This window comes from Tachyglossus aculeatus, chromosome 10 (assembly GCF_015852505.1).
Source record: "Tachyglossus aculeatus isolate mTacAcu1 chromosome 10, mTacAcu1.pri, whole genome shotgun sequence".
Lineage (NCBI taxonomy): Eukaryota > Metazoa > Chordata > Mammalia > Monotremata > Tachyglossidae > Tachyglossus > Tachyglossus aculeatus.
Window position 1 is genome coordinate 5,662,078 of NC_052075.1, and position 144,179 is coordinate 5,806,256.

At 46.9% G+C, this 144,179-nt stretch overlaps 2 protein-coding genes and 1 non-coding gene across 3 annotated transcripts; 1 reads left to right on the forward strand and 2 right to left on the reverse strand.

The window, feature by feature from the left end:
* The first annotated feature begins 33,757 nt into the window (after positions 1–33,757).
* IL12RB2 (interleukin 12 receptor subunit beta 2) lies at positions 33,758–81,867 on the forward strand. Its single transcript, XM_038753004.1, has 15 exons — positions 33,758–33,833; positions 36,117–36,398; positions 37,307–37,421; positions 38,017–38,201; positions 39,349–39,491; positions 40,541–40,691; positions 58,514–58,593; positions 70,984–71,215; positions 71,964–72,155; positions 75,910–76,008; positions 76,124–76,282; positions 77,915–78,052; positions 79,070–79,154; positions 80,416–80,515; positions 81,241–81,867. The coding sequence occupies exons 1-15, from the start codon at positions 33,758–33,760 to the stop codon at positions 81,793–81,795; spliced, it is 2,592 nt and encodes an 863-aa protein (XP_038608932.1). The 3' UTR covers positions 81,796–81,867.
* On the reverse strand, positions 44,338–44,475 carry LOC119933817. The gene has a single exon (XR_005452687.1). It is a non-coding gene; the product is annotated as a small nucleolar RNA SNORA7 (small nucleolar RNA).
* Positions 81,868–84,669: 2,802 nt separating the features above from the next.
* On the reverse strand, positions 84,670–110,486 carry SERBP1 (SERPINE1 mRNA binding protein 1). The gene is given in 10 exon segments (XM_038752152.1): positions 84,670–86,830; positions 88,106–88,279; positions 89,651–89,698; positions 92,978–93,155; positions 97,853–97,927; positions 99,943–100,014; positions 100,153–100,296; positions 101,066–101,216; positions 110,023–110,236; positions 110,238–110,486. Coding segments are annotated over 10 exon segments (1,251 nt in total). The 5' UTR covers positions 110,376–110,486; the 3' UTR covers positions 84,670–86,773.
* Between the last annotated feature and the right edge of the window lie 33,693 nt (positions 110,487–144,179).

The following is a 144,179-nucleotide window of genomic DNA, read 5'->3' on the forward strand; positions in this document are numbered from 1 at the left end:
AAAATCATTCTTGAAAATGCCGTTTTTGTTTTGAAGACTGGGGGAATCCATGTGCCTAATATTAAATCGTCTTTGGGAGAGCATTCTAGAAAGGGAAAGGTAGTGCTCTTTCAAGAAAGAAACTTACCTAAAAACTCAAGCAAACCATAAACCTGTCTCTAGCATTTGGGTCTGCCTAAAATTAGAGATGATTTTTCTGAGGCACAGGAAGGAAATTATAAAATGAGCCGTCAAATGCCAGAACAGGTGTGAGGCACGGAAGTTAAATAACCAACACTTTTCTTTTTTGTTCACATCCTGCAACGGGGCCTCTTATACTAAAAAAAGAAAAGCGAAGAATAACCCAAGAGAGCACCAGAAAGGCCAGGTTTGGGGGCCTTTTCCCATAGGGACCAAATTCTTGGCCAATCGAACAATGGTATTAATGGGTGCTTACAATGTGCAGAACGCTGTACTAAGCGCTCGGGAGAATATGGTACAACAGACTCACCTGTATCTTATCCCCATTTTCCAAGTGAGGAAATGGGGACACAGAGAAATTAAGTGACTTCTCCAAGGTCACCAGCAGGCAAGTCTCCTAGCCAGGACTAGAACTTGTGATTCCTAATTGTGATATTTGTTAAGCACTTACAATGTGCCAAATGTTGTACTAAGAGCTAGGGAACATATAACTTATTCAGGTTGGTCACAGTCACTGCCTTACGCAGGACTCACAGTCTAAGCAGAAGGGAGAACAGGTACTGAATACCCATTTTACAGAGGAGGAAACTGAGGCACAGAGAAGTAAGTGACTTGCCTAAAGTCACACAGCAGGCAAGTGCGAGCAGTTTCATCAGCATCTCTTCTGAGCCATTCTCAACATCAGTTGACAAGACGGCACTTAAGTACGTATCTGTAATTTATTTATTTCTATTAATGTCCATCTCCCCATCTAGACTGTCAGCTTATTGTGGGAAGGGAATGTGTCTGCTCATTGTTCTATTGTATTCTTCCAAGAGCTTAGCACAGTGCTCTGCACGCAGTAAGCGCTCAATAAATACAATTGAATGAATGAAGTGTGAGTGCACATCAATGTTTTCAGCCATGGCTAGGATCTTACCAGTAAGAGCTTCATTTTTGAATTTGAAAGATAAAGCACTTACACACTCTTTTCTCTCTCTCTGTAACCGTCTCTCTCTCTCACACACACACACACACTCTCTCTCTCTCTCTCTCTCTCTCTCTCTCCACTATAATTTTGGGTCCCCACCATAATCCTAAATGACCGCCCCAACTCCATTCCACATCATGTCCATCCTCTTATTTCCTAACGCCAGTTGTGGAATCTATCAATCAATCCGTCAAGTGTATTTATTGAGCGCTTACTGTGTACAAAGCACTGTACTAAGAGCTTAGGAGAGTACAAAACAACAGAATAGAAGCAGCATGGCTCGGTGGAAAGAGCCCGGGCTTGGGAGTCAGAGGTCATGGGTTCTAATCCCGGCTCCGCCACTTGCCACCTGTGTGACCCTGGGCAAGTCACTTCACTTCTCTGTGCCTCAGTTCCCTCATCTGTAAAATGGGCATTAAGACTGTAAGCCCCACTGGGACAATCTGATGACCTTGTATCCCTCCAGCGCTTGGAACAGTGCTTTGCACATAGTAAGCACTTAACAAATACCATTATTATTATTATTATTAATATTCCCCACCCACAATGAGTTTACAGTCTAGCTTGCAGTTCTCCTCTCGGCCCCCCCATTTTCCCAGAACTAAATGGACGCTTTGAAAGGGACACTGTACAGTGCATCCCCCTTCCCGCCTTTCCTCTTCCCCCCACCCCGGCCGAGCTCATGATCTTCAGTGACCGCTGCTGGGGTTAGATCTTCAAGCCACCGACACAGCTTTTGCCCACATCGATGATTTGGTAAATGCAGCAAGTCCTAGAGGATCCGGGCAATTCGGTCTACATGTGGCTTAGTGGAAAGATCCCGGGCTTGGGAGTCAGAGGATGTGGGTTCTAATCCCACCTCCGCCACTTCTCTGCTGTGTGACCTTGGGCAAGCCGCTTATCCTCTCCGTGCCTCAGTTACCTCATCTGTTAAATGGGGATTAAGACTGTGAGCCCCCCGTTGGCAACCTGATTACCTTGTATCTACCCCAGCACTTAGAACAGTGCTCAGCACATAGTAAGCACTGAACAAATACCATGATAACAATAATAATAATGACCCCATCTGAGCTGTGAGATATGGAGCCACTCCCCTTCAGACCATAACTCTTTATGGGCAGGGGACATGTCCACTAATTCTGTTATATCGTACTCTCCCAAGTGCTTAGTACAGTGCTCTGCACCACTCTCCCCCACTTGTCTGTTGTGTGACCTTGGGCAAGCCACTTAACTTCTCTGTGCCTCAGTTATCTCATCTGTAAAATGGGGATAAAGACTGTAAGCCCCACGTGGGACAACTCAGTTACCCTGTATCTTCCCCAGTGCTTAGAACAGTGCTTGGCACATAGTAACTGTTTAACAAATACCATAATTATTATTATTATTATAGTAAGTACTCAACAAATACCATTGATTGATGGATTGATTGACCACGCAGTGCTCTAAAGGAGAGTGGGTCCTGCCCCACAGAACGTGTGGAATTACAACAATAACCAAAGGTTTGATTTTTCTCTTTTGCTCCCTTCCACCCTCCTCCCTCTCTGCCAGCTCCTGGGGCAGATGAAGGGGCTTCTTCAGAGAAGCAGCATAGTTTAGTGGAAAGATCCTGAGCCTAGGAGTTAGTGGATGTCGGTTCTAATCCCACCACCACCACTTGTCTGCTCTGTGACCTTGGGCAAGCCACTTCACTTCTCTGGGCCTCAGTTACCTCATCTGTAAAATGGGGATGACGACTGTGAGCCCCACGTGGGACCACCTGATTACCTTTTGTTCTCTGTCTCCCCTTTTAGACCGTGAGCCCACTGTTGGGTAGGGACTGTCTCTATATATTGCCAATTTGTACTTCCCAAGCGCTTAGTACAGTGCTCTGCACATAGTAAGTGCTCAATAAATACGATTGATGATGATTACCTCGTATCTACCCCAGTGCTTAGAACGGTGCTTGGCACATAGTGAGCACTTAACAAATACCATCATTACTAATTACTGTTATTCTGACAGGAGGGGGAAGCCCAGTCAAAGTCCCTACTGAATCCCAGACAGGGAGGAGGAGAAACGCCACCCCACACCCAAATTTCCTTTCGGACACCTGCTGGGTTTCACCCTGACCGAGGCCGGGAACGGTGTCGCATGCAAACATCTTCCTTTGGTGTGTAATGTACAGGAATTGGTTGACTGAGCAGTCGAGCGTGGGAGAAACACCGCACCAACCACCTCACGGCAGCCTCTCGAAGTTTCCGAGGCTCCACACACCCTTCGCTCTGAGGGGACCTGCAGTTTTTCTTGCGACGTAACCAGGAACCTACTCTGAAACTTTGAAATCAATCTCAGTGCCTAAAGTGACCAAATTAGAGTGAGCCTCCCCTCTCGCGGGGTCACATTTTGGAAGCCACCTGGGTTTTAGTTCAGGTACAGCCAGGAGGAAAATCACCATCAGCTTGAGTTGCTTTTAATAACGGTGGGATTTGTGAAGCGCTTACTATACCCTATGCCATTATTATTATTATTATTATATGATGTTATCATAGACAGATACGTTCCCGGCCCACAACAAGCTTACCTCCTTCCCTTCCCCACAGCACCTGTATATATGTATATATGTTTGTACATATTTATTACTCTATTTATTTATTTTACTTGTACATATCTGTTCTATTTATTTTATTTTGTTAATATGTTTGGTTTTGTTCTCCGTCTCCCCCTTTTAGACTGTGAGCCCACTGTTGGGTAGGGACTGTCTCTATATGTTGCCAATTTGTACTTCCCAAGCGCTTAGTACAGTGCTCTGCACACAGTAAGTGCTCAATAAATACGATTGATGATGATAATTATATTATATTATTATTATTATTAGAGCCCCCCCATGGCTCTAATAATACTTACTATGCTCTTACTATGCTCTAAGCCCTGGAGTAGATGCAAACTAATCAGGTTGGACACAATCAATCAATGGTATTTACTGAAGGTTTGCTGTGTTCAGAGAACTGTACTAATAATAATTATGGTATTTCTTAAGTGCTTATTATGCGCCAAACACTGTACTAAGCACTGGGGGGAATACAAGTAAATCAGGTTGAAAACGGTCATTATCCCATATGGCGCTCGCCGTCTTAATCCCTGTTTTACAGACGAGGGAACTGAGGTCCAGAGAAGTGAAGTCACTTGCCCAAAGTCACACTGCAGATAAGCGGCAGGGTCAGGATTAGAACCCAGGTCCTTCTGACTCCCAGCCCAGACTCTATCCACTAGAAGACTGTAAGCCCGGGACTGGCGGTCAGACAGACCTGGGTTCTCACCCCGGCTCCACCACTTGCCCGATGTGTGACCTTAGGCAAGTCCACTTCATTTCCCCGTGCCTCAATTCCCTCATCTGTAAATTGGGGGTGAAGCGTGAGAGCCCCATGTAGGGAAGGGACTGTTTCCAATCTGATTTGCTTCTATCCACCCCACCATTTAACAAGAGTAACAGAGTAAGTGCTTAACAAATGCCACAATTATTATCATCATCATTATTATTATTATTATTAAGGATGGACATGCCTCGTGGCCTGACATAGAGGCCCAACCCTGTCCCTACTACAGAGCAGTGCCCAGAGTTCAGGTAACCTGGCAGCAGCGGGAGAGGGCCAGTCTTGGCCACTGGTACCATTCATTCATTCATTCAATCGTATTTATTGAGTGCTTACTGTGTGCAGAGCACTGTACTAAGCGCACCAGAAGCTGGCCCAGGCTAGGGGGCTTCCTCCAGAATGGATCGGCACCAGTTCAGCCTGGAGATTTTTGCCTTCTCTCAGGCTGAATTGCCCCAGGAAGTACCAGCTGACCTAGCACCGGGGTGTCCGCAGCTGTCTAGGTCTTGGAGATGAGACTTTCCACTGACCACGGGCTACACCCATTCTACCCCACCAGCCTTCCCGCCAGGGCACAGAGGGAGCGGGCAAGAGGGAGGGTGTGGATGGCTCAGTGCGAACCCCCACCACTACTGCACAAACCACCGCAGGGTGTGCCCCGCTGCTAGCGGGACACACCTTTTCCCTGTTAACCACCGGTTTCTGAAATGGCAAGGCTCCCTTTGAAGGAGAAACAGCCTCGCTTCCTGGAAAAAGCCCGGGCCTGGGAATCAGGGGGCCAGGGGTCTTAATCCTGGCTCTGCTGCTTGTCCGCTGTGTGACCCTGGGTGAGTCACTTCACTTCTCTGGGTCTTGGTTACATCATCTGTAAAACGGGGGTTCGATCCTTTTCCCTCCAATTTATTTCTTCATTCATGAGAAGCAGCATGGCCTACCAGATAGAGCAGTGGGGCCTGGGAATCAGAAGGTCCAGGGTTCTAATCCCGGCTCCGCCACTTGTCTTCTGTGTGACCTTGGGCAAGTCACTTCCCTTTGTGCCTCAGTTACCTCATCTGTAAAAGGGGGATTAAGACTGTGAGCCCCACGTGGGACAGGGACTGCGTCTAACCCAAATTGCTTGTATTTACCCTAGCACTTAGTAGAGTGCCTTGCACATAGGAAGCACTTAATAAATACCATAATAATTATTTATTGAGTGCTTACTGTGTACAAAGCACTGTACTAAGCATTTGGGAGAGTGCATTATACCAATAAACAGATGCATTCCCTGAACAAAATAAGCTTACAGTCTAGAGGGAAACCCCAAGTGGGAAAGGGACTGCACCCAACCTGATTATCCTGTATCTAGTCCGGAGCATAGTACAGTGCCTGGCACTGAGTTAGAGCTTAACAAGTATCAGTTAAAAAAGAAAAGAGGAGTGTGGGGGGAGGCAGAAAAGATGCACAACTGCATTTTCATGAACGCAATGTGCAAGGGGATCTCTTTCAAACTCATTCATGCCATTGGATTGAGGGCCACTGGGAAATGCTCTGGACATGTCACCCTCCCTCCTCAAAAATCTCCAGTGGTTGCCAATCAAGCTCCATATCAAGCAAAAATTCCTCACTATTAGCTTCAAAGCTCTCCATCCCCTCGCCCCCTCCTACCTCACCTCCCTTCTCTCCTTCTCCATCCCAGCCCACACCCTCCGCTCTTCCGCCACTAACCTCCTCACTGTGCTTCATTCTCGCCTGTCCTGCCATTGACCCCGGCCCACGTCTTACCTCTGGCCTAGAATACCCTCCCTCCTCACATCCACCAAACCATCATAATTCCCCCCTTCAAAACCCTACTAAAAGCTCACCTCCTCCAGGAGGCCTTCCCCGACTAAGCCCCCCTTTTCCTCTGCTCCCCCTTCCCTCCCCATCACCCCGACTCCCTTCCTCTGCTCTACCCCTGGCCCCACGGCACTTGTGGGTATATGTGTACATATTTATAATTCTATTTATTTCATTAATGATGTGCATATAACTAGAATTCTATTTATTTATATTGATGCTATCGATGCCTGTTTACTTGCTTTGATATCTGTCTCCCCCCTTCTAGACTGGGAGTCTGTTGTGGGCAGTAATTGCCTCTGTTGCTGAATTGTACTTTCCAAGCACTTAGTTTAGTGCTGTGCATACAATAAGCACTCAATAAATATGATCGAATGAATGAATCTAGGAACTAAAAGATGATTCTAGTACTGGGGCCCAGAAACCAGGCCTTCTGGGGTCCCATTTTCCCCAGCCTCCTTTCATTCAATTTTTGTATTTATTGAGCGCTTACTGTGTGCAAAGCACTGTACTAAGCACTTGGCCCTTCTGACCCTCTCACCCCAGAGGCTCCTCACCTCCAGGAGGAAAAAGGGAAAGCGTAGCCCTCTGCTGTTGACCTCAATCCATGCCAATGGGGGAGAAAAGGACAAAGATTTAGTCAGTATTTATTGAGTGCTTACCGTGAACAGAGTACTGAGTGCTAGGGAGAGCACAGTATAACAGACACATTCCCTGCCCATGACAAGCTTACAGTCTAGAAGGGGAGAAGGTTGACAATGATTAAAGGATGAAAAAATACACATCTTCCCCAAAAGGACCAAACGGGTGGTGTCTCCCGAATTCAACCTTGAACACATCAAAGATATTCAATCGTATTTATTGAGCACTTAATGTGTGCAGAGCACTGTACTAAGTGCTCGAACCCCAAAGGATCTGTATGGACTAAAATCTTCATAAAATGGTATTTGCTTTTTTGGGAATAGCATTTATCTCATGGATTTTTGCAAGGAAAATGACATTTCTGCTAACCGGGTGACAGGAATAGAAATCCTGTGGTTTTGAGTCTCCTAATCTTCCCAGTTTATATGCTCCACCTCCAGGACTGCCTCTTCAGCATTTCCATGCTACCTCATAATAATAATAATGGTATCCATTCATTCCCTCATATTTATTGAGCACTTACTCTGTGCAGAGCACTGTACTAAGTGCTTGGGAAGTACAAGTAGGCAACATATAGAGATGGTTCCTACCCAACAACGGGCTCATTTATTAAGTGCTTACTATGTACCAAGCACCATTCTAAGCACTGGGGTAGATACAAGGTATTCAGGTTGTCCCACTGGGGCTCACACTCTTAATCCCCCTTTTACAGATGAGGTAACTGAGGCCCAGAGAAGTTAAGTGACTTGCCCATGGTCACACAGCTGACAAGTGGCAGAGCCGGGATTAGAACCCATGATCTCTGATTCCCAAGCCCATGCTCTTTCCACTAAGCCACACTACTTCTCTGTACCTAGGCACTAGAATACTTAGAACCACCCTTAGAACTTTTGTACTTATTCATTCACTTCATTCAATCATATTTATTAAGCATTTACCATGTGCAAAACACTGTACTAAGCGCTTAAGTTACCTACCTCGCTAAATTGTATACTCCTTGCGGGTAGGGATCGTGTTTACCAACTGTATTACACTCTTCCAAGTGCTTAATACAGTGCTCTTCACACAGCAAGCACTCAATAAATACCACTGATGGATTGACTGACCGATGGTACGTACACTCTATCTCATACACATAGCCTTTATTGCCTGCTTGAGTCTAAGCCCCTTATGGGTGGAAATGTAACACTTCTTTTACTGTACTTTCCAACTATCTAGTACTATGCACATGTCTAAATTGGGCACTCATTAAATGCTGCTACTACTATTACAACTACTACTACCAGTTCCTTCCATCTGCAATTTATTTTAGTGTCAGTCTCCCCTGCTGGATTGTAAGCTTCTTGAGAGCAGGCCTAATGTCTACTTACTACTTGATAGTAAGAATAATAATGATATTTGTTAAGTGCTTACTATGTGCCAAGCACTGTTTTAAGCACAGGCATAGTTACAAGGTTCCCAGGTTGTCCTCACAGTCTTAATCCCCATTTTACAGATGAGGTAACTGAGGCACAAAGAAGTTAAGTGACTTGCCCAAAGTCACACAGCCGACAAGTGGCGGAGCCGTGATTAGAACCCATGACCTCTGACTCCCAAGCCCAGGCTCTTGCCACTAAGCCACGCTGCTTCTCAGTACTCTCCCAACCACATAGTACAGTACTCTGCACATGGCGGGCACTCCATAGATGCTACTGATACTCTTGCTCAAAACCTAACAATTCGGTGTTGCCCAATTTGGACATTTTTATCATCTTTTCATGAATTTTTAGCTGAAAAATGAATTTTTGAATTCTTTTTTTTACCCATATGAGTTCATGTTCCACAAACATGAATTACAAAAATGAATTTGACAAACATGGTCAACTATGACTTTGGGTGAGTCACTTCATTTCTCTGGGCCTCAGCTCCCTCATCTTTCAAAAGGGAATTCAATACCAGCTCTCCCTCCTACTTTTTTTTAATGGCATTTATTAAGTGCTTACTATGTGCAAAACACTGTTCTAAGCTCCGAGGAGGTTACAAGGTGATCAGGTTGTCCCACGGGGGGCTCACAGTCTTAATCCCCATTTTTCAGATGAGGTAACAAGCACAGAGATGTTAAGTGACTTGCCCAAAGTCACACAGCTGACAATTGGCGGAGCTGGGATTTGAACCTATGATCTATTACTATTCTATTTATTTTGTTAATGATGTGCATTTAGCTTTAATTCTATTTGTTCTGATGACTTGACACCTGTCCACATGTTTGGTTTTGTTGTCTGTCTCCCCCTTCTAGACTGTGAGCCTGTTGTTGGGTAGGGACCGTCTCTATATGTTGCCATCTTGTGCTTCCCAAGCGCTTAGTACAGTGCTCTGCACACAGTAAGCACTCAATAAATACGATTGAATGAATGACTTCTGACTCCAAAGCCTGTGCTCTTTCCACTGAGCCACGCTGCTACTACTTAAGAGAAGCAGCATGGCTCAGTGGAAAGAGCCCGGGCTTTGGAGTCAAAGGTCATGGGTTCAAATCCCGGCTCCGCCAATTGTCAGCTGTGTGATCTTGGGCAAGTCACTTAACTTCTCTGGGCTTCAGTTACCTCATCTGGAAAATGGGGATTAAGACTGTGAGCCCCACATGGGACACCCTGATCACCTTGTAACCTCCCCAGTGCTTTGCACATAGTAAGCGCTTAATAAATGTCATTATTATTATTATTATTATTACTTAGACTGTGAGCCCCATGTGGGACAGGTACTGTGTCTAATCCAGGGCTTAGAATGGTGCTTGACACATAGCATTTAACAACTGTATTATCATTATTATTATTATTGCAACAACAACAGTAGAGCTGCATGCAATTCCGTTGCTTATCTGAAGCCCAAACTTACCGGATCAGGGAAAAAGGCTACCCGAGGGAGGGGAGGAGGCGGAGAATATTGTAGAGAAGCAGCATAGTATAGTGAATAGAGCATAGGCCTAGCAGTCAGAAGATTATGGGTTCTAATTCCGACGCCTGTCTTGTCTGCTGTGTGACCTTGGGTAAGTCACTTCACTTCTCTGGGCCTCAGTTACTTCATCTGTAAAACGAGATCAAGACTGTGGGCTCCACGTGGGACGGGGGCTGTGTCCAATCCAATTTGCGAGGCTTCACCCCAGTACTTAGTACAATACCTGGCACAGAGTAAGCACGTGCTAAGTAACATTATAATAATAACGATTATTAGTAGTAGAAGGGAGGAGAAGCGGGGATTTCTCCCAAATTTCTCTTCCCACTGCCCCTCTTGCCTCCTACCAACGCTTCACCTTTTAAGTTCTCGTAATTTCAGGAATATAAAGCTGCCGAGGCTGAAACATCAAGTTCTCACAAAGACAAACCACTCCTGGAATTCGCGACTCTCTACGTCTCCAACAGAAACCGTCTGAGGGGCCCAGAACCGATGCTTAAAATTTAGCCAAGCTGACTGACTTCTCGAAACGATTCGATTAAAGCACTGCCGCGCTCTCCGCTTAGAGCATGGGAACCAGAGAAGACTCTGCTGTAAGAAACTCAGCGGGGGTACCAGAAATGGAAACTGAAGCCGGGTTTCCTAGAAGAGGATATACTAGCCTGCTGTGGTTATTCGCTTAATTGAGGCTTTAGATTTGCAAGGGCTTTTGTCTTGAAGTTGTGAGCCCAGAAATCCTTCCTGCATTCTGAGGAGCAGAATAAAGTCTAGCCTTTTCCATCTAACCTTGGGCAGGCCTTCATTGCACCAAAGCAAAGACTTCTTCAATCAATCAATCAATCAATCAGTCAATCAATGGTATTGATTGAGGGCTTACCGTATGCCGAACACTGTACTAAGTGCTTGGCAGAATACACTAGAACAATGAAACAGACACATTCCTTGCCCGCAACAAGCTTAGTCTTCTTCTCATTGTTGTCATCACTGCACTTAGATCTGTGACCTTGGGACGCTTGATATCCACCACCCCCCCCAACCCCACAGCACTTTGTCCATATGTCGAAATTATATAAATTACTTATTCATATTGTCTCCTCTCCCCCTCCGGACTGTAAGCTCATTTTGAGCAGGGAAAATATCTGCTAATTCTGTTGTATTGTACTCTCCCAAGCACTTAGTACAGTGCTCTGCACATAGTAAATGCTCAACATTCATTCATTCCATCGTATTTATTGAGCGTTAACTGTGTGCAAAGCACTATACTAAGCACTTGGGAGAGTACACTCTAACAACAAACAGACACATTTCTGCCCACAACGAGCTCAGAGTCTAGAGGGGGAGACAGACATTAATATAAATAAATAGATAAATAAATGAATAAATTACAATATGAGCTGTGGAGCTAGGAGGGAGGATGAATGAAGGAGCAAGTCAGAGCAGCGTAGAAGGGAGTGGGAGAGGAAAGGAGGGTTTGGTCAGGGAAGGCTTCTCAGAGGAGATGCTTCTTCAATAAGGTTTTTTGAATTATCTGTCTGATATGAGGAGGGAAGGCATTCCAGGCCAGAGGGAGGATGTGAACGAGAGGTTGGCGGCCAGTTTGACAAGATTGAGGTACAGTGAGAAGGTTGGCATTAGAGGAATGAAGTGTGTGAGCTGAGTTGTATTAGGAGAGTAGTGAGGTGAGGTAGGAGGGGACAAGGTGATCAAGTCCTTTAAAGCCAATGGTGAGGAGTTGTTGTTTGATGCAGAGATGGATGATTGATTATTTACTAAATTGTAGACCTTCCTCTGGGAAACAGAGGAGAGCCAAAAAGATATTTAGGAAAACTGTGGCAGGAAAAGAAACACCAGCACCATTCTTATTAAACAATAGGTTAAAAACAACATTTTCTAATTTTTAATATTTTGTACACTATGTATGAAATATATTTTATAATGATATTTTAATAGAAGCAGCATGGCCCAGTGGATAGAGCACAGAGTCAGAAGGAACTGGGTTATAATCTCGGGTCCACCACTACCTGCTGTGGGACCTTGGGCAAGTGACTTCACTTCTCTGGGCCTCAGTTACCTCATCTGTAAAATGGGGATTACGACTGTGAGCCCTATGTGGGATATGGACTCTGTCCAACCTGATTACTGTGTATCCACCCCAGGGCTTACTACAGTACCTGTAATATAAGTGCTTAACAAATACTGTAAAAAAAATTTAAGCAGTCACCATTAGACACTCCATGAATCAGACTAAAACTTCATCCCTGCCCTTCAGGAAAAGCGAATAACCCAAAATGAACTCACATAAAGCAGGACAGATATAACCCAATATACTCAGGAAAGCAGCTCAACAAGCCAAGAGGAAGTGTGTAGGGAGGTGCCAGACCAAAGAATAATTTCACAAACTATTACAGAAATGTGGAGTTGAATGGTTATAGTTCTTGGCTGGAGAAGAGTGAAAGGAATTAATCGGTAGTATTTATTGAGCACTTGCAGTATGCATAGCATTGTACTAAGTTCTGGGGAGAGTGCAATATAATAAACAGGCACAATCCTTGCCCGTAACTAACAGAGTCTTGAGGGGGAGACAGACATTGTTATAAATAAATCACAGCTAGGGACATAAGAGCTGTGGGCCGGGAATGGGGGGATAAATAAAAGGAGCAAGTCAGGGCAGTGCAGAAGGGAGTGGGAGAAGAGGAGAGGAGGCCTTAGTGAAGGAAGGCTTCTTGGAGGAGATGCGCTTTCAATAAGGCTTTGAAGTGGGGGAGAGCAATCATCAGTCTGATAGGAGGAGGGATGGTGTTCCAGGCCAGAGGTAGGACGTGGGTGAAGTGTCGGCGGTGAGATAGACGAGATCAAGGAACAGTGAGAAGGCTAGCATTAGAAGAGCCATTTTTCATCATCCATTCATTCAATCCTATTTACTGAGCACTTACTGCGGCTGAGCTCTGGACTAAGCACTTGGGAGAGGACAATATAACAATAAGCAGACACATTCCCTGCCCACAACGAGCTTACAGTCTAGAGGGAAGAAAAGACCAACAGGCCATGTGCAATGCCATGGTCAGTGGCTAACCCACCCTAGAATCCTGTCTGTCTGGAAATGCTGGTTTGTTTTCAAACCACCCTTTCAGACAGCCACTCTTGCTCCCAACACAGAACCAGGTTAGAAGGCGCTGAAACTGGAGGATAGGGCCTTCTTATTTGTCATACTGTCCCTTTCCCCATTCCCAAACATCTTACCAAAATTCCTGGTAATAATAATAATAATAATAATAAATCAATCGTATTTATTGAGCGCTTACTGTGTGCAGAGCACTGTACTAAGCGCTTGGGAAGTACAAGCTGGCAACATATAGAGACAGTCCCTACCCAACAGTGGGCTCACAGTCTATAGTAATAATTGTGACTGTGAGCCCGCTGTTGGTTAGGGACCATCTCTATATGTTGCCAACTTGTACTTCCCAAGTGCAGTACAGTGCTTTGTTAAGTGCTTACTATGTGCCTGGCACTGCACTGAGCACTGGGGTGGATGCAAGCAAATCAGATTGGGCGCAGTCCCTGTCCCACGTGGGGCTCACAGTCTTAATCTTCATTTTCCAAATGAGGGAACTGAGGCCCTGAGAAGCAAGGTGACTTTCCCAAACTCATGCAGCAGACAAGGGGTGGAACCGGGATTCGAACCCATGACCTTCTGACTCCCAGACTCGGACGCTAACCACTAGGCCACAAAGAGGTGGCACTGAGCAACTCCCCAAGAACACTTGCTTCGAATTCCCGGCCCCAGGTTCAATATGACGTGAGGCTCAGGGTCTCAGCTTTGTGCCACCACCAATCATCTAACCCTGGATGCCTTCCCAGGGAACTGGGGCATCTTTCTTCATGTCCTCTACAATCAGTCAATCAGTAGTATTTACTGAGCACTTACTGTGGGCAGGAAACCATAACAAGCACTTGGGAGAGTACAACACAGCAATATAACCAACACATTCCCTGCCTACAGCGAGCTTACAGTCTAGAGGGCTGTAGCTACAGTCTGCAAGCCCAAAAGGTAGAAGAAAATGAAATTAAACCAACTCCACTAGCTTACTCCCAGTTATTCCAGTTCTATTCCATTTAGAGAAGCAGCGTGGCCTAGCTGCAAGAGCACGGGCTTGTGAGTCAGAGGTCGTGGGTTCTAATCCCGGCTCTGCCACTTGCCTGCTGGATGACCTTGGGCAAGCCACTTAACTTCAAGGTGTCTCAGTTACCTCATCTAAAAATGGGGATTAAGACTGTGAGCCCCATGTGGGACAAACTGATTAGCTGGTATCCACCCCAGCACTTACTGCAGTGCTTGGCACATAGTAAGCACTTAACAAATGCCATTATTATTATTATTATTTGATTTAAACTGGTAGGAGAGGAGCTAAATTTAATGTTCCTAAATGTAAAGTTCAACAAGTCATGCAGGATTTCCTGGTCCCAGCTAGTTCTCTCTCTCTCTCTTTCAACTCTCACATCCAGTTGGTTGTTCCTTGCTTGAATGATTAATAGTATTAGTTAAGTGCTTACTATGTGCCGGGCACTGTACTAAGCTCTGGGGAAGATACAAGCCAATCAGGTTGAACAGGGTCCATGTCCCGCATGGGGCCCACAGTCTTCATCCCCATTTTACAGATGAGGGAATTGAGGCCTAGAGAAGTGAAGTGACTTGCCAAATGGAACACAACCTGGTCCAGTCACTCGTCGGATCCCGGTTAGACTACTGCATCAGCCTCCTTACTGGTCTCCCGGCCTCCAGCCTCTCCCCTCTCCAGATTGTTCTTCACTCTCCTGCTCCATGGCTTAGTGGAAAGATCACAGGCCTGGGAGCCAGAGGTCATGGGTTCTAATCCCGGCCCCGCCACTTGTCTGCTATATGACCTTGGTTAGGTCACTTCACTTCTCTGGGCCTCGGTGACCTCATCTGTAAAATGGGGATTGAGACTGTGAGCCCCATGTGGGACAGAGACTGAGAGAAGCAGCGTGGCTCAGTGGAAAGAGCCCGGGCTTTGGAGTCAGAGGTCATGGGTTCAAACCCCAGCTATGTCAATTGCCCCCTGTGTGACTTTGGGCAAGTCACTTAACTTCTCTGTGTCTCAGTTACCTCATCTGGAAAATGGGGATTAAGACTGTGAGCCCCCTGTGGGACAACCTGATCATCTTGTAACCTCCCCAGCGCTTAGAACAGTGCTTTGCACATAGTAAGAGCTTAATAAATGCTATCATTATTATTATTATTATTATCTGCTTGTCTTCATTTAATTGTATTTATTGAGCGCTTACTGTGTGCAGAGCATTGTACTAAGTGGTTGGTCCACCCCAGAGCTTAGAATAGTGCCTGGCACCCAGTTAAGCGCTTAACAAATACCATAATTGTTATTATTTTCTGCACCTTGGTTTTCTCATCTGTAAAACGGGGATTAAGGGTGTGAGCCCCACGTGGGACAACCTGGTGACCTTTGGCTCTACCCCAGCGATTAGAGCAGTGCTTGGCACGAAGTAAGCGCTTAACAAATACCATCAATATTTATTTATCCTTCTGATAGTTCACTCTAGACTGTCAGCTCATTGTGGGCAGGGAACATGCCTGCTGATACTGTTGTATTGTAAATATCATCATAATAATTGTGATATTTAAGTGCTTACTATGTGGCAGGAACTACGCTAAGCACTGAAGTGAACACAAGTAAATCAGGTTGGACATAGTCCCTGTCCTACATACATTCGGTTGTACTTATTCAGCACTTACTGTGTGCAAAACCCTCTACTAAGTGCTTGGGAGAGTACAATATAACATCAGATACGTTCCCTGCCCACAGTGAGCTCACGATCTAGAAGGGGAGACGTACGGTTCACACTCTTAATCCCCATTTTAAGGCTGCGGTAACTGAGGCCCAGAGAAGTGAAGTGACTGACTCAAGGTCACATAGTAGACAAGTGGTGGAACCGGGATTAGAACCCAGGTCCTTGGGATTCTCCGGCCTATACTCTGTCCGTTAGGCCATGCAGTTTCTCCCAACTGCTCCGCATATAGTAAGCACTCAAAAAGCACTACCGACTGTGAGCGCACGGTTGGGTAGGGACCTTCTCTATATGTTGCCAACTTGTACTTCCCAAGCTCTTAGTACAGTGCTCTGCACACAGTAAGCACTCAATAAATACGATTGATTGAATGAATGAATGAATGAATGAATGAATGAATGAATGAATGATGGATCGATTCACTCTGAACCAATCTCTTCTGTCCTCAAGAACGTTTGGTTTGCACGGAGCAGGAACTCCTGACCACTGCTTCACTCCCCTTCTACTAATTCACTCTTCTCTTCCTCTTCACCTCAGCTCACCCTCTCCCTTCCTTCCAAGCTCACCTTCTCAAGGTACCTCGCTCTGGACTTTCCCACACCGGACCTGACCTCCGGCAGGAGCTCCCTCCCCGCCTTCACATCCGCCTGATCTTAGTTAGGTCTCCTTATCTTCAAAGCCATCCAAAAATCTCACCTCCTCTCCAGGTTACATCCTCCCAAATATTATTTCAGCGTTTTTGCACCACCTAAGCCTTTTTGCTCTCACAAGCTCCTGCCGTCCCGTCATTCATGTCAATTTGCTTACTTTATTTAAGCACTCCTTCCTCCTCTTTGTAAATCGTTCTGCGTCTGCAGGAATCACGCCTAACGCTGTTATATTTTCCCAAGTGCTTAGTACAGTGCTCTGACTAGAGTAGGTGCTCAATAAATACTATTGATTGGAAACACATTTTGGGAGGAGGAAAGGGGAGAAATGCCTTTAAATGTTAGCAATGGCACCTTCTGATTTTCAGGATTCTACCCTTCAAGACAATTATACTCCCCTCAAGAGTTACCCTCGGGGTGTGTGGGGTGGGCTTGTAGATCTTCAGAGAGAAGGATCTTATCCGACTGGATTACTGCATCAATCTCCTCTCTAATCTCCCATCCTCCTGTCTCTCCCCACTTCAGTCTACAATTCATGCTGCAGCCCAGATCATCTTTGTGCAGAAACACTCTGGGCATATTACTCCCCTCCTCAAAAATCTCCAGTGGCTGCCAGTCAACCTACGCATCAAGCAAAAACTCCTCACTCTCTGCTTCAAGGCTATCCCCTCGCCCCCTCTTACCTCACCTCCCTTCTCTCCTTCTCCAGCCCAGCCCACACCTTCCCTTCTCTACCGCTAACCTCCTCACTGTACCTCGTTCTCACCTGTCCCACCGTCGACCCCCGGCCCACGTCCTCCCCCTGGCCTGGAATGCCCCCAATCCCTCTGCCCATCCGCCAAGCTCGCTCTCTTCCTCCCTTCAAAGCCCTACTGAGAGCTCACCTCCTCCAATAGGCCTTCCCAAACTGAGCCCCTTCTTTTCTTTCCTCCTCCCCATCCAACTTGTACTTCCCAAGCGCTTAGTAATAATAATAATAATAACAATGATGATGATGGCATTTATTAAGCACTTACTATGTGCAAAGCACTGTTCTAAGCTCTGGGAGGATACAAGGTGATGAGGTTGTCCCACGTGGGGCTCACAGTCTTCATCCCCATTTTACAGATGAGGGAACTGAGGCACAGAGAAGTTAAGTGACTTGCCCAAAGTCACACAGCTGACAAGTGGTGGAGCAGGGATTTGAACCCAGGACCTCTGACTCCAAAGCCCGGGCTCTTTCCCACTGAGCCACGCTGCTTCTCTAGTACAGTGCTCTGCCCTTCCCAAACTGAGCCCCTTCTTTTCTTTCCTCCTCCCCATCCAACTTGTACTTCCCAAGCGCTTAGTAATAATAATAATAATAACAATGATGATGATGGCATTTATTAAGCACTTACTATGTGCAAAGCACTGTTCTAAGCTCTGGGAGGATACAAGGTGATGAGGTTGTCCCACGTGGGGCTCACAGTCTTCATCCCCATTTTACAGATGAGGGAACTGAGGCCCAGAGAAGTTAAGTGACTTGCCCAGAGTCACACAGCTGACAAGTGGTGGAGCAGGGATTTGAACCCAGGACCTCTGACTCCAAAGCCCGGGCTCTTTCCCACTGAGCCACGCTGCTTCTCTAGTACAGTGCTCTGCACACAGTAAGCACTCAATAAATACAATTGAATGAATGAATGAATGAATCCCCTCTGCCCTACCTCCTTCCCTTCCCCATGGCACCTGTATATATGTTTGTACAGATTTATTACTCTATTTTACTTGTACATATTTACTATTCTATTTATTTTGTTATTGATGTGCATCTAGCTTTATTTGTTCTGACGACTTGACACCTGTCCACATGTTTTGTTTTGTTGTCTGTCTCCCCCATCTAGACTGTGAGCCCGCTGTTGGGTAGGGACCGTCTCTATATGTTGCCAACTTGTACTTTCCAAGCGCTTAGTACAGTGCTCTGCACACAGTAAGTGCTCAATAAATATGATTGAATGAAAGAATAATCTGGGCACCCACCTGCAAGCCAAATTCACTGTGACCTAAATTCTCACATACACAAGGGAGAAGGTGTTATATAAGGATAGGCACACACAATTTTTCTACTCACAAATATACCCTCCAGGAATGGAAAACAGTAGGGAAGGAATAGGTGAAAGAGATTCCCTAAAAATTCAATTTGGGACTCCACTAGTAGGCAAATAATTTATCAGAGGACAAGAGATCCTACCAGGTTTCCAGAATTAAGGGTGTCAATTCCGAAGCCATGCAAAAAACACACACCACGTGGTATATAGGGAACAAGAATGAGTGTGTGGTTATGTGTACTGTTACACACATATATGTGACCCAATTGTAAGAGAATAGTTTTAAAAATCAGGAGACCCCAGCTCAGCCACTGGGCTGCTCTGTGACCTAGGGTAATTTACTTAACCTCTTGGTGCCTCAGTTTCCTCATCTGTAGAATGGGGATGAGAAATCTGCTCTCCCAACCTCTTATTGAGCCCTGAGGGCTGAGTTGGATCTGATTGTTTTGATTCTACCCAAAAATTTAGCAAGATGTTTGACAAATAGTAAATGCTTAATAAAGACATAATTATCATAAGTATATCTATATTTGGGTACTATTTTGAGTTATGTGGGGCCACTGCATGCATAGAAATGTTTATGCTTAACTTCTCTGTGGCCCAGTTTTCTCATCTTTAATCCGATTTATTATATCTACCGTAGGGTTTAACACATAGTAAATGTTTAAAAACCACAATTATTATTATTGTGCTACACATATAAAGTTGTGTGTATATCAAACAATGGTATTTATTAAGCTCTTACTGTGTGCAGAGTACTGTACTAAGCATTTGGGAGCATAATATGATTGAATGAATATGACACAACAGAGTTGACAGACACATTCCTTGACCACAGTAAGCTTACAGTCTGTAGATGACCTGACAGTGCACACGTGATGTGAGTGTGTGTGAGTGTGTGTGAGGGTGTGTGGTTGTGTGTGCATGTGCAGTGTCATAGTGGCCGTAAAGGCACTTATTGACCACCCGAATGAAATGCCCTGTACTAAGTACTGGGAAGAATTTTTGTTTTGTTGTCCATCTCTCCCTTCTAGACTGTGAGCTTGTTGTTGGGTAGGGATTGTCGCTATCTGTTACTGAATTGTACTTTCCAAGCGCTTAGTACACAGAAAGCACTCAATAAATATAACTGAATGAATGAACTAGACACATTCCCTCCCCTCAAGGAGCATACATTCTAACAGGGGAAACGGACCCAGACTATTGACATCAGTGAAATCTGATTAAATTGAATGTTCAGTTGAAATACACAGATTTACACAAGTGCTGAGCATGCTAGAACTATTATAATCGAGTTCTGTGGAGTCGTTTCAGATTCATGGTGCTTCGAGACTGTGAGCCTGTTGCTGTGTAGAGACCGTCTCTATATTGTCAGCTGTGTGACTTTGGGCAAGCCACTTAACTTCTCTGTGCCTGTTACCTCAACTGTAAAATGGGGATTAAGACTTTGAGCCCCATGTGGGACAACCTGATCACCTCGTAACCTCCCCAGTGCTTAGAACAGTGCTTTGCACATAGTAAGCGCTTAATAAATGCCATTATTATTATAAGTTGTCGACTTGTACTCCTCAAGCGCTTAGTACAGTGCTCTGCACACAGTAAGCGCTCAATAAATACGACTGAATGAATGCATGAATATGGATCTATTTTCTCCAGAACGCCCTGCCTTCTGTCATAATCCGTAACCTTTCCAACGGTTCTTCGGTATCCCCCTCCCAGTGCTTAGAACAGCGCTTGGCACATAGTAAAAAGAGAAGCAGCGTGGCGCAAAGAGCTCTGGCTTTGGAGTCAGAGGTCATGGGTTCAAATCCCGGCTCCACCAACTGTCAGCTGGGTGACTTTGGGCAAGTCACTTCACTTCTCTGGGTCTCAGTTACCGCATCTGTCCAATGGGGATTAAGACTCTGAGCCCCACCATGGGACAACCCGATCACCTTGTAAGCTCCCCAGCGCTTAGTACAGCGCTTTGCACATAGTAAGCGCTTAATAAATGCCATTATTATTATTATCACCTTGTACGCTCCCCAGCGCTTAGTACAGCGCTTTCCACATGGTAAGCGCCTAGTAAATGCCATTATTATTATCATTAACAGATATTATTACTATGGCTCAGGGGAAAGAGGCCGGGGTGGGGAGTCAGCGGTCATGGGTTCTAATCCGGCGGTGTCAGTTGGTGGCCCGCCCCCCGGCGCAGGCCCCGCCCTCCCCCCCGGGCCTTGGCTGTGGGGGCGGGGCCCGCGCGCAGCCCGACACGTGCGGCCCGAGCCGGGGCCCCCCCGGGCCCGCCGGCCCCCCCGACGCTCACTGTGCGCACAGCGCTGCGACGCCGCCCGGCCGCCCGCCCGCCCGCCCGCCCAGCCCCGCCGCCTCTCCCCGGTGGGTACCAGCGCGCCATCTCTCTCTCTGTCGTCTCCCCGTCTCCCTTGTCTCTCCGTCTCTCCTGTCTCCCCTGTGTCTACTGTCTCCTCTCTCTGTCTCCCCTGTCTCCTCTCTCTGTCCCCCCGTCTCCGTCTCCCTTGTCTCTCCTGTCTCCTCTCTCTGTCTCCCCTGTGTCTCCTGTCTCCTCTCTCTGTCTCCCCTGTCTCTCTCTGTCTCCCCGTCCCCCTTGTCTCTCCGTCTCTCCTGTCTCCTCTCTCAGTCTCCCCTGTCTCTCTCTGTCTCCCCGTCCCCCTTGTCTCTCCGTCTCCCCTGTCTCCTCTCTCTGTCTCCCCTGTGTCTACTCTCTCCTCTCTCTGTCTCCCCGTCTCTCCTGTCTCCCCCTGCCTCCCCGTCTCCCTTGTCTCACCGTCTCTCCTGTCTCCCCTGCCTCTACTGTCTCCTCTCTCTGTCCCCCCGTCTCTGCTGTCTCCTCTCTATGTTTCCCCGTCTCTCCTGTCTCTACTGTCTCCTCTCTCTGTCTCCCCTGTCTCTCTGTCTCCCCGTATCTCTCTGCCTCCCCGTCTCCCTTGTCTCTCCGTCTCTCCTGCCTCTACTGTCTCCTCTCTGTCTCCCCTGTCTCCTCTCTTTGTTTCCCCTGTCTCTACCGTCTCCCCTCTGTTTCCCCTGTCTCTACTGTCTCCTCTCTCTGTCTCCCCGTCTCCTGTCTCCCCGTCTCTCTTGTCTATCTCTGTCTCCTCTGTCTCTCTTGTCTTTGCCTCCCCGTCTCCCCTGTTTCTCCTGTCTCTTTGCCTCCCCTGTCTCTGTCTGCGTCCTCGTCTCCCCTGTCTCTCTGTCTCTCATGTCTCTACTGTCTCCTCTCTCTGTCTCCCCTGCCTCTCTCTGTCTCTCCTGTCTCTCTCTGTCTCCCCTGTCTCCCCGTCTCCCCATCTCTCTCTGTCTCCCCTGTCTGTCTCCCCATCTCCCCTGTCTCTCTCTGCCTCCCCATCTCCCCTGTCTCTCTCTGTCTCTCCTGTCTCCCCTGTCTCTACTGTCTCCTCTCTCTGTCTCCCCGTCTCTACTGTCTCTCCTTCTCTCCTGTCTCCCCGTCTCTACTGTCTCCTCTCTCCGTGTCCCCTATCTCTACTGTCTCCCCTGTCTCTCTGTGTCTCCCCTCTGTGTCTCCCCCGTCTCTCTCCGTCTCTGGTCCGTGCCCGTGGGGGAGGGGTGCGGAGCCGGCACGGGGGGCTCCGGACCCCGCGGTGTGTGTGTGGGGGGGGGTGTCTCGTGGCGTGCGGGGAACAACAATCCCAACCCTGGGTTTTGTTAAGCGCTTACTCTGTGCCAAGCGCCGGTCTGAGCGCCGGGGGTAGATCCGTGGTCATCAGGTTGTCCCACGTGGGGCTCACACTCTTCATCCCCATTTTACGGAGGAGGTCAGTGAGGCTCAGAGAAGTGACTCGCTCAAAAGTCACGCAGCTGATAAGTGGCAAAGGCGGGATTAGAACCCACGACCTCCGACTCCCAAGCCCGGGCTCTTGCCACTAAGGCACTCTCCGCTTAACCATGTGCCAGACGCTGTTCTAAGCGCGGGAGTAGATACGAGGTCATCAGGTTGCCCCACGGGGGGCTCACAGACTTAATCCCCATTTTACAGATGAGGGAATTGAGACCCAGAGAAGTGACGTGACTTGCCCAAAAGTCACCCAGATGGAGGAGGCGGAATTAGAACACACGACCTCTGACTCCCAAACCTGGGCTCTTTCCACTAAACCACACTCCGCTTAACCCTACGCCACGCGCTGTTCTAAACACTGAAGTAGATATGAGGTCATCACGTTGTCCCGGGGGTGGGGGGCTCACAGACTTAATCCCCATTTTACAGATGAGAGAACTGAGGCTCAGAGAAGTGGATAAGTGGAGGAGGAGGAGGAATTAGAACACATGACCTCTGACTCCCAAACCTGGGCTCTTTCCACTAAACCACGTTCTGCATAACCTTACGCCAAGCGCTTGTTCTAAACGCTGGAGTAGATACGAGGTAATTAGGTTGTCCCACGGGGTTGGGGGGCTCAAAGACGTAATCCCCATTTTACAGATGAGGGAACTGAGGCTCGGATAAGTGGAGTAGGCGGAATTAGAGCTCGTGACCTTTGACTCCCAAACCCGGGCTCCTTCCAGATGAGGGAACTGAGACCCAAAGAAGTGAAGTGACTTGCCCAAAAGTCACACCACTGATAAGTGGAGGAGGTGGGATTGGAACCCACAACCTCTGACTCCCGAGCCTGGGCTCTTTCCACTAAACCACGCTGCTTCTCACCCCCTTCACCTCCCCACCTCCGAGTGGGCGGGGAAGGGGCCTGAGGTTGCACAGGTGAGGTGGTCCCCCCCCTTGGCTGGGGGGGGAGGGGGCGGTGGGGTCCATCGGGTCCACCCCAGGCCCAGTCCAGCGCCGGACACCCCGGGATTCCCGGGGGTCTTCCAGCTGGTAAACTCATTAGGGGCGACGAACGGGTCTTTTGGTTGCTGACTTGTACTTTCCCAAGCGCTTAGTACAGTGCTCTGCACACAGTAAGCACTCAATAAATAAGATTGAATGAATGTTGACTTGATTGTAGGGGACTCTCCCAAGCTCTTAGTAATAATAATAATAATAATAGCATTTGTTAGGCGCTTACTATGTGCAAAGCACTGTTCTAAGCGCTGGGGGATACAAGGCGATCAGGTTGTCCCACGTAGGGCTCACAGTCAATCCCCATTTTACAGACGAGGTAACTGAGGCTCAGAGAAGCTAAGTGACTTGCCCAAGGTCACACAGCAGACGTGCAGTACAGCGCTCTGCACATTAAGCGCTTACTATGTGCCAAGCACTGTTCTAAGTGCTGGCGGGGCAGGAGGATACAGGGTAATGAAGTTGTCCCACTTGGGGCTCACAGTTTTAATCCCCATTTTACAGATGAGGAAACTGAGGCCCAGAGAAGTTAAGTGACTTTCCCGAAGTCACACAGCAGACAAGTGGCGGAGTCGGGATTAGAACCCATAACCTCTGACTCCCAAGCCTGGGCTCTTTCCACTGAGCCACGCTGCTTCTCAATTGGAGCCCTCCCCGCCCGGGTGCTTGTACAGTCAATCAATCAGTCAGTTGTATTTATTGAGCGCTTACTGTGTGCAAAGCACTTTACTAAGCACTTGGGAGAGTACAGTGTAACAGAGTGGGTCTAAACGTTTTCTGTCCACCTGAATAAAATTTGGGGTTCGGCCTGATTAATAATCAATCAATCAATCATATTTATTGGATATATTTAAGTGCTTGTGTCTACCGACTCCATTTAATGGTCTTGTCCCAAGCGCTTAGTACAATGTTCTGCCCACAGGATGTATTCAATAAATACCATTATTGAATTGTGTAGTTGATTAGTTCATTCATTCATTCATATTTATTGAGTGCTTACTGTGTGCAGAGCACTGTACTAAGCGCTTGGGAAGTACAAGTCGGCAACACCTAGAGACGGTCCCTACCCAACAGTGGGCTCACAGTCTAGAAGCGAGAGACAGACAACAAAACAAAACATTAACAAAATAAAATAAATAGAATAAATATGTACAAATAAAATAGAGTAATAAATATGTACAAACATATATATATACATGTGCTGTGGGGAGGGGAAGGAGGTAAGGCGGGGGGGATGGGGAGGAGAGGGAGAGGAAGGAGGGGGCTCAGTCTGGGAAGGCCTCCTGGAGGAGGTGAGCTTTGAAGGGAGGAAGAGAGCTAGTTTGGCAGATGTGCGGAGGGATTAGTGTATGTCAAAAACAGTTCTAAGCAATGGAGTTGATTCAAGGTAATGAGGTGTGGCACAGTCCCTGTCCCACTTGGTGCTCACAGTCCAAGGGGGAGGGAGACAGCTAATCGAATCCCCATTTTACAGTCGAGGAAACCGAGGCACAGAGAAGTTAGGCAAGTGGTAGAGCTGGAATTAGAACCCAGTTCTCCTGACTTCCAGTGCTCTTTCCACTAAGGCCACCTGGTTCTCCAGGTTCTTCTTTCTAGCGGGTCCCATTAGCAGTCTCACTTCCTATTCTTGTGGACTAGAGAACAAAAGCACCTGGGTTCTAATCCCCCGTTCCATCACTTGTCAGCTGTGTGACTTTGAGCAAGTCACTTAACTTCTCTGTGCCTGTTACCTCGTCTGTAAAACAGGGGTTAAGACTGTGAGCGCTATGTGGGACAAGGACTGTGTCCAACCTGATTAGCTTGTATCCGCCCCAGTGCTTAGTACAGTGCTTGATACATAGTAAGCGCTTAAATACCATTATTATTAGTAGTAGTAGTATTGATAGTCTTCTCACACCAGCCCTCAGCCTGCCCTCTGCAGTAGCTTCATGCTTTAGAATTAGCAAGCAATCAATTGTATTTATTGAGCACTTACTGTGTACAGAGCGCTGTACTGAGTGCTTGGGAGAGTATAACAATAAATGGACACTTTTCTTGCCCACAATGAGCTTACATTCTAGAGGGGGAGACAGACATCAATGTAAATGAGTAAATAATGGATATGTGGGGATAAGTGGAGTGAGGCTGGGGGGAATGGGAAAAAAGGAAATGAGGAATTGGGGGAGATGTGCCTTTAATAAGACTTCGAAGGTGGGGAGAGTCATTGTCGAATATGAAGAGGGAGGGTGTTCCAGGACGTGGGCGAGAAGTCGTTGTCAGCGAGATGGACGAGAATGAGGCACAGTGACTAGGTTGGCGTTAGAGGTGTGAATATGTGGGCTGGGTTTATTCATTCAGTCGTATTTATTGAGCACTTACTGTGGGCAAAGCACTGTACTAAGTGCTTGGAAAGTACAATTCAGCAATAGAGACGATCCCTGCCCGGCTGTAGTGGGAGAGCAGTGTGGTGAGGTAGGAGGGGGCAAAATGATGGAGGGCTCTAAAGCTGATGGGAAGGAGTTTCTGTTTGATGTGGAGGTGGATGGGCAACCACTGGAGGTTCTTGAGGAGTGGGGACACATGAACTGAACGTTCTTGTAGACAAATGAGCTGGGCAGCAGAATGAAGTATGGACTAGAGTGGGGAGAGACAGGAGGCAGGGAGGTCATGGATGGGCAACCACTGGAGTTCTTGAGGAGTGGGGAAACATGGACTGAACGTTTTTGTAGACAAATGAGCTGGGCAGCAGAATGAAGTATCGACTAGAGTGGGGAGAGACAGGAGTCAGGGAGGTCAGCAAGGAGGCTAATACAGTAATCAAGGTGGGCTTAGCATCTACTATCCAACTCCTTAGTCCAGCCCAACCCCCGGACTCTATGGAGTCTGGGGCACTGGCAGTCTCCCCAAGTAAACATCCGATCCAAAGGCTAGATTTCAAGTCCTGTGTTACCCTGGGGTGATGCAAGAAGTGCTTAAATCCCTGGCAAACTCACTTCTATTATTGTCTGCTCTCCTGATAATAGGGCTTACTAGACAGTCCCCCACCATTTGGAACGGTTCATCCCTAAGTCCTTATCACAGGAAAGCAGCTTGGATGGAAAGCATTCATCCTTTGGAGTCAGAGGTCATGGGTTCAAATCCTGGCTCTGCCAATTGTCAACTGTGTGACTTTGGGCAAGTCACGTAACTTCTCTGTGCCTCAGTTACCTCATCTGAAAAATGGGGATTAAAGACTGTGAGCCCCCTGTGGGACAACCTGATCACCTTGTAACCTCCCCAGTGCTCAGAACAGTGTTTTGCACATAGTAAGCACTTAATAAATGCTATCATCATCATCATCATCATCTTTTGAGAACAGCCTACAAAAATGCTCAGGACATGTTGCCCCCTTCCTCAAAAATCTCCAGTGGTTGTCCTTCTAACTCTGTATCAAACAAAAACTCCTCATCATTGGCTTTAAAGCACTCCATCACCTTGCCCCCTCCTACCTCACCTCACTTCTCTCCGTCTACACTGCAGCCCACACACTTCGCTCCTCTAGTGCTAACTTTCTCACTGTGCCCCATTCTCTCCTGTCTCACCGCCAACCCCTAGCCCGTGTCCTGCCTCTGGTCTGGAACGCCCTTCCTCCTCAAATCTGACAGACAATTACTCTCCCCCCGAATCAAAGCCTTATGGAAGGCACATCTCCTCCGAGAGGCCTTCCCGGGCTAAGTCCCACTTTTTCTCATCTCCCACTCCCTTCTGCGTTGCCCTGACTTTCTCCCTTTGCTCTTCCCTCCACCCAGTCCCAAAGCAACTTATGTATATATCTTCCATTTTATTTATATGTATCGATGTCTGTCTCCCCACCTCTAGAATGTGAGGTCATTGTGGGCTTGGGAATGTCACTGTTTATTGTTGTATTGTACTTTCCCAAGCGCTTAGTATAGTGCTCTGGCCACAGTAAGCACTTAATAAACATGATTGAATGAATAAATGAACTGCCTTTGGTTTCAGGCTGGTCTCCAAAGGTTAATGGAAAAGGGGAGAGGAGCCCACAGAAAAATGAGGGGTGGGGAGGAGAAGAGAGGTACTAAAAGAGAGGAGGGAAAGTTGTAGGAATGTCCATTGTGAGCCTTCTCCTGGAGTTGAGAGTGAGGCATTCGCTTTGGGTTTTCCCACTAGGAACCCAAGTTAGCTGTGGCACTGGGGAAACAATGGGATTTGATTCAGAGGACCACTGATTGAGTCTGTCAATTGCATTTATTCCAAGCACTCAGTATAATGCTCTGCACACAGTAAGCGGTCAATAAATGAGATTGAATGAATGAACTGAGTGCTTACTCTGTGCAGAGCACTGTACTAGCACTTGGGAGAGTACAATAAAACAACATAACAGACACACTCCCTACCCACAATGAGCTTAACGGGGGAGGCAGACATTAATAGAAATAAATAAAATTACAGATCTGGACATAAGTGCTATGGGGGTGAGGAAAGGACAGTTCAGCCTGAATGAAGAGACTGCAATCTAAAAAACAGCCTGGAAAAGAAAAATACTCTAGAGAAAGGGGTCATTGCCTAGCAGTAGCAGTAAATGGCATTCATTAAATATCCACAGGGTGCACTGCGCTATACTAAGCCCTCGGAAAAGAATAACAGATGCATGAGACACTTTTTCTACCCATAAGGCATATTTCCATTAATAATAACTGTGTTATTTGTTAAGCATTTACTATGTGCCAGGCACTGTACTAAGCACTGGGGTAGATACAAGCAAATCAGGTTGGACACAGTCCCTGTCCCACATGGGGCTTTTAGTCTTAATCCCCATTTTCCAGATGAGGTAACTGAGGCCCAGAGAAGTGAAATGACTTACCCAAGGCCACACAGCAGACAAGTGGCAGGGCCAGGATTAGAACCCATGACCTTCTGGCTCCCAGGCCCGTGCTCTATCCACTATATTATGCCCTTCCAAAAAGGGAGAAAGACATGGAAATATTTATAGAGGGATCAGAATAAATTATAAATAATATCCATCTGTACACAAATCAGAATGAATAGGGTTGAGCAGTGGATGATGAGAGAGTAAGGATGAGAGATTATCCCAGCAAACTTAATCCTTCTACAGTTGATTCTAAATTTTCTGTGCAATTTGGAATATGTTACTTAACTTCTGTGGCCGACTCCCCACTCGTGTGAAAGGGATAAGACCTCTCACTCTAAATGCAGTGGGACTAATCAAGGTACCAGATGCCCCTTACTTTTGGATCAAGTTCTACGTAAATACCTGCTTATGATCATTGAGATACACATCTTAAATTTTAGGTGCCCTGAGCAATGAGGTTCAAAGGATGTTTCAGGTAAAATGCCGGGAACAGAGAGAACTTTAGTGATCATTAGCAAAATCGAAGAGTTCGTCTCTCTTTGATCAATCGTATTTATTGAGCGCTTACAGTGTGTGGAGCACCATACCAAGTGCTTGAGAGAGTTCAATAAAAGAGTCGATAAACATGTTCCCTGCCCACAAGGAGCTTACGGTCAAGAGGGGGAGACAGACATTAAAATAAATTCAGGATATGTACATAAGTGCTATACTGTTGAGGGTGGGGTGAATAAAGGGTACACACCCAACCTTGAGAGAGAATTCAAGAATAAGAAGTGGGCATGGAAAATCCAGGGTAAAGAGACTCAAAAGAGAAGCCCCTCAATGAAATGAGGTAGCAATAACCCCTAAGAGAAGTAGAAAACAAGGAGAGACAATGTCCCCAGGTTCCCAACTAACTTTATCATAAAGAGGAGACATTAAACTTTAAGTTCCATGCAACCAGGAACCATTTGTTTTGCTTCTGTTGAACTCTCCCATGTACTTAGTGCTCTGCACACCATAGGTGCTCAATAATTACCACTGATTGTTGAATTACTGATGGGAGCTGACAAGGTGGTTGACAGTAACACCGTAAGTGCTAAATAAATACCACGGATTGATTAGCATTGGGAAAAACAATGGTGAAAATCAGACCCCGGGAGACTGGAGAGGAAGGAAAAATGGGGAGGAATTTAAGAGGCTGAATGATATTGGGGAAAGCTGAGGAAAAAGGTTGGGGGAGCAGGTGAGTTTGGAGGGTGAAGGGGTGTGTTAGAAGACAGGATTGTAGGTGCAGTGGAATGAAGAAAGGACTCCTGATGAGCCCATGTCCCCTGAAAAAGGGAGAAGGAAGGAAGTTGGTGTTTGCAGGGTGGAAACACACATACAAACACACACTCCTCACTGTCCCCCTCTCCAAACAAGGGGTGAAGTAGGTTTTGTTAGGTTGTGCGTGGCAGTAAAGTGTGTGCTGAAGCGATAAGACAGGTGTGTGTTGAGCAGAGAAAAGTGCAAGGAACGCAACAGCTGAACTATCAGGTAAGAGAGGAGGAAGAATAAAGTCGATCGTTAGAGGTTTGATTATTGCTCCCAGATGGAGCATCATGGGCTTAATCATCCAAATCCCTTCACGTTCTCTTTCCCCCACTGCCTACTCTTCTGGCCGACTCCCTGCACTTTAACCAAAGGGTGGTCAGAGCAAAGGAAGAAGAGATGAGCTCAGTTAAAATTGTTGCCGCTTTGGCAGTTCTCAAAATGGCATGGTGGGGCATTGCCGGGGGTTCAGACCGACGGCCCAAGTGGGGTTTGGAATTGTTTGGACTCTACTGAGCAGGGGGTAACTGGGAATTCCCTGTTGGCCTTCTACAATCCCAATCCCTTAATGCCCTACAATTTTAAGATGTCAGTGGTGCTTAAATCCAGCAGGAGAACAGATGGGCTCTGTGGGCGACAATCCAAGTTGCTCACGAATTCTATGCCAAGAGAAAAGCGGGAGACAGAAGTTCATGTGGATTGAGAGAATGAAGTAGTTTGACTGACGAAACTGGTTCAGTGGTGTTGAGAGAGCCAGGTGTGTTAAATGGCATTCAGCAGGGGATCGAACTACAGGTGAGTCGGTTTGAAAGGAGATCAGTAGCAAGGAAAAAGCAGGATGAGGGATTAAGCTCGGGAGCCAAGGCAGAGGAGATGCGGATGATAATGAAATGCCGTTTGTATTAACTATTGCCTTTTCCTGAGAGAGGTGCCTCCACTTTGTGGAAACAGTTGTATGGGTAAGTGATGAGTCAAAGAGGCAAAATGCTCTCCTTTTCTCTGACTCGGAGCAATATTTAGGTTTTGGTGTACTCTCAAGGCAGGTTGCATGAAGGATGTTTACAACTGTTGGGAAATTTCAGTTTATTGGAAAACACCTCACTTACTCGAAGTCCTCCACTACTCTGAATTTCTCATAAGTGGTGAGGCTATTCTGATCCTATTCAGATATGTTCTCCCCAAGTAGATTGTAAGCTCACTGTGGGCAGGGAAAGTGGCAGCCGGCTCTGTTGTATTATACAATAGAGAAGCGGCATGGCTCAGTGGAAAGAGCCCGGGCTTTGGAGTCAGAGGTCATGGGTTCAAATCCCACCTCTGCCACTTAGCTGTGTGACTTTGGGCAAATCACTTCACTTCTCTGGGCCTCAGTTCCCTCATCTGTAAAATGGGGATTAAGACTGTGAGCCCCACATGGGACAACCTGATCACCTTGTAACCTCCCCAGCGCTTAGAACAGCGCTTTGCACATAGTAAGCGCTTAATAAATGCTATCATTATTATACTCTCCCAAATGCTTAGTACGGTGCTGTGCACACAGTTTAAGCACTGGGTTTAGAGAAGCAGCCTCATGGTCTAGTGGATAAAACACAGGCCTGGGATTCAGAAAGACCTGGGGTTCTAATCCCGAATCTGCCACTCGTCTGCTGGGTGACCTTGATCAAGTCCCTTAACTTCTCTGTGCCTCAGTTACCTCGGGTAAAATGGGGATTAAGACTATGAGCCCCACGTGGGACATGGCTTGTGTCCAGCCAGATTAAGCTCCTATCTACAGCAGCACTTAGTGCAGTGCCCATGGCCTAGTGGAAGGAGCCCAGGCTTGGGAGTCAGAGGTCATGGGTTCTAATCCTGGCTCTGCCACTTGTCAGTTCTGTAACTTCAGGAAAGTCACTTCACTAATTCTGTGCTTGTTACCTCATCTGTAAAATGGGGATTAAGAAAGTGGAACAACCTGATAACCTTGTATCTACCCCAGTGCTTAGAAAAGTGCTTGGCACATAGTAAGTGCTTAACAAATGCCATTATTATTATTATAGTAAGCGCTTAATAAATACCATCATTATTATCATTAAATACCATAAAAAAGCACACAGTAAATATGGTGGATTGAGTAAACTGATGCTCAAATTGAGAGAGCTCTAGAATTCAGGCTTCCTTTTGCCCCTCTAGTCTGTCCTTTAATTCCCAACTTGAGACCCCACAAGCCTTTAGGAAGATGGATTGCATCATTTCTCATTTGTATTCTGTTATTTACTCTCAGATTGCAAACTAACATTTGAAATGACAATTCTAGGAGATTCTGCACCGTTCGTTTCCTTTGAAGGGAGGAAACAGGAAAGCTGGTGAATGTCTTTGTTTTCACGGGTCCATTGTTCCTCCAATTCAGTTTCTTCCGAGGTCAGAATATTAATGATATTTACTGAAATTAGACCTTCTCCCCCTTCCCCTCCCCTCTCCCCACCTCCCTGCCTAGAAGTTCCCCGCAACTGCTTTGGTCCAAAATTTTGGAGGATTTTATTTGATCTCTGCACAATTGCAGTGGAATGAAAACTCAATTAAAACCCACTTGATAAGACCTAAATCAACTTAGAAACAGAGTTCACCTTGGGTGCCATTTCCATAAAGGCAATCTGATCCAAATGAGATCACACGTTCTCAGCGAGTTCAAAAAGTAGCAATCATCTGACACAAACATTTCTAGAGGTTTCTTTTTGAAGCTGCTTTAACGAGTTGAGACACCCTTCTGAGTGACCAAAATAAACTTTTAGCTTTAACAACCTGCCCCCAAAGAGCAAAACTTTCTCATGCTTCTGAGATTTTTCCAGTCTCGCTTTTCAAGTAGTGAGGACGGAGAGTGGGGGACTGGGAGGAAGAAGGGAGGGCAAGGAGTTGCACAGTCCCTTTTTCTCCCCCTTCCTCTCTTCTCCTCCTTCCTATCTTCCCTCTCCCCTATGTGGAACCCAGAAATCAGAACATTCTCTTTAATAACGGTGGTATTTGTTATGCACTTACTATGTGTCAAGCACTGTTGTAAGCGCTGGGGTAGATAGAAGCTAATCCAGTTGGACACAGTCCCAGTCCCAAATGGGGCTCACAGTCTTAATCCCCATTTTACAGATGAAGGAACTGTGCACAGAGAAGTAAAGTAACCTGCCCAAGGTCACACAACAGATGGGCTTGGCAGTTTTTCCGGTGGCAGGGCCATGTGATTCAGGGAGTGGCTAGTGAATTGGAGTTTATGATCAATCAATCAGTGGTATTTATGGAGCACTTACCATGTGCAGAGCACTGTTTTAAGCACTTGTATTCACCTAGAACAGTGCCTGACACATCAATCAATCAATCGTATTTATTGAGTGCTTACTGTGTGCAGAGCACTGTACTAAGCGCTTGGGAAGTACAAGTTGGCAACATATACAGTCCCTACCCAACAGTGGGCTCACAGTCTAGAAGCACTTAGCATAGTAAGCACTTAACAAATGCCACAATTATTATTGTTGCAATATGATATTGTTGGTAGACGTGGTCCCTGCCTTCACGGAGCTTACAATTTAGTTGGGGAGACCTACATTAAAGTAACAGGGGAAGCGTCTGAGTAGGAGGATGTATCTGTAAATGCTCTGGGGCTCGGGTTGCGGTATCAAAGTGCTTAGGCAGTACATGGGCGAAGAAGAGGGGAGGGCAGGCAAGGGAAATGTAGTCTTACAGAAGGCTTCTTGGGAGGAAATATGACTTTAGTCAGGCCTTCAAGATGGGCAGAGCGGTGGTCTGTCAGATATGAAGGGGGAGGTCTGGGCTATTAACAGGACGTGGGCGAGAGGTTGGCGGCGAGGCAGGCGAGATCGAGGTACAGTGAGTAGGTTGGTGTTGGAGGAGCGAAGTGTGACACGAAATCAGGTAGGAGGGGGAGAACTGTAGTAATGGCTATTCTATAACTTGTCAGGGAAGTGCTTCATTGTTTTCTGCACTGTTCCACTCAGCGGCACATATTACATTTGGGAAAAAAAAAGTCACCAAAAGCTGGAATCATTGTCCCTTTGTTCCATGCCAACAAAGAGGCTGAGCTCTCTGGCTGTATCAAGGGGTGGCTTAGCTAGGCAGTCTGCACCGGAACACCTTCCATTGACAGCACAGTGGGCTCCCAGGTGAAGGTGCTCACCTTTCCCCCCCCAGCTGCAGGTCTAGCCAGAAGCTCAAAAGTTACTCCCATTTAAGAAAAGCCAACAAACCCTGGCTCAAAAATATGGTGAAATGGTAAACGGTACCATCAGTCCTCCGCAACCCACTTGATTTATGTGTTTTCTAGATTGCATGGAAAAATAAATGTCATTTGTCTTTTTTTAAAAGGGGGAAGAGAAGGTGTATTCCAGAACTGAACATTTCACTCATGGCCCATGCTGTTAGCATCAATTCAATTGCATTTAACTTGATAACCATATGTCTGTTGATCCAGGCAAACATAGGTAAGATGATTAATACATATAAACATGGAAATCTCTTATGAAATTCTCTCACAGAGAAAATGCTGTTATCCTTCTTTCTGCCAACTCTTTGCGGCCTTTTGTATTTAAGGTACTCAGTCCATTTAAATTGATTAGCTTTGTAGGTAGAGCTGATGGGTTTAGCGTGGCTCAGTGGAAAGAGCACGGGCTTGGGAGGTATGCACCTGAGGGTCAGGGGCATCTTTTTATTTAAGATGCTGATACAACAAAAAGATCAATCAGTGGTATTTATTGAGCGCTTACCGTGTGCAGAGTCCTTACTACGGCAGGGCCCTGAACGAGCAACCCCCCTCAACCCCTCTGGTCACCTGGAAGAATTATTGTTCTTCCCCAAGGGCCCAGCTTGTCACTGGTGAGTAATTTCAGGGTTGAGGCTCTCCAGAGCTGTCAGCTTGCTAGGTTCTGTGAGCTTTTTTTTATAGTATTTAAGCGCCTAAAGTGTGCCAAACACTGTTCTAAGCGCTGGGATAGATGCAAGTCAATTAAGTTGCAACAAGTCCCTGTCACAGTCGATATAGGAGGGTGAACTGAGGCATGGAGAAGTGGAGTGACCTGCCCAAGTCTCGCAGCAAGCAATTGGCAGAGCCGGGATTAGAACCCAGGTCCTCTGATTCCCGGGCCTGTGCTACTTCTCAGGTGTTGCTGTCCCTCCCAGTGAGAAACCTCTGGATCAAATCAGCTGTTGGCCAGTAAGTGGCTATTGGGATTTTGGGGGTATTTCTTTTTTTTTTTTTTTTTTGGTTTGTCAGAGTCCCAGCGCAAGCACTGGAAACACCAGCTCAGCACATTTAGCTGATGCAGCTAGGCAAAGTATCACAAGCTGTGCGACAGGCTGTTTCTAGCATTCAACAGGATTCACTTTCACCTTAGTACTCAAACCCGTAGCTACATTTTAACTTATTCGCCTAGGTCGACCCCAGCACTTAGCCCAATGCTTGGCCCAGAGTTTAATGGAGCCCACCATTATTATATATTTATAGATTTGCAAATCCAGTGATGCGTTAGGCTGTTTTGTCATGGCACATCTGTACTGCTTCCTGTTTATATTTGTTCTTCCTCCAGGTTTCACTCCCTGTTCTACTCCTGTCTGTCTTCCCGCTAGAGTAAGTAGAGTCCCGGCTCCGCCATTTGTCAGCTGTGTGACTTTGGGCAAGTCACTTAACTTCTCTGTGCCTCAGTTACCTCATCTGTAAAATGGGGATTAATGCAGTGAGCCCCCCCGGGACAACCTGATCACCTTGTAACCTCCCCAGTGCTTAGAACAGTGCTTTGCACATAGTAAGCGCTTAATAAATGCCATTTAATATAAAAAGTTCCCTGAAGGTGTACTGTCTGTACTTAGTACAGTACTTTGCACTCAGTAAGCATTCAGACCATAGCATCAGTTACACAGGAACAATTTTGCTCTAATCTGTGAGTGACCGAGAATGGTACTTGTTAATTCTGTTGTATTCATTCAATCATATTTAGTGAGCGCTTACTGTGTGTGGAGCACTTTACTAAGCGCTTGGAAAGTACAATTCAGCAATAGAGACAATCCCTGCCCACACCGAGCTTACATTGTACAATTCTGTTGTACTCTCCCAAGCTCTTAGTGCAGTGCTCTGCACATAGTAAGCACTCAAGAAATACCACTGATTGATTAATCGCTTAGTTTATGCTAGACACTGTACTAAGTGCTGGTAGTTACAAGGTAATAATAATAATAATGGCATTTATTAAGCACTTACTATGTACAAAGCACTGTTCTGAGCACTGGGGAGGTTACAAGGAGATCAGGTTGTCCCACGGGGGGCTCACAGTCTTAATCCCTATTTTACAGATGAGGGAACTGAGGCACAGAGAAGTGAAGTGACTCGCCCAAAGTCACACAGCTGACAATTGGCAGAGCCGGGATTCGAACCCATGACCTCTGACTCCAAAGCCCGTGCTCTTTTCCACTGAGCCACGCTGCTTCTCTAGGTAATCAGACTGGTCCCAGTCCCCGTCCCACATGGGGCTCACAACCTAAATCGGAGGGAGGGGGATTTAATCCCCATTTTACCGACACAGGGAAGTGAAGTGACTTGTCCAAGGTCACGCAGCAGATAAGTGGCAGAGCCAGGATTGGAAACTAGGTCCTCTGATTCCCAGGCCTGGGCTCTTCCTCTAGGCCATGTTCCTTCCCATTTCAGCCCCTTCCATTTACGAGTGTATTTCCACATGTGTGCAGACAAGTGTACAGGTGTTTGTCATTTGTTCTAGATGTGTGCAAAAGAGGAGACGTGACGGTGAGCCCTGCCCGGACGGTCGTCTTCGGATCCCCCGTCACCGTCTCCTGCTGCCTGAAGCCGGAACGAGGCTACCCCACCGTCAACAAGCTCGTCCTCTATAAAAACAACTCGAGAATCAAGTCCCAGAAAAACAGCACGATCAGCGTTCAGGTTTCGGATCTCGAGCCTGGCACCACCCTGTTTGTTTGCAAATTACTGTGCGGAGGTGATCGCAAAGAAGTCCGTGTCTGTGGAGCTGAGGTTACTGTTGGCGGTGAGCATAACTCTTTATGTACCTGAAACTCTGACCTACTTTGGGGGTACAGCTAGGACTGTGTTCATCTCCCAGATAATAATCATGATACTTGTTAAGCGCTTACTCTGTGCCAAGCACTGTTCTAAGCACTGGGGTAGGTACAAGTTCATCAGGTTGGACACAGTGGGAAAGAGGTTTCACTTTCGTATCTTCCTTCCTTTACCCTGAGCTCAGTCTTGTGTTCGGGGAAGATGAATAAGACTCTCCCTGGTGGAATTAGGGGCATTTGACAAACAGTCAGCACTCAATAAATACGATTGAATGAACTTACAGTTAGCCACCCACTGCGTGTCTGTGATCTGGTCCTGAATGTGGGTGGTCCTGACCACTTTTGCAGTACTGGTGCCCAGTACTGGAGTGGCAAGTTCAATGCCAAACAGAGGGCAGATACAGTTGGGGCCTCGTGCCCCTTCCCTCCCAGGCGCATGCCCGCTTCCTTCTCAGGAACACGCTTTCTTCAGGGCCCAGAGGAGCAGGGGTGCTTTCAGCAGTGGGTGGGAGGGTCTGGAGAGCTTGCCTTCACCTCGAAGGTGGGCGGTGGCGGGGGGGAATCTGTGTCTGTGCCCCGACAAGACACAACAATGGTTTTTGCTAAACTCTCCAGACCCTGGGCATAGCTGAAAGGCCAAACTCAGTGGCAGGGGCTTGAGGCTCCAGGCCTGCCTCACTTTGCCCACCTGGAGCCCACCTTCATTGAGCCTTCCTGAACAAGAGCACTGAGTCATTGATGTCATCATTTTCCTCACAGCTTTAGCCTCTCAGAGAAAGGTGCCACACACAAGTAAGGAGGTGGCCTTCGTTAGAATAGGCGCCCGACGTCTTTCCCCTTTCACACGAGGGTTGTCTTGTTTCTTTTGTCTCGAAAGTTGCTCCAGAACAGCCCCAAAACATATCCTGTATCCAGGCTGGAGAGCACGGGAATGTCTCTTGTGTTTGGAGCAAGGGGAGACCTACCCACCTGTACACAGTCTACACACTGTGGTAAGTGACGGAACTGGAGTCCAGATTGGGGGAAAATGGATGTCCTTTGAGATGACGTTCCCTGAAGGCACATCTCCTCCAAGAGGCCTTCCCTGACTAAGCCCCCCTTTCCGTTTCTTTATTTCCTTTCTGCAGCACTCTGACTTACTCCTTTTATTCATCCCCCCTCCCAGCCCCACAGCACTTACGTCCATATCTTTCATTTATTTATTCCTCTTAATGTCTGTCATCCCCTCTAGACTGTAAGCTTGATGAGGGCAGGGAATGCACCTGTTAGGTTGTTCTGTCGTACTCTCCCAAGTGCTTATTATAATGCTCGGCACATTGTAAGCGCTCAGTAAATATAATTGACTGACTGGAAGGCTTCTTGGAGGAGATATAACCTTAAATTCCCCTGTTAAGTTTCTGCATGTTGGGGTGCATTGTGGAGTCCTTACTCTAGTGAAAACATTTAGTGATGTCATACTCCTGAGTTGACGCAGCCTTGGCTGGTTGATTTGATGACAAAGCTTGCCCCTGTCTGAGCACCGCCTCAAAATGGTCACTTTTCTCTTCGAGGGCTTAATAGGCCCCTCATGGGATCTGTCTTTTCCAGGTTAAGAGGGCCAAAGGGTTTGAATTTACAGAGAGGGTTTGATGATCAGTGCCATGGTTATCAGGATCTTGGATTCAACCTGAGCCCTGAATCTCCTGAGTCCGTTTACACGGTGGCAGTCATCGCTGAGAACAGCCTTGGGTCTTTGGCTTCCAACACTTTGCAATTCACATTTGTGGATGTCGGTACGTTTCCCTTGCTTTTGGACGACGGTACGTGGCTAGTTTATGGAATGCCCCAGCCCTTCCCTTTTTTTTTTTAAGATACTCCCCTCCACCTTAGTCCTTGTACACGTTCAATCGACAAGCCTTTCCTAGTGCATTCACTTTGGGGTAAGTACAAGGCTTGGCACATAGTAAGCGTTTAACAAATACTATTAAAAAAAGGGGAGCGGGATTTGAATGGACTTCTGAATGACAGTAATGGGAATGGTCCCCTGCTGCTTCCTCCTTGACTCCTCAAATCTGGCCCATGTCCCTCCCCCTTCTGACCCTGCAAGAGGCGCGTGAGTTCCACAAAACCATCTAATAATAATAATAATAATTGTGGTGATTGTTAAGCACTTACTATGTGCAAGGCACTGTACTAAACGCTGGTGTGAATACAAGCAAATCGGGTTGGACACAGTCCATGTCCCCCATGAGGGTCATAATCTCAGTCCCCATTTTACAGATGAGGGAACTGAACTGAAAAGTGAAGTGACTTGCCCGAGATCACACAGCAGATTTGAACCCAGGTCTTTCTGACTCCCAGGACCCATGGCAACCATGTGGTAAGCTGAGGACAGATGAGAGAGATATCAAAGATGATGTGGAAGAAAGTCACTTTTGTAGAATTCTCTTCCCTTCTTTTTAAATGAGTGAGTTTCCCGGATGGTAGTTCTTCCAAAAAAAAAAAAAAAGATGAGTGTGTTCCTATCAGAAATATTTTCTGTTCCATCTGAGGACAGATGGGAGAGATATCAAAGATGACGTGGAAGATAGTCACTTTTGTACATTTATCTTCCCTTCTTTTTAAATCAGTGTGTTTCCTGGACAGTAGTTCTTTAAAAAAAAAAAAAAAAAAAGAGTGTGTTCCTGTCAGAAATATGGTGTGTTCCATCTGAGGACAGAAGGGAGAGATACCAGAGATGATGTGGAAGATAGAGTACTTTTGTAGATTTCTCTTCCCTTCTTTTTAAATCAGTTTGTTTCCCGGATGGTAGTTCTTCCAAAAAAAAAGAAAAATGAGTGTGTTCCTCTCAGAAATATGTCCTGTTCCAGTGGGATGTGTGAGGCACTGCCTTCAGCCCAGTGCCCAAATCATAATCCTTGTTTCTTCCCCTTCTGCTAGTGAAGCCTTGGGCACCAACTGATGTTGAAATAACATTTCACAACTCTTCTGTGGTCAGCTGTACCGTTCGATGGAAGGACCACGGGCAGGTGTGGCTTAGCCACCTCAGATATCGGCTAGTGAGTGGCATCTCCTGGAAGCAGGTAAAAAATGTTTCCCTTAGTGTGGGGAGGTGAGGGAGAAAGAGGAAGAGAAAGGAGAGAGTGTCTGCATTTTGTTTCATCATTAGATCTCGGTGCCTTTGGTGTAGGCCAAGACCTTTTGTGCCTTTATCAGAAGCAAATCAGTTTCTCGGTCTTACCACACTCCCCTTTGTAAATGCCTTCCATCACACTTTCCATCCCCCACAGGAGACCATAAACTCCCTTGTGGGCAGGGATCTCGCGGCTACCAACTTCATTGTATTGTACTTTCCTGAGCGCTTAGTACAGTGCTCTCCGCACACAATAAACTCTCCATAAATGACAGTGATTCAAAAATTTGGCTCCTCTTTCCTGAAAAAACTGTTTTGAATCAAAGCCTTATTCATTCATCCAGTCGTATTTATGTGACTCACTGTATCAATCAGTGCCTTGCATAAACTGTATCTATTCCAGTGCTTAGAACAGTGCTTGGCACATAGGGAGTGCTTAAAAAGTATCATCATCATTATTACTACCGTTATTATTATTATTATTTCAATTACTGAACCGCGGCTACATCGTTAGGATAGGTTTCCTCGAAACAGACATGATTGCTGCATCCACAGGCACCACTTTTTGCTATTCTCCATTTTTCTTTTTCATCGTGATATATCCCCTTTGGCTACTGACTACCCAACTCCTAGGGAACCCTAAAGGAAGCAGGTGGAGAAGAATAAAGTCCTGGAGGAGAAAAGTATCCACAGGCTCCCACTAGAAAATTGAGAGCACTGGATGTTAAATAATCAAAGGGAGCCCTAAGCTTAACACCCAAAAACTTTACCAACCAAGCGGTTTGTAATCTTCAATAAAGAACCTCCTTTCAGTTGCTCCCAGGGCATTTCAAAAGGGAAAGTCCAGGAAGAGAGAGAGCGAAGAGAGAGAGAGCAGGGAATGGGAACTGCAAAACCAGCAGTTATCCAAGCCTTGGAACATATTTGCTGTTATATCCTCTCACGCCAAACCCTGATGGTCTAATATGTGTAATCTGCATTTCCCTTGTGTCATTCCAGGTCAATGTTACGGGCGGGAGAGGAAGCTATAATCTGTACGATCTGAAACCATTTACAGAGTACGAATTTCAAGTTTCCTCCAAGATGCACCCTGTTAGAGGACTATGGAGTGACTGGAGTTCATTACTGAGGAGACGGACCCCGGAAGGAGGTAGAGCACCTTACAGACTGATTCTTAGAAGGGTGGGGTGTATTTTTGTTGGGTTTTTTTTTGTGTGTGTGTAGGTTTATGGGTGCCTTCACCCACAATTTAACATAGATGCAACAAATCTTTGGCCTGAGGAAAAATAAGGTCAGGCCTAAGGCTTTGAAGAACTCTCTGGACAGTAAGCTCATCGTGGGCAGGGAATGTCTGTTACATTGTTATATTGGACTCTCTCAAGTGCCTAGTACAGTGCTCTGCACACAGTAAGTGCTCAGTAAATATGATGGACTGACTAAGGAGTAAAACGGTTTATAAAATAGGACTGAAAGGCTGGACTCCTTGGAACTATTGAGGGTTGCTAAGTGAGGGATTGTCACTAGAACATGGGGCTGGCGAGTGTCTGCAACCGGACGCACTTCTTCTCTAGACCGTAAGCTCGTTGTGGGCAGGGAATGTGTCTGTTTATTGTGATACAGTACTCTCCCAAGCGCTTCGTACAGTGCTTTGCACACAGTAAATGCTCAATAAATACAAAGAAATGAATGAGTTTGGAGCCCCGAGGGCTGTCTTCATTGCCAGCCAGTATTTCCCACATGAGAGAAAACCCTCCTGTTTGGTAGACTCGCCTTTCAATCTAATAGTATGGCAGAGTCTTGGAGTCAGGTTTACTAGGTGGTCAGCGGATGTATATAGGATTGTCCCTCTAGCAGGTCCTTGCTCCCTCTTTATTGCAAGGCCTGCCGGGAGGAGATGCATGATTGTATTTTTTGCGAATGATGCTCCACTCAGGCCAAGCCAGACTGAGGCCAGGTCCCATTCTCCCACTCTCCTCATCCACAAGGGTCCCGTTCCCAACAGATCCCATGATGGGGAAAACTCGCTCCACAGTGCAATGTGCCATGGTCACACACATTAACCGTTTCCTCCGACATTGCATCCTGTCCAGAGAGATGCGCGTTGCTAGAAGAACGGTCTCTAAACCCCAACAACATCTTGACTAAACTACAGAGTGAAAACACGTGTTATGGCTGAGCAGGGTTGTCTTCTCCAAACTGAAATCCGGCAGCCATTTGTGTTTGAGCAAACCGCTGTGACTCCCAGTTATTAAGAGAGCTGAGAATTAGGGTCTTTGGTCACACTGCTTCACACGCATTGTCCTTTAAAATGTCTCCCCTCCTCAAAACCTCCAATGGCTCTCTAGTTCTTCTTACCTGCAACTGGGGCTCCTAATTTTCTCCCTCCCCTCTTTTCCCCCTCTCCTCCTGCCACCCTTGACAGGTTTATCTTCTTTCCATCCAAGTTAACCTTCTAACCATTCCACACCTGTCCCCTCTAGACTGTAAACTCGTGGTGGGCTGGGAACGTGTCTACCAACTCTCTCATGTTGTTGTCTCCCAAGTTCTCAGTACAGCGCCCTGCCCACAGTAAATGCTCAATAAATACTATTGGTTGATGGATTAATTGTGACTCTCCCATCTCTGCTCTGTTGCTCCGGCTATTTTCCCTATGTCGAACCTCCTCCTCCTCCCCACAGATTCACCAAACTACAATCGTCCCCACTTTCAAAACCCTCATAAGTCACCTCCTCCAAGAGGCCGTCTCCAAAGAATCCCTCACCTCTCCAGACATGCCACCCGCTCTAGTCTCTGAATTGTTGTGGGCAGGGAACATGTCTCCCAAGTCTGTAATATTGTACTGTCCAAAGCATTTAGTACAGTTCTCTGCACCTAGGAAGTGCTCAATAAATACCCTTGATTGATCATATTGTACTGTCCCAAGCGCTTAGAACAGTGGACTGCACCCAGCACTCAATAAATACCACTGATTGATTGATCGACCACTTTAGCACTCGTGTCTATTGAATTGTTTGCTTTTAGTTTTTTCCACTTACATTGGTTGACTCATGCTCTCTTTCCTATTTGTAAAAATGCTCACCCCTCTCAGGGTCGCACCTGGAGAGTTTCCAGTACTCTACCAGTCTCTACTACCGGAGGGAGAGTGAAGCAGAGGCATTTCCATTCCTAGCTTGGGCATTCATTCATTCATTCAATTGCATTTATTGAGCACTTACTGTATGCAGAGCACTGTACTAAGCACTTGGAAAGTACATTTCAGCAATAGAGACAATCCCTGCCCACACCAGACTTATAGTCTAGAAAGGGGGAGACAGACATTAAAACAAGTAAACAGGCATTAATATAAATACATAGAATTATAGATCTGTACGTATATACTTGCGCGCTGTGGGTTGGGGAGAGAGGCGGGTGACGCAGAGGAGGGGGAGCTGAGGGAAGGGGGCACTTAGTCAGTGGCTAGTGAGTGGAAGGCGAACTGCAGCAAATTCCCCTGTGTTGGGCAGCAGCGGCATGGGAGAGAGTCAAAGTTGACTGTGTGGAAAGAGGCAACGGTAAAAATAGAACAGTGCTTGGCACATGGCAAGCGCTTAACAAATACCATAATTATTATTCTGTATTTTTACCAAGAAAACTCTATGGACCCACTAATAATAATAATAATAATAATGGTATTTATTAAGCACTTACTATATGCAAAGCACTGTTCTAAGTGCTGGGGAGGTTATAAGGTGATCAGGCTGTCCCAAGTGGGGCTCACAGTCTTAATCCCCATTTTACAGATGAGGGAACTGAGGCACAGAGAATTTGTGACTTGCCCAAGGCCACACAGCTGACAATTGGCGGAGCCAGGATTGGAACCCCTGACCTCTGACTCCAAAGCCCGTGCTCTTTCCACTGAGCCACGCTGCTTCACTACCAGAATGACTGCAGAGGGAAGTAGGGCGTTCTGGGAGAGATGGGTACGTGGCGTTGCTATGAGTTGGAGACGATTCGACACCATAAGACATGTTGCCAACTTGTACTTCCCAACCGCTTAGTACAGTGGTCTGCACACAGTAAGCGCTCAATAAGTACGATTGATGATGATGAAGATGACAAAAATATGCAAGCATTAGTAGTGGTGTTGGCTAGAGGCACCATCCTTACTCCTGTGCCCTAGGGCCTGGCAACTCCCAGAGCAGAAGGCTCAAAGAGGGAAACATTCCACCTAAGGGCCATGTAAGGGCACTTTTCTGCTGCTCTTCCTCTTTACTAGTATTCCTTCTGCCGCTCGGGAAGTTTCTTCTTTTCTCAAAGACAATTTTGGCCACCAAATGACGTCTTATTATCCCCCTCAGAGTCAATCAATCAATCAATCGTATTTATTGAGCGCTTACTGTGTGCAGAGCACTGTACTAAGTGCTTGGGAAGTACAAGTTGGCAACATATAGAGACAGTCCCTACCCAACAGTGGGCTCACAGTCCCAGCATAACAAGTATGTTCAGAGAAGCAGCATGGCCTAGCAAGAAGTCAGTCAATTGTATTTATTGAGCGCTTACTGTGCGCAAGGCACTGTACCAAGCTCTTGGGAGAGTCTTGCCTTATGCCATCAAGTCGTCTCCGACCCATAGCGATGCCATGGACACATTCTGGGAGATGCCCCACTCTCCATCTGCAATTGTTCAGGTAGTGGATCCATGGAGTTTTCTTGGTAAAAATACAGAAATGTTTTACTATTGCCTCCTTCCGCGCAGCAAACGAGTCCCTGCCCTCGACTCTCTCCTGTGCCACCGCTGCTCAGCACAGATAAGTTTTGATTTGTAGCAGATTGCCTTCTATTCGCTAGCCACTGGGCAAGCTAGGAGTGGAATGGGTAGGCCTCTGCTTGACTCCCCCTCCCATAGTTGAGACTGGTAGAGTACTGGAAACTCTCCAGGAGGGACCCTGAGAGGGGGCTTGGTAGAGTACAATACAACAATATAACAGACATTCCCTGCCCACAACGAGCTTACAGTCTAGAGGTCCTAGTGGCTAAGCCTGGGAGTCAGAAGGACCTGGGTTCTAATCCCGACTCTGCCACTAGTTTGCTGTGTGACCTTGGGCAAGTCACTTCACTTCTCCAGGCCTCAGTTCCCTCATCTGTAAAATGGGTATGAAGACTCCAAGCCCTTTGTGGGACAGGGTCTCTGTCCAACCCGATTAGCTTGTACGTACCCCAGCGCCTAGGAGAGTGCCCGGCATATAGTAAGTACTTAACAAGTACCATAAAAAAAAATTTCTGAGGGCTCCTGTCTACTATGGATTCATTCATTCATTCAATTGTATTTATTGAGCGCTTACTGTATGCAGGGCACTGTACTAAGCGCTTGGGAAGTACAAGTTGGCAACATATAGAGATGGTCCCTACCCAACAGTGGGCTCACAGTCTACAGGGGGGAGATAGACAACAAAACAAAACATGTTGACAGGTGTCAAAATCGTCAGAGCAAATAGAATTAAAACTATATGATGATGATGATGGCATTGATTAAGCGCTTACTATGTGCAAAGCACTGTTCTGAGCGCTGGGGAGGATACAAAGTGATTAGGTTGTCCCACAGACTTAATCCCCATTTTACAGATGAGGGAACTGAGGCACAGAGAAGTCAAGGAACTTGCCCAAAGTCACCCACCTGACAAGTGGTGGAGCCAGGATTTGAACCCATGACCTCTGACTCCAAAGCCCGGGCTCTTTCCACCGAGCCACGCTGCTTCTCTCTATAGGCACATCGTTAACAAAATTAATAGTATAGTAAATATGTACAAGTAAAATAATCTGTACAAACATATAGACAGGTGCTGTGGGGAGGGGAAAGAGGTAGGGTGGGGGGGTGGGGAGGAGGAGAGGAAAAAGGGGGCTCAGCCTTGCTTTGGTTTCGTCTCTGATGATTCAGCAAGTCAAGGAGCTGGTAGGGAGCTGCTCGGTTGGGTCGTTGTCGGGGCGTCACCCACCCACCCGCCCCCACTGCTACTGTAGACAAAACTGGTCTCTGCAGTTGAGGCTTCCTCCACCCTTTGATCCCCTCCTGCTCTGAGAGCTGAGGCACACCTGAGGTGCAGTGGCATCAGGCTGCACTCAGCTACGTGTTAAACCAGAAGCTCGAGGGCTAGGAAGTCTTTGAGCCTCTTCAGCATGCTTTCCCCCACCCCGGGACGTGAAAACCCACGGGCCTAGGTGAAAACAAGTCCTCTCCACGTTTGAACTGGAAGCGTCTCCACCAACAAACCACCCTGCTAATTGAGGGCAGAGAGCAGATTTTGGGCTCGGTGCATTAACAGTAATAATAATAATAATTTTGATATTAAGCGCTTACTATGTGCCAAGCACTGTTCTAGGCACTGGGGGAGATACAAGGTAATTAGGTTGTCCCACATGGGGCTCACAGTCTTAATCCCCATTTTACAGATGAGGTAACTGAGGCCCAGAGAAGTGAAGTTACTTGCCCAAAGTCACACAGCTGACAAGTAGTGGAGCTGGGATTCGAACCCGTGACCTCTGACTCCCAAGCCCATGCTCTTTCCATTGAGCCACACTGCTTCTCAGGTATTAGGTATTTAAATTTCATTGTATTTAAGTACATTAGGTATTTAAACTTCCTCCCCTCCCCCTTCAAGCCCCCATCTGACCCCCTCTGAACCCCACAGCACTTTCATTCATTCAATCATATCTACTGAGCACTTACTGTTTGCAGAGCACTGTACTAAGTGCTTGGAAAGCGCAATACAGCAATAAAGAGACAATCCCTGCCCACAACGAGCTCACAGTCTAGAGGGGCGAAGACAGACATCAATTCAAGTAAACAGGCATCAATATAAATAGAATTCTAGATATGTGCATATATACATAAGTGCTGTAGGGCGAGGAGAGGAGGGAAGAGCAAAGGGAGGGGGAGCTGAGGAGAAGTGGGGCTTAGTCTGGGAAGGCCTCTTGGAAGAGGTGTGCCTTCAGTAGGACTTTGAAGGGGGGACGAGTGATTGTCTGGCGGATTTGAGGTAGGACATAAGCCAGGGATCGGCAGCAAGACAGGCGAGATTGAGAGAGAAGGTTAGCAGTACCAGAGGAGTGGAGTGTGCGGGCTGGGCTGTAGAAGGCGAGAAGGAAGGTGAGGTAGGAGGGGGACAAGGTGATAGAAAGCTTTGAAGCCAATAGTGAGGAGTTTTTGTTTGATACAGAGGTATCAAACTGGAGATTTTTGAGGACGGGGGGGGTGACATGCCCTGAACGTTTTTGTAGAAAGATAATCCGGGCAGTGGAGTGAAGTATGGACTGAAGCTTTTAGACTGTGAGCCCACTGTTGGGTAGGGACTGTCTCTATATGTTGCCAATTTGTACTTCCCAAGCGCTTAGTACAGTGCTCTGCACATAGTAAGCGCTCAATAAATACGATTGATGATGAAGTGGGGAGAGTCAAGCAGTTGGGAGGTCAGAAGGGAAGCTCATGTAGTAATCCAGTTGGGATAGGATGAGTGATTGTACTAACATGGTAGTTGTTTGGACGGAGCGGAAAGGACGGATCTTGGCGATGTTGTGAAGGTGAGACCGACAGGATCTGGTGACAGACAGGATATGTGGGGTGAGAGAGCAGAGTCAAGGATGACACCAAGGTTATGGGCTTGTGAGACGGGAAGGATGGCTGTGTCATCTACAGTGACGGGTAAATTCGGGAGAGGACAGGGAGGGGAGATAAGGAACTCTGTCTTGGACATGTTGAGTTTGAGGTGGCGGGAGGACATCCAAGTAGAGGTGTTCTGAAGGCATGAGGAGATGCGAGCCTGGAGGGAGGGAGAGAGAACAGGGGAGGAGATGTGGATTTGGATGTCATCTGCATAGAAATGGTACCTGAAGCCGAGGGAGCAAATGAGTTCTCCAAGGGAGTGAGTGTAGATGGAAAATAGGAAGGGATGGAGAAATGAAGCTTGAGGGACACCCTACAGCTTTAGGGGATGGGAGGGGCGGGAGGAGCCCGCGAAGGAGACCGAGAATGAATGGCCAGAGAGATGAGAAGAAACAAGAGAGGATGGAATCAGTGAAGCTGAGGTTAGATAATGTGTTGAGGAGAAGGGAATGGTCAGCAGTGCCAAAGGCAGCTGAGAGGTTGAGGAGGATCAATCAATCCTTCAATCAATTGTATTTATTAAGCGCTTACTGTGTGCAGAGCACTGTACTAAGCGCCTGGGAAGTACAAGTTGGCAACATATAGAGACAGTCCCTACCCTACAGTGGGCTCACAGTGTAGAAGGATTAGGATGGAGTAAAAGCCATTGGATTTGGCAAGAAGGAGATCACTTATGTCCACATCTATAGTTTACTTATATTAATGTCTGTATCCCCCCCCCACCCCCGAAACTGTAAGCTCATTATGAGCAGGGAATGTGTCTGTTATAGTGTTCTATTGTAATAATAATAATGATGGTATTTGTTAAGCGCTTATAATGTGCAAAGCACTGTTCTATTGTACTCTCCCAAGTGCTCAGTACAATGCTCTGCACACAGTAAGTACTCAATAAATACGATATGAATAAATGAGCAAAGACTGCAGTCAATGGGTTTACCATCCTAAATGACGGATGCATTTCGGTTCCATCTTTAAGACTTTGAGACTGGGAAATTGGGAGCAGGAAGTGATTTGCTCAGTGCACTTCTTACTCTCTCAGCCCCCCACCCCCACCCCCCCCGTGATGTTCCCGTGGAACATAAGGTCAGAGTCATATTGCCATAATGGGCCAAACCAATGGATCCATCCAACCCAGTGTTGTTGGAGTTTTTTTAATGGTATTTAAGTGCTTACTGTGTATAGGTACTGTTTTAAGAACTGGGGTAGATATAAACCAATCAGGTTGGATACAGTCCCTGTCCCATTTTATAGATGAAGAAACTGAGGCACAGAAAAGTTAAGTGACTTGCCCATGGTCACACAGCAGGCAGTTGGCAGAGACAGGATTAGAAGCCAAGTTAATCGGATTTATTGATCTTTTACCATATCTGGAGGACTGTACTAAGCGCTTGGGAGAATATGCAATCCAACAGACTTGGTAGACATGTTTTCTGCCCACAGTAAGCTAACAGTCTAGAAATCCTCTGATTCCCAGGCTCACGCTCTTTATGCTAGACCATGCTGCGGCTTGGGTTTCTCTGTACATTTGATTGAACATTCAATTTTGTTCCGATCCCACTGCTCGTGACTATTTCTCTGTAGGTCTGCCCCTTTAGGGTGGAATCACTTAGTGGTCAGGAGGTGGGTTTGGTGTTGCTGTTCAGCAAAACTGCACTCACTAAACGGAATTATCGCTGTTAATACAAACCACGGAAGGCTTCTAGGAGAAGGTTCGATTTTTAGGATGACTTTAGAAGTTGGGGAGAGCCTTGGTCTGACAAGGGAGGGGGTTCCAGGTTGGAAGCCCCCCCCTGAGCGAGGGGTTAGAGGCTGGAGAGTCAGGGGTGAGTACGGTTAGGTTAGCGGCGAAGGGGCCAAGAGCAGGATCTGGGGAATGGCAGGTGAGGAAACCGACCCGTAAGATGGAGAGGGTGGTGGTCGTGAGTTTCTGGTTGACGTGGAAGGAAATGAGTAGTCGTTGGGGGTGTTTAAGGAGCGGAGGGGTGTGTGCCAACCTGCCTGTAAGGAAGGTGACGCGGGGCAGGGTGCGATTGAAGGGGGCGGGAGCCGAAAGACCAAGAAGAGGCCGACGCAGGAGTCCAGTCGGGAGAACGGCGAGAACACGAACCGGCGCGGGGAGGATGATGGGCAGGGAGCCTGGGAGAAGAGAAGGTTCTTTTTCACGTGGATTTTGGATCTCAGAAAGAGAAGCGGCCTCCTTCTTCTCCTCCTGAAACCCAGTTTGTACCAAACCTGTCTGGCTCGTTTCCAAAGGCCGCAGCCTTCCTCTCTTGCTTGATCATTTTGTGGGTTATGCGCAGACCTCTAAACCTTCTGCTGAAGCTATTGCTCACCCTACTTACCAACCTTTCCTGTCATCAGTTTCTGTATGAAGCACCGGTTGATGTAAGAGCCCAGAGGTGTGAACTTTTTTCCCAGGTTTCTTTTTTTTTTTTTAACACTTTCAGTGCCTGCCGGTTTAGGAATTTCAGTTAATGGCAAGAACTTGCTTAATGACTTTCATTTAGTTACTGGAGGAAAAAAAAAATATTCTGCTTACCTCTGCCACCCACAATGAAAGGGAAAAGTAAACTTCCCCACTGAAGTTAACAGGAGTTTGATGCAAATTACCACATTAGCTGAGGGGCGGTCGGGGGTGGGGGGACACTATTTTGATTTCCTATCCCGTTGTGCTCCTGTCTCACTGGCATAGGACAAATATGCCAGGGTACCATAGATAACTGAACACATCCTCTACGGAGCACTGACTTTGTAGAGAGCACTCTATCAGAAACTTTGGCAGACACACAGAAACAAATTAGACATGGCCCATGCCCTCTGGGTGCTTACAATCCTCAAGGGAAGCGAGCACAGTGGAAAAACGGGACGGCTTGAATTTAAGTTCAGATGACTGCAAACAAGAAGGAAATTAGTACAGTTAGGATCACCCCCTGTGGGGACCCACTCCGATTTTCCCCTCAAACTCCGTATTGGAATTTCCCCTTCAGGGTGGGAGTGTGGCAGGGAAATCTATGACGGCGCGACGAGGGAGAATCCTCCTTGGAAACTTCCTGCAGTTAAATAAGGGGATGGTGGTAGACCAGCCAAGCATCTTTAGCTTAGGCTACTACCTGCAGCTTCTCAGAGCTCTCCCTGTAGGTGTCGGATCTCTGAAGTCATCGTCTCTTCTTGATCTATGAGTTCATCCCACATCCCCACACCCCCCTCTAAAATAAGTGAGATTTGCAGGAAATGTGGTTCTTCATTGAGATTCATTCGTTCTTCTCTCCCCCAATTCATTTCTTCCTTTTGCTTTCTCATATCGCTAATTCTTAGAAAAAAAAATGACCTCAGAGGCACAGTTCTAATCAGATTTTCTGAAGGGATTTTCTCTTTAAAAAAATATATTAATATTAGTTTTTCCCCTGCCACTTTTCATCTTCAACATTAAAACTTCTGATTATTCCCAGTCATTTAAAAATTTCCTTGGTATGTTTGTCTTTTTCGAGTTTTATGGGTTCCCCATCATCTGTTCGGGCTCTTTCCTGTTGGATTTACATCAGTCAATCATTATTTATTAAGCACTGACTGTGTTAGCATTGTACTAAGCACTTGGGAGAGTACAATATAACAAACGCATTCCCTGCCCACAAAAAGCTCAGAGTAACATATCTCTGAAGACAGGGATTTAAATAACTTTACTCAGCCAAATCTCAAAACCTTTCTTCAGAGTTAATTTTGCTTGACTCTAATGATTCTTCAGAGGATTTTACATTTCTGAATACCTGCACACTCTGCTAAAATCCTTCAGATTTCATCCATTTGAATCTATTCTCTCCGATTTATTACCTGAGTGGGAAAGTTCCCAGAATTATCTTTTTAATGTCTTAAAATTACAGGGAGCTTGAAAAGACTGGATATCAATGTGACCTTTAGATAGACTCAGGATTTAAGAAACCCTTGAAAATGAATCATCTAAATTGGAGTCCTCCCCAATTCGCTAGGGTTGGGGCTTGGGAGTCAGAGGATGTGGATTCTAATCCTGGCTCCACCACTTGTCTGCTGTGTGACCTTGGGCAAGCCACTTAACTTCTCTGTGCCTCAGTTACCTCATCTGTAAAGTGGGGATTAAGACTGTGAGCTTCACATGGGACAACCTGATTACCTTGTATCTACCTCAGTGATTAGAACAGCTTGGCATATAATAAGTGCTTAACAAATACCATAATTATTATTATTATTATTCAGTCACTGGGAGGTTAATCTACTTGTGAACCAATCATCTTTAAGCTGCTTGGCTTAGTGGAAAGAGCCCGGGCTTGGGAGTCAGAGATCGTGGGTTCAAATCCCGGCTCCACCACTTGTCAACTGCGTGACTTTGAGCAAGTCACTTAACTTCTCCGTGCCTCAGTTACCTCATCTGTAAAATGGGGACTAAGACTGTGAGCCCCACTTGGGACCACGTGATAACCTTGAATCTACCCCAGTGCTTAGAATAGTGCTTGGCACATAGTAAGCGCTTAATAAATACCATTATTTTTATAGCCACCATTTAATTGCAAGGCATCACAAACCCCTGGCTGGTGCTGTGCACATAGTAAGTGCTTAATAAATGCCATTATTATTATTATTATTATTATTGTTATTATTATTATTATCATTATTATCATTATTACCATCCAGGACTTTCCTGGATCGGGTAGCCTCCGTGACATGTAAAGAGTCAAATCAAACCACCAAAGTTACAGTGGAAAGTTTTACTTGTTTTTTTTTTTTTACCAACCTGCGGGGGAATGACACATACACACTGTCACTCACACCCACGCCACGAAGGGTCTAGAACCAGTCCTCTGGTCAAGGGAGCCCGGTCTGTCTATCCCACGGCGGAAGGTTGGGTGAGGTTTCTGGCATCGCGGACCGCTGACAGCCTCCTACACACGCTGCTTCCCTCACGCTGCATTCCTCCAAACGCTGCCTCTCCCCAATACCACTTCCTACCTTGTAATTCAAAGCGACCACCTTTTATCTGCCTTGGGCATCACAGCGGTGGCTCTGCATGGCTGTCGTTGCTTGGTCCAGGCTCATTACTGGGTAGAACAGGGAGAGAAGGCCACATCTCCCTTCATGCTCCAACCCCACAGGCCAGTAATGACCCACTCTGAATAATAATAATAATAATCATAATCATAATGGTATTAAGCACTTACTATGTGCCAAGCACTGTTCTAAGTGCTGGAATAGATGCAAGGTTATCAGGTTGTCCCACATGGGGCTCACAATCTTAATCCCCATTTTACAGATGAGGTAACTGAGGCCCAGAGAAGTTGTGACTTGCCCGAAGTCACACGGTTGACAAGTGGCGGAGCCGGGATTAGAACCCACGACCTCTGACTCCTAAGCCCCTGCTCTTTCCACTAAGCCAAGCTGCTTCTCACTAAACCAAGCTGCTTCTCCCTGAAGTAGAGCAATGCAGTTATTATTATGGCATTTGTTAAGTGCTTACTATATGCCAGGCACTGTAATGAGCACTGGGGTGGTTACAAGCAAATTGGGTTTGCTGTCCCATGTGGGGCTCACAAATCACAATCTCCATTTAACAGATGAGGTAACTGAGGCAAGGAGAAGTAAAGTGACTTGCCCAAGGTCACACAGCAGACAAATGGCGGAGCCAGGATTAGAACCCCTGACCTTCTGATCCCCAGGCTTGAGCTTAATCCACTCTGCCATGCTTCACAAGTGTATTCTTTTGCTTCGCTGTTGTCCCCGGGATCACAAACAGTCAATTTTAAAGCAGCTTATTGCGGGCTCACCACAAAGGGCTCCTCAATCAGAGTGGTATTTAGTGAGTACTTACTTTGTGCAGAGCTCTGTACTAAACTCTTGGGAAAGTTCATAATATAAACGCTTGGGAGAGTTGGTATAAGAGTCGGAAGACCTGTTCCCTGCCCACAAGGAATTTATTCGTCCCTAACATCTGTTTGCTGTTTCCGTTCTCTCACCTAACTGCCCCCGACTTCCTGCTTCCCCAACAGTGGGGTCCTTTCCGTTCTGCCTTCTTGAAGCCCACTGTTGGGTAGGGACCGTCTCTATATGTTGCCAACTTGTACTTCCCAAGCGCTTAGTACAGTGCTCTGCACACGGTAAGCGCTCAATAAATACGATTGATGATGATGATGATGATGAAGCAGTGTGGCTTAGCGAATAGAGCCCAGGTCTGGGATTCAGGAGGTCATGGGTTCTAATCCCAGATCCACAACACGTCTGGTGTGTGACCTTGGGTAAGCCACTACACTGCTCTGGGCCTCTGTTGTCTCCTCTGTAAAGCGGGGATTAAGAGTGTGAGCCTCAGGAGCCCGTTGTTGGGTAAGGACCATCTCTATACGTTGCCGATTTGTACTTCCCAAGCATTTAGTACACAGTAAGCGCTCAATAAATACTAAAGGATGAATGAATGAATGAACGTGGGGTGGGGGACCGTGTCCAACCTGATTAACTCATATCTATCCCTATGTTTAGAACAGTGTTTGGCACATAGTAAGCACTTAACTCCCTCTGCCCATCCGCCAAGCTAGCTCTCTTCCTCCCTTCAAGGCCCTACTGAGAGCTCACCTCCTCCAGGAGGCCTTCCCAGACTGAGCCCCTTCCTTCTTCTCCCCCTCGTCCCCCTCTCCATCCCCCCCACCTTACCTCCTTCCCTTCCCCACAGCACCTGTATATATGTATATATGTTTGTACATATTTATTACTCTATTTATCTTACTTGTACATATCTATTCTATTTTATTTTGTTAGTATGTTTGGTTTTGTTCTCTGTCTCCCCCTTCTAAACTGTGAGCCCACTGTTGGGTAGGGACTGTCTCTATATGTTGCCAACTTGTACTTCCCAAGCGCTTAGTACAGTGCTCTGCACACAGTAAGTGCTCAATAAATATGATTGATTGATTGATTAACAAGTACCATAATTATTATTATTCTTACCGCCCTCTGGTCTGGTCTTTCCCTATTCAGCCGGCTGCAGGGTTCCGACTTCTGTCTCAGACACGCCGGACTGACTGAATGACCGTGACTTTCTGCTTCTAACTTCCTTCTTTTAATTCTTCATCTTTTGCTCCCGGGGGCCACCTCCCAGCCTGACTCATGGCTAGATAAAGCCACCAGGAAGTAAAGCCTAGCCAAAGCTTTGATTTTTTTTTTTTTTTCTATTTAATGTTCCCTCCCGGGGAAGGTGGGAGATCCAGAGAGTACTAAGTTTTTTTTTTCTTCTCAATCAATCAATCAATCAATCGTATTTATTGAGCACTTACTGTGTGCAGAGCAATGTACTAAGCTCTTGGGAAGTACAAGTTGGCAACATACAGACACGGTCCCTACCCAACAGTGGGCTTCTCGTTTTTCTAATGGTGCTAAAGTCTTAAGAATATTCCAAGTTTCCTGCTGGACCCCTTAAGGCCAGGGACTGGGATTTTGGAACCTGGTGGGCAGGGATCCTGCCACTTTTTTGTTTCATGCACCTCAAGCCTTTAATAAATGCACCCAGGAGGTGCTCAATAAATACTATTAATCAGTCAGCCGATGGTATTTATTGAACACTCACTACTAGAGAAGCTGTGTGGCTTAGTGGAAAGAGCCCGGGCTTGAGAGTCAGAGGTCGTGGGTTCTAATCCCAGCTCTGCCACTTCACAGCTGTGTGACTTTGGGCAAGTCACTTTTTTTTTATAATGGCATTTATTAAGCGCTTACTATGTGCAAAGCACTGTTCTAAGCCCAGGACTCACTTCTCTGGGCCTCAGTTCCCTCATCTGTAAAATGGGGATGAAGACTGTGAGCCCCACGTGGGACAACCTGATCACCTTGTATCCCCCCAGTGCTTAGAACAGTGCTTTGCACATAGTAAGTGCTTAACAAATACTATTATTATTATTATTACTACCTTTGAGGGAGGGGTGCAAGATACCAGGTATCTACAAGATACCAGGTGGCAAGTTTGGCACAGCTCTGGGAGTTGAGAGGCCTGGATTCCCTCTCCAGATCTGCCCCTGGCCTGCTGGGTAACTTTGAGCAAAGCCCTTAACCTCTCTGGGCTCCAGTTTCCTTGTCTGTAAAATGGGCTAGCAACACTTGCCTCTCTCTACCTCACAGGGTTGTTGTGGGGAGAAAATCCTTCCCCACTTCAGGCAGATGACAGCCCTCCTAACAGTTGCAACCCTTCTAAAATCCCACCTCCTCCATCTCCCAGTACCCTAAGCCATCAATCAATCAGTGGTATTTATTGAGCGCCCACTGTGTGCAGCGCACTGGACTAACCGCTTGGAAGAGTATAATATAATAATAATAATAATAATCGCATTTGTTAAGCGCTTACTATGTGCAGAGCACTGTTCTAAGCGCTGAGATTGTCTCCCAAGCACTTAGTCCAGTGCACTACACACAGCAAGCACTAAATAAATAGGATTGATTAAAGGCAACTTTGCTTCCAGTCAATCATTGAATGCTTACAGTGTGCTAAGCAGTTGGGAGAGTACAGTAGAGTTAATGAACATAAGCCCTGCCTCAAGGATCTTGCTATAGAGTCGGGGAGACAGGCATTAAAGTCAACTATAGATAAAAGGAAGGAAAAAACAGGGTTAAGTACATCAGTTTGTGTAAGGTATCTGAGGTAGATGCATTCATTTGTATTCATTCAATCAATCAATCAATCGTATTTATTGAGCGTTTACTGTGTGCAGAGCACTGTACTAAGCGCTTGGGAAGTACAAGTTGGCAACATATAGAGAGAGTCCCTACCCAACAGTGGGCTCACAGTCTAAAAGGGGGAGACAGAGGACAAAACCAAACATACTAACAAAATAAAATAAATACAAGTAAAATAAATAGAGTAATAAATATGTACAAACATATAAACATATATACAGGTGCTTTGGGGGAAGGGAAGGAGGTAAGATGGGGGGATGGAGAGGGGATGAGGGGGAGAGGAAGGAAGGGGTTCAGTCTGGGAAGGCCTCTTGGAGGAGGTGAGCTCTCAGTAGGGCCTTGAAGGGAGGAAGAGAGCTAGCTTCATTCATTCATTCATTCAGTCATTTATTGAGCACTTACTGTGGGTAGAGCACTGTACTAAGCTCTTGGAAAGTACAATTCAGCAACAGAGACAAGCCCTGCCCAACAACGGGCTTACAGTCTACAAGGGGAGAGACAGACATCAAAACAAGTAAACAGGCATACTTAAGTACCAAAGAACGTTAGGAGTACTGAATGGGAGTTGTAATATGTTGCCAACTTGTACTTCCCAAGCGCTTAGTACAGTGCTCTGCACACAGTAAGCGCTCAATAAATACGACTGAATGAATGAACAGGGGGATATAATCAGGGAGAGCATAAATTAATCACGGAAGCCTTCCTGGCAAAGATGTGATTTCAGAAAGGCTTTGAGAATGGGGAGAGCAATGGTCTGTTGAATTTAAAGGGGGAAGGTGAATCAAGGAGGGCAAGCTGGGATATAGTAGAAGCAGGAGCAGCATGGCTTAGTGGAAAGGATATTGGCCTGGGAATCAGAGGACCTGGGTTCTACTCCTGGCTCTGCCGCCTGCCTGCTGTGTGACCTTGGGCAAGCCACTTGACTGTTCTGTGCCTGGGTTTCCTCGTCTCTAAAATGGGGATGGGGATTCAACGCCCGCTCTTGACCTCCTAATTAGACTGCAAACCCCACGTTGGGCAGGGACTGTGTCCAACCTATTAACTTGTATCCACCCCAGTACTTAGAACAATAGTAAGTGCTTAACAAATGCAATAATAACAAGAAGAACTGATCGAAAGCTAATGGTCTGGTGTTTCTGTTTTATGGGGAGAGGAATGGGCAACCGTCGGAGGTTTTTGAGGCGGGGCGGAGAGTTGCGAAGAGTAACATTTTAGAAAAATGGTCTGGGTGGCAGAATGAAATAGGATCACTGTTGGGTAGGGACTGTCTCTATATGTTGCCAACTTGTACTTCCCAAGTGCTTAGTACAGTGCTCTGCACACAGTAAGCGCTCAATAAATACGATTGCTTGCTTGATTGATTGATTAGAAAGGGGAGGAACTGGAGGCGGAGACACCAGCGAAGAGGCTGATGCAGAAAATGCATATATCTGAGAGGCATGAAGGCAAACCAAAGAGGGCTTCTTCTGACAACAGTTTACAGCCTCTTGAGTCAACCGAATATCGAGCACGTACTGTCTGCAGAGCACTGTACCAAACACTTGGGAGAGTCCAATGGAACAAAGTTGATAGAGACGTTCCCTGCCCACAGTGAACTTACAATCAATCAATCAATCAATCGTATTTATTGAGCGCTTACTATGTGCAGAGCACTGTACTAAGCGCTTGGGAAGTACAAATTGGCATCACATAGAGACAGTCCCTACCCAACAGTGGGCTCACAGTCTAAAAGGGGGAGACAGAGAACAGAACCAAACATACCAACAAAATAAAATAAGTAGGATAGAAATGTACAAGTAAAATAAATAAATAAATAAATAAATAGAGTAATAAATATGTACAACCATATATACATATATACAGGTGCTGTGGGGAAGGGAAGGAGGTAAGACGGGGGGATGGAGAGGGGGACGAGGGGGAGAGGAAAGAAGGGGCTCAGTCTGGGAGTATCTCTCCTTTGCTGGGTTCCCATGGCTAATTACTCCTATTAAATTTGGAAAGTTTTAGATTTTGATAAGCTAGTTCTACTTTCAAGTTTTTTGAGGATTTGGATAATTTTCATGTGTCCGGCTTATATTTCGTTTTAGAGCTCTAATTTCTCCTTCATTTCTCTCTCTTTTATTTTTCCAAATAAAATTTCCCAGCATGTCTCCTCCTTCTAATCATTGTTACCTGATTCAGTGAGTTTTTAAATGTCGCTTTTCTCCTAGGGCAAAAGGCCGGTTAATGTGCTATTTTCAATCATTGAGAGTTGGAACTTAATGATAAAACAGTTTGACAAATTTAGGAAGAGTTAGTGGTACCTAAATGAGCGAATGATTGGTCACTAAAGAAGTCATTTATATTTGATGCTTACAGTCCTTAGACTGTAAGCTCATTGTGGGCAGGGAACGGGTCTGCCAGCTCTATTCTATTGTACTCTCCCAAGCACTTAGTGCAGTATTCTGCACATAGTAAGTGCTCAATAAGTACGATTGATGGATTGATTAAAAGAATATTACAAGAATACATCTGTGTAGTCTTTTTCATTATTTATGAATTTGGGGCAAACTGACATAAAATGTGATTGAGGCCTATTTTCAGCTTTTTCTTTAAACCATGATTTATGAATTTGGGGTCGACTGAAAAACATGATAGAGGCTGTTTTCTGCTTTTTCTTTAAACCAGAGCCGATTGGAATGTTAGATGTCTGGTTTCTGACGCAGAACCTGGGCCCCAACACACGGAATATTTCTCTGTTTTGGAAGGTAAGTGTTTGGCGTTACGAACGCATTTACTCTCCTCTCAAATTCTGTAAAATTCCCCAAGATAAAGGTAAGAGTTTCGGGGCCAAAAACCACCCCGTGTTTCCATGGTGGCCTCCACGGAGGGGTTGATTTCCTTTGAACATCCCTGGAAGACAAGGGGCAGGCTAATAATAATGATGGTACTTGTTAAGCACTTACTATGTGCCAAGCACTGTTTTAAGTTCTGGAGGAACACAAGTTAATCAGGTTGGACACAGTCCCTGTCCCACATGGGGCTCACATTCTTAATCCCCATTTTACAGATGAGGTAACTGAGGCCCAGAGAAGTGAAGCAACTTGCCCAAGGTCCCCAGCAGACATGTGACGGAGCTGGGCTTAGAACCCAGGTCTTTCTGACTCTCCGGCCCACGCTCTAGCCACCGAGCCATGATGCTTCTCACTGTCGCCCCATTTTACAGAGGAAAGTCACTGTTCTGTTTGGCCAACTGGCCCCTGAAAGAGAGAAAGACCCCCCGATAGACCCAGAAGCCCCTGCCACTCTCCCTCTGCAGCCCCAGATGAGATCTGACAAGGTTGGGTAGGATAACTGTAAGCCCGTGGTTGGGTAGGGACTGTCTCTATATATATTGCCTACTTGTACTTTCCAAGCGCTTAGTACAGTGCTCTGCACACAGTAAGCACTCAATAAATACAATCGAATGAATGAATGAATCCCTGCTGATTTCCACTGCTGCCTTTCCCCTACAGGAGGTAAATTGCCCTCCCCTGGGCAGGGGAAAAAATTGGCAACAAGGGCTCCCTATCCATCAATCAATCAATCAGTCGTATTTATTGAGCTCTAACTGGGTGCTGGGCACTGTACTAAGCACTTGGGAGAGTTCAACACAACAATATAACAGACACATTTCCTGCCCACAGCGAGCTACCCCACCTCTGTACTTTATTAAGGGTAAACAACCCAACAATACATGTGTGTTCAATTTGACAATAGATCTGTGATATAAGGAGCTACAGGAACGGTAGGAGGAAGATGGGGCGTTACCTGGAGGATGCAGTGGCTTCAGTAGAGGGATTTTTTAGGATAGAAAATATGTGGGCGTGTTTGAAAGCGGAGGGAAAAGAGCCTTTGGAGAGTGGGCTGTTAAACATGGTGGACAGGGAGGGAGAAGAGCGGACGAAGATGAGAGGGGAAGGGGTAGATTTGGAAAAGGAAGCGGGAGATCTCTCTCGAGATGGTTGAGAAGGATGAGGGTGTGGGTGGGGAAGTGAAGGGGAGATTATAGGGAATTCAGGCCTAATGATTTCTGTTTCGTCAAGAAAGTAGATGGCAAGAAGGTGGCATCAGGCAAGAAGTGGGGGAAGGCGAGGGCACCGGGCATCCAAGGAGGGAGTTAAAAGTCATAAGCAATTGGCGCGGAAAGTGAGCATGGCAGTCAAGGGAGGAGAGGTCAATGCTACTGGGCAGAGGAGAGGGCAGAGTTCAACTGATGAGGTTGGGTTTGAGCTGGATGAGGTCAGCCTGATATATTTTTCAACGGCATTTGTTGATCAATCAATTTTATTTATTGAGCACATGCAGAGCACTGTACTAAGTGCTTGGGAGAGTACAACATAACAGAACTAGCAGACCCGTTCCCTGACCATAACGAGTTTACATTTCTATGTACCAGGCACTGTATTAATCGCTGGGGTAGATACAAGCTAATCAGGTTGGACACAGTCCATGCCCCACATGGGGCTCAGAGTCTTAATCCTCATTTTTACAGATGAGATGACTGAGGCACAGAAGTGAAGTGACTTGCGTAAGGTCCCACAGCGGACAAGCGGCGGGGCCAGGATTGGAACCCCGGTTCTTCTGACTTGCAGGCCTGTGCTCTATCCATTAGGCAACACTGCTTCTCTGGGTTGGCATCTGGATTTCCTCCAGAAGCACCCCGCTGCCCGTGCATGGTAGCGGAGGTGAATCAGTGGGGCGGGCTGGGAACACAAGATGGATGGAGCAACTGGGGTGCAAGGAAGTTGAGTTGGCTGGAGAAGGGGGACTTGAGGTGTACATTTGTGGGTAGAGAAAGGAAAGGTTGGGTTAGGGAGGACAAATGGGACATGAAGACCTGAGATAAGTGGAGGCGGTCAAGAGATTGGAAGTCTGTGTGGGAGGACAGGACAGTTTTGCTGGAAGGAGGTGTGAGGGAGAGCCCTGTTCAATGTCAGTCCCTTTTGAACCAAGAGATAGCTGTGGGCACTCAGTAGATACTGACGATGGATCGGCTGGATTAAGCCTTGTTCTAGGGGCAAGAAGATCTGGGTTCTTGTGCTGACTCTTGACTGTAAACTCGTTGTGGGCAGGGGTCGTACCTGCCAACTCTTATGCTCTCCCAAGCGCTTAGTACATTGCTCTGCACTTAGCGCTCAACAACTACCATTGACAAGGATGATGCTGGCTCTGCCCTGGTCAGCTAATCCCACCTCCACCATTTGTCTGCTGGGTGGTCTTGGACAAGTCACTTCACTTCTCTGTGCCTCAGTTCCCCCACCTGTAAAATGGGGATTAAGACTGTCAGTTCTATGTGGGACAGGGACTGTCAATCAATCAATCGTATTGAGCGCTTACTGTGTGCAGAGCACTGTACTAAGCGCTTGGGAAGTACAAGTTGGCAACATATAGAGACAGTCCCTAGCCAACAGTGGGCTCACAGTCTAAAAGACTGTGTCCAAACCAATTTGCTTGTATTCATTCATTCAGTCATATTTATTGAGCACTTACCGTGTACAGAGCACTGTACTAAGTGCCCAGGAAAGTACAATACAGCAATAGAGACAATCCCTGCCTACATCGAGCTTACTGTCTAGAGGACAAGCTCACATCTACCCCAACACTTAGTGCATTGCCTGGCACATAGTAAGTGCTTAACAAATACCATAATTATTACTATTATTATTATTATTATTATTATTATTATTATTATTAGATGAGACCTTGGTCCAGCCTGGCTTTCAGGGTCTCTGTTTTTTCCTTCTGTCAGTAAAATGGAGAGACCTCATACCTACTCTTTTCAAGGGTTGTAGTGAGTGTAAATGAGATCAAGGGTGTGAAAGTGTGTTTGTACTCTGCAGAGGAAAGCACCTTGGAAATCCTAAGTATGGTGACTTTCACCATGAAACTGTGAAAGCAGCAGCTTTTTCTACCTACCCCTCTGGGCTGGGTTTTATAGTCCAGGCCCCCGTGTGCGTGGAAATTACATGCTCAGTCTTGGAGTCCAATCATGAGTGGAGTAGCCTGAATTCTTCCGCCCCAGAGAAGGACTGTTCTGCTTTGGTCCATCCTCCAGGCTGACGGGATGCTTTGGACCCGGAGCTCTGGAGCGTGTCGGGGAAAGGCCGGGGGCTGGAGCGGCCTCTGGGAAACACCAACTCTCCGGGCAAGGTTGGGGCCACGTTTCGAGCAGATTGTGGGATTTCAATATTTATTTTATTTTGTTAGTATGTTTGGTTTTGTTCTCTGTCTCCCCCCTTTTAGACTGTGAGCCCACTGTTGGGTAGGAACTGTCTCTATATGTTGCCAATTTGTACTTCCCAAGCGCTTAGTACAGTGCTCTGCACATAGTAATCGCTCAATAAATACGATTGATGATGATGATTTCAAGGTCCTTTGAGAAGCAGCGTGGCCTAATGGATAGAGCACAGGCCAGGCAGTCACAAGGACTTGGGTTCTAATCCTGGCTCCGCCACTTGTCTGCTGTGGGATCTCGGGCAAGTCACTTAACTCCTCTGGGCCTTAGTTCCCTTATCTGTAAAATGGGGGTTAAGAATGTGAGAGCCTTATGTCCAACCTGATTGTCTTGTGTCTACCCCAGCGCTTAGAACAGTGCTTGGCATGTAGTAAGTGCTTAACAAGTACTGTAATTATTAAGAAAGGCCCAAATGTATTCCCACCAGCTCCAGTGTGCAACCACAAGAGAGAACACTGGGGTCAAAGGCTGAAGTGAGCCTACTGAAAAGGAGCAGGTACTTGCACGTCCGTACATATGTACTTTATTCAGCATTGCTTCCTCCTACCTCTTACTTTATAATGATGGTATAAGTTAAGCACTTACTTTGTGTGGCAAGCACTGTTCTAAGCACTGGGGTAGATACGAGCTAGTCAGGTTGGCGACACAATCCCTGTCCCACATGGGGCTCAAAGTCTTAATCCCCATTTTACAGATGAAGGAACTGAATCAAGAGAAGTTAAGTGACTTGCCGAAGGTCCCAAGCAGGCAAGTGGTGGAGGAGCCAGGATTAGAATCCAGGTCCTTCTGACTCCCAAGCCTATGCTCTATTCAGTAGGCCATCCTGCCTGTACTACTATTTTAGTGCCGTCTCCCTGGCTAGATGTAAAACTCTTTGAGGGAAGGGATTGTATCTACTAAGAACTGTGGCTCAGTGGAAAGAGCACAGGCTTTGAAGTCAGAGATCATGGGTTCAAATTCCGGCTCTGCCAATTCTCAGCTGTATGACTGAGCAAGTCACTTAACTTCTCTGTGCCTCAGTTACCTCATCTGTAAAATGGGGACTAAGACTCTGAACCCCCTGTGGGACAACCTGATTGCCTTGTAACCTCCCCAGCGTTTAGAACAGTGCTTTGCACATAGTAAGTGCTTAATAAATGCCATTATTATTATTATTATTATTACTAACTCTATTGCAGAGTTCCTACCAGCGCTCAGTACAGTGAGTGGCTTAGTGCACAGTGGGCCTTTACTAAGTACTATTGATCGAAGCACTGAACTAAGCACTTGGGAGATTGCACAAGACATACACACATACTGCCTTCCCTCTATGCGCTTCCAGTCTAATAGGGAAGGCAGATGGGCAGAAGGTATTTGCAGATAACGGCCCCGGGTTGTGGTATGGGTGTGCCTGGGTGAAATAGCTGAATAAGCGATCGAAGGTGCAGTCAAGGAACATGTGTGTACATGTGGGGTGGGGATGGGATGAGCCACGTGCTGCAGAGGGCTGCCATGGGGCCAAGAAGTGAGAGGAGCCCCCCTCTCCGGTGGCGACCTTCCCCTGTCCAGAGACTTAGGTAGGCCTGCAACAGCAGCTGAAGAGGGGAAATAAAAACACTCCTTCTCGACTGTTGCTCATTTTCCAAGTTCACTTCTTGAGCTCTCTTTTTATGCCTCCCTCAATGTACAGTTTCCTCTCCCACATCCTGTCCCTATCTTCACTGGTGCCTGTTTTGTTTTCGCCTGCCAAACAGTCACAAGTCCAATCTGGACTGTGATGGGAAGCACCAGATAGAAACAACAATAATAATATTATTATTATATGCCAGGCACTGTACTAACCACTGGGGTGGATACAAGCAAATCAGGTTGGACACTGTCCCTTGTCCCACAAGGGGCTCACCGTCTCAATCTCCATTTTACAGATGAGGTCACTGAGACCCAGTGAAGTGGCTTGCCCAAGGTCACACAGCAGACAATAATAATAGTAATGGTGGCATTTGTTAAGCGCTTACTATGTGCAAAGCACTGTTCTAAGCGCCGGGCAAGTGGTGGAGCTGGGATGAGAACCCAGGCCTGTGTTCGATCCACTACGCCATGCAGATTCTCTGGGTTGTCACCCTCACCGGCCTCTGAAATTTTTAATGGGCTAGAGGTCAGCCCCCTGCCTCCCAAGTGTTTAGTTCAGTGCTTTTCACACAGTAAGCTCTCAATAAATGCGATTGAATGACTGACTGACCGGTTTGGGGGTTTGAAGAGCTCCCATATCTGCATAGAGGGGGGAATTAATTTTCCGCCTTTGGTAAACTTGTCGCTGATAAGTTTAGCAAAGACAGAAGGGTCACATCCCAAGTGCGACCATCCAGTCGGGGATTCCTGGAGGGCCAGGTGTCCCTCGGGCCCTGGACTTTGGCCCACCTGGGAGAAGGAGTTTTTTGGAGGGGCATTCGTTTTTGCGGTTTTTTTTATGGTATTTAAGCGCTTACTTCATATCCAGCACTGTACTAGGCGCTGGGGTAGATACAAGCTAATCAGGGTGGACACAGTCCATGTCCCACATGGGGCTCACAGTCTTAATCCCCATTTTACAGAGGAGGGAAGTGACTTGCCCACGATCCCACAGCAGACAAGTGGCGGAGTTGGAATTAGAACCCGGGTCCTTCTGCCTCCCAGCCCTGAGCTCTATCCACTAGGGCACGTTGCTCCTCAAGTGCAGGCCGAAGATCAGGTCCTGCCGGGCCGCAGAGCCAGGGAGGGGCAAACCGGTCCTGGCGGATGGGTGCTTTTCACCCCAGCCAAGACTTCCCGTTTCCCCTCCGGGCTGCTGGGTTTGGGCCAGGTGGGGCGAGGTGGAAGGGAGAGTTCTCTGTAGTGAGCAGTTTCCCCAGGGAGAGCACTTCTCTAGCAGGGATTGAGCAAAGATCCCAGTGTCGGGGAGACCTGAACCCAGAGCCGGGTGAGCGATCGGGGAGAACGTTTCTGCTAATTCTGTTCTATTGTCCTCTCCCAAGCGCTTAGGACATTGCTCTGCACATCCTCAGTAAATGCCACTGACTGACGGATTGATTGATCGTGCGGTGTGAGCGGCTGGGTTGGTTGGGGAAATCAATCAATCAATCATACTTATTGAGCGCTTACTGGCTTCAGAGCACTGACAAAGCTGACTAATAGGAAAGGACCAGGGGCAGCTCGAGGGGGACATAAAGGTAATAATAATAATGATTGTGATATTTGTTAAGGGCTTACTACTTGCCAGTCACTGTACTAAGCGCTGGGGTGGATACCAGCAAATCAGGTTGGATGTGGTCCCTGTCATACATTGGATGAATTTTAAGAAAAAAGAAAGACAGACAACTCTGTGACTCATTGGTCCTCAAATTTCCCAAACTTTTTTTGCTTTTTTGACTAGATATCAAGTTTCTCTGATGTGAGCAGAGTTCTAAGAATTGGTTATTTCTAACCAGGGAAAGCACAGAAGCTAACAGCGCAGAGACTGTGGGTCCTGCATAAGTTGTAAAGTGGTGAGGTTTTTTTAAGATCAGAGTGATAGGGCAGACGGTATATTTTTAAAGCAGTTATTAGAGAGACAGACACAAACAGTGTTTCCCCTTCTCTTCCTCCTCTTGAAACAATGAGGCTGAATTTTGAACTACCAGAGATGTCCCGTTAATTCCAGATTTCATTTTTCTCCTGAAAAATGACTAAGATGATTTTCAGTGCTAAAGGTCCAGGAGTGGGTTTCTGATTCGAAGTTTTACACAGAGCTCCACTGCGCTGGGGAAACCCACCATGAAACTGTAGGGTTTGACTAAGTTCAGTTGGTACCTTCTAGACTTTAAGCTCATTGTGGGCAGGGAACCTATCTACCAACTCTGCTGCATTGTACTCTTCCAAACCCTCAGTACGGTGCTCTGCACACAGCGAGCGCTCAATAAATACCCACTGATTGATTCAGAACATAGGAAAGGAAAGAAGTGGACCCAGCAGCGACTGCAGGGTCGGAACAAGTGTTGGAAATATCCGGCCCCAGAAGGGTTGCTTATTATCGCCCAGTAGAAAGAGCTCAGAACTGAGAGTGAGGAAATCCTGAAGCCTCTGCTTGTCTGCTGTGCAGCACTGGGCAACTCATTTAACTTCTCTGGGCCTCTGTTTCCCCATTTGTAAAGTGGGGATAAAAGATCCATTCTCCCATCCCCTTAGGCTGCCTCATGTCAGGCAGGCTCAATTTTCAATCTGATTGCATTTTATTTATCCCAGTGCTTAGCATAGTGCCGCTATTATTATTATAATCATAATTATTATTATTATCCAAAGATGATGATAATAATAATAATGGCATTTGTTAAGCGCTTACTATGTGCAAAGCACTGTTCTACCCATAGTGTATGCAGTCATGCCTCCTCTCTTCTCCAGTGCCATAATAATAATAATAGCATTTGTTAAGCACTTACTACATGCCAAGCACTGTACTAAATGCTGGCATAGATGCAAGATAACCAGATCCCCCATGGGGCTTACAGTCTTAAATAGGAGAGAAAATAGGTATTGAATCCCCATTTTCAGGTGAGACTGAGGCACATAGAAGTGACCTGCCCAAGGCCACACAGCAGGCACCTGGTAGATCTAGGATTAGAACCCAAGTCCTCTGACTCCCAAGCATGTGCTCTTTCCACTAGACCATGCTGCTTCCCTACCTTCTGGGATGCTTCTTGGGGTGGGGAATAGGTTGTTTTTTTGTCTCTTACCTAAGTCTCAGACAGTCTACTGCACCAAGTGAACTTGGAATATATACTTTTCCTCCTCCTAGCACACTTCCCCCCCTTTCAAAGCCCTACTGAAAGCTCACCTCCTCCAGGAGGCCTTCCCAGACTGAGCCCTCCTTTTCCTCTGCTCCTCCTCCCCTCCCTATTGCCCAGACTCCCTCCCTCTGCTCTACCGCCCCGCCCCACAGCATATGTGTATATATATGTACATATTTATTATTCTATTTATTTTATTAATGATGTGTATATATATATAATTCTATTTATTTATATTGATGCTATTAATGCCTACTTGTTTTGTTGTCTGTCTCCCCGCTTCTAGACTGTGAGCCCGTTGTTGGGTAGGAATTATCTGTATCTGTTGACGAATTGTACCTTCCAAGCGCTTAGTACAGTGCAGAGAAGCAGCGTGACTTAGTGGAAAGAGCAGGGGCTTGGGAGTCAGAGGTCGTGAGTTCTAATCCCGGCTCTACCACTTGTCAGCTGTATGACTTTGGGCAAGTCAGTTAACTTCTCTGTGCCTCAGTTATTTCACCTGTAAAATGGGGATTAAAACTGTGAGCCCCACGTGGGACACCCTGATTACCTTGTAGCTACCCCAGCGCTTAGAACAGTGCTTGGCACATAGCGCTTAACAAATACCTTCATCATCATCAGTAAGGGCTCAGTAAATACAATTGAATGAATGAATCCTCCTCCTCCCCCTTCTCCTCTCCCTTCTCCTCCTCCTCTCCCTCTCCTCTTCCTCTCCCTCCTTCTCCTCCTCCTCTCCCTTCTCCTCTTGCTCCTCTCCCTTCTCCTCTTGCTCCTCTCCCTTCTCCTCTTGCTCCTCTCCCTTCTCCTCTTGCTCCTCTCCCTTCTCCTCTTGCTCCTCTCCCTTCTCCTCTTGCTCCTCTCCCTTCTCCTCCTCCTCCTCTCCCTCCTTCTCCTCCTCCTCTCCCTTCTCCTCCTCCTCTCCCTTCTCCTCCTCCTCTCCCTTCTCCTCCTTCTCTCCCTCCTTCTCCTCCTCCTCTCCCTCTCCTCTTCCTCTCCCTCCTCCTCCTCCTTCTCCTCTCCCTCTCCTCCTTCTCTCCTTCTCTCCCTCCTCCTCTTCTCCCTTCTCCTCCTCTCCCTCCTCCTCCTCTCCCTCCTCTCCCTTCTCCTCCTCTCCCTCTCCCTCCTCTTCCTCTCCCTCCTCCTTCTCCTCTCCCTCTCCCCCTCTTCTCCTTCTCCTCCTCCTCCTCCCCATCTTCTCTCCCTCCTCCTCCTCCCCATCTCCTCTCCCTCCTCCTCTTCTCCCTTCTCCTCCTCCCTCTCCTCCCCTTCTCCTCCTCCTCTCCCTCCTCCTCTCCCTTCTCCTCCTCCTCTCCCTTCTCCTCCTCCTCTCCCTTCTCCTCTTCCTCTCCCTCACCTCTTCCTCTCCCCCCTCCTCCTTCTCCTCTCCCTCCTCCTTCTCCTCCTCCTCTCCCTTCTCCTCCTCCTCTCCCTCTCCTCTTCCTCCTCCTCTCCCTCTCCTCTTCCTCTCCCTCTCCTCTTCCTCCTCCTCTCCCTCTCCTCTTCCTCTCCCTCGTCCCCATCTCCTCTCCCTTCTCCTCCTCCTCCCTTGTCCTCCTCCTCCTCTCCCTCTCCTCCTCTTCTCCCTCCTCCTCTTCTCCCTCCTGCTCCTCTCCCTCCTCTCCCTCCTCTTCCTCTCCTCTTCCTCTCCCTCCTCCTCTCCCTCTCCTTCTCCCTCCTCCTCTCCCTCTCCTTCTCCTCCTCCTCTCCCTCTCCTTCTCCCTCCTCCTCCCCCTTCTCCTCCTCCTCCTCCTCTTCTCCTCCTCCCTCTCCTCTCCTTCTCCTCCTCCTCTCCCTCCCCCTCTCCTCCTCCTCCCCCTTCTCCTCCTCTCCCTCTCCCTTCTCCTCCTCCTCTCCCTCTCCCTTCTCCTCCTCCTCTCCCTCTCCCTCCTCCTCCTCCTCCTCCCTCTCCCTTCTCCTCCTCTCCCTCTCCTCTTCTCCCTCTCCTCTTCCTGTCCCTCCTCCTCCTCCCCCTCCTCCCTTCTCCTCCTCCTCTCCCTCTCCTCCTTCTCTCCTCCCCCTCCTCCTCTCCCTCTCCTCTCCCTCTCCCTCCTCCCCCGCCCCGCCCGGTTGGGCTGCGGCTGCCGGCCCCACGATGCCCGGGAGGGCCGCCAGGGGGAGGGGAGGGGAGCGGGCCTCTCTAACCGGCCTCCCTCCCTCCCGGCCTCCCGGCCTCCCTGCCTCCCTGCCTCCCTCCCTCCCTCCCGTAAGGGGGCCGGCCGGGCCCTGGGCAGGGCCCCCGCCAACAGTCCGGCCCTCAGCACACACACCGTCGTACCGGCCTTACCCCGCCCAGCAGCAGCAGCAGCAGCAGCAGCAGCAGCAGCAGCAGGAGGACACTGGCCGGGCAGATCTGAGCCCCCACCCCGCACCGGCCTGGCACTCACTCACGTTTATTGAGCGCTTACTGTGTGCAGACCACTGCACTAACCGCCTGCGGAGAGTACCAGGGTAGAAAAGCAGCGTGGCTTAGTGGAAAGAGCCCGGGCTTGGGAAGCGGAGACGTGGGTTCTAACCCAGGCTCTGCCACTTGTCTGCTGCGTGACCTTGGGCAAGTCATTTAACTTCTCTGGGCCTCAGTTACCTTGTCTGTCAAATGGGGATTAAGACTGTGAGCCCCCCGTGGGACAACCTGATTGCCTTGTAACCTCCCCAGCGCTTAGAACGGTGCTTTGCACATAGGAAGTGCTTAATAAATGCCATTATTATTATTATTATTATTATTATTATTATTATTCTCTGGGCCTCAGTTCCCTCATCTGTAAAATGGAGATTAAGCCCCACTTGGAGCCCCACTTGGGACAACCTGATTACCTTGTACCTACCCCAGTACTTACGTAGAACAGGGCTTGGCATATAGTAAGCGCTTAACAAATACCATTATTATTATTATTATTATAGAACAATAAACAGAACCATTCACTGCCCACAACGAGCTTACAGTCTAGTGACATCCCATGGGACTGGATACCAGCCAGGCTTCTCTGTAGCTGGCCGGGACCCCAGCCGGGTCTCTGGGGGGAACAATGGACCAGTGGAGATCAGCCCAATGATGCCACCTCCTGCACTGTCTGCCAGTAGCAGACAGTGCAGAATTAAATAGCTTTAATTCTATTTGTTCTGACGATTTGGACACCTGTCCACATGTTTTGTTTTGTTGTCTGTCTCCCCCCTTCTAGACTGTGAGCCCATTGTTGGGTAGGGACCTTCTCTATATGTTGCCAACTTGTACTTCCCACACTTAGTACAGTGCTCTGCACACAGTAAGCACTATAATTACACACACACACACACACACACACACACACACACACACACAATGTGGGGTGAGGAGGGGGGAAGAGCAAAGGGAGTGATTCGGGGCAAAGCCCATTTTTGGGTAGGGACCATCTTTATATGTTGCCAACTTGTACTTCCCAAGTGCTTAGTACAGTGCTCTGCACACAGTAAGTGCTCAACCAATCAATCTTATTTATTGAGCGCTGTGTGCTCATAGTCTAAAAGGGGGAGACAGAGAACAAAACCAAACATACTAACAAAATAAAATAAATAGAATAGATATGTACGAGTAAAATAAATAGAGTAATAAATACGTACAAACATATATACATATATACAGGTGCTGTGGGGAAGGGAAGGAGGTAAGGCAGTGGGGGATGGAGAGGAAGAGGAGGGAGAAAGGGGGAGAGAGACTTGCCCAAGGTCACACAGCAGACGTGATGGAGCTGGGATTCGAAACCATGACCTCTGACTCCAAAGCCCGTGCTCTTTCCACCGAGCCACGCTGCGCTTTCTGTGTGCAGAGCACTGTACCAAGCATTCAGGAGAGGACAATGCAATAAGAGTTGGCAGACACCACCCCTGCCCACAAGGAGCTTCCAGTCTAGAGGCTCCCCTGGACGAAGGCTGCTCGTCAGGTGGCTGGGACCAGCGACGGGTGATTGGACCGGCGCTTAGAACAGTGCTTGGCCCATAGTAAGAGCTGAACAAATACCATCATTATCATTATTATTATTATTATCCCTTTCCCCTCTCTTCCATCCCAGGCTCGGGGCCCGCTCAAGTGCCCCGGATCTGGACATGACGTAGGGTGGGTTTTGTTGCAGAACCTGAGCTCTTCAGAGGCAAGAGGGACGATCCTCCGATACCAGGTGACGTTTCAAGGAGTGCCCGGGGATGAGGGAGCCGGCCCGTCCACGCCAGAGACCTTCTTCACCCAGCACAACTCCTGCTCCAGGGCCGTCCCCAAAGGGGACTACACCGTCACCGTCTCGGCACTGAATGCCAAAGGTCGCTCCCCGCCCACCCGCATCGACATCACCCACCTGGGCTGCGCAGGTAACCCCACCACTGCCCTTTTCCTCTCCCTTCCCCGGAGGCCGGCCCAGCCCCTGAAACCAGCTTCTCCCGCGGCAGAGCAGCCAGCCGGGCTGGACGCTGTCCGAGCCCGCAGTCCGAGGCCCTTGTCCAGGCCCACTGCTCTGCCTTCTGTCCGACCTCCGGCTGAGCTCGCGATCAAAGCCCCCCAAGCCTGCTGACCAAGACCAATGATAATAATAATTGTGGTATTTAAGCGCTTACTATGTGCCAGGCACCGTACTAAGCGCTGAAGGGGAATATAAGCAAATCAGGGTGGACCCAGTCCCCGTCCCACATCAGGCTCCCGGTCTTAATCCCCACTTTACAGTTGAGGTCACTGAAGCCCAGAGAAGTGAAGCGACTTGCCCAAAGTCACACATCAGACAAGTGGTGGAACCAGGATTCCCAGGCCCGGGCTCTATCTGCTATGCCATGCTGCTTCTGAAATGTTCTTGGAGATCCCCATGGAAGGAAGGGCCCCCGTTCCCCTAGAAGTGCCAGTTTTTCTTAGCGGGGAAAAGGTTTTCTCTCCCTCCTCTGCCCCCTCGCCTGACGTTTTCGGGGTACGGGGAGAAGACACCCGAAGAGAGCGACACGTTTCTCAAGGCGCCCCGTCCCGGGCCTGGCAGGTCTGGGATGGAAAACGCCCTGGGGCTCTGCACCCCGAGCCCCCAGGGCCGAGCTGGCATTGCTCTGGTCTTCCTGTGAGGACGTTTCTCTCCCCAAGGGTCACTGGCGCCCGGCCGCCTAGAAGTGAAGGCCGAAGGAGCCAGGAGTGTTGTCGTGCTGTGGGAGCACCCCCTGAAGCCCATCGACCAGTATGTCCTGGAGTGGCACGAGGACCCCCCAAAGGGCGGCGGATTCCCCCGGCCACGCTGGCTCCGACTCCCCCCGTCAGAGCTGAAGGCGGTAATATCAGGTACTGGGGTGGCCAGAGGGCCAAAAGGGCACCGTGACGGTCAGCGGGGGGAACAGGAGCACTGTCATTCATTCAATTGTATTTATTGAGCACTTACTGTGTGCAGAGCACTGGACTAAGTGCTTGGGAAGTGCAAGTCGGTAACATGTAGAGACGGTCCCTACCCAACAACAGGCTCACAGTCTAGAAGGGGGAGACAGACAACAAAACAAAACATGGAGACAGGTGTCAAAACCGTCAGAATAAATAGAATTACAGCTATATGCACATCAGTAACAAAACAGAGTAGTAAATATGTACAAGTAAAATAGAGTAATACATCTGTACAGATATATACAAGTGCTGTGGGGAGGGGAAGGAGGTAGGGCGGGGGGATGGGGAGGGGGACAGGAAAAAGGGGGCTCAGTCTGGGAAGGCCTCCTGGAGGAGGTGAGGAGGCTGACACCAAGGTTGCGGGCTTGTGAGACGGGAAGGATGGTAGTGCCGTCTACAGTGACGGGAAAGTCAGGGAGAGGGCAGGGTTTGGGAGGAAAGATGAGTTCAGTCTTGGACATATTGAGTTTTAAACGGTGCTCTGCATACGTTAAGCGCTCAATAAATACCATTGATGATGATGATGAGTTAATCCTCACGTTACAGATGTGGTAACTGAGGCCCAGAGACACAGCAAGCAAGTGGCAAAGCCAGGGTTAGGGTCCAGATCTTCCTTCACTAGGCTATGCTGCTCTCCCCTGGTACAAGTGACACAGGTTATACCAGCTGGGTAGCCACTAAGGCTATGAATTAGGAGTGAATGGGTCAGAGGCTACCTGAGCACAGAATTTCAGGAAATATTTTCAAATCAGGACTGGGTTGTTTAGCGGTGACTGGGTGAGGGAAGGATATATATATGTGTGTGTATATATTCAATCGTATTTATTGAGTGCTTACTGTGTGCAGAGCACTGTACTAAGCGCTTGGGAAGTACAAGTTGGCAACATATAGAGACGGTCCCTACCCAACAGTGGGCTCACATATGTGGAGAGGAGAGAGAGAGTGTGTGTGTGTGTGTGTGTGTGTGTGTGTGTGTGTGTGATGAGGACAGAGCATATAGCTTTTACGCAGTGTGTCTCAATGGAAAGAGTCCTTATCTCCCCTCCAATGGCTTTAGAGTCAGAGGTCATGGGTTCAAATCCTGGCTCCGCCAATTGTCAGCTGTGTGACTTTGGACAAGTCACTTAACTTCTCTGTGCCTCAGTTACCTCGTCTGTAAAATGGGGATTAAGAATGTGAGCCCCACGTGGGACAACCTGATTACCTTGTATCTCCCCCAGCGCTTAGAACAGTGCTTGACACATAGTAAGTGCGTAACAAATGCCATCATCATTATTATTATTATTTGCACATAGCACTTAATAAATGCCATCATTATTATTATTATCACACAGAAACTGGGCAATGTGGAATTCCCATCATGAAACAGCAAAAGGGTCTCTCTCTCTCTCTCTCTCTCTCTCTCTCTCACACACACACACAGACACACACAGACACACAGACACACACACACACACACACACACACAACAACTGTATTTACAAATGGACTAGCCCAGGTAAGTAATCGAATGTACAGCTGAATAACATATATGTGCAGGAGAGAGCTGCTCGGTATGTATGGTTAGAGTGTTAAACTAATCAGGGAAAGCTTATTGAAGGAGGTGGTGGGATTTTAAGAGGGCATTGAGTGTGGGGAGAGTCGTAGCCTGTTGGATATGGGGAAGGAAGTTCCAGCTGGGAGAACAGCATGGGTAAGAGGGCAGAGGTGGGAGAGGTGAGAGTGAGGCTGTTAGTTTAGCGTCAGAGGTGAAGAGATTGAGCGGGCAGTTGCGGGTGAAGCGCATAATAATAATAATAATAATGATAGCATTTGTTAAGTGCTTACTATATGCAAAGCACTGTTCTAAGTGCTGGGGAGATTACAAGGTGATCAGGTTGTCCCACGGGGGGCTCACAGTCTTAATCCTCATTTTATAGATGAGGTAACTGAGGCCCAGAGAAGTTAAGTGCCTTGCCCAAAGTCACACAGCTGACAATTGGCAGACGGGGATTTGAACCCATGACCTCTGACTCCAAAGCCCGGGCTCTTTCCAATGAGCCACGCTGCTTCTCATAGAAGCCCTTAAGTCGAGTGTGAGGGGGTTCTGTTGTTTTGATGCAGAGGTTTTTGAGGAAAGGGGCGAAGTGTGTGATGCTCCAAGACATTCTGTGCCACAGCAGGTGGGATAGATTGGATGTGGGGAGAGGCTGGAGGCAGGGAGGCCACAAGGAGGCTGATTCAGCAGCCTAGCCCTGATGGGACTAGAACCTGGCCAAGCTGGTAGCTGTTTGGATAGAGAAGAAGGGATAGACCCGGGAGATGTTAGAACATGGGCTGGAGTCAGAGGACCTGGGTTGTGATTTCAGGCTCCACCACTTACCTGCTGTGTGATCTTGGGCAACTCCCTTAACTTCTCTGTGCCTCAGCATTGTCCTCTGCAAAATGGGGATTCACTACCTGTTCTCCCTCATACTTAGACTGTGAGCTCCATGTGGGACCTGATGATCTTGTATCTTACCCGGTGTTCAGGACAGTGCTTAGCACACAGGAAGTGCTTAACGCATACCACAATTATTATTTATTATTACGTATGAAGAACTGGAGGGATTTGGCAGTAAATTGGATGTGAAAACTGGAAGACATCGAGGAGTTGAGGACAATACCAAAGTTGCGGCTAATGGCCCAGGGAGGGGGGTTGTGATGGGCAGACAGAGATGGGAAAGCTAGGGAGGAGGGGTGGGCTTAGGAAGGAAGATGTGAAGTTCGGTGTTAGATGTGATGAGTTAGATTGTTGTCGAGTGAGAATCCCTTCACCTCTTCTGGTCCCTTGACGTTGGGGGGTGAGCGTGGCCCGGGCACCCCGAAAGCTGTCGAAAAGCGCTGCTGGCAAACTGGCACTGACTAATAGTGATAACAACTGTGGCATTTGTTAAGTGTGTACTAAGCGGGTCAGGTCCTGGGGAAGATACAGTACTCTTGGGCAGACCCAGTCCCTGTCCCAAAGGGGGCTCACAGTCCGAGAGGCCCCTGGCTACTCGGACTTTAGGGTTGAAAGGAGAAAGTGGGGAAAGCCGTAGCCTTTTCCCCTGCTTTCTTAGAGCCTGAAGGCCATGAGCCATCCAAGCCCCCTGCCTCACGTTTGCCCTCTGATCTCTGAAGCCACAGGAAAGCGATTCCTAATTCCGGAGAATTTGTCCAGCATTTGTAGGTGGTGTCCTGCCTGGGAGCAAGGGACTGGACTGATTGACTTCAGGAACCCCCACAAGTCTCGTGATTCCCTGAACTGGGTGACAGGAGTTCCACCTCCTGTGTCTCTTCTTTTCCGAGTTCTCCCTGGGCAAGCTGAGGAAGGAAATTTTCTTTCCTGGGATTAGAAGAAGGGGGTCAGTCAGTCAGTGGTATTTACTGAGCACTTACTGTGTGCAGAGCACTGTACTAAGTGCTTGGGAGAGAACAATTTAACAATGTAACAAACACATTCCCTGTCCCCATGGAGCTTGCAGTCTAGAGGGGGAGAGTCCTCCTCTTCCCTGGGTGCCGGTTTTGGCCGGAAAGGGCCTATCTGATTCCATCCCCCTCCCTGAAGGCAGGACGACTCCCAGGTCGCCGGGCTTGGGGAAAGGGGATCTGGGGGAAGCAGAGGTGGGAGGTGCTAACTGGTCTGTCCCGTTCCTCGCAGAGAGCATATGGCCACACACGTGCTACCGCGTCAGCCTCTACGCCCTGGCCGGGGCCCGAGGGGGCTGCTCGTCGGTCCTGGGCAGTACCGGCTCCCGAGGTGAGTCACTGTCGCCCGCGCCCTGCCTACCTTTTCCCCTTGGTCCCTCCCAGCCAGGGCACCACGGAGACCTTCAGGCCGTCCCTCATGTCTCTCCTCCCTCCCCCCCTCACAGTGCCGCTCAGCGGGCCCCAGGTATCCGGGACCACGACGCAAGGAAAGGTGGTGTGGGTGACGTGGTCAGCCGTCCCGGCCCACCAGCAGATGGGCTGCATCCTCCGCTACCGGCTCTACGTTCACCAACGGGGCTCAACCTCTGCCCCTCTCGTTTTTGGTACGTAAACCCCGGGCCGGGGACGGTGAGGCGGACGGACAGGGAGGTACACGGCGGGTTAGGTGAAGAGTTAGCCCCGACTTCCCTCCTCCTCTGCAGTCTCTCATTTCTCCTGCCTCCTCTGCCACCCTCTCTACATGGATGTCCCACCAGAACCTCAACATGTCCTAAACTGGACTCCATCCGATCTCCCAAATCCTCTCCTTCCACTTAACTTTCCCATCACTGTTGACATCACCAACACCCACCCCCACCTCTCGAGCCTGCAAACTTGGCAGTCTCCTTGAGCCCTCTTTCAACCCCTATATTCCTTCAGTCACCAAATCTTGTTCATTCCTCACATCTTCAGACTGCCCCTTCCTCTTCAACCAAACTGCCACCAAAGCACTCCAAGCACTTGTCATATCCCAACTAGACTACTGCATCGGCCTCCTTGCAGACCTCCTTCCCTTCAGATTTTTCTTCTCTCCGGTCCGTACTCCACTGTGCGTCCTGAAACACTTTGCTAAAACACTCTGTCATATCTTCCCACGACTCAGAATCCTTCAGGGATCATTCCTGTCTTCATCAAGCAGAAACTCATCACCTTTCTCTGCCTATTTATCCACCCTTTCCCCAGTACACCCCAGTTCCCACTCTCCGTTCCCCTAGAACAGATCGACTCACTGCCTTTTCCCCAACTCTCCCACTGTTGAACCACACCCTTTCCTCTGCTTGGAGCACTTCTGAAATTGTATACCTCTTCTACGATGCTTTCCCCGGCTAACTTCTAATCTTCCTACTTTTTCAATGGCCAGAACTGCCACTTCATCACTTTTGCCACCCAAGCATATTATGTTGTACTCTCCCAAGTGCTTAGTACAGTGCTGTAAACACAGTAAGCACTCAATGATTGAATGAATGAAATAATAATTGTGGTATTTGTTAAGCGCTTACTATGTGCCAGGCACCGTATAAGTGCTAGGGTGAATACAAGCAAATCGTGGTGGACACAGACCCTGTCCCCCAGTGGTCTCAGAGTCTCAGTCCCCCGTTTCCAGACGAGGTTCCCAAGGCCCAGAGAAGTGAAGCGACTTGCCCCAGGTCACACAGCGGACAAATGGCGGAGCCGGGATTAGAACTCATGACCTCCTGACTCCCAGGGCCGTGCTCTATACACTAATAATAATAATAATGGCATTTGTTAAGCGCTTACTATGTGCAAAGCACTGTTCTAAGCTCTGGTGAGGTTACAAGGTGATCAAGTTGTCCCACAGGGGGCTCACAGTCTTAATCCCCATTTTACAGATGAGGCAACTGAGGCACAGAGAAGTTAAGTGACTTGCCCAGTCACACAGCTGACAATTGGCACAGCCGGGGTTTGAACCAGTGACCTCTGACTCCAAAGCCCGTGCTCTTTCCATTGAGCCACTCTGCTTCACTAGGCCACGCTACTCACAATGCCCGCCCCCAGCACCCGTGTCCGTACCTCGTAAACTCTTACTCCCTCTGATCTGTAATGTGTGGTAGCGTCGGTCTCCCCCGAGGGTCTTCGAGGGCAGGTATCAGGTCCTTTCGGGCTGTCATCTTCTCTCAAACGCGTAAGCTCAGCGGCACGGGTCCTGTACCTTGTCTACGTCCTCCCCATTGCAGAAATCCCTGCGGAGGCATCGCAGAACTCCCACCCGCTGGAGAACTTGACGCCCGGCGTGGCTTACGTCGTGTGGCTGACGGCCTCCACGGAGGCCGGGGAGGGCCCCGCTGGGCATGAGGAGCTGCTGGTCCTGGAGGGTAAGACCGCCGGACAGCCCTGAGGTGCACGATCAGCCGCTATCCGCAGAGGGGCTGGTGGGCCTAGACAGCGCTTCCCCTCTTGCCCAAGGCTTGCTCCAACTGCCAGTCTGCCATCCAGCCAGAATGCCAACAGCTTCCCGGCACCCAGATGGCTGCCCTTAGGTTTACCCAGGCGAACCCTCCGGACAAGGTGGAGGGGAGGGGGCCGCTTTGCTCAGCCAACCTGGGCATTTAGTGCAGTGCACTCACTGCCCGGGGTAGAGGCTCAATAAATACCAGTGGTGCAATGACTGAAGTCCGTGTCTGGCCGTGATCCTTCAGTCCCAGATGGACATCCAGTACCCCACCCGCCCACTTAGAGGTAGGTGGTATCGAGCAGCTGTTGGGACCCCAGCCCTTTCCTCCACCCCTAATGCTCTTAGTAAGGGCAAGGATCACCCTCATCACCATGAGCCATTAATAGAGGAAGAAGTGAGTTCATGACCCCATTGCGTGGTCTTGTCCCTAGATGTCTTACAAGGTCTGAGGTGATGCTTTATTCTAGTACTGCCCCTCATCCATCACCTGCTGGGTCGAAGCAGTGGTATTTATTGAGCATCTAGCCAGTGCAATCAATCAATCAATTGTATTTATTGAGTGCTTACTGGGTGCAGAGCACTGTACTAAGCGCTTGGGAAGTACAAGCTGACTAGTGCTTGGGGAAAACAGACATTTTTCATGCCCTGTAGTTTGCCCTCTAATGGAATGGCAGTAGTGATAGTATTCATTCAATCATATTTACTGAGCCCTCACTGTGTGCAGAGCACTGGACACGCTCCAACTCAGGATTTGGGGGGGTTGGGCTCACACTCTGATGAAGAGGGGCATAAAAATATTCACAGCTAGAGGATGCAGACCAACTCTCCAGAATATTTAAGGCAAGTTATTTTTATTTTCGAACGAGCGGTAGGGGGGCCCCCGGGTACAGCCAGGAGGCCGAGGGTGACAGACCATCTCCCCCTTTTTCCCATGCAGCCGACCGGAGCAGCCTGGTGGGACTGACGGTGTCCATCGCTGTCCTGGCCGTGGGAATTTTCTCCGTGAAGCAGATCAGACACAAGTAAGCTGGGAGGCCGGGACGCATCTTGGCAAAACGGGCTACTACTCTTCCCTGCGTTTCACAGCATCAGTGGTATTTATTGAGCACTTACTAAGGGCAGAGCGCTGTATTAGGCACTTAGGAGAGTAGACATTGTGACTATACCATCAAGACTGGTGTCAAAGACCCCGAGGTGATTTTTCTTAAGACAGGAGAGAAACAAGAGTATGGACAAGCAGCAGGCCCTAGTGGCTAGAGCAAAGGCCTGGGCCTAAGAAGGGCCTGGGTTTTAATTCCGGCTCCGCCCCTTGCGTGCTGTGATCTTGGGCAAGTCGCTTCACTTCTCTGTGCCTCGGTTACGTCATCTGTAAACTGGGGATGAAGACTGTGAGCCCTACGTGGGACAACCTGATCACCTTGTATCTACCCCAGCGCTTAAAACAGTGCTTGGCACATAGTAAGTGCTCAACAAATACCGTAATTATTATTATTCAATTATTCAGTTGATTCAATGCCAGCTAGATGCAGAAAGCTACTAAGCACTAAAGAGAGAACAATAGAGTGAGTGGCCATGCTTTCTGCCCTCAAGAAGCATCCAATCATCATCTAGCAGGCCTGACCGTATTTTAAGATTAGAGAGATGGGCGCAAAAGTGTTAAAGGGACAGCAAGAGAAGAGTTCCAACCCTGCAATGAAAGCACTGGGTTACTGAAAGGTGGAGAAGGGCCAGCACGCCCCACCTGCGGGAATCGGACAGGGAATATGTCTGCTAATTCTGCTTTATTGTACTCTCCTGAGCACTTAGTACAGTGCTCTACATATAGTAAGTGCTCAATAAATACCACTGATTGAGGCTTGGGCCTATGTGCAGTCTCACCGGTGGCATCAAGCCTCACCGGTGGCATCATCCCCCTCTCCCCCTCATCCCCCTCTCCATCCCCCCACCTTACCTCCTTCCCTTCCCCACAGCACCTGTATATATGTATATATGGTTGTACATATTTATTACTCTATTTATTTATTTATCTTACTTGTACATTTCTATCCTATTTATTTTATTTTGTTGGTATGTTTGGTTCTGTTCTCTGTCTCCCCCTTTTAGACTGTGAGCCCACTGTTGGGTAGGGACTGTCTCTATGTGTTGCCAATTTGTACTTCCCAAGCGCTTAGTACAGTGCTCTGCACATAGTAAGCGCTCAATAAATACGATTGATTGATTGATTGATTGATCAAGCACAGACAAGCCCTCCAATCACCGGCTTGTTTGTCTGCTTCTGTGCAGAACCGCCTCGCTCGTTGCTCTCCTCAAACCACGCTGGCTCAGCAGCAGAGTTCCAGACCCAGCCAACAGCACTTGGGCGAAAACCTATTCGTTTCTGGAGGTAAAGTTCCTTGATCAGAGTAAAAACCCCAGTCTCCTCTCCCTACCACTTTCCTCTAAAGCAGAGAGCCACGGAGATGGAAGGGGAGTCGTCTCCTACTGTTAGGGCTCTGGTTGAGGGGGGGAACTAAATAAACAGCCCTTTGGGGCACAGACTGAGAGCACTAGGCAACCCATCAGAGGGAAGCCAGCACCAATTTCAGCACCCCAGGTGCCTAGGACGGGAAGAAGAATTAAGTTAAAATTTCCTTCCGACCTTCAGGCCCAGCCCTAAGTGGGGTCGGTGCGGAGCAACCATTGAGGGTATCAAGTGACCATCTGCGCGGCTCACCTGTGGAGTGGGAAGGCTGGCCTGATGCACTATGGAGTAGATGTCCCTCCAGTAGGGCACCTGTTGGGACTCTGGGCTGAGGGCCCTAAGGAAGACCCTGATGGCCTTCGCCACGGTGGGCTCCATATTCAGGGTCTCTGGAAGTCACCCATTCTATTCCTACAGTCCAAGGGAATTGGCAAGACAGGGGGAAAGCTATCCGTCCGGAGCAGTGATTGGCTTTCCCCATCCAACCCAGCCCCGTCCGGCAGGAAGAAATCCTCCCCCTTTGGGGTTTTGGTTGGTGACTGGCCACTCTAGCGCCTGCTCACCCAGAGAGGCGGCTGAACTTGAAGAGCCCCAGCCCCGGCATCACCCCCCTCATTTCGTTGTCTTTTACCCCAACCGCCATCCAGGATGAGATGCAACTCCACTCAGACAAACTCCCGTTCACCTGGCCCAGTTCTGAAGAACCTGAAACTCTGACGATTAAGGAGGTTCTGCACAGAGGGGGCTCGGCGCCCCACGGTCCCACAAGGAAAGCCTTCCCGGCCCAGGAGCCCACTCAAGAGGCGGGAGACCGAGCCGCTTCGCCAACCCCCCCGCGGTGTCCGCAGGTCGACCCGTACAAGACCATGGGGCCGGGGGGTCCGGAACCCACAGGAACCCAGTCAGCCCCAGCCAGCTCCCTGCTAGCCATGACGGTGGACTATTTACCTACCGCCATGGACTACTTGTCCTCTGCCATCCTGCCCTCGGACTCCAGGCCCTCGGACCCCGTCAAGATGGAGGACCTCTTCCCATCCGTCTTCCTGAAGATCCCTTTCCAGCCCGTGGCCTTCCCCGGCCCCGGAAACTTGACGCTGGACCAAGTGAGGATTAACGGTGAGCCCCAGCTGAGGGGTGGGCTTCTGAGCAGCACACCTGCGGCAGAACAGCCTGAGCCAGGGGGGCCTGTCTGCTCTTCGTGACCCTCCCCAGGCCCTAAGGAAGAGCCTGCAGACCAGCCCTGCACCCTCCCTTGCCCACCACACTGAGCTCTTCCAGTCACAGCCTGCAGCCCTCACGGGTGCAGCGTAGTTAGGGCCACCTCACAGGGGTCTTTGCCAATAGAGAGGTGGCTCAGCCCTCTTTTTCTTAATGCTCTCTGGAGTCCCAAGGAAAGCTGGCAGACCCAGAGTGGGGGCTACTTCAGCCTCCCGCCCTGTGACCGACTCACAGGAGTCGGGAATGGGGATTTCCATCACAAGTCTCTCCCCTTCTCCACCAAGGGACAGTCTGGCTCTCCACCCCTTACCCACCGTCCAGATGTCAAGTATCTCAAACCCACTCAGAGGGTTCAACGTGCTGCAAGTGTACCTTCAATGAATATTTGCTGAGCAAATGCTACAAGCAGAGCACTCGACCAAGGGCTTGAGAGCATAGAAGAGAGGTAGCAGACACGATCCCTGCTCTCAAGGATCTTACAATCTCACTTCCAGAGCAGCTACAGAAGTGGTCATCACCACTAAAGTGGAGGGGTGATGCGACGTCCGGGTAAAGTGGCCCTCACTCAGCTACCAGCGTAGGGGCAAGGGCCCAGCTGAGGAAGATGGCCAGTCCCCAGCCAGTAAGGTGGACATAAACCCCCTTCTGCCTGGGGAAAAGGGGTGCTGGCAAAGTGGCTTTACCAAGTGCTTCCTGGAAGTGGTCTACACCTTATCTCCGAGGAGAAAAGCCACAGAGGAGGAAGTCTACACCTCCCTAGAAGGTCAGTGAAACACACAAACAGTAAACTGGGCGACTTGGCCAGGTTTCTTGGGGATAGCTGTACCCTGCAAATGCCACCCCTAATTCCGGTATCTACTGACACTAATAACCACGGGTTGGGGGGCAGGTGGAACTGACGATGAATGGATCCCGAAACAGAATCTGCCTACTTGTATTCCAGGGTGTGCCACCGCAGTCAGTTGTGGGGTGGGGGGGTGCACTCCCCTTTCCATTGGCAACGGCCTGAATCAAAACCTATCCAAGTGACCCCAAGTGCTGAAACAGGTCCTCACTAGCTCTGAAACCCTGACAACAAAGCATATGCCAAAAGCACAGACCTTCACTTGCGCCGTCTGCCCGGGAGAGCATTCACTCCCGTCATCGTCAATTCCCATCTGAGCGGACACAGGTCCAGCCAATGGAGGGGAAACAAAACCCATTGGATAGGAGGTTTGGGTGGCTTTTCCAAGAGCCACTAGGCATCGGAGGTGGTCACAAGACACCATTCCCACCCAAAATATCTCAGTCAAACATCTGTGAGAAAATTTCTGGAGCCCAAGTTCGACCTCTCTTCGGGATGTTATTGCTGCCAAGCAAGGCAGGGTCCCAACTGAGTGAGGAAGAAAAACAAGATAAAATCCTGGGTTCTGGAGCAGTTTGGATTAGGTGAGCATCAGTAGGAACTCATCTCTTCGGCGGGACATCTCTCATCCTGGACAGTTTGGCTAAATGGCCAGAAACTCGCCTCTGCCCTGGATAGACACAGGGCCACCTTGGATGGCCCACTGACCAGTCAACCCTATAGAGGCAGGCACATGCTCTTGATGCAGGTCAGAACCCCTCAACACCTCTCAACCAAGCCCCTTGGCTCTGGGAAAGGACTGGTGGCTGACCCCCAGAAGCCTCTTGTAGTTCATTTCGGGAACAGTGATGCTCTGAAATACAAGCTGTACATTGTCAGGATCACGTAAAGTGGTAATCTTTCTACACTACTCCACAGACCTGAAGGGGGGTCGGGGGAAGGGGAATGGTAACCAAACAATCCAGGGCTCTTAAGCCAATCAACAGCCCTGACACGGGCTCTCTGCCCGAGTCAATAGAACAAACACCGCTGAGAAGAACGAAAGGTGGGTTAAAGCAACAACCTATATTCATGATTGGAATACACCACACAACTGTCCTAAGAGCTTTTAAGATGCATTTGTCCTCTTAACATTTCAAGGAATTGCAGTACCTGGAAAACAAAGAGGTATTCAGTCAGGTTTCCAATTTCACGAACAGATTCGAATACCTTTAGCAGTGAGGGGAAAATTTTTCATAAGCCCATCTACCTGGTGGGAACGGCTCCTCTTCCATCCTGCACAAAAACTGGTTGGTTTGACAAATCGGGACCTGCCGGCTCCCCAGACATCTGGAAATCCCCATTAAAATAAGTGGTAACGGCACCTCTATATCACCATACCAATCCACGGCTTTGCTGTGGGCAGCCAGTTGCCAGTGTGAATCTTTATGTATTCCTAAAGCAAGAGAACATAAGAATCTTCTCTGGCATGAAGCAGCCTGCCCCCAAAATCACACCCAAATAATCGGATGGGGTCTCGGACATGGACATATCCCTTCTAAATAAGGGTCATCCTTGCCCCCTGGTCACTAAAGGGCCTGGGGACTGAATGGTTTCAGCCCCAGCACTCAACACCCAGCTTGGCACGTTTGCTTAACAAATACAATTATTGTGATTACCCACTAGTGGCTTTGCTGTTTCTCTTCCAATTCTTCTTGGGATAGGTCTCTCTTGCGTTAATCTGTAAATTGTTTTTTAAAGCAAACAAGAAGCAGGAAGCAGAAGACTGACTTTACCCTAGACTTTAGATCCCGTTTTGGTCCTCTGGCCCCCGATCTAACTTCCCTAATACATTCCACATCTAAATCTCTGGCCTCCTTGTGAAAAAAGCCAAGGAACAAAACATGCTTGTGAGAATCCCCACTGCAAAGAGTTATAATTTTTCCAGAAATCGTGGCAGCGAAGGTCATGTAATCCAGGGCAATGCCCTCACCACTCAAACACATCGGTTCCTCTTGAAACCTGCTGTATTGACTTCTTTTTAAAGAGCATGAAAATAAACCTTTATTGTCTGTTATCACCCACCAATCAGATATATGTTCACAGTTTTAGCTTGACACAAACGGACTGAAATAGGCAAAATGTACATCTATCAGCAACAGCAGGCGGACCGATGTCTGAAGTCCGCACTGCCTTGAGAACGGTAAGATATCGGACACGCCATCCAAAATATCGCTCTATGTTCTTGAGTGCCAGTGGCAGGGGTGGGGGGGTTGGCGGGGGGGAAAGGGGTCGCTTCTGTGTCGGGGTCAAGCGCCACCTGCTTGGCTTACACGTGAGGGTTTTGTTCAACAGTAGAGAGAGCAACTAGAGGTCGGGGAAAGCGCTATAATACAGCAGAATTTTTTTTACACAAATCCTTCTAGAAATAAAGACTTTTCAGGTTCAGATTACCACAGAGCGTTCAAAACGGCATTAATTACATTTAAATGGAAACTCATAAAGGAAGGGTGTGTGGGTGTGTGAGAGAGTAGTGAAAGTCAATACTGACTGACTTCTTGAGCATTTGCTTCTTGGTGCCACCAGTGCAAGGCAGGTGTGGTTCAGTGCCTCATACTGGGCCCACTAGCATTCTGGACATCTACTACATACATACCCACCACCTCCTTTCTGGGGACACTGAAGTTGGTAAGCACCCATTCATCACAAACAAGGAACTGCATCTGTGTATACAAACAGTCCAGTAATGCGAGCCAGACTTTTTTTTTTTTTTAAACACTCCAAGCAGGGTCTCCCATATTTTCCTGTCTGTCCTCCACAATTTATAAATATGTTTCCACCCCCTCAACTGGAGAAGCAAGCCCTTTCTCTAGCACCCTAATGTGGCAGACGAACCAAACCCACCCCACCATCCCCAAGAAATCCTGTTCAACATTAGTCATTCCTTTCGTGTTTTAGAAGTGATGGTCCCCCGTTCCCAGGGATAAATCATCTTGATTTCTAAGGGGGAAGAAGAGAAAACCCTTACCGTCAGTCTGAGGGGGAGTGGGGAAAAAAAGACAAAAAAAACACACATTTGTCCCAACAGCAACTGGAGACCCAAACTGGAGCCACAGAGCAAATTCCTAAGAGTAAACGGTTCAGGGCTTTTTGCTCCCTAAAGTCTAGATTTCACCCACCTACCCACATCTGACTGCATATTCTCCCCGCTCCAAATTGGTTGGCCTGGACCCATTGCTTTCTCCTTTTAAACAAGGAGGACAGCCAGTGAAATGCTGCCTGCTTTGCGGGGGTTGGGATCCTTCTGGAAGAGCCTACGGTGCAATCTGCCTTGCGTAACTCCCGGGTCTGGGAACGTTAACACCTCTGTCACTGAAGGCGATTCTGCTTAGGAAACGGGAAGAGGAAAGTCCAGGCCAGAGGAGGTGTAACTTAAAAACAAGAATTTCTTACCCCAAAGAATCGCTACAGGATCCAGAAGGTTATTTGCCGAAGTGTGCTTTAGCATACAGCCACCAAGATGGTGGAAAAACAAGTCTTTTCAAAGCCTGAATTTAAGCATTTAAACCAAAGTCAAATATTCCAGAAATTAGTATTTCACACGGCCATAAACTGGCCAGCCTATGCTGACGTCTCCCAGTTGTTCACTGGTGGCAAACCACAAAGTGGGTAGTAAAGAAAAATCCAAAGCAATACTTAGAAACCAAATTGCTGTAGAGGAGTGGGGGTGAAAAGGAGAACCCCTGATATCCTTAATTAAAAAACACAAATGAAGTGAAAGCTTTAACTGGTACACACTGTTCACACCTATATTTCAAGTTTGGAAACGCATATTTTCAAGCAGCAATACAAAAAAGTATCCATGAAGAATGCATAATCTCTGAAAATTATGAAAACATCCCTGCTACCATTACATTTCTAAATACAAAACTGACTACCATATTGTTGCTTCTGTGTAGCAAGAGAAGTTCATTTTCAAAACAGATAAAATTCAGTCTTTAGGTGTGAATGGTATGAATGACAGTCTTTCTTTCTTTTTTTTTTTTTTTTTAATTTCTTAGTCGTTTAGGATCCTTAAGCATGCAAGCCTCGGAGAGGAGGGTCCACAAAGGAACCAGGGGTGGCTTTTGACATCCAGTTTAGGCCAGAGCTGGGAAAGCCTCTGGATCATCTACATCAGGAGCAGAAGCACTCGACTGAAAGAGAAACAGACGTCCAAGGTTAACGAGACCCCTTCTGCGATCTGTGCTCGTGGGCAACCCCAGCCTGAGATGGTCCACTCGGTCTCCTCATACCCAGGAGAAACCAGCCATTCCAATCCAAACGGCTACGCATCCATTGGTCGTTTTAGGGGGGAAGCAGCGTGGCCTAGGACTCAGAGGACCTGGAGTCTAATCCTGGCTCTGCCAATTCATTCATTCAATCGTACTTATTGAGAGCTGTGTGCAAAGCACTGTACTAAGCGCTTGGAGGAATACAACGTAATAAGAAACAGACACATTCCCTGCCCACAGCGAGTTTACCACCTAGAAGAGGCGCTTACAATTGCTTGCTAGGTGACAACTTCTGTGGGTCTCGGTTTCCTCAACTGTAAAATGGGGGTTCAATACTTGTTCTCCCTCCTGTTTAGACTGTGAGCCCCATATCAATCGTATTTATTGAGCGCTTACTGTGTGCAGAGCACTGTACTAAGTGCTTGGCAAGTACAAGTTGGCAACATATAGAGACAGTCCCTACCCAACAGTGGGCTCACAGTCTAAAAGGGGGACTTTATGGGACGGGGACTGTGTCTGACCTGATTAACTTGCATTCACCCCAGTGCTTAATACATACACAATAAGCGCTTAAATTACCACACCACCTGCCCGCTCCCCCCTCCCAAAACGTTTCCACTAATAGGCAAAAAAAAAGTAGAGACATAGAGCATTCCGAGGGCAAACAATGAGCCTAGACAGACAAGTGGTGGGAAAGCTGCTCGGAAAGGCTCTGAGGGCACTCCAAAGCTACCAGATTACCTATGAGGTCCATGCCATATACACAAACCATCTGGTCCACTTACAAAACCCTATAAAGCGATTCTTGTGGACAGTGCAGGACCATGGCAGAGTGGCTTGTCTGTCCAACCTCAGACAATTCATTCACATGTCTGCAGGCAAGGAAGGGGAATGGGCCGCACTAGGAGTCTGGGATCCTAAAGTGAATATACCTGTCCCTGCCCCCGTCCTTCTCCTCCTCCCATATCAAGACTACTGTTACGCCACATCATTTGGGGCAGGACTACACAAGAGGCCTCCCTAAAGAAGCCACACCAGGAACTCTCTGCATGGTAGGGCCATCTGAGACAATCTAATAGATCCAACCTCTCCCTCCAAACCAGGCGGCCGCAACTGGTTTGCTTCCTTCGTGAACCTCGGCAAAAGGATGTGCTTTTCTGGCAGCGCCAGTGACCCACGATGCCCAGGGGAAGTTACCTTGTCAGTTCTGCTACCGCGGTTGGGCCGGCCGCCACGGCCACGGCCTCCTCTTCCTCCCCTGCCGCCACGGCCCGGGCGGCCGAGGTCTCCAAAATTGATCTCCAGCTGGGATGTGATATCGTTTGCTGGTTTACGGAAGTGGTGATCCATTACGGAGTCTTCGGCATGAGCCTAAAGTGTAGGCCATTGGACAATGATTGAGAAAATCATAAGAGCGAATTTGCGACCAAAAACTCCATTGGTACTTTGGTGAGAACGGGCAAATACAGCTCTATGAAAGACCAAGCAGACATGCCCAAAACTAAACTTGGCTTCAAACATGCTGAGCAGAACAGCAAACCACAGAATGGACTGGCCAAAACCATGTCGCCCAAGCAACTAATTAAAGGATCTAAGAATCGTGACCCAATTATCTTATAAAGCATTTCAGGATTTAGTGCTCTCCTGGATGTTGGGACCCAACTCCAATCAGCATGTTTCCAAAGAATGCTTTAAAAATAAACTTGGACAAATAGCTCTTGGGGGAAAATTGGCAATGTAGACCACATATTTTCTCTCCCACTTCCAGCTTGTTGAATCTACCCTTCCTCAAACAAAATCCCTCGGGGCTGAGCTAGACGAAATTGATTACTAGTTCTCGGTCAGAAGCAACACGCAGTTTTGCTGGCCCAACCTGGGTTCAGCCAAGATGTTTTGAAAGACAGTCCCAGACCTACAGAACCGCCCCATTTTCACAAAATATTAGAACTAAAACAAAAGGATAAGCAAAACGACTAACAGCACCGGGCATTCGAAATATTTTGCACAACGCTTGATCGTTCTGAATATTCAAGGCAACAGGTATAGTGGTCAAAAATGGTCTGAACTGTACTTCGAGGGGCAGGTGCCACTTCCACTTTCTGGAGTGTTACATGTTAATCAGGGTAAGGTAGGCAAAAATCAGCACGAAGTTCCACGCTGAAACTTCGTTTGAATGTTTGAACATTTCTGCCAGTTATTATACCCCACCTGTTGCAATCACCATAGCTGCCTATGGAGTTATGTGAGTTGATGCAATCAACATTCGCTGAGGTAAAGCGAGCGGCGGTCTGGCACCGAAGGGGCAGCCAGTTGGGAACTCTTCCTTGGATTTTTGTACAAACAAAGCTTTGCTATGACAAGACTACTCCACATGCTGGAAAATCCTCCCCATAACTTTAATCCATGCTTCCTGTCTCTGGGATCATGGCGGGTTCCTCTGAAGGGAACACCTAACAGCCTTCCCACAGGCCAAGAGAGCACCGATGTCACGCTCAACCAGTTACAATATTTCCACTGCTCCCGCAACAGGGACAGCAACCAACCTTTTTCGATAATGTCTGCTGTCAGTTTGGGAGGGATGGAGGGAATGCATTCCATCAAGATCTGGAGCCCAGTGAGCTCCGCTCTGGTGAGCAAGACCTTATGAGTTCGTTCCAGGCCTCCGCAAGCGACCGCCAAGACACTACCGCTGCAGGCCAAGCCAGTCAGCCCACTACTTGGAAAAGAGAACCAACATCATACCTCGTTTGATTCCACCGGGCTTCCCTGCACTTCTGTCATCCCCTTTGTCTGAAGAACACCGCCAGGCCGCGTCCAAGGAAGGGGGAAGGAAGAAAGAGCGTATCAGTGAGAGAGAAACCGGCATGTACACTCTAGAAACTCTAGATGGCAAGTTCCTTGTGGGCAGGGAACTTGTCTCCTGACTTGTTTTACTGTTCTCTCCCAAGTGCTTAACTCAGTGCTCTACACACAATCATGTGCAGAGCACTGCATCAAGTGCTTGGGAGAATACAGCACAACAGAATCAGCAGGCACGTTTCCTGAGCTTACAGTCTAGAGAAAAATTTCAAGGTCATGCTGAGATTTGAACGTGGATCACTGGATTCAGAGTCCAGAGTGCTCTGGACTCCATTACATCACGGAGGCCCCGCAAAATAAGCACTCAATAATGAGTACCACTGATTGACAAGAAATAAACAAAAAAATGCAACGTTTTTCACAGGAGAATGGGACCACAGACATTGGGTGTTGGGGACGGAAGTCTGGCTTCCACCCTTTCAAGGTCATAAGGAAGGTGAAGGTTAACCAGAAGGTGAATTCCAGTTGCAAAAGCAGCCAAGTCCCCCCCGGCATTTCTTCAGCACTGGCATTGCGAGAGCTGAACTCATTTGCAGAGGGTTGGACACTCTCTCTAGACAAGCCTGCCAAATTCTTCAGGGTCTGTCATTCATTCATACTGGCTGAGCAAGACTCCTGGCTATTGTAACAATCCTGCATTTCACTCAGACCGCACAGACTCACTGTGTTTTCTTTTACAAGGAAGCACATCCTAGCCTTTTGAACCCAACTATTTCCTCACCTTTTCAAGCAACGTTTCGTGTTAAAAAACTTTTCTTATTCTTCAACAAATGATGCTGCCTTAGGCTGTACGTGCCCAAAACCACTCACCCAGGCCAACATGTGGGTCGTGATGGCAACCCAATGAGAACATAGATCAAAATCCAATTCATTGTTCAATACTGAGCCATGTGACCTGTCAAGCTGTAGTTTCCCCTAGGTGTTGGAACAAAGTTTCTCAGTGTCCAGAGAAAATATCCTCCCCAGTGCCTAGGTTCGTAGTTAACTACAATTTGCTGTTTAAAATTTTCCCTGACAAAACAAAACTTTCGTTTACTATGGGATTGTTTTCCCAATGTTCAATGTTGCATCAAGTAACAAGCTTCAGAATCATAAATTTCAAAATGAACATTAATGAATTCCTGGTACAAAAACAAAACTCAAGCAGAGGCAAGAATCTTGTCGTACGTAAGATATCATGAACAGGGGAACTCAATTTAACCACATAATAATAATGATAGCATTTATTAAGCGCTTACTGTGTGCAAAGCACTGTTCTAAGCGCTGAGGAGGTTACAAGGTGATCAGGTTGTCCCACGGGGGGCTCACAGTCTTCACCCCCATTTTACAGATGAGGGAACTGAGGCCCAGAGAAGTGAAGTGACTTGCCCAAAGTCACACAGCTGGCAATTGGCAGAGCTGGGATATGAACCCATGACCTCGGGCTCCAAAGCCCTTATTCTTTCCACTGAGCCACGCCGCTTCTCCTACCACATGGTTAGAACCCACATGGTTCTAACTAATGAATAGACTGCAACATAAACTGCTTCTTTGAAAATATCCACAAATTAGATTAGATGGGGGGCCGTTTAAAAAAGGGGATTTTCCAAACGTAAATGCTGTGCACTGAGGGGTATGTTTTAAGTGATATACTTAAAAACCTGTTGGAAATTTTCATAAGATAAAATCTCTAAATCGTCTAGAATGTAAAAATGGGTAGTATGCACCAGAATAAAAAAACACTTCCTAAATCAAATGCTAGCTCTGGGTATGCCCATGCTTCTTCCAAGGCCCTGCCTGTCTGGCACACGAAGATGGTAGTTGCTTAAAACGAGAAGGGCCACTTCTATTAAGCGCTTAGTACGGTGCTCTGCACACAGTAAGCGCTCAATAAATACGACTGAATGAATGAGCCTGTTACTTTGTTTGAGCATTACCACGAGACATTCATGTGCCTGAAAACCCTCACGAATGCTACATTTAAGTTTCCCCCATGACTCCTTACTTTGCCCTCCCATTGATCAGCACACACCACTCTTTCAGAATCAAAGGGCAAGACCAGCAACTATATGACTGAAAATGGGCAAGTTTGGGGCTTGTTTTTGACGCTGGAATCCAGGGCAGACCTCACCCCGAAAGCTCTCTTGCATCTCCAAACTGATCACAGCAAGTACATACATTCATAAAAATCTGCTAGGCTACCAGTTCATCCCCAGAGAACTCAAATGACCCTCTGGTACCTGGTTGGTTCTGTGTTTTGGCTTTGAATATTTTATGATTTTCACCCTTCAGGGTGCTGGGCTTTGATGACTAATTCAAAGAAAACTGAGCAAAGCCCCATCTCAGCAAAATGAAATTAATAAATAAAAGTGATGAAAATAAAACCAATATATGTAGTTTGTTGGGTAGGCCTGATTTCCTGAACTCATGTTTGAGTTGTGAGTCACTGTAATACTCTCCTTTAAATTTACTACCAAGGTTTCTGGAATGAACATAACATGGAATCAAATTGAAGCTGGACACAAGTCAACAAACAAGGTCAAGAAATTAGATTCTTAGAGAGCATATGCCACTCGCTAGTTGGTTGAGTCTCTGAACTCCAAATAATCACACTGGGAATCCAAAACTCTGACCTCAGTTACCTCTGCTTAACAATAATGATGCGTGACCTTTATTTGTGGTGTTGAGTGGTTGTGTGTGTGTTTTTTTATATGTGCCATCCAAATGACACAAAGATTACTAGAAGCTGGACCAGCAGTGGTGCACTGAGACTACTTTCGCTATCGAAGAGTTTCTGGCCTTAATGAAAGCCTTAGACAAATGCTCAAGTCTCTTCCTAATTTTGTATTGCAAACAGTGTTTAAGCCTTCAGTACCCCCACAAATGAATGATGGGAGCAGATCACACACCCACAACTCTTCAACCAGATTGGGACCTTACTTGTCCCCTTAATACACTGACAATGGGGGAAACCTATTTCTAATTGAGCTTTAAAAAAAAGATGCCACCACAAAAAAAACAAACAAAAAACACCTGCCCCTTTTAAACCCTTTTAGAAGTTATGGTTTTGCCCTTCAGAGATACTGCAGTACACAAGTACTGTTCCAAAGAATCACCACCAAAATCCTTTCACCAGGTAGCACAGAATCTCAACAAATAAACACAGATATCATTCAACAACAATGGTATCAACTGGCAAAGGTCCCCAGATACCGCACGCCTTCACCTTACCTCCTCGCTTTTTGATTTATGAAGAACAAATCCCTTCTTCCATTGCCCATCAGCACCCTCATTTGGTTTACGGATGTTAAACTCCACTTTTGCCCGGTCCTTGTTTTGAATAGCCTTCCACTCATCCAAGGTCATCTCTTTTGGGCCCTCTTCCTTCACCTCCTCGACTTCATTCTCCCTGGAAGGGAACAGCCGATACAAAATGAAGAAAATGTTGTTCTACCATTGAGGATCGCAGACCCGATTTTACACCATCCCCTAACGTTACGTGGTAATCAGCTCCCAAGTTACCAATCTAGAATTAGACATTTGCCAAAGGAAAAGCGTCCAACAAAAAACATTCCTCCCAATGAAAAAAAAAGTCATAATTTCCACCTCCTCACACTTCACCACCACACCCACAAGAGAAGCCAAAGAAAGAACATCTTGCCAAACCCATCTTGGTGCACTAAGCCAGCTGTGATTCAGTCAGTCAATTGCATTTATTGAGAACTTACTTCGTGTTGCTCCCTCCTTAATGGAACATGGCTAAGCCCACTTGACCACGGACTTTGTCAAACTATCAATTCCTCAGTACCAAATCGATGCAAACCTGACTCCCTTTCCAGTTCAACATTGCCTTGGAGTCCCAGGGAATCTCATCTGACCCCAGCATTATAACACTTGCTTCAATCTATAGGTCCCCGTCCCGTCATCCTGTCTGTTCAGAAATCTTTAAGGAGCAATTTATTTGCCACTGTCTCTATTGCTGAATTGTACTTTCCAAGCGCTCAGTACAGTGCTCCACACCCAGTGAGTGCTCAATAAATATGACTGAATGAATGAATGCCACTCAAATACTCCCAATGACACAGGACATTCCCCGCCATTCAATGTCCAGCCACAGATACGCTCTCCACCAGTCACACAATAAATGGTTAACTGATTGCAAAGCGCTCACCTTGCCAGCAAAATGACAACATTCACTTCCAGTCAATGCTGGCATCTTAGTTTAGAGGAGAAAAGTCACATGCCTCCATCCTGAACTAACTCACGTGAATTTATGTGAGGCTGGCACTGAAGTCAGCAAACTTCTGAAATGCCAGAAGGGTTTGAACAAAAACTGAAACAATCACTGGAAAAGGAATGATCACCTCATTGTTCATTGACTAGCTCCACTTAATCCTTTCCGCATAAAAGGAAGGCTAGAAAACCCAAGCTCTTTTCATTTCCCCTTCTTTGAGTTTAATAAAGTGGTAAAGTACAAGTTCTTGTAAAGTACAAGTTCTGAAGAACAGTAAAACCCCTCATAGCCTAGTAAGTAATCTAATGAAATTGCTTCTCCTGGGAATCGAGTGGTTAACATAGTCAAAAGGCAATACTGAAAATGTCTGCAGGAAGAGTTGGCTTTTGTCATGTGCTGGGACAGTAGCACTCCTCTTAAGAGAAAAATCTGCTGTTATTCTATCTCTGAGTACAAGAAAGTTGACCATTCTCCATGTCCAAAGAGCCAAACTTGAGGGCGTGGGCACAGGCGCAATAAGAGACTTCAGCTGGATGAGACCACTAGAATAGGCTACCAAGGGCAGTCGGGGAAGCTTCTATCCCCGAGATCTTTAAGGAAAGTCACTGGTCCTGGATGACTGAAATCATTCAAATTATGTCAGACTAACTCAAGCATTCTGAAGGCAGGCTGTATCTTGTGTTGTTTAGGACTAAACCTGAAATCAACTCTGCTGAAGTTTGTGATATATAAACTCTCACCTACCCTCCACCATAGCACCTATCTTTTACATTCTCCTGCTTCCTCTTACTAGTTATCTTAGTGTCCTCCCCTGCCAGGAGGTGAGCTGCTCATCAATAAATGACTCAAGGGCATCCCTCCGAACTAATATTTCTGGAAATAGTTGCATTAAGAATCCTTGTATAAAGTTACTTAATCATCTGCACTAGGATTTGTGGGAGGAAATTTTAAGGTTAACATCTAAACGAGTGGCAATAATGGACTTGGAATCACCCCATTCAGAGTGTTACAACCCCTGCTGGCATCATTCAAAACATGAAAAACAACAAACACGTAAGGAAAAACCATACTACCCAGGCAACACTGAAAGTTGTCCCCGATGGTCTTTTAAACTTTGCTTGCATAAATAATGTGCTCTATAACCAGCCAAGGCTCTTCGGCTGTGTGGTTTACAATGTAAATACTAGCTTCAGCTGTGGGATGACTTCTACACACTCCAAGCATCACAGTGAGCCTGTAACATTTCCACCTTGGGCTGCTGAAGCACCTTCTCTAAAATCAATATCTTTCCACATAAAACTTAAAGCCTAAATTTAGGGTATATATCAAAACACTGTTCCAAATCTAATTCTTCAATTCAAAAGCACTTCGTTTTCTGATATTGCTTTTTAAACAACTTTTGGTTGGGGCTGATGACAGCCGCCAACATAATTTTATAGCTATAAACATGCTATGCCCACACATAATTTTAACAACTAAACCTGTTTAGGAGCTTAACCCAGACAGGGGAGAATAGAAGGTAAATTACACAATCTTTCAATTGCCACCTTTGAAAAAGTCAAAGTTTCTCAGCCTACCCACTAACTCAATCAATCAATCAATCGTATTTATTGAGCGCTTACTGTGTGCAGAGCACTGTAATAAGTCTCCTTGAAGAACAATTTTTTTTATGACTTTTAAGATGGGGGAAACATCAAAGCAGGTCAGGACCTAGAACAGTGGATTTAGAGATATCACCTTTATGCATTTTCAAATAAAGCTGGCAGGAAGCCATTTTTCTTGACCATATGTGTAGCTATCATTGACCAGTCAGAATTTCCTTAATGTGGATTTCTTTATTAAGCCCTAAATGGAGATCTCCCAAATGCACACATCTTTTTTTCAAGCATGGTAGAATTTCACAAACCCCTCTCAGGGTCACACTACTCTAGCATAGTCTGGACTACAGGAGGGAGAGTCAGTCAGGCAGAGGCATATCCATTCCACTCCTAGCTTGGGCAGTGGCTAGCGAGTGGAAGACAATCTGCTACAAGACAAAACTCACCTGTGCTGGGCAGCAGCAGCAGCATGGGAGGGAATCAAGGGCCAAGACTCAAGTTTACTGCACGGGAGGAGGCAATGGTAAACCACTTACGTATTTTTACCGAGAAAACTCTACGGATCCACTACCAGAACGATTGCAGATGGAAGTGGGGCGTTCTGGGAGAGATGTGTCCATGGCGTCGCTATGGGTCGAAGACGACTCGACGGTATAAGACAAAAGAATTTTGCAAAACGGAATCAGACACAGCTGCTCAGGGCAGATGCTTACCAGTTCAGGCCAATGGTGAACCAACTGAAAGCCAAACGTTTCACTTTTAAGTTTTCCGAGTATCATTCTTTCCACTGGCTGGCTAATAGAATAGCTCTGCGCAGTTGTCTTTTGCTGCCTCTTACAGACATGGTAACTGTCAATAGCCAGGATCACCTCCAAAATGACAGTCACAGGGGTCTACCCTCCCCGCCCAAGTCCTCCCTCAAGGGTATCCTCTTCTCCCTCTGAGGTCAGAAGTGTTTTTTCTGGGAAAAACAAGAGCATCCCCCTCCTTCCTCGTGTGAGACTGGTAGTCAAACAGGTCAAGCGCTTAGTACACTGCTCTGCACACAGTAAGCGCTCAATAAATACGACTAAATGAATGGACACTCCTGGCAATCTTAGAAATGATGATGCTTTTAAGTGTCAGGGCCTAGGTTCCCTACCCTATTTGCCCTGCTGTCCCTGCCTGGATTACCATCTACTTTTACAACTCCAGCAATCTGTCCAGTTTCCAAAGCCGGTTCATCATCCTTATGTACCTGAGTGATCGGATCACGACGGGGTCGTGCTATCATCCCCAGTACATGAGTCCTAGCAGGACAGAACTCTTTGAAATTAGGCTCTGTTGTACTGTAGTCTCCCAAGCGCTTAGTACAGTAAGTGTTCACTACCACTGAGAGATTGATAGGCTTCCTGAACAAACTGCAACCACTCAGACCTCTAGATTCAAAAGCAAGCCTTCTGTTGCCTTCATCCCCATCACCTACCCAAGACAAGTAGTTCCAGAAGACCTAAAATCTTACCCATTTTACCTCTTCTTGGGAAATATGTGGCATTAGTCATCATTCAAAAAAACACTAAGAGTTGTTTGATGGATATTAGACTCTTAGTGGTTAGAGCACACAGATTGTGAATTTCTTACATCCTACCCTTTCCTCAGCTGCATTTTCTGGGTTAATTGTTGGTATTCAGGTGCAGTGTTGACAAGACAGAAATGCTCCCACTAAACAATGTGCCCCTCAGCAATTCTCAGGATGACAAAGTATTTGAACAGTCCCAAGAACCCAGGGGGCACTAAGTTTAAATAGCTCAAAATTTTCCTACTCCTGTTTTTCAATTCCTGGGAATGCCCATTTGTCACAACCCCTCTTGGGCTCTTCAGACAGAAAACGGTCAACTTCCCTGGCAGGTTTTTTTTTCAAAGAGGAACACTACTGTCCCCGCACACCACACAACTATCATCTCTGCTGGAAACATTTTCAGCATTGCTTTTTGACACATAACCACTGAGGATTCCCTCACCTAATGTCTTAGGTGTCAGGTTTTAAGGTACATCTGTTACAGAATAGATCTAATAAAAAGAGAACTGTCCCCGGGACAGCTAATCTTTGAAGAATACTTAAAACAAAACAACTCTTCAGAAGCAGGCCAGAAATGAACTCATTATATAGGCTGTTCAGTATTTTAACATTTAACACATGGCTCGTGACTGATGCGTGCATTACTTAAGCAACATACAAAGTAACTGAGATTGATGCTGAATTTGGACTTTTCATTTCTTGGGACTATAACTTACTTATTCTCTGTATCAGCCACTGGATGCTCTTCTCCTTCGGGTGTTTCCTCAGTTACATTTGATTGATCCAAGTCACTGCAATTAGAATACATTTCAATAATTCTGTTGGGTCCCATCTAGGAAAACCAAAGCACCTGTTAATGGTCTCAACTCAAGCTAAGAAGCTCACCTAAGAATAGCCAGCTCTAAAACGACATTGATTACGTCTGTGAAAAACCTCACATTACAGATAACTCGTGTTGTAATGCGCTCATTCTGCAACATTGTGTTCTGACTCGTGTTTCGGCCTGGACTTTGTTAGGGAATTAGGCCCTGTTCTTTAGACAGCGCACGCCTGTAGGATGTAGCATGTCGACTGTGTTGGAAGAAACTGTGCACGCATGCAGCACCAAGAGATCCATGTACTGCAAAATGAATTTTCTTTAACACGGGATTTCACAAAAATGCCACCCCCAAGTTATAGAAGAGCTGGGTGTGTACATACGCCTTGACCTAAGTCACATGCACGCACACTAACCCCTATCTTGCTCTAACCAGACAACAATTTTTGGAAGAACATTCCTTAATTCCCCCACATTGTTCTCTCTGAAACACATACAGAAAATACACATTTATGGGAAAACTGACTTCATCTTTCTGATCTTTCATTTGGTTCGCTGCCAGAGCTAATTGGGGGAAAAGCTGTAAGCTTAAGGCCGCGGAAAGGACCGGGGTTGCTCTTTTAAATGACACACGCATCATAAGCTTACAGCTGTAGAGCCTTGCGCTGTCGGGTGCAAGCCTATTAAAGATCAAAAAGGTGGGGGGGGGGGGGGGGTATAGAATACTTGATTATTTGGCAGCAGTTCAACAGATTCTGGGGTCCGGGGGTGTCCGAGCCTGGCTCCGCCCATGACTCTGGGCTGGGCAGGCCACCACTCCCCACCACTGCTATGTCCGCATGTGGACTCAATGCAGGAGGAGCAGGAATGCCCGCTCCCGCCTTGCCGCCGCGCACCCAGGCTGACTCACCATGGGGCGAGGGGCACGCGGCCAATAAGGACGAAGGGCTCCAGGATCCCTGTTTGGGCATGCCGCCGGGGCCACTGCTCAGCCACCGGCCCACGGTCGAGGTTTCCCAACACTTGGTACAGTGCTCTGCACACAGTGAGCGCTCAGGAAATACCACTGATTCACCGGGCTTCCAGCCTTATCATCTCAGCCACGCTTCTTGGGCAGGGGGTACAGGGTTGCGCCCGAAACCTCAGACCTCCAATCTGCCCGGCACGGTCCTCCAAAGCCCTTCGTCCAGTTAGAGAAGCAGCGTGGCTCAGTGGAAAGAACCCAGCCTATGGAGTCAGAGGTTGTGGGTTCAAATCCCAGCTCTGCCAACTGTCAGCTGTGCGACTTTGGGCAAGTTACTTAACTTCTCTGGGCCTCAGTTCCCTCATCTGGAAAATGGGGATTAAGATCGTGAGCCCCATGTGGGACAACCTGATCACCTTGCATCCCCCCAGCGCTTAGAACAGTGCTTTGCGCATAGGAAGCGCTTAACAAATACCATCATCATTATTATTACTATCATTATTATCAGTCGCCACGATTCGCCGCTGTCAAAAAGCACGGCGGGCGCCCAGCAGAGGCGGAGAGGGGAGGTTCCTGCTAAAAGAGTGTGCACGTGACACTTTCTTCCTTTATCCATGCTTTTTGGGTTTTCCAATTTGTGTAGACGGTTGAGTTTGACAATTTTCAAGAGCTTACTATGCAGTTTTGGGTTTTTTCCCCCAGGAAGTTTCTGTAAGCCCTTCAGAAGGGATCCATAAGAACTGGAGTCAATTCCAGCTCCAAATCTTTATTAATCATCTCAGGGATAGCTACAATCTCCATCTAAGCACTGGAAATAATTGCTATAACATGTTTTGGGGAGCAAAGTAGAATTTAGCAAAGGGAAGCGAACTACCTCATGTGGATAAGGAATGTGTCTGATCTGCCTGTATTTCACCTGCCCCAACACTTAACACAGTGGTTGGCACACAGCACTTAATAAACATTCACAGTCACTACTATTATGACATGAAAAGACGTCTGCATTAGGAAATGAAATTACTAACGTTAATTCGTCTTTGACAGTTCCCCAGTTGTGAGATCCACTACCACCGCGCTTGTCCTCGTGCTTCAGGCCACTGAAATGGGAATGTGAAAAAGAACTAACAAAACTGAGTTAACATCATACTGTTTAGGTGCAGAAATTCAAAGATAATCAAATGAAAATTGTTCATAGAAACAAGATCCAAGGAGGAAAAAATGAATTTAAGACTTACGATCTATCACTGCCACTATGCCTATCAAATTCACGTTTGCCACGGGAGTCAAAGCCATCTCCTCTGCCCATTCCACGCCCACGTCCACCACGGCCTCTTCCACCAAGACCACCACGTCCTCGGATAGGCCGGTCAATGATAGGCCTGTCGTACAACACATTAAAAATGGTCATTTTTCCCAGGAAATTCATTTTGCAAGTCCAGAGATTGGACAATGTTTTCAGATCCGAGACCAAAAATAAAGCATTTGGTTTTAGTAAACTTGACACTGTCCTTTCTCAAAAATACATTAGATTGCTAGATGATAACCCCCCCCCCATAAAAAGGAAAAACAGCTTAAATTGTTTCATCATTCTATGAATTTACTGACATGAATCTTCTCTAAGGGATATCAAAATAATTAAAACTATTTACCAAAGTATACTGCTAGTGAAGTCACTTTCCAGGTCGCTTCTACTAAAAAGGACAGCTCCTGGGGCTTGCACAAATCAAGGTTTTTGACTATTTATGACTTCAAACAGAACTACTGAGTCTCAGTAAACCTACGTACAGTTTTAGAATGGTCAGTTTAGAAGCGCTAATAATATTTCTGTATTTTGACCCAATATCTGGATAATCAAGTGACAAGGAAATCTCCCAATGCAAAGGAGTCCTGCCTTCTGCATCCTGCTATAAGGATCAACAGGTGAGCCCTCCAGCTTCGGAGGGGAACAACAGCTCTAGTCAAACAGTCATCTTCAGAAGTTGGGCAGCTAATAAAACCCAGCATTAGAGATCATATCTCTAAACTGCTGCGCAACACCACCAAGACGCTGCTGCTGGCAGACGAATAATGCAGTGCTGCCTTCCTAGATAGGAAAGATTTTAATCTTGCCCTCCGAGTCCTCCAAATAGTTTAAGATGAAAATCTTACTTGTCAACTGAAAATTCTCCTCCTTCACCCTTCTCTTCGGCGGGCTTTTCAAATCGACGCTCACGAGGTGGCCTCCTTTCCGGCCTCCTGTCAATCGGCTTCCCTTCTCCCTGAGGCTGTTGATCGGGCCTTCTGCCAACCCGCCTTATCCCTAAAATAGTAGACAATCTGCATAGGCAAGTTGTTTGTGCGATTCAGTAAAGGCAGTTGCACTATTGAGACAAAGTCAATAGAGTCGATATTTGCTGTTGCTCTCCCAGTATTTCATGCGGCTGACTGGGAAAGAGCAAGACTACGGCTAAGGTGCCCCCCTTTAGAGGGAGCGTTAGGGACTATTTCACATAGGGGTGGGGGGACCGCACCAGAATGGTGAAATCAACAGTATTTCCTGAGTGCCTACTGTGTGTGGAGCACCGTACTAAGCACTTGGGAGTGTATAGCAGAGTTGGCTGACACAATTCCTGCCCTCAGGGGGCTTAAAAATCTGATAGGAGAGACAAACTCTAATCAACTTGTGCAGGGTCTGAGAGCACTTGGCCGCAACCTCCCCGTTAGATTTGAGGGTTTCCTACCCATAACACCCACAGGAGCACAGGCCTGGGAGTTAGAAGGACCTGAGCTCTAACCCTGGCTCCACCATTTGTCTGCTCTGTGACCTTGGGCAAGTCACTTCACTTCTCTGTGCCTCAGTTACCTTTCTGCAAAATGGGGGTTAGGACTGTAAGCCCCATGGGGGACATGGATCGTGTCCACCCTGATTAGCTTGAATCTACCCCAGAGCTCCGCACAGCCCCTGGCACATAGTAAGCGCTTGACAAATGCCATAAAATAATCCTACCCATCCCTTTCCGGCCAGGAACAGAAGGGGAGGGAAGTGTCCCCCCACTTACCCTCTTCTCCCTTTCCCTTCTGCATCACCCTGATTTGCTCCCTTTGCTCTTCCCCCCTCCACCCCACAACACTCACATATACATCCGTCATTTTATTTATTTATATTGATGGCTGGTTTATTTGTATTGATTTCTGTCTCCCCCTGCACCCCAGACTGTGAGCTCAATATGGCCAGGGACTGTCTCTATTGCTGTATTGTACTTTCCCAAGCGCTTAGTTCAGCGTTCTGTACATGCTAAGTGCTCAATAAATAGGACTGACTGAACAAATGAAGGAATGAATGGGAGGTGGCAGTGCTCCAACCCATCGAACCCTAGAGCCAATTCCCTGGCATTCTTCCTGGGGGCTGCTAGTGCCAGTTTTACTCCCAGGACTACCTAAACTGGATCCTCAAGAGATTTCCAGTGGCCCTTGCTGCCGTCCTTCTTCTTGTTATCCCCACCTCCGCTCCATGGTCAAAGAGGGGACAAGTGATTGTGAATCATGAAATGACACCTTTTGAAGAGAAATCAATGCCCCTGTCATTTCAATCTTTTCAAATGTGTTAGAACATTCCATGCACTTAAAAATTTGAAGGGAGCCCAATTCAGCAGCATTGGGGATTGCAAGAGAAAAAACTGCTTAAGACATGTTACAGCCTGCTTTCCCACTCTGCACCTAATGTATCCTGGGGTCCAACTGAGTGACGGCTAACAGGAATCCTTGTATGAAAGCAAGAGTGAGGTACTTTGGGGAGGTGGAGTAACAAGCTAAAATATCGTTTTTGCCTCAAAAGTATCCTCAAAAACCAGGGCTTTCCCCCAAGTGCATTTCTGCTACTTGTTTCTTTCTAGGTGAATCCTCCCTTCCTAAAATCCAAGCTTCTTGCAAACACCCCTTGCTGAAAATGTCTCCAAGCACTTCTGGAGGATTCATACACACAAATAAAGCAGCGAACTATTTTTCAAGCTAAGGCCAAAACCAGCAGGGAAACCGATGTTTACGCTAGGCATCTCCAGTGCTTAGAACAGTGCTTTGCACATAGTAAGCGCTTAATAAATGCCATTATTATTATTATTTGTAGCAAGTCGGGACTCGAGGCACACTGGCTGACAATTTTATATAAATCAGGTTTGGTCTAATTTAAAACTAAATCTGCACAGTGCGCTTTGAGGACAGACTAACTCATCAGATGTAGACTCTCAAACTTCTTCAGCAAATAATACTGTGTTTGGGTGGAGCTTTTAAAGACCTTAGCATTAGAGTATCCAAGCCACACACCCAAATGAACAATGGTTTCTCCACCCAAGATTCAACCTTAGGCCTCCCAGACCCCAAATGAAAGCATGGGGAGCTAACAGGGCCTGCACTTACAAGTTTACACTAAGAAGCATCCAACTTGCGCCCTTTCAGAGTTTCACGCCTGTTTAGAAAGACTGCAGCGATTTCAATTTCACTCCAATTTCAGCGGCCCACATCTTCCCTCCCGTATGCCACACACAGGCAGGGCTGACGATTTTCAAGGTTGTACTTAGTTTACGATTAGGTGACAAAACTCCCAGAGTTGTGGGCTACAATTAAACCACGTGAACTGAAATCCATCAAGTAAGGACAGTTCTTGTGACACCTTCCAACAAGACTGTACGAAGAATTAAAATCCCAGAGATTTCCCATGGAATTTCTTAATTTAAAATACTAGTTCTAAGATGACAACTTGGTTCAAGGTGGTTCGCTCTTTCATCAAAAGGCTGACTCACTAAACCATGCCTTACACATAGCCACTCAAAAGCTGAGGACTCACCTCATGCCAATAATTCAGATAACTTGCTTTGGAGGAAGCGTCCTTTGGGCTCAACCAAGTTATATTTGCCCCCTCCCCCCAACGATTTACTTTTTGCTGCCTCCTGTAACATGTTCCCAAAGGAACCCCATTCAGTTTTTGATGTCTGCACCACCCAAAGTGTTCGTTTCATGACCTTAACAGTCAGAGACCAGTTTGTAGCAAAATAGTAATCTTCTTCTCAAATTCTTATTCCATCCACCGGTACTAGACCTTCTCACAGCGTTTTCAGAAAGCAGTTTCGGTCAAATAAGCGGCTGCTTTCATTCTGCCACAGAGGCCTGGCTTTCCGGGCCCCCAAAAACCCCCACCCCGAAATGCAGACTTTTTATAAAATCACGGCAAAATCCCCAATTACAAACAGTCAAAATTCCCCAGAGGTTCAGGGACGGAACAGAAACACGTGGAAGCAGAATTCCGTTTCTCTGGCTCCTTTCGGCTCCCTGCTTGGGAGCTCGACTCCAACCGCAGGGATGGGAGGGGAAAGAGGAGGAGGAGGGGAAGCGACCGACAACATGGTCCGGGAAGCACGTGGCCCAGTGAGGACGGTTTCAACTTCCAACACCAACCGACCCTGAAAGGAAAAGGAGCCCGAGAAAGGCGCTGGGAGCCCGAAAATATCACCCTCGTGGGGAAAGTCGCCTTCTGCCTCGGCCGTTTCGCTTTCCCCGCCGGGCGAGTGTTACCGATGGGAGGATTGAGCCGAGCCGGCGTGAAACCTCCTAAGGGGTCCCTTAATAATAATAATCATGGCATTTATTAAGCGCTTACTATGTGCAAAGCGCTGGAGAGGTTACAAAGTGATCACAGTCTTAATCCCCATTTTACAGATGAGGTAACTGAGGCCCAGAGAAGTTAATAACAACAGCAGCAATAATAATGGTATTTGTGAAGCGCTTACTACGCGCCAAGCGCTGTTCTAAGCGCTGGGGCAGATACACGGTTATCAGGTTGTCCCCCGTGGGGCTCCCAGTCTTCACCCCCATTTTCCAGATGAGGTCACTGAGGCCCGGAGAAGTGAAGCGACTTGCCCCAAGTCACCCAGCTGACAAGTGGTGGGGCGGCATTAGAACCCACGACCTCTGACTGCCAAGCCCGGGCTCTTTCCACTGAGCCGTTCATTCATTCAATCAATCGTATTTATTGAGCGGTGACTGTGTGCAGGGCACTGTATTAAGCGCTTAAGAGTCGCGCTGTGAGGCTCAGCCTTGCAGAGAAGCCCGGCAGGTGGGGCGGGGGGTGGGCGCCGCTAGCTTTGTGTTGTGACAGCTGGGGGTTTGGGGGGGCGGGGGGTGCCCTCCTGTGACCCCGGGCCTGGGGCTGGGGTCATCCCCCTCGGCTGACCCCAAGGGGCGGCCCCCAAGCCCCTCGCCAACTGCATCTTGGGAGTCACAGGTCGTGGGTCATCATCATCATCAATCGTATTTATTGAGCGCTTACTATGTGCAGAGCACTGTACTAAGCGCTTGGGAAGTACAAATTGGCAACATATAGAGACAGTCCCTACCCAACAGTGGGCTCAGAGTCTAAAAGGGGGGAGACAGAGAACAAAACCAAACATACTAACAAAATAAAATAAATAGAATAGATATGTACAAGTAAAATAGAGTAATAAATATGTACAAACATATATACATATATACAGGTGCTGTGGGGAAGGGAAGGAGGTAAGATGGGGGAGATGGAGGGGGGAGAGGAAGGAAGGGGTCATCTCCCAAATAAATCGGGGAATGATGGAATGAGAGTGACTCTGCCACTTGTCAGCTGTATGACCTTGGGCGAGTCACTTCACTTTTCTGGGCCTCAGTTACCTATCTGGAAAACAGGGATGAAGACTCTGAGCCCCACTCGGGACCACCTGATTACCTTGTATTCCCCCCACCCCACATAGTAAGCACTTGACAAACACAGACATTATTATTATTAATAAACGGGGGTGACGACTGTGAGCCCCACCGTGGGACAACCTTGTAACAATAATAATGACAATGTTGGTATTCGTTAAGCGCTTACTATGTGCCAAGTCCTGTTCAAACCGCTGGGGGGGGGGGGGGGGGGGGGTTTACAAGGTTGTCTCACAGTCTTCATCCCCATTTTCCAGATGAGGGAACTGAGGCCCAGAGAAGTGAAGTGACTCGCCCCAAGTCACCCGGCTGACAAGGGGCGGATCCGGGATGAGAACCCCCCTTCCAAGCCCGGACTCTTTCCACCGGGCCAGGCTGCTTGTAACCTCCCGGGCGCTTAGAACAGTGCTTTGCGCATAGTATTATTTATTATTATTATTATTATTAGCAGGAAGAGCAACTTCTCTGCCACCTCGTGGTCCCCAAGAAAGCGAAAGGAACTAACTTCCCAGGGCGGGCTCCCAAGGCCTTTCTTCCGGGCTCCACCCCACCCTCCCCTCGTGCAAGGCTCGGGGGGGGGGGGGGGGGGTGTCTTTCCCTCCCAATCCCCCCGGTGCTGCGGCCTCCACGCGCAAATAATAATAATAATAATAATAATAATAATAATGGCGTTTATTTATTAAATATCGGTGCGGGCCAGGGGCTGAGGGGCGGGGCCGGCCGGTCCTGCGGCGAGAGGCATTGCGGCTCAGTGGCCACAGCCCGGGCCTGGGAATCAGAGGCCGTGGGTTCGAATCCCGCCACCGCCGCTTGTCAGCTGGGCCACCTGGGGCAAGTCACTTCTCCGGGCCTCGGTTCCCTCCTCTGGAAAATGGGGATGAAGGCTGTGAGCCCCACGTGGGACGGCCTGATCACCCTGTATTCCCCCCTGCGCTCAGAACGGTGCTTGGCTTATAATAAGCGCTTATTATTATTATTTAGACTGTGAGCCCACTGTTGGGTAGGGACTGTCTCTATATGTTGCCAATTTGTACTTCCCAAGCGCTTAGTACAGTGCTCTGCACATAGTAAGCGCTCAGTAAATACGATTGATGATGACGACTGTTGCAACAGGGATTTAGACTGAACCCCACATGGGTCGACCTGATCTCCCTATATTCCCCCCGCAGCGCTTAGAACGGTGCTTTGCACATAGGAAGGACTTTAATTATTTTGGTATTTGTTAAGCGCTTACTATATGCAAAGCACTGCTCTAAACGCTGGGAAGGATACAAGGTGATTAGGTTGTCCCATGTGGGGCTCACAATCTTAACCCCCATTTTCCAGGTGAGGGAACTGAGGCCCAGAGAAGTGAATCGACTTGCCCAAAGTCACACAGCTAACAAGAGGCGGAGCCGGGACTTGAACCCATGACCTCTGACTCCAAAGCCCAGGCTCTTTCCCCTAAGCCACGCTGCTTCCACGCTGCTTAAATGCCATCATAATTATTATTATTACAATGGGGATGAAGACTGTGAGCCCCACGTGGGACGACTTGATCACTCTGTATCCCCAACGCTTAGAACGACGCTTCGCACGTAGTAAGGACTTAACAAATACCATCATTATTATTACTATTACTATTATTATTACCATGGGGATGAAGACTGTGAGCCCACTGCTGGGTAGGGACTGTCTCTATGTGTTGCCAATTTGTACTTCCCAAGCGCTTAGTACAGTGCTCTGCACATAGTAAGCGCTCAATAAATACGATTGACTACCTGATCACCCTGTATCCTCCCAGCGCTTAGAAGGATGCTTCGCACACAGTAAGCACTTAACAATTGCCATCGTTGTTATTATTATTATTATTACTACAATGGGGAACGGAGACAGCGAGCCAGCCCCACGTGCGACGACCTGATCGCCCTGCATCCTCCCAGCGCTTAGAAGGATGTTTTGCACATAGTAAGGACTTAATTACCACCATAATTATTACTATTACAATAGGGAAGGGAGTCAGCGAGCCCCACATGGGACGACCTGATAATAAATGCTACCATTATTATTATTATCACCCTGCATCCTCCCAGCGCTTAGAAGAGTGCTTCGCACGTAGTAAGGACTTAACAGTTGCCATCGTTATTATTATTACTACGATGGGGAATGGCGACAGTGAGCCCCACGTGGGACGGCCTGATCACCCTGTATCCTCCCAGCGCTTAGAAGAGTGCTTCGCACATAGTAAGGACTTAACAATTTATTATTGCAATGGGGAATGGAGACAGTGAGCCAGCCCCACGTGGGACGACCCGATCACCCTGTATCCTCCCAGCGCTTAGAAGGGTGCTTCGCACATAGTGAGGACTTAATCACCACCATAATTATTATTATTACTACAATGGGGAATGGGGACAGTAAGCCCCACGTGGGCCGACCCGATCACCCTGTATCCTCCCAGTGCTTAGGAGGGTGTCGCACATAGTAAGGGCTTAATTTATTATTGCAATGGGGAATGGAGACAGTGAGCCCCACGTGGGATGACCTGATCACCCTGTATCCAACCAGCGCTTGGAAGGGCGCTTCTTACATAGTAAGGACTTAACAATTACCTCGTTATTATTGCAATGGGGAATGGAGACAGTGAGCCCCACGTGGGACGACCCGATCACCCTGTATCCTCCCAGCGCTTAGAAGGGTGCTTCGCACATAGTAAGGACTTAACAATTTATTATTGCAATGGGGGATGGAGCCAGTGAGCCCCACGTGGGACGACCTGATCACCCTGTATCCAACCAGCGCTTGGAAGGGCGCTTCCTACATAGTAAGGACTTAACAATTACCTCGTTATTATTGCAATGGAGAATGGAGACAGTGGGCCCCACGTGGGACGACCTGATCACCCTGTATCCTCCCAGCGCTTCGCACATAGTAAGGACTTAACAAGTACCATCGTCATTATTGCAATGGGGAATGGAGAGAGTGGGCCCCACATGGACGACCTGATCACCCTGTATCCTCCCAGCGCTTCGCACATAGTAAGGACTTAACAAGTACCACCGTTATTACTGCAATGGAGAATGGAGCCAGTGAGCCCCACGTGCACGACCTGATCACCCTGTATCCTCCCAGCGCTTCGCACATAGTAAGGCCTTAACAAGTACCATCGTTATTATTGCAATGGAGAATGGAGCCAGTGAGCCCCACGTGCACGACCTGATCACCCTGTATCCTCCCAGCGCTTCGCACATAGTAAGGCCTTAACAAGTACCATCGTTATTATTGCAATGGAGAATGGAGCCAGTGAGCCCCACGTGGGACGGCCTGATCACCCTGTATCCTCCCAGCGCTTCGCACATAGTAAGGACTTAACAACTACCATCGTTACTATTGCAATGGAGAATGGAGCCAGTGAGCCCCACGTGGACGACCTGATCACCCTGCATCCTCCCAGCGCTTCGCACATAGTAAGGACTTAACAAGTACCATCGCTATTATTGCAATGGAGAATGGAGGCAGTGAGCCCCACGTGGGACGACCCGATCACCCTGTATCCTCCCAACGCTTAGGAGGGTGTCGCACATAGTAAGGATTTAATTTATTATTGCAACAGGGAATGGAGGCAGTGAGCCCCACATGGGACGACCTGATCACCCTGCATCCTCCCAGCGCTTCGCACATAGTAAGGCCTTAACAAGTACCATCGTTATTATTGCAATGGAGAATGGAGCCAGTGAGCCCCACGTGGGCCGACCCGATCACCCTGTATCCTCCCAGCGCTTAGGAGGGCGTCGCACATAGTAAGGATTTAATTTATTATTGGAATGGAGGCAGTGAGCCCCACGTGGGACGGCCTGATCACCCTGCCGGCGCTTAGAAGGGTGCTTCGCACATAGCAAGCGCTTAACACACACCACCACTATTATTATCACGGCGGAGGGAAGGACCTCCGCTTAGTGCAGTGCACAGTGCTCCGCACATAGTAAGCGCTCACTACATACGATGATGCTGACCTGAGCATCTCCCCCGCCCCTCCTCCTCCTCCTCCGTCCACTCCATCGGCCGTATTTATTAGACGCCCGGCACCGCACTGGGCGCTCGGGGCAAACGGGCGGCAGGGAGAGACGTGGTCGAAGAGGATGTTTGGTTTGGTTGTCCGTCTCCCCCTTTTAGACTGTAAGCCCACTGGTGGGTAGGGGCTGTCAATCAATCAATCAATCGTATTTATTGAGCGCTTACTATGTGCAGAGCACATAGCGCTGGGGGGATACAGGGTGATCAGGCTGTCTTTAGATGTTGCCAATGTGGACTTCCCAAGCGCTCAGTACAGTGCTCCGCACCTAGTAAGCGCTCAGTAAATACGATGGAGGAGGAGGAGGAGGAGGCCGAGCGATAGTGGTGGTCGCGCGGGGGGGCGTCTCTACCTTCTTTCTTGAGGGCGACGGGGGGCTGCGGGTCGTCCTTCTTGTCCCCGAGGGTCCCGGCGTGGGCGGGCAGCGGGTTCTTGCGGTCCTTCTGGGACTCCTTGCGGGGTTGCTTGGCAGCCGCGGCGTTGGCGTTGGCGCCGGCGTTGGCCGCGGCGTTGGCGTTGGCCTGGGCCGCGGCCTGCGCGCTGCTCTTGGTCCCGGGCCCCCCCCCCGCCGCCGCCCCCGCCGCCCTCCTTCTTCTTGTTCTCCGCCGCCTTCAGCACCTCGAAGGGGTCCGACTCGTCGTCAAAGAGCTGGTCGAACCGGTTGGTGACGACGCAGCCGAAGCCTTCCTGCAGGTGTCCGGGCATGATGGGGCCCCGGCGGCGGGTTGCTCCACGGATTGCAGCGGGCCGCGCCGAGCCGAGCCGAGCCGAGCCGAGCCGAGAGCGCCTGCTTCGGCTGTTCCCTCCAAGATGGCCGGGCCGAGAGAGAGGCCGTCTTCTCTTCCGGCGACAAGACGCGCATCCGGGGGCCGCGGGGCATCACGGGACTCGTAGGCGGCCGGGACGCCCGGCGGCCGGGAGGGGGCGCCGGCCACCGCCGCGCGGGGACTACGACTCCCAGGGGGCGCCGCGCGCGGGCGCTCTTCGCGCGCGCGCGCGCTTTGACCCGGGCAGGGCGGGATGGAGCCCGGGAGGGACGGAGGGAGGCCATGGGGGAGGCGGAGACACACACACACACACACACACACACACACACTCCCCTCCTCTCCCCCTCACAGCGGCCTGACAACTTCAAAGAGGAGCCGTGGAATAATAACAATCGGGGTTCTTCTTCCTCATTCATTCAGTCGTATTCATTGTACATGTGTACAGATTGCACATATTCACTGTTGCACATGTGTACAGGTTGCACATATTTACTGTTGCACGTGTGTGCAGATTGTGCATGTTTACTATTGCAATGTGTACAGATTGCACATATTTACTATTGCACGGGTGTACAGGTTGCACATATTTACTGTTGCACGTGTGTACAGATTGCACATATTTACTATTGCAATGCATTCAGATTGTACATATTTACTATTGCACATGTGTACAGATTGCACATATTTACTATTGCACATGTGTACAGATTGTACATATTTACTATTGCACATGTGTACATACCATACATATTTACTATTGCACGTGTGTACATGCCATACATATTTACTATTGCACATTTGTACAGATTGCACATATTTACTATTGCGCATGTGTACAGATTGCACATATTTACTATTGCACATGTGTATATACCGTACATGTTTACTAGTGTACATATGTGTATGCCGTACATATTTACTATTGCACATGTGTACGCCGTACATATTTACTATTGCACATGTGTACATGCTGCACATATTTACTATTGCACATGTGTACATGCCATACATATTTACTGTTGCACATATGTGTATGCCGTACATATTTACTATTGCACATGTGTACGTGCCGCACATATTTACTATTGCACATGTGTACATGGCATACATATTTACTATTGCACATGTGTACATACTGTACATATTTACTACTGCACATGTGTGCATAGCGTGCGTATTTGCTATTGCACATGTGTACATGCCGTGCATATTTACTATTGCACATGTGTGTATGCCGTACATATTTACTAGTTCACATGTGTGCATGCCGTACATATTTACTATTGCACATGTGTGCATATTGTACATATTTACTATTGCACATGTGTGCATACCATACATATCTACTATTGCACATGCATACATGCCGTGCATATTTACTATTGCACATGTGTACATATTGTGCATATTTACTATTGCACATGTGTACATATTGTACGTTTACTCTTGTACATGTGTGCATATTGTACATGTTTACTCTTGTACATGTGTACATGCTGTACATGTTTACTCTACATGTGTACATGTACATGTTTACTCTTGTACATGTGTGCATATTGTACACATTTACTCTTGTACATGTGTGCATATTGTACACATTTACTCTTGTACATGTGTGCATATTGTACATATTTACTATTGTGCATATGCACATATTTTACATATTTACTATTGTACATATGTACATATTTACTATTGAACATATTTACTATTGTACATATTTACTGTTGTACATATGTACTTACTGTACATATTTACTGTTGTACGTGTATGTATTGTACATACTTACTATTGCACATTTGCACATATTGTACATATTTACTACTTGTAAATATTACTATTTACATATTTAAATATTACTATTTACATATTGTACATATTTACTATTCTATTTATTTTATTTTGTTAATATGTTTTGTTCATTCATTCATTCAATCAGTCATATTTATTGAGCACTTACTGTGTGCAGAGCACTGTCCTAAGTGCTTGGGAAGTACAAGGCAACAGAGATGGTCCCTACCCAACAGCGGGCTCACAGTCTAGAAGGGGGAGACAGACAACAAAACAAAACATATAAACCAAATAAAATAAATAGAATAAATATGTACAAGTAAAATAAATAGAGTAATAAATATGTGCAAACATATATACATATATACAGGTATATAGGTGAGGTGGGAGAGAGAGAGACAGAGACACAGTCCCCTCTTCTCCCCCTCAGAGGGTCCTGCCAACTTCAAAGGGGAGCCATGGAATAATAATAATTGTGATTCTTGTTCTTCATTCATTCGATTGTATGCATTGTACATATTTACTATTGTACATATGTACATATTGTACATGTTTACTATTGTACATATTTACTATTGTACATATGTACATATTGTACATATGTACATATTGTACATATTTACTATTGTATATATTACTAAATATTACTATTTACATATTTAAATATTACTATTTACATATTGTATGTATTCACTATTATATTTATTTTATTTTGTTAATACTTTTTGTTTTGTTGTCTGTCTCCGCCTTCTAGACTGGAAGCCCGCTGTTGGGTCGGGACCGTCTCTATATGTTGCCAACTTGGACTTCCCAAGCGCTTAGTACAGTGCTCTGCACACAGTCAGCTCTCAATAAATACGATTGAATGAATGACTGAATGTACATATTTATTATTCTATTAATTTCATTAATGATGTATATATATCTATAATTCTATTTATTTATTTTGATGCTATTGATGCCTGTCTACTCCCTTTGTTTTATTGTCTGTCTTCCCCCTTCTAGACTGTGAGCCCATTGCTGGGGAGGGATTGTCTTTATCTGGTGCTTCATTGCACTTTCCAAGCGCTTAGTACGGTGCTCTGCACACAGTAAGCGCTCAATAAATACGACTGAATGGATATTATTATTAATAATAAAGGTTAGGGCAGTAAGAAATGGTTCAGTTTCCCCATTTTACAGGTAGGTAAGATGAGGCTCTGCAGTTGAATGACCTGTCCAAGGTGAAGAGACCCTGAGCTTCCTCTCTGAATTAGACCATGCCCCCTCCTCCCTGGGCTCTAGCCCAACCCAAGACTAGAACTGCAATTATGTGGGAAAAATCGCTTTATTACATTCGATCCTGAGGCTAAGTGGACCCTGGCAACTCTGATTCCCGCAAAAGAAACTTCAAAAAAGAGAGGATTTTGCCATTTGTCTTTTTGAAAGACCTGATCTTATTTAGAATTAATAATTAGGAAGTCAGAGGTAAAGATACTAGTGATGGTATCTATCATGTGTTCACTGTGTGCTATGCTTTGAGAAAGTCGCGAAATCATCCACTTTAAACAGAGCCTTTGTCCCTACGTGAAGCTTGTAACTTAAGAGGGAGGGAGACCGGGTGTTTTATCCCCATTTTACAGATGAGGAAATCGAAACGCAGAGAGATTAAGTGACTGGGTCGCACAGCAGGCCAATGGCACGGTTGGCACTGGTTCACCTGACTTCCACACCAAGTAACCATATGGCCTAGTGTTTCTAATGAAATGTGTTCACTTTTTGACTGTGAGCCCGCTGTTGGGTAGGGACCGTCTCTATATGTTGCCAACTTGTACTTCCCAAGCGCTTAGTACAGTGCTCTGCACGCAGTACGCGCTCAATAAATACGATTGATTGATCGATTCTCCAGAAAATCCCATCCCGGGCTGCTACAACTGTGGTTCACTTTGTCATGGAGTTGAGTCCCAGAAAATCAGTGACTAATTGAGTGACCCCACATTAAGCAGAGCGAGGGAACCCACTCTGAGGCCACAGGTGGCTCTCAAATATCGGACAAGGAGATGACGGACACACGCACCGTGCTCACAGAGCAATGCGATGACATCACCATGTATCCTCCCCAGTGCTTGGAATGGTGCTTTGCACATGGTGAGCGCTTTACAAATGCCATCATTATTATCATTATTATTATTAACTGCATTCTATCCACTGCGCAGTTCTGCACCTTCAACCAATCGCTCAGGTTGTTGGAGCACTTATTGTGTGCAGAGCTCTGTATTAAGAATTTGGGAGAGTACATCCCACAGCACCTGTATATATGTATATATGTTTGTACATATTTATTACTCTATTTATTTTACTTGTACCTATCTATTCTATTTATTTTATTTTGTTAGTATGTTTGGTTTTGTTCTCTGTCTCCCCCTTCTAGACTGTGAGCCCAATGTTGGGTAAGGACTGTCTCTATATGTTGCCAGCTTGTACTTCCCAAGCGCTTAGTACAGTGCTCTGCACACAGTAAGCGCTCAATAAATATGATTGATTGATTGATTGATTGATCTCCTGCACCACTTTGCAGAAATACCCCAATCTTGTGCAATCCTAGGGTGTTTCTCTGGGAGGGCCCCTGAGCCTCCCCCATGTTCCAGACACTTCTCATTCACCTCCCAGGTCCACATGAACTCTAGTCCCACATCTGAATCCCAAATTCGGCAGCAGGAGCTGCACGGAGAAACACTGAAAATGAAAAGCCAGATGTAAAACCACCTAGTTCCTATTGGCTCGTTGCAAATTGGATGGAAAAATCAATCAGTATACCATTTATTGAACTCCTACTGCGGGAAGAACATTATACTAAATGCTTGGGAGAGAGTACAATAGACTTCATATACACCCATCTTACCTCCTTCCCTTCCCCACAGCACCTGTATATATGTATATATGTTTGTACATATTTATTACTCTATTTATTCTACTTGTACATATCTATTCTATTTATTTTATTTTGCTAGTATGTTTGGTTTTGTTCTCTGTCCCCCCTTTTTAGACTGTGAGCCCACTGTTGGGTAGGGACTGTCTCTATATGTTGCCAATTTGTACTTCCCAAGCCCTTAGTACAGTGCTCTGCACATAGTAAGCGCTCAATAAATACGATTGATGATGATGATGATGATGCTAACACCGTTGGGGCATACATTTTTCTCCCCACCCCCACTACTGCCCCATGCCTCCAGTACCACAAAATGGGGCTGGACGGCTGTGGGGATTCCTGATTCCCTTCTAGACTGTAAGCTCACTGTGGGCAGGGAATGTGTTATATTGTTAGACCGTACTCTCCCAAGCGCTCAGTACAGTGCTCTGCACACAATAAGTGCTCGGTAAATACCACTGACTGACTGGTTTGAAATTGTGGAAATAATAATAATAATAATGGCATTTATTAAGCGCTTACTATGTGCAAAGCACTGTTCTAAGCGCGCTGGGGAGGTTACAAGGTGATCAGGTTGTCCCATGGGGGGCTCACAGTCTTAATCCCCATTTTACAGATGAGGCCCAGAGAAGTGAAGTGACTTGCCCAGAGTCACAAAGCTGACAGTTGGCCGAGCCGGGATTTGAACCCATGACCTCTGACTCCAAAGCCCGGGCTCTTTCCTCTGAGCCACACTGCTTCTCTCAGTGGAAATGTGAGGTCGAAATTTCCACTGAGCCACCTTCCGCTTTCAGCCTCACTTACCTCCCCCTGGCAAGGCTGCCTCAGTGGCTCCCAGGGGCTCCATCTCTGGCCTTGCCAGGCCCCGCTATATCCCAGACCCACACTCAGTAATAATAATAATAATAATGGCATTTTTAAGCGCTTACTATGTGCAGAGCACTGTTCTAAGCGCTGGGGGGGATACAAGGTGATCAAGTTGCCCCACTTGGGGCTCACAGTCTTAATCCCCATTTTACAGATGAGGGAACTGAGGCTCAGAGAAGTGAAGTGACTTACCCAAAGTCCCACAGCTGACAATTGGCAGAGCCGGGATTTGAACCCGTGACCTCTGACTCCCAAGCCCGTGCTCTTTCCACTGAGCCACGCTGCTCGGGTTGAGGGCCCATCATGCCACAAAACAGTCACAGCAACAAGCGGTCAGGGGAGTAACCTCCACGTGGTGTCCCTCGATGGTACTGTCGATCAATTGATGGTAATTATCGAGTGCCTACTGGGTACCGAGCCCGGTACTAAACACCTGGGAGAGAACAATACAACAGAGTTTTGTAGACACACTCTGCCCGCAAGGAGCTTACAGTTTAGAGGGGGAGACAGACGTTAATGTAAATGTATTTTATACGGATATTTTACTGCGTCAAGGCTCGCACAATGGGCTGTGCTCACCACCAACCAAGGAGAATTTAAAAATGTGGTTCATTCGGGAGCGCACATGCACCGACTCCTGATCAGCTGGGATTATAAACTCCTTGAAGGCAAGGATCACGTCCAATAATTCCATTGTATTCTCCCATGTGCAGCCCACTGTTGGGTAGGGACTGTCTCTATATGTTGCCAACTTGTACTTCCCAAGCGCTCAGTACAGTGCTCTGCACACAGGAAGCGCTCAATAAATACGATTGATGACGTGCTTCAAAAGTCCCCCGCACGCAGGAGGGGTACAATAAATTCTAGCGATCGACTGATTGGACTGAGATGCCAGGAAGACTTGCCCAATGTGACCACAAAGTCTGAATTCAAGCGTTGTCCAAAAAACATTTTTGAAAAATATCGATTTTGTAGAGGTTTACAGCAGAGAGATTAGTGACTAGAACCTGCGGGGAGAAAAGCGGGGAAAGAATTTAGAAAGTTCTGATTCGGCAGCATTTTACAAGCAAACCCAGAGAAATGGCCATTGCCAGGGAAGGAGCCACCTTGGTGAGGCCTATAGAAGGAGATACAGTCCTCCTCCTTTCCCCCATTTAACTGGGAATGAGTCATTAGGAAGTTGAATTCAATTACAAAACCATTGGGCTGTACTGAATGAAAACACATTATCCTAAGCCCAGGTTTTAACAAAGTGGCAAATGCTTGAAGGGTGTGCATATTTCACTGTTCCCTGTTCGATTCAAAGACTTTCATCCATGTCTCTGCCTCCTGACTGTAAGCTCCTTGAGGGCACCATTCACATCTGCTAACTCTATTGTTCTCTCTCCCAACCCTTAGTACAGTGCTCTGCACATAGTAGGCACTCGATAAATAGTAATGATTGAGCTGACTTTGAAATAGAGCAGATTAGGTATTCATTCTTTGGCATCATTAAGTCGTGTATCTCAGCAAAGGCTGGCTTCTGGCCTGCAGGTACGGGATTGTACTTTATTTATTGTCTTGGGCTTGAATGATGCCAGTACCCTACAAGCTCATTTAAGCCGATATGGTCTCTGCAAGATCAAATGACTCGACTTAGATTAGCACATTTTGGACACATCATCAGGAGGACTGATTTTCTGGAAAAGACACTAATGCTAGGAAAAGTCCAGGGAAAACGTGGAAGACGCAGACCAGCAGCTAGACAGACAGAAACCATAAAAATGGTAACGGAAGAACCATTGGCAAGGTTACAAATTATGGCAGAAGATAGGACATTCTGGAGAAAATATATCCACAAAGTTGCTATGAATTGGAAACGACTCAATGGTACTTGATAATAGTAATGAACACAAGGAGCAATGTGGCCTAGTGGAAAGAGCAAGGGCCTGGGAGTGAAAAGGGGTCCGAGTTCTAATCCTGACTCTGCCACTCATCCACTGTGTGACCTTAAATAAGTCACTTCATTTTGCTGTGCCTCAGTTACCACATCTGTAAAATGGAAATTAAGACTGTGAGTCCCATGTGGGACAAAGACTGTGTCCAATCTAACTGACTTCTATCTATTACAGCGCTTAGAACATTGCCTGGCACATAGTAAGTGCTCAACAAATACCATTTTTTTAATTCCCTGATCATTGGGTTTAACATACAAGACAGCCCTGAAGCATTTTCAGAGAATCATGGAACCCAGCACATCTCAAGAAAAATTCCAACACATCAAGTCATATCAACCCAACAGCCGCTTCTAGCACATATTTTGTTATGCCATCTACTAATCAGTTCCTTTGGGCAGACTCTTAGCCTCAAATCATAGTCCGGAGGTCCCATTCCTCTACTGCTATTTCTCCCTCAGTCTATTCTTCCCTCCCTCCACCCTCCCCCTGTTTCTGCCCCAGAGGTTGTGGAGGAGGGTTTCGGGGTTGCAGATCGGGAGTAGAGGAAATAGTAATAATTGTAATTAATAGTAATTGTGGTAGTTATTAAGTGATTACTATGTGCCAAGCACTGTACTAAGTCCTGGAGTAGATGCAAGATAATCGGGTTGGACACCATCCCAGTCCCACGTAGGACTCACAGTCTTAATCCCCATTTTACAGATGAGGAAACTGAGGCTCAGAGAAGTGAAGTGACTTGTCCACGGTCACACAGCAGACAAGTGGCAGAGCCGGGATTAGAACCCAAGTCCTTCTGACTCCTAGGCCTGGGCTCTATCTGCTAGGCCAGGCTGCTTCTCCAATGAGACCCACACGCAACCCTACCACCTGGAAGCCATTGGAAATACTCAGTGGTCTTTCCACCACTTTCTTCTCCACCTTCATGGGCATTGAAGCAGCGTGGCTCAGTGGAAAGAGCCCGGGCTTTGGAGTCAGAGGTCATCGGTTCAAATCCCGGCTCCACCACTTGTCAGCTGTGTGACTTTGGGCAAGTCACTTAACTTCTCTGTGCCTCAGTTCCCTCATCTGTAAAATGGGGATGAAGACTGTGAGCCCCATGTACGACAACCTTATCACCTTGTAAACTCCCCAGTGCTTAGAACAGTGCTTTGCACATAGTAAGCGCTTAATAAATGCCATTATTATTATTATTATTATTATTATTATTATTATTATTGGCAGTTCTGGGCAGGTAGTGACCAAAACCTTAGAATGGGACTCGGGTCTCCATATCTAAGCAGTCTCTGCATTTTACCTGTGGTCCCCTGTCCATCAATCACTCAGTGGTATTTGTTGAGCACTTAACATGTGTGCAGAGCACAGTCCTAAACGCTTGGAAGAGTTCAATGCGGGAAAGTTGGTAGACTCGAGTCCTGCTCACAAGGAGCTTGCAGTCTAGAGAAAGAGACAGACAGACAGATAGGGAATGGGAAAGTATAAAGTTATGGGCAAAAATGCCGTGGAGCTGAGTTGACTATCAAGTGCTTAAGGGTCATGGATCCAAGTGCATAGGCAATGCAGAAGGGAGGGTGAATAGCAGATATGAGGGCTCTCACCCACCTCTCTCCATGACACCCCACGGCATCAGGACCCCCGGCCACGGCCCAGGACACCCCCCAAACCCACCGGCTAACTTTCACCAAAGCAGAATCCTGTACTAGCCTGGAGAACTGGCTATAATAACAATAATGGTATTTGTTAAGCGCTTACTATGTGCCAAGCACTGTTCTAAGAGCTGGGGTCGGGGGGGATACAAAGTAATCAGGTTGTCCCACGTGGGGCTCACAGTCTTATTCCCCATTTTGCAGATGAGGTAACTGAGGCCCAGAGAAGGTAAGTGACTTGCCCAAAGTCACACAGCTGACAACTGGAGATGTTGGGATTAGAACCCATGACCTCTGACTCCTAAACCCGTGCTCGTTCCACTGAGCCAAACTACTTCTCTACCTTGCTTCCCCAAGCCAGACATTAACACTTAAACCCGAATAGAGACACTTCATTGTCCAAAATTGCAGAATTTCGGCCACCTCTACCGCTAATGTATTTATCTATACCCATCCTTAGCACTTTTATTGATACATTTATTCGATTATTTATCTAACTACTCCATTAGATGGAGCGAGAGCAGGGATCTTATCCACCGTTTACAGAGGAAGGTGACTCTGGGGATCCGAGAGTTTAAGTGACTTGTCCAAGGTCACATGGTGGGCCAGTGGCAGAGCTGGAATTAGAACCCCGGGTCCCCTGACTGCCATCTCAACATGAATGAACATCTGTCGCTAAGCAGCGGGACTCAGTGGAAAGAGCCCAGGCTTTGGAATCAGAGGTCATGGATTCAAATCCCAGCTCTGCCAATTGTCAGCTGTGTGACTTTGGGCAAGTCACTTCACTTCTCTGGGCCTCAGTTACCTCATTTGTAAAATGGGGATGAAGACTGTGAGCCCTCTGTGGGACATCCTGATCGCCTCGTAACCCCCCCAGCGCTTAGAACAGTGCTTTGCACATAGAAAGCACTTAATACATGCCATTATTATTACTGTTATTATATCAAGCCCTAAATGGTTAACAATATGGGGTAAGATGAACATTGTCTTGACCTTGAAGTGTCAATACTATACTGCCTACACTGTGTACAAAACTTTCTTTTAGCCTCTTTAGAAGAAGACCTGCCTTAATCATTTGCTTGCACCACATTTATTTCTCTTGTGACCTCCTGGGCATATACTAATATCTGCTAGAATTACAAACTCAGCTAGAGACTGTTTGTTTTTCACCCACTTCTTCTGGCAAAATGGGGTGAAGCTTTGACAGGGTTGTGGATGGGGATTTTCTAATAAGTAGAAAAAACACATTTTAAAAGTCTGGGCTATTTTACTCACAGCCATATGGTAGTGAGTAACGGACAGCTTCTCTCTGTTGTCTACTGACCATACTCCAAGAAAGAGAAATTGTCCCTATAAGGGTCTGAATGGGGTGGAGAAAGAGGGTGGTTTATTTATTCGCAAAACCTATAAGGGGAGAGGAGTAGGAATAAAATAAGGCTTTCTCTTCCCCAGTTCCAAGACCATTCTGTTCTCATAAGAAGAACACTGGGACTTTTTGGAAAGAGCAACAGAAGTTATCAATCAACTGTATTTATTGAGCACTTACTGTGCACAGAGCACTGTACTAAGTGCTTGGGAGAGTACAACGATATAAAATATTCCCTACCCACAGTGAGTTTACAGTCTAGAGGGGAAGACAGACATCAATATGAATAAATTAATGATATATACATAAGTGCTGCGGGGTTGGGAGGGGGAATGAAGAAAGGGAGCAAGTCAGGGTGACACAGAAGGGAGTAGAAGAAAAGGAAAAGAGGGATTATATGGGGAAGTCCTCTTGGAAATGTCTCTTCATTGCACTACTTAAACATTCTCAACAGAAGGGCTCTGAAGACATTTTTGGTATTGAAAAGGATCCAGCTTACATTGAAATTTCACACCCAAGCTTCATCTGCTTTATTCCAGGTGATCTTTGGGTATAGTGAGTTGTCATTATAAGGATCTTTCTGACCTCTGACTACGCAAGGTTTTAACTGTGCATATCAAGTTGCCAGGCATTTTTGCTGATTGCTGTGTAATTCAAAGTATTCGAGTGGTGCTTTCAACAAAGTGACCTAAAGTCCAACGTGGCAAAAATGATTTAAAGGGAAAACAAATACTTTGGGGGTTGTTGTTTTTTTTGAGCAAAACACCCTTTTTTCAGTTTTATTTGGGACCTTGTCTATTAGATTCTAGGCTCCGGGTTTAAATATTCTCGGTGAGGGGCTGACATTTGCCTTGATGGGGAGAATGAGGAGGGAGGAGGGAGGACCAGAGCACCAAAGCTGGGAAAACCTCAGTCTTCCACTCCCATTCTGTTCGGTGTCTTCTCATTACGCCTGATGTATAAGCAGTATTCTGCTGGACATTGCCTCCTAAACCTGCATGCGTACTCTGTCTTCTCAAAAACCTGGCCACGTTACACTGGATGTTTCTGCAGGGTCCTATATGACGAGGTTATGTAATCCTGAAGACTGGTAGCTCCTTGCAGGCAGGGCACAGGTCTACCCACTCTACTGTATTGTTCTCTCCTGAGCAACTAGTACAGTGCTCAGGACACAGAAAGTGCTCATTAAATACCATTGATGGATTGATTGATGCTGCATGTACTATGTGTAGCGTGTTATATAATGTCCAGATGAACAAAGCAGGGGCCTTTCTCACTGTAAATCTCTGGTAATTTTCCTGCTTGCCCATCCTCTGGTTCTAACCCAGTCCCCTATCAATCAGCCAATCAATCAGTGGTATTTATTGAGCACTTACCATGTACAGAGCACTATATTACGTGCTTGGAGGAGTACCACAGAGTTGGCAGTCCCATTTCCTGCCCACGACGAGCTTACAGTCTAGAGGGGGAGACCATAATCAATTTAATTATAATGTTTAATTTATAGGTAAATAAGTAAATGTCGTGAGGTTGAGGGTGGGGTGGGTAACCTCTGCTTCCCATGTAGAGTAACTGATTGCCTTTCTGGACTGGGTGCAATCTCTGGGTCCAATTGGAGAAGAGGTTGGAACAGGTCCACTATCTCTCCGTTCATCATCATCAATCGTATTTATTGAGCACTTACTGTGTGCAGAGCACTGTACTAAGCGCTTGGGAAGTACAAGTTGGCAACATATAGATACAGTCCCTACCCAACAGTGGGCTCACAGTCTAAAAGGGGGAGACAGAGAACAAAACCAAACATACTAACAAAATAAAATAAATAGAATAGATATGTACAAGTAAAATAAATAAATAGAGTAACAAATATGTACAAACATATATACATATATGCCTTCAGCTCGCCCGAGAAGAGGATGTGAGGGAGAGGACCAACCCGACTCAAGTTTAGTTATTTCAAAACTGGCAGATCACCGTCACTGCCTCCGTCCTGGTAACTGAAACCAACAGCTTGTTTCAAAACAGCCAGGTTGATTCGTTTTTTTAAAAATCTATTGCTCGTACCCACCAGAAAACTTGAGGGAGGAAGAGAAGAGGAAGAAAATGAGGGTCAGGGTGAAGGAAAAGGAACATTGATGGGCAGGGAACATGCCCACTAATTCTGCTGTATTATACTCTCCCAAATGCTTAGTGCAGTGCTCTGCACATAGTAAACACTCAATAAATATCACTGATAGATTGAGTGATTTAGGAGGGTATAGGAAGGGGGCAGAGTGAGAATTAAAATCTGTCAGTCTGGCTCTTGGCTAAGGGGGATGGGATAATGCTTCGTGAAATGGGAGGAGAACTTCACAGGTTTCAGGCTGTGAGGGAGAAGCCGGTATTTTTGCCCCCACAGTAGGGTGCCCAGTGACGCATGTGGGTGGCATCACAGATCCCCACACCAACAATGACATCACTGGGCAGCATTTTGTGGAAGTCGGTTCGATTCAGCCCGAATCTGGAGACACTTCTCTGGAGTACCCTCACCTTCTCAGTTGTCCCTTAGCAGATGTGTGCGCTCAGACACCAAATCTGAGCCTCAAAATTTGCTGGCAGGAATCGTGGCTGGGGGTAGGGGGCCAGAGATGACAAAAGGCTGGACATAAATGTTTGGTACTGTATCGGAACTGGACAGGGGACAGGCCAGTGAAAACTGGACTGTCCAGTATGACCCCAGATCTCTGGCTTCTCTACTGTTCGGGCTGGACTTATAACTTCAATCAACCCGGCTCTCTGACAAGGCCCAGGAGCTTCCAAACCAGACAGGGAAGAGCATCCTTGTGAGACTGAATCAATCAATCGTATTTATTGAGCACTTACTGTGTGCAGAGCACTGTACTAAGCGCTTGGGAAGTACAAGTTGGCAACATATAGAGACAGTCCCTACCCAACAGTAGGCTCACAGTCTAGAAGGGGGAGACAGAGAACAAAACCAAACATACTAACAAAATAAAATAAATAGAATAGATATGTAAAAGTAAAATAAATCAATCAATAAATAGAGTAATAAATATGTACAAACATATATATATATATACAGGTGCTGTGGGGAAGGGAAAGACGTAAGATGGGGGGATGGAGAGGGGGACGAGGGGGAGAGGAAGGAAGGGGCTCAGTCTGGGAAGGCCTCCTGGAGGAGGTGAGCTCTCAGTAGGGCCTTGAAGGGAGGAAGAGAGCTAGCTTGGCGGGTGGGCAGAGGGAGGGCATTCCCCAAAGAGATCTTTCCTACCCTCTAATTTTGCAAAGCCTGTTCATTCATTCATTCAATGATATTTATTGAGCACTTACTTTGTGCAAAGCACTGTACTAAGCGCTTGGGAGAGTACAATATAACAATGTCCTGCTTGCCACTCCTAGCCCCTCCCTCTTGCTCACCCCCTTCTGAAAGCTCTCCCTCTTGCCCCCAGTGCATTCAAATTGAAATGTTTCCTCATGTTTCCCCAGGTAGTTCAAAATCAGTCAATCTTTTGGCACTTTAAGGCACTTCCTTCTTTCATTAATTCATCAAATCGTGTTTATCGAACACCTACTGTGTGCAGAGCACTGTACTAAACGCTTGGGAGAGTACGGTACAACAATAAACAGACACATTCCCTGCCCACAGTGAGCTTACAGTCTAGAGCAGGGGAGATAGGCATTAATATAAAACAATAACTGACAGATACGTACATAAGTGAGCAGCAACCCCACACTCCTGCAGACCAGGGACACCTCTCTCCCAACGCTCTTGCTTCCTGCTCGCCCGAGCACTTAGCACAGTGCTCTGCTAAGCCCTTCAAAGCCTTACTGAGAGCTCATCTCCTCCAGGAGGCCTTCCCAGACTAGGCCCCCTCCTTTCTCTCCCCATCCCCCCCGCCTTACCTCCTTCCCCTCCCCACAGCACCTGTATATATGGATATATGTTTGTACGTATTTATTACTGTATTTATTTTATTTGTACATATTTATTCTATTTATTTTATTTTGTTAATATGTGTTGTTTTGTTCTGTGTCTCCCCCTTCTAGCCTGTGAGCCCGCTGTTGGGTAGGGACCGTCTCTATATGTTGCCAACTTGTACTTCCCAAGCGCTTAGTACAGTGCTCTGCACACAGTAAGCGCTCAATAAATACGATTGAATGAATGAATGAGCCCCCTCCTTCCTCTCCCCCCTCCCGTCCCCATCCCCCCACCTTACCTCCTTCCCCTCCCCACAGCACCTGTATATATGTATATATGTTTGTACGTATTTATTACTCTATTTTATTTGTACATACTTATTCTATTTATTTTATCTCGTTAATATGTTCTGTTTTGTTCTCTGTCTCCCCCTTCTAGACTGTGAGCCCACTGTTGGGTAGGGACCGTCTCTCTATGTTGCCAACTTGTATTTCCCAAGTGCTTAATACAGTGCTCTGCACACGGTAAGCGCTCAATAAATATGATTGAATGAATGAATGAATAAATGAATGAATGAATGAATGGAGCTGGGAGGGGGTAAGAGCAAAGCGAGCAAGTCAGGGAGATGCAGAAGGGAATGGGAGAAGAGGAAAAGAAGGGCTTAGTCTGGGAAGGCCTCTCGGAGGAGATGCGCCCTCAATAAGGCTTTGAAGCAGGGGAGAGTCATTGCCTGCCGGATTTGAGGAGGGAGGGCATTCCAGGACGTGGGCTAGGATTCGGTGGGGAGATAGGCGAGATTGAGGCACAGTGAGAAAGTTAGCATTAGAAGAGCGAAGTGTGTGGGGTGAAAGCTGGATTGCCCACTCTTCATGAGATTCCAGGAAATCAGAGCCCTTCCTTGGGGATGGATTAGCCCACAGAAAGAGATCCCACCCCCTCTGGCTCCCTCCACCAGTCTCCCCCATTTTCTTTTGGGGATCATTCCCAGATCCAGCCTACTGGGTAGGTCATTGCCCTGGGAGTCAGGAATCCAAGGCTGTAGTAGTCCCAGTTCTGCAATGGACCTCTTTTATAATTTTTTTTATGGTATTTGTTAAATGCTATGTCCTGACACTGTACTAAGCACTGGGGTAGATATAAGGTAATCAGGTTGGAACACAGTCCATGTCTCACAGCTTTAATCCCCATTTTACAGATGAGGTAACTGAGGCCCAGAGAAGTGAAGTGATTTTCCCAAGGTCACACAGCAGAAAGGGGCAGAGTTGGGATCAGAACCCAGGTCCTTCTGACTCCTAGGTCAGTGCTCTTTCCTGATCTCTGGCAAATTACTTAATCGCTCTGAGCCTTAGTTCCCTCATCTGTAAAATAGACTGTGAATCCCACGTGGGACAATGACCTAATTATCTCTAACTACTCTAGCACTTAGCGTATGTAGTAAGTGCATAATATTGGAATTATTATCATTATTATTCCCAGGGAGCATCCATACTTCCCACACGTTTCACCACACAGTGGATTAGAGTTTGGATTCCACTAAAGGTGATTGTTCATCTCTGGAGAGCTACAGAGAGTGTACCAAGCCAACCATGGGGATTTGGGCTCAAGAAAATGGAGAAAGGCAATCTCGTCTGAGTCCGAGGAAAGCCATACATCTCAGGGCCAAGACATCAGGAGCTGGCAGTATTCAACAATCAATCAATCAATCGCATTTATTGAGCGCTTACTGTGTGCAGAGCACTATACTAAGCACTTGGGAAGTACAAGTTGGCAACATATACAGACAGTCCCTACCCAACAGTGGGCTCACAGTCTAGAAGGGGGAGACAGAAGACAAAACCAAACATACTAACAAAATTAAATAAATAGAATAGTTATGTACAAGTAAAATAGAGTAATAAATATGTACAAGCATATATACATGTGCTGTGGGGAAGGGAAGGAGGTAAGATGGGGGGATGGAGAGGGGGACAGGGGGAGAGGAAGGGGCTCAGTCTGGGAAGGCCTCCTGGAGGTCTTTCACTTACTAAAAAACAAAAAAGATAGCCACAAGTGTCGAGTCTACAAATTATGTCTCTCGATGTTGCCAACTTGGACTTCCCAAGCGCTTAGTACAGTGCCCTGTACACAGTAAGCGCTCAATAAATACAATTGAATGAATGCATATGTTTGTACAGATTGATTACTCTATTTTACTTGGACAGATTTACTATTCTATTTATTTTATTTTGTTAATACGTTTTGCTTCGTTGTCCGTCTCCCCCTTCTAGACTGTGAGCCCACTGTTGGGTAGGGACCATCTCTATATGTTGCCAACTTGTACTTCCCAAGCGCTTAGTACAGTGCTCTGCACACAGTAAGTGCTCAATAAATAGGATTGAATGAATGAATGAATGACTCAAGTCAAAGAACTGACTCATGCCAAACCAACTGACTTGGCATTTGTAGCCCTGGAATGAAAAAAAAAAATTAACTATAGAAATGAGTTTTCTCATTTTCCAGATAGGGGAGGGAGAGAAACGTTTTCTAGAGACAGGGATCCTCGCTAAACTAGCTCTCTTCCCCCCTTCTAAATCCTACTGAGAGCTCACCTCCTCCAGTAAGCCTTCCCAAACTGAGCCCCACTTTTCACCTGCCCCTTCTCCTCTCCCCATCACCCCTACTCCCTCCCTCCGCTCCACACCCTTCCCTGCCCCACAGCACTTGTGTATATTTGTACATATTTATTATTCAATTTATTTTATTAATGATGTGCATATATCTATAATTCTATTCATCTATTTTGATGCTATTGATGCCTGTCTACTTGTTTTGTTTTATTGTCTGTATCCCCCTCTAGACTGTGAGCCAATTGTTGGGCAGAGATTGTCTCTAAGCAGCGTGGCTCAGTGGAAAGAGCCCGGGCTTTGGAGGCAGAGGTCATGGGTTCAAATCCCAGCTCTGCCACTTGTCAGCTGTATGACTTTGGAAAAGTCACTTAAACTTCTCTGGGCACCAGTTCCCTCATCTGTAAAATGGGGATTAAGACTGTGAGTCCCTGTGGGACAACCTCATCAACTTGTAACCTCCCCAGTGCTTAGAACAGTGCTTTGCATATATTAAGTGCTTAATAAATGTCATCATTATTATTGTTATTATTTCCAAAAGCTTAGTACGGTGCTCTGCACACAATAAGTACTGAATAAATATGAATGAATGAGTGAATGAGAGCAATCTCTGCCTTCTAATTCTCCAGAATATGACCCCAAGAAAGTCAACTCTGGGGAACTCTTGAGAGGAAGAGGCAGCTTAGGAAGCCAGCTCTCCCTCCACACCCAGTTCTCTTCAACAATTAATCAATCAATCATATTTATTGAGCTTACAATCTTCATAGATTAAAACCAGAGGTGTCGATCAATCAGATCAGTCATATTTTCTGAGTTCTTACTGTGTGCAGGGCACTGTACTAAGCACTTGGGAGTGTACTGTAACTGATTGGTAGACACGTTCCCTGCCCGCAAGAAGCTTACAGTCTATAGTGTAATAAATAGAGAAGCAGCGTGGCTCAGTGGAAAGAGCCCGGGCTTTGGAGTCAGAGGTCATGGGTTTAAATCCCGGCTCCACCAATTGTCAACTGTGGGACTTTGGGCAAGTCACTTCACTTCTCTGGGTCTCAGTTCCCTCATCTGTAAAATGGAGATGAAGACTGTGAGCCCCCCGTGGGACAACCTGATCACCTTGTAACCTCCCCAGTGCTCAGAACAGTGCTTTGCACATAGTAAGCACTTAATAAATGCCACCATTATTATTATTTCATCATTGTACAGATGAGGAAACAGAAGCACAGAGAAGTTACGTGACTTGCCTAAATCAATCAATCAATCGCATTTATTGAGCGCTTACTGTGTGCAGAGCACTGTACTAAGTGCTTGGGAAGTACAAATTGGTAACATATAGAGACAGTCCCTACCCAACAGCAGGCTCACAGTCTAGAAGGGGGAGACAGAGAACAAAACAAAACATATTAACAAAATAAAATAAATAGAATAGATATGTACAAGTAAAATAGAGTAATAAATATGTACAAACATATATACATATATACAGGTACTGTGTGGAAAGGAAGGAGGTAAGACGGGGGAATGGAGAGGGGGACGAGGGGGAGAAGAAGGAGGGGGCTCAGTCTGGGAAGGCCTCCTGGAGGAGGTGAGCTCGGGGGGTCGCGTAACTAAAGTCACATGGCAGGTAAGTGGCAGAGCCAGGATTGGCTCCCAGACCTGTGTTCGATCCAGTAGGCCACATTGCTTCCACTCCTCATCCCCCTTCAATCCCAGGCCTCTCTTCACCTCAGGTATAAAAAGTTGGCACCTATGATTAAAATCACATCTTATGTAATAGCCCCAAATCAATCTGGTGTGTAGTGTAGAAGCAGCTTGACCTAGTGGATAGAGCAAGGGCCTGAGAGTCAGAAGGACCTGGGTTCTAATCCTAACTCTGCCACGTGTCTGCTGTGTGACCTTGGGCAAGTCACTTCTCCGTGCCTTTGTTACCTCATATGTAAAATGGGAATTAAGACTGAGCCCCATGTGGAACGGGGACTGTGTCCGACCTGATTAGCTTGTATCTATCCCAGCACTTAGAACAGTGCTTGACATGTAGTAAGTGCTTAGGAAATACCGTTATTATAATAATTATTCTTATTAGAATGGGGAGCAGAAAATTTCCAAAAGGGTGGCTACTGAAAGTATTCCTAAACGGATATAGTACCATTCCTATTTAGACTTTGAGCCGCACGTGGGACAGGGACTGTGTCCGACCTGTATCTACCCCACTGCTCAGAACAGTGCTGGACACAGTGTTTAACAAATACAATTGAACAAAAATGTCAGACTCAATGGCACCTGATGGCCCATGATGTAATGTGATGTTACTCCGAACACACAGAATAACATAATGATATCATAAGTGCCGTTTTGAGGAAATATGGCAAACTTCCTCTAACCTAAGTTTTTTCCTCAGTGGGTTCTCTTGCTCCCCTCTGCTTCCTCCAAAGTCTTTGCCTTCCCCTCCCAGGTTCGTGTAAACACAGGTGCCACTGCTGAGACGTGGAACTTGGCCACGGGAGACAAGTGGAGGGACTCTGGATGCTGAAAAATCAAAACGCCTGACAAAGAGGGTGTCTGCTGCCTTATCCATACCGGACAGGGATCAGACTAGCCGAAGACCTGACTCTCTGGTAAAAGACTACCTTGTATCTTCCCTAGTGCTTAGAACAGTGCTTGGCACATAATAATAATGACAATGATGGAATTTGTTAAGCTATTACTATGTGCCGAGTGCTGTTCTAGTAAGCGCTTAACAAATACCATAGTTATTATTATTATCTACTCCTTTATCATTTATGGACATTCAGCCGGTGGAGTGAGCTGCCCCTCAGAGTGGTTGGAACAGCCCTGTCAAGAAATTGGGGTTCCCCTCCCTACCCCCATTACCAAGAGCGTCAGCACTGATTGACGTCCTACTCTGGGCAGAGAAGGGCACCATGCACTAGGGAATAATAATAATAATTAATAATCATGGTATTTGTTAAGTGCTTACTCTATTCCAGGCACTGAACTAAGCACTGGGGTGGCTACAAGCAAATCGGGTTGGATATAATCCTTGCTCCTCATGGGGCTCACAGTACTAACCCCCATTTTAAAGATGAGGTAACTGAGGCACAGAGAAGTGAAGTGACTTGCCCGAGGCCACACAGCAGACAAGTGGCGGTGCCCGGATTAGAACCCATGACTTTTTGACTTCGAGGCCTGTGCTCTATCCACCACTCTACTCTCCATCAACAAAGGGAAGTAACCAAGAGGGGGAGAGATCTGATCTACGCCCTCGAGGCGCTTACAATCTCATGGGGTGGCAGTTGCCCTAAATCGGCAGAGTTACCTTAGCTAAGTCATAAAGCACAGGAACCAGTGGATAAATATTAAAACAAAAAAGAAATACGTGGGATGCATTGATTGGGAAGGAAGAGGGATTAATCAGGTAATCAGGGAATGCCTCCTAGGGGTGGTGACCTTTTAGGAAGGGGTTACTACAGACTGGAATCCATTGTAGTCCATCGTGAACCCCTGGGTTGGCCAGTGGGGCCCCCAAAGCCATTCTGAGAGTTAGGAGTTTGAGTCAGTCTTTCAGGGACTAACCTCCTTCAGCTACTCATATAATAATAATAATAATAATAATAATAATAATAATGGTATTTGTTAAGCACTTACTATGTGCAAAGCACCGTTCTAAGAGCTGGGGGGATACAAGGTGTTCAGGTTTTCCCATATGGGGCTCACAGTCTTAATCCCCATTTTACAGATAAGGGAACTGAGGCACAGAGAAGTGAAGTGACTTGCCCAAAGTCACACAGCTGACAAATGGCAGAGCCGGAATTTGAATCCATGACCTCTGACTCCAAAGCCTGGGCTCTTTCCACTGAGCCACGCTGCTTCTCTATCCTTCTATTCATAACCCACCAGGCCTGGCAAAGTGCCACTTGTTATGCCTACTTCCTCTGACCTTGGGCATAAAGTGCCCTGCTTCCGTCACTGATTACATAAAAGGTGATGGGAAAAGTTCTCAAGCCAGGCGCACTCTGCCACCATCAAATATTACATCTACTCAAGTGAGTCTAATCAGTGGTTTGCCCTCATAATAAACAATAATGACATAGTACCATTCGTAGACTCACAAAACCCTTCTTCTAAAGACCTCTGGATATTTTATAGCTGTGACCTAATTCATCCTCACCGCTTCCCCAGGGACAGGTATTACCAGCTCAATTTAATGGATGACGAAACCAAGGCACCAGGAATTTATTCCACTGCGATGGCCAGCAACCTGCTGACAGAGCTTCATCTAGAATCCAACCATCTTGATATATAATCATCATAGTAATAATAATAATAATTGGTATTAAGCATATGCTATGTCCTAAGCACTGTACTAAACCCAAGGTGAGATACTAGATAATCGGATCGAACACAGTCCCTGCCCACGGAGGGCTCACGGTTTAAGAACGGGTATTCATTCAATCGTATTTATTGAACGCTTACTGTGTGCAGAGTAGTGCACTAAGTGCTTGGCAAGTACAAGTCAGCAACAAATAGTTATGGTCCCTAACCAATAACGGGCTCACAGTCTAGAATCCAGCACTTAGAACAGTGCTTGGCACATAGTAAGCACTTAACGAATACCATTATTATTAATGGTAATAATCGTGGCTCAGTGGAAAGAGCCCGGGCTTAGTAGTCCGAGTTCATGGGTTCTAATCCTGGCTCTGCCACATGTCTGCTGTGTGACCTCGGGCAAGTCACTTAACTTCTCTGAGCCTCAGTTCCCTCATCTGTAAAATGGGGATTAAGACTGTGAGCCCCATGTGGGACAACCTGATCACCTTGTATCCCCCAGCACTTAGAACAGTGCTGTGCACATAGTAAGTGCTTAACAAATGCCATTCTTCTTCTTCTTCTTCTTCTTCTTCTTCTTCTTCTTATTATTATTATTGAATCCCCATTTTTGGATGAAGAAACTGAGGTCCAGAGAAGTTAAGCGACATGGCCAGGGTTACACAGCAAGCAAGCAACTGAGTTGGGAAGTAGAGTTCAGTCCCTTTTAACTCCCAGGCCCAGGCTCTTTCCCTAGGTCATGCCCTTGGGGATTCCCAATTCCACTGAACTAGGGCAAGAAAATGAAGAGAAAGTGAACTCCTGGGTAACTTCTCCCTTCTTGCCATGGCTCTCATTCATTCATTCATTCAATCGTATTTATTGAGCGCTTATTGTGTGCAGAGCACTGTACTAAGCACTTGGGAAGTACAAGTTGGCAACATATAGAGAAGGTCCCTACCCAACAGCAGGCTCACAGTCTAGAAGGGGGAGACAGACAACAAAACAAAACATATTAACAAAATAAAATAAATAGAATAAATATGTACAAGTGAAATAGAGTAATAAATACATACAAACATATATACATATATACAGGTGCTGTGGGGAGGGGAAGGAGGTAAGGCGGGGGGATGGGGAGGAGGAGGGGGAACATATTCATTCATTCATTCATTCATTCTCCACCATCCGACGGTATTAAAGGAACTTTCTGTGGAGAATGATGGGACCGGGCTGAGACTTAATCAATACCAAACTATTATGGTCCATTTCAGCCAGCAAGATGTGGGGCAACAGTAGGGGTGTGGGTGAGAGGGGAAGCCACTGCTACTGTTGTTGCTGCTGTTCCTGCCACCATTCCTGGAATTTCTGCCTCTGCCAAGAGCACAGCAAGAAGCAGCCCTGAGGGCCTAATTTCTAGGGCACCTGGAGGCCGCAGCCGTGGGGCATTTTCCCTTCTTACATGCTCTGGTTGCAATTGCTTTGCACTCTCAGCCCTAATGGATATTCCTCTGTTTGGCTGCTGGGGGAAGAGCGAGAGAAAGAGAGAGTAAGGGCAGAAGGAAGAGAGAGAGATAGACATGGGAGAAGGGGAAGAGAAAGAGAGAGAAGAAAGATAAGGGGAGAAGGGGAAAGAGATGGGGGAAAGGAGAAGAAAGAGACACTAGGGGAGAAGGGGAAGAGAGAGAGAGATGAGGGGAGAAGGGGAAAAGTGAGAGATGAGGGGAGAAGGGGAAGAGAGAGAGAGATGAGGGGAGAAGGGGAAGAGAGAGAGATGAGGGGAGAAGGGGAAAAGTGAAGGATGAGAGGAGAAGGGGAAGAGAGAGATGAGGGGAGAAGGGGAAGAGAGATGAGGGGAGAAGAGGAAGAAAGAGATGAGGGGAGAAGGGGAAGAAAGAAATGGGGGAGAGAAAGGGAAGTAGTAGAAGGTGGAGGAGAGATAAGGGAGAGGGAGGCAGAAAAGGGGGAAGAGGGATGGGGAGAATTGCTGGATGAGGGCAGGGATTTTTCTATTTTTATTATTATTATTATTAATAATAATAATAATAATAATAATGTATTTGTTAAGAGCATCCTATGTGGCAAGCACTGTTCCAGTCGCTGGAGTATATACAAGGTGATCAGGTTGTCCCACATGGGGCTCACAGTCTTAATCCCCATTCTCCAGATGAGGTAACTGAGCCCCAGAAAAGTGAAGTGTCTTACCCAAGGTCACACAGCAGGCAAGTGGCGGAGCTGGGATTAGAACCCACATCCTCTGACTCCCGAATCATTTACTCTCCCAAGCACTTAGTCCGGTGTTTTGCACACAGCAAGTGCTCAAAAAATACCTCCGATCGATTGATATGTGACAGAGAGGGGCAACAACAGGTGAAACCTTCGAGACTCCAGGAGAAGAGTTTTTGCAAAAGGCTGAAAGGATTAGCCTGGCAGGAGGCCGAAAGTGGGTCTCACTCCTACTCTGACACATGCTGGTGTTGGCTAAGGCCCAGCTTTGGTTGGCAAAATTCACATTGGCGCCGACCACATTCCTTCTTTCCCTTGAGCTCAACAAGATTCCCATATTTTGGAATGTCCTGACTGAAATTCACCTCAGCACTACCCTGTATCACTGTGAATCTATCACACATAACTCTAGGGCATAAGAACAGTGTTCTGCACATGGTAAGCACTCAGTAAATACAACTGAATCAATAATAGTAATAACAATAATGGCATTTATTAAGCACTTTCTATGTGCAAAGCACTGTTCTAAGCGCTGATGAATGAAGCATCCTGGCCCAGAAGAAAAAGCACAGACCTAGGGGGTCAGAGGACCTCGGTTCCAATTCCAGCTCTGCCACTCACCTGTGTGATCTTGGGCAAGTCACTTTGCTTCTCTGTGACTCAGTTTCTCATCTGTAAAATAGGGATTCAATACCAGTCCTCCTTCATTTTTAGACTATGAGCCCCATGTGGGCCAATCTGAATCTTATAGAGAAGCAGCGTGGCTCAGTGGAAAGAACACGGGCTTTGGAGTCAGAGGTGATGAGTTCAAAACCTGGCTCTGCCAATTGCCAGCTGTGTGACTTTGGGCAAATCACTTAACTTCTCTGTGCCTCAGTTCCCTCATCTGTAAAATGGGGATTAAAGATTGTGAGCCCCCGTGGGACAACCTGATCACCTTGTAACTTCCCCAGCGCTTAGAACAGTGCTTTGCACATAGTAAGTGCTTAATAAATGTTATTATTATTATTATTCAGTGTCTAGTATAGTGTCTGGCACATAGTAAGCCCTGTAGTACCACTACCACTATTAGGGCAAATCTTTTAATGCTTCAGGGAACTAATATGACTAATATGAAAGCAATCAGAAGACTTGTGGTTTAGTCTCAGCCCAGCCACTGCCATCTGGATGATCTTTTAGGCAAGCATTCACCTCTGGGAGCCTCAGCTTCCTCAACTGTAAGATAATAATAATAATAATAATAATAATAATAATAATAATAATGGCATTTATTAAGCACTTACTATGTGCAAAGCACTGTTATAAGTACTGGGGAGGTTACAAGGTGATCAGGTTGTCCCACATGGGGCTCACAGTCTTAATCCCCATTTTACAGATAAGGGAACTGAGGCACAGAGAAGTGAAGTGACTTGCCCAAAGTCACACAGCTGACATTTAGCTGGGCCGGGATTTGAACCCATGACCTCTGACTCCAAAGCCCAGGCTCTTTCCACTGAGCCACGCTGCTTCCCTATGGGGGTGACACCTCATCTAAGATGGGGGTGACACCTCATCTCCCACCCTAACATGAGTCCCCTCATTGGACAGAGCTCTGCACACAGTAAGTGCTCAATAGAGAAGCAGCATGGCTCAGTGGAAACAGCACGGGTTTTGGAGTCAGAGGTCATGGGTTCAAATCCCAGCTCCACCGATTGTCAGCTGTGTGACTTTGGGCAAGTCACTTAACTTCTCTGGGCCTCAGTTACCTCATCTGTAAAATGGGGATTAAGACTGTGAGCCCCCCGTGGGGAAACCTGATCATCTTGTAAGCTCCCCAGCGCTTTGTGAGCCCACTGTTGGGTAGGGACCGTCTCTATATGTTGCCAACTTGTACTTCCCAAGAGCTTAGTACAGTGCTCTGCACACAATAAGTGCTCAATAAATACGATTGAATGAATGAATGCTTTGCACATAGTAAGTGCTTAACAATTATTATTAAATACAACTGAATGAATGAATGAGGCTTCCATCAAATCCAATTAGCATAGTGCTTCGGTACACAGTCAGCCCTTAGAAAAGTGGGGGTCAAAACATAGTAAAGAAGATAAAGACAGAGGTGTCCTCAGCAGCATTTGCTCTTTCTGAGAAAGGATTTCTAAAGCTGCCTCAGTGTCTCGGTAGGACATCTGGGCTCCAGTGGAACGGCTTGCCTCATTCCATTCCTTCCTGGAATCCTTCTGGCTCCTCTTGGCTGGCGAGTCACAGGTACTATTTCCAGAATCCCAGTGCGGCAGGGCTTCGGGGCCTTGGCTGGTCTATGGATAATCCACCTATGGAACAACCACCCCCACCCCCAACCGGCCTCCCTTCCCAAAGAGGCACGTCACGTTTTTGGAACATGCCACCCCATTGGGCGGCTATTTTCAAGTCAGGCCGACAGCTGCCTTGGGGCTCTTTCTGAATGCAGGTTGAGGAGCAGCTATGGGAAAAATGACTCCTGAGGAAGGATCTCAGCTCAGTACCCTCAGTACCCATGTGCTTGCCCAAGGCCTAACGGGAGGAGAGTCGAACCCCAAAAGTATCTCTCTCATTCTCTTGGAATGAACATCAGGCGATCACTCATGTGCTTGACCATGAGTGTGACCTTAATTTATTTCCCCCCCACCCAGCCCCACAGCACTTATGTCGATATCTATAATTTATTAACTTTTACTATCAATCAATCGTATTTATTGAGCGCTTACTGTGTGCAGAGCACTGTACTAAGCGCTTGGGAAGTACAAGTTGGCAACATATAGTGACAGTCCCTACCCAACAGTGGGCTCACAGTCTGTAATTTGAACCACGAGTCCTGATCTTGCTGTAGCTCAGACCTTCCAAGAAGGCAATTATCCGGATGGTCTTGCCCAATCCCATCTCGTCTCCTAGAATTCCTCCTGCCTGCTGCCAGTGCAGTTCCCACAGCCACCTAACACCTGTCTGCTGGTACTTAAAAAGCTTTTTGATTTTACTAATGTCCGTCTCCCCCTCTAGACTGTAAGCTTGCTGTGGGCAGGGAATGGGTCTGCGTATTGTTATACCGAACTCTCTCAAGTGCTCAATAAATACATTTATTCATTCATTCAGTCGTATTTATTGAGCGCTTACTGTGTGCAGAGCACTGTACTAAGTGCTTGGGAAGTACAAGTTGGCAACATATAGAGACAGTCCCTACCCAACAGTGGGCTCACAGTCTAGAAGGGGGAGACAGAGAACCAAACAAAACATATTAACAAAATAAAATAAATAGAATAAATATGTACAAATAAAATAGAGTAATAAATACATACAAACATATATACAGGTGCTGTGGGGAGGGGAAGGAGGTAAGGCGGGGGGGTGGAGAGTGGGGGGAGGGGGAGAGGAAGGAGGGGGCTCAGTAAGCGCTCAATAAATACGATTGACTGACTAATGGGAAAAGCTCAGAACTGGGAGTCCAGAATTCTAGGTTCTAGTCCCGGCCTCTACCATTGTCCTGCTGTGTGACCTTGGGCAAGTCACTTAACCTGTCCGGGCATCCGTTTCCTCATCTGGAAAATGGAGGTAATGATACCCACTCTCTCCCTACCTCACAGGGCTGGAGTGAAGACGTAAAATAAGATAATTAACATGAAAACGCTTGGGAGAAACCAAAGCATAAAACAAAAAAAGAACAAGGAAAAACATGCCTTTTTGGTCTCAGCCAATCCAGATGGTTCAGAAGGTTTTCTTCAAACTGTTTGGGTCCTCCTGGGGTTGGCGAAGCTGAAAAGTATAGTATCCGCTGCCAGTCCCCAGCTGCTAGGAATAGGAATTTGATTCCTACCGAAACACGGAAGCAGCGTGGTCTAGTGGACAGAGCATGGGCCCGGGGGTCAAAAGGACTTGGATTCAAGTCCCTGCTCTGCCACGTGTCCTTGGGTAAGTCACTTCACTACTCTTTGCCTCAGTTACCTCATCTGTAAAATGGAGATTAAGACTGTGAGCCCCAGTGCAGGACAGGGACTGTGACCAACCTGATTATGTTGCCAACTTGTACTTCCCAAGCGCTTAGTACAGTGCTCTGCACACAGTAAGCGCTCAATAAATATGATTGATTGATTGAATACTCCAGTGCTTAGAACAGTGTCTGGCACATAGTAAGTGTTTAACAAAAAAAACCCTGAAAAAAACAGAAGACGCAGCACGCGGAAACCACTTACTATATTTTCAAGCTGACTTGTTTCCCCTTTTGAAATGTTAACTCCTAGAAGGCCATAAAAGAGTATAAACTTGGTTAAGTCCATTTCCACCAGTCAGAAGGCTTGACCACAGCCCCAGATGCAAACTGTTAGTGAGAGCTCATAGAAAAGATATGCTTTCTTTCTCACATCCCAGAAATCGGATGGCAAAGAAACAATTTTTTCCCGGCCCATAGAAATGTCCCGAGCTCTTTAATTAAAACCGAAATTTAATAGTCTGCTCTGGCATGTCATGATCCTTGTGCTTTCTTCCTCCCCCTGGGTATTAGAACCCATTTACATGTCTTCCTGTCTATCTGGGTCAAGTGGTAATAATAATAATAATGATAATAACAGTGGTATTTGCTGAATGCTTACTATGTGCCAGGCACTGTACTAAGTGCGGGAGCGATTACAAGCAAATAGGGTTGGACACAGTCCCTGTCCCAAATGGGGCTCAGAGTCTTAATATCCATTTTGCAGATGAGGTTGTTGAGGCACAGAGAATGACTTGTCCAAGGTCTCATGCAGCAGAAAAGTGGCAGAGCAGGGATTAAAATAATAATAATAATAATGGTGGCATTTGTTAAGTGCTTACTATGTGCAACTGGGGAGGATACAAGATGATCAGGTTGTCCCACGGGGGGGCTCACAGTCTTAATCCCCATTTTCCAGATGAGGTAACTGAGGCCCAGAGAAGTTAAGTGACTTGCCCAAGGTCACACAGTTGACAACTGGCAGAGACAGGATTTGAACCCTTGACCTCTGACTCCAAAGCCCGTGAGCCACGCTGCTTCTCTGGATTAGAACCCAGATCCTTCTGACTCCGCAGCCCGTGCTTTTATCCACTAGGTCGTGGTGCTCCTCAACTGGTCCCAAACTGCAACTCTCTCCACAGACAATCAATGGTATTTACTGAGCACTTACTATGTACAGTTGGCTGTACTAAGAGCTTAGGACAATACAACAGAATTAGCAGGCACTTTCTCTGCCCCGAAATTGACTGTAAGCTTGTTATGTGTTCTTAGCTCCTTCTCCAACCCACCTCAGTCCCTTCATTCTTGCTGGAACGACCCCCTGTCCCCAAATCTGATAGACAATAACTCCCCCAGCATTCAAAGCCCTCCACAGAGAGAAGAAGCTCAGCCTAGTGGATAGAGCACGGACCTGAGAGACAGAAGGACCTGGGTTCTAATCCTGACTCCTTTACTTGTCTGTTGTGTGACCTTGGGCAAGTCAGCATGGCTCAGTGGAAAGAGCACGGGCTTGGGAGTCAGAGGTCCTGGGTTCTAATCCCGGCTTCGCCACTTGTCAGCTGTGTGACTCTTGGCAAATCACTTAACTTCTCTGTGCCTCAGTTACCTCATCTGTAAAGTGGGGATGAAGACTGTGAGCTTCACGTGGGACAACCTGATTACTTTGTATCCCCCCCAGTGCTTAGAACTATGCTTGGCACATAGTAAGCACTTAACAAATGCTGTAAAAGTCGCTTTACTTCTCTGTGCCTCAGCAACTGTAAAATGGGGATTAAGACTGTGAGCTCTATGTGAGACAAAGACTATGTCCAACCTTGTATCTTCCCCAGAGCTTAGTACAGTGCTTGGCACCATAGTGAGTGCTTAAATACCACAATTATTATTATTTTTATTATTATTACCAGTGCTATCGTCCAAATACACCAGGTACAGCTTTTGTCACCAAAGGCACAGTAGAAAGGAACAGGAAGCTTTCCAGGGAATGTTGATAAACGAGCCTTTCAGAAGCACTGTAGAATTCATTCCAGTTATTCTCCCTAGCTGGATGGTAAGCTCCTGAAAGGCAGGGATCGTGCCTACTAAACTGTACAGTCCCAAGTGCTTAGTACAGTGCTCTGCTCACAGTAGGCTCTCAGTAAACACTCTCGATTGAATATACAGGGCGAGTATCTTCAAAATGGCAATTCATTTAAAAAAGCATTAGGGTAGGAAACAAAGTGACCAGGTGCAAAATCAAGTGCTCCCGGACTGAGCCCCTTCCTTCCTCTCCCCCTCGTCCCCCTCTCCATCCCCCCCATCTTACCTCTTTCCCTTCCCCACAGCACCTGTATATATGTACATATGTCTGTGCATATTTATTACTCTATTTATTTATTTATTTTACCTGTACATATCTATTCTATTTATTTTATTTTGTTAGTATGTTTGGTTCTGTTCTCTGTCTCCCCCTTTTAGACTGTGAGCCCACTGTTGGGTAGGGACTGTCTCTATATGTTGCCAATTTGTACTTCCCAAGTGCTTAGTACAGTGCTCTGCACATAGTAAGCGCTCAATAAATACGATTGATGATAATGATGAAGTGCAAGCACAGGACTTTTTCCAAGATACACGCCCAACAACTAGCCTCACCAACCCTCAACGAGCCAGGCTCAATACTTTCGTGAACTTGCCTTTCCCACCCATTCCACGCTATAAATCTATTTTCAGCTCAGTACAACTGAAAGGATTAATCCATCAATGGTATGCATCGAGCACCTAGTATTATAGGAGGATTGGGTTCTGAGTAGACTGTAGACGTGTAAGTCCCCTCTAGACTGTAGGCTCATTGTGGGCAGGGTTTGTGTCTGTTTATTCAATCAATCAATCAATCGTATTTATTGAGTGCTTACTGTGCGCAGAGTACTGTACTAAGCACTTGGGAAGTACAAGTTGGCAACATATAGAGACAGTACCTACCCAACAGTGGGCTCACAGTCTAGAAGGGGGAGACAGAGAACAAAACCAAACATACTAACAAAATAAAATAAATAGAATAGATATGTACAAGTAAAATAAATACAGTAATAAATATGTACAAACATATATTCATATATACAGGTGCTGTGGGGAAGGGAAGGAGGTAAGATGGGGGGGATGGAGAGGGGGACGAGGAGGAGAGGAAGGAAGGGGCTCAGTCTGGGAAGGCCTTGTAGTCTCCCAAGTGCTCAGTACAGTGCTCTGTTCACAGTAAGCACTCAATAAATATGATTCGCTGTCTGAGTATCCGGAATCATCAGGAAAGCCGAAAAAGAGGAGCAGACCAGCCCTGGGAAAGAGAGCCTGGTTCCATAGCATGACCACCCTGTAGTAATTTTTATGGTAGGGATCAGGGGTAATAATAATAATAATGGTGGTATTTGTTAAGTGCTTACTATGTGCCAGGCACTGTTCTAAGCGCTTGGGTAGATACAAGCTAATCGGGTTGGACACAGTCCCTGCCCTACATAGGGACTCACAGCCTAATCCTATGTTACGGATGAGGTACCTGAGGCACAGAGAAGTGAAGTGACTTACCCAAGATCACACAGGAGACAAGCATATATGTATATATGTTTGTACATATTTTTTTTACTCTATTTATTTATTTATTTTATTTGTACATATCTATTCTATTTATTTTATTTTGTTAGTATGTTTGGTTTTGTTCTCTGTCTCCCCCTTTTAGACTGTGAGCCCACTGTTGGGTAGGGACTGTCTCTATATGTTGCCAATTTGTACTCCCAAGCACTTAGTACAGTGCTCTGCACATAGTAAGCGCTCAATAAATACGATTGATGATGATGATGAAGTAGAGAGGAGTCGGGATTAGAAACCTTGACCTTCTGACTCTGAGGCCCGGGCTCTATCCACTTCGCCATAGATTACAAGCAGGAGGGAGGGCAGGGTCAACTAGACTCATGCCAAATATTTCTGTTACTGTCTTCCCTTTGCTTCCAGCTAATAATAATTGAGATATTTAAGCTCTTACTATTCATTGAACTCTGAACTCTGTTCAAAGCACAGAGTTGCTAGACATGTTCCCTGCGCACCAGGAGTTTACAGTCTTGATGGAGAATACTAAGGAAGGTACAAAATGCTGGGTTGTTTTTTTTTTTATGTGATATTTGTTAGGCTTTTGCTATGTTCCCAGCATTGTTCTAAACACTGGGTTAGATTCAAGCTAATCAGGGTGTATACGGTCCATGTCCACATGAGGCTCACAGTCTTAATCCCCAATTTACAGTTGAGGGAACTGAGGCACAGAGAAGTGAAGTGACTTGCCCCAGGTCACACAGCAGGAAAGTGGAAGCAGGATTAGAACTCAGGTCCTCTGACCCCCAGGCCCATGCTTGTTCCACTAGGCCACACTGCTTCAGCTGAGAATGTTTTTAAAGTTACAACCCCATCGTTGCTTAATTGTGATTTAATTTGAACTTCTTACTGCATCTAAGTTGGCACAAAATTGCAAACAAATCCCCACATGGAGCGCTGGACTAAATTATCAGTGTAAAATCATCACTATGTAAAATAGTTTATTTTGTCCCTGTCAGCTTCCTAGCAGCAACTGCTGACAAAGGAACAGAGTCAAAGCGTTTTAACAGCTCACCCTATAATAATAATGAAGTGGTGCTATTGCCTGATTATGCCTTGCAAACATCAGCTGGAGTGAAGGAAAAATAACCCACAAAATCTGATTTTGCCCCTGATCAAAATACAACTGTTGAATGCTTTCTAAACTTACTGACATTTTGACTTTTTTCACGATCTCAATCACTGAGCACACTGGATATTCGGAGGTAAGAGCATGGAAACGAGAGTCCAGAGACCGGGGTTGTAATCTAAACTCTGTCACCAGTCCGCTGTGTGACCTTGGGCGAACAGTCAATCAAACAACTTACTTACTGAGCATTTACTCTCTACTAAGTGCTTGGGAGAGCACGATTCTTTAGAGTTGGTGGACAACCTCCCTGCCTGCAAAGGGCGTACAGTCTGAAGGGGGAGATGGAAATTAAAATCAATTACAGATAAGGGAAAGAAAGTGAGAGAGAATAATAATGGCATTTATTAAGCACTTACTATGTGCAAAGCACTGTTCTAAGCACTGGGGAGGTTACAAGGCAATCATGTTGTCCCACAGGGGGCTTCACAGTCTTAATCCCCATTTTACAGGTGTGGGGGGGGGGGGGGGTAACTGAGGCACAGAGAAGCTAAGTGACTTGCCCAAAGTCACACAGCTGACAATTGGCAGAGCCGGGATTTGAACCCATGACCTCTGACTCCAAAGCCCTCGCTCTTTCCACTGAGGCACGCTGCTTCTCTAAGGATATATACCAAAGTGGTGCAGGGCTGAATGAGGGTGGGGTGACTAAGAAAGGTTTAAGGGGTACGGATCCAAGTGCTAGGTGACACAGAAGAGAGCTCACCTCCTCCAGGAGGCCTTCCCAGACTGAGCCCCCTTTTTCCTCTCCTCTGCCCCATCCCCCCCACCCTACCTCCTTCTCCTCCCCACAGCACTTGTCTCTATATATTAAATATAATATAAATATTTATATTTATTTGTATAGATTCATTATTCTATTTATTCTACTTGTATATTTACTCTTCTGTTTATTTTGTTAATGACGTGCATATAGGTATAATTCTATTTGTTCCGACGATTTTGACACCTGTCCACCTGCTTTGTTTTCTTTTTGTCTCCCCCTTCTAGACTGTGAGCCCGTTGTTGGGTAGGGACCATCTCTATATGTTGCCGACTTGGACTTTCCAAGGGTTTAATACAGTGCTCTGCACACGGTAAGTGCTCAATAAATACGATTGAATGAATGAATGAATACAGAAGAGAGCGGAAATGAGGGTTTAATCAGGAAAAGTCTTAGCAACTTCTCTTGGCTGACTCAGTGTCTTGACAGCTGCCTGGAATACAGCATCAAGGAGAAATGCCCATTTATTGTGTGTGTTGATGATTGTAAGCTCATTGTGGACAAGGAACATGTTGATTGATTCTGTTATCCTGTACTCACCCCCAAAGCGCTGTGCACAGTAAGCATTCAATAAATAAAATTGATAGACTGTCCTTGGAGTTCCTTGTTTGTTGGGAAGCAGCATGGCTTAGTGAAAAGAGGACAGGCTTGGGAGTCAGAGGATGTGGGTTCTAATCCTAGCTCTGCCACTTGACAGCTGTGTGACCTTGGG

What these genes read in the sequence shown, in the direction of transcription:
- IL12RB2 (XM_038753004.1), top strand. Translation starts at nt 33,758, where the DNA reads ATGGCCCATGCTGTTAGCATCAATTCAATTGCATTTAACTTGATAACC. An exon ending in AGCTGAGGTTACTGTTGGCG is followed by an intron (nt 36,399 to 37,306) that starts GTGAGCATAACT and finishes TTGTCTCGAAAG; the next exon opens with TTGCTCCAGAACAGCCCCAA. An exon ending in CTCTGCCCCTCTCGTTTTTG is followed by an intron (nt 76,283 to 77,914) that starts GTACGTAAACCC and finishes TCCCCATTGCAG; the next exon opens with AAATCCCTGCGGAGGCATCG.